At 45.8% G+C, this 144,179-nt stretch overlaps 2 protein-coding genes and 1 long non-coding RNA gene across 6 annotated transcripts; 1 reads left to right on the forward strand and 2 right to left on the reverse strand.

Annotated features, from left to right (window-relative positions):
- Positions 1 to 13,174: 13,174 nt before the first annotated feature.
- On the reverse strand, positions 13,175 to 90,354 carry LOC308459560. Of its 3 annotated transcripts, XR_013978144.1 has the most exons (4): positions 90,158 to 90,354; positions 34,391 to 34,609; positions 16,351 to 16,547; positions 13,175 to 13,598 (listed from the first exon to the last, which is right to left on the reverse strand). It is a non-coding gene; the product is annotated as an uncharacterized lncRNA (long non-coding RNA). The 3 variants fall into 3 exon arrangements; XR_013978145.1 differs by lacking the exons at positions 13,175 to 13,598; positions 16,351 to 16,547 and adding an exon at positions 28,087 to 28,720; XR_013978146.1 differs by lacking the exons at positions 13,175 to 13,598; positions 16,351 to 16,547; positions 90,158 to 90,354 and adding exons at positions 28,087 to 28,720; positions 80,506 to 80,717.
- Positions 82,358 to 88,525, forward strand: DLX6 (distal-less homeobox 6). Of its 2 annotated transcripts, XR_013978043.1 has the most exons (4): positions 82,358 to 83,457; positions 85,395 to 85,588; positions 86,967 to 87,122; positions 87,779 to 87,876. XR_013978043.1 is itself a non-coding variant. In XM_080975047.1 (3 exons), exons 1-3 carry the CDS (start codon positions 82,866 to 82,868, stop codon positions 88,028 to 88,030), a joined length of 1,038 nt encoding a protein of 345 aa, XP_080831173.1. In that variant the 5' UTR covers positions 82,363 to 82,865; the 3' UTR covers positions 88,031 to 88,525. The 2 variants fall into 2 exon arrangements, 1 of the variants encoding a protein (XP_080831173.1); XM_080975047.1 differs by lacking the exon at positions 86,967 to 87,122 and having other exon boundaries at positions 82,363 to 83,457; positions 87,779 to 88,525.
- A 9,745-nt stretch (positions 90,355 to 100,099) lies between the features above and the next one.
- Positions 100,100 to 105,116, reverse strand: DLX5 (distal-less homeobox 5). The gene is made up of 3 exons (XM_080975687.1): positions 104,624 to 105,116; positions 102,524 to 102,708; positions 100,100 to 100,989 (listed from the first exon to the last, which is right to left on the reverse strand). The coding sequence occupies exons 1-3, from the start codon at positions 104,982 to 104,984 to the stop codon at positions 100,663 to 100,665; spliced, it is 873 nt and encodes a 290-aa protein (XP_080831813.1). The 5' UTR covers positions 104,985 to 105,116; the 3' UTR covers positions 100,100 to 100,662.
- Positions 105,117 to 144,179: the final 39,063 nt, after the last annotated feature.

Below are 144,179 nucleotides of genomic sequence, written 5' to 3' on the forward strand. Positions count from 1 at the left end.
CAAAACCTCCTCTTGATACATATTTTCTGGAAAACATGGGGGGGGGCACTGACAGTGTATCCCTCAAAAACCTCAGTGATCTGGCAGGGATATAAGGGATTAGGTGGTCCTTAGGTATCCTGGACCCAAACTGTTAAGGGCCTTGTAAATTGACTGGCAGTGACTCTCCAAGGTTTCAGACAGGGGACTCTTCCAGTCGTACCTGGAGATGATGAAGATTGAAGCTAAAGCAGATTCTATGGCCCTTCACTTAACAATTCCACCCAGCATAGATCTGATGGTTTCACACATATCTAAATTCTTTTGTTCCAAAATGTTATGCCTGCCGGCATGGTTGCTCGAGAGCGAACAGGCAAGATCCCCACTGGTCTTTTCAAAGGCTTTATTATTGGTGCAAAAACATTTACAGTGCGGAACGTCTCAATTCCATGTCTTTCTCAGTCACTAGCAGCATCTGAGAGTGGGCGGTCCTTAAACTTTCCCCAGCAGAGTAGTCTCTTGACACCCATCCGACGCCTCCCCTCTCTGCGTGTAAACCTATTGTGCAGAGAGGGCGTGGCTAAAGGGGGACCTGCCTCCCCCCCTGCTTTGCTCATGCACGGTGTCTTGGCTCTCTCTTGCATCCTCTTAGCCCTGCATACCTTCCCCACTAGAGGTGGGGCTTCCCTCCTCCACACGGAGAAAGTGCTGCTTCTCACGATCTTGGGAGGCTCCCTGTAACTCAGCTGCCCTTCCACCTCTCGCCTCTGAGCTGATGGCAGTTCCCTGACACATAATGTACCAGTTCTTCCACCTTACAAGTAATACACACTTTGGGGAAAATTTTAATGCTTGCCAAAAAACAGCACTGGCTTTTTTGTGGGAGACGGAGAACAAAACAAATTTTTGCAGCAGCCACTAGATCCCTTCTTCTCGTCAGACAAAACTCAAGAATGTTATTGTTGCGGTTTTCTCAGTACCCATTTGTGGAAACGTCACAGAAGTGGATGGGCTAAATATTCCTACCCACCCATGGATTGTAAATAGAACAGCAGCTGCAAAGAACCTGTTAATAGGTTTCCTATTGCTGAATATTCCCGCTGTCACCTTGAAATGGAAAAATAGAACCTGAAACTGGAACTGGTGCTATGAAAAGACAAGCCAATCCTCCTATTTGCTTTGAACATTTTTGCCACTCTTTATTAGTATAATGAGATCTATTCGGCACATTAACAATCATATGTCTCCTTAATAAAGACCGAGGAGTGTGGGCTCTCTCTTCTTGAGTATCACATTCATTTAAAATCAAGTAGGAAACTCAAAGGTTAAGAGGCTTAATAGTCCCGAACTCTACAATTGAAGCTCTGTATGGTCCACTTTATTGTTATTAATTATTCAGGAGGCTGATGGGATCCATTAGAAACTTCACATAGTTGGAAGAGAATCCCAAACACCTTTTTTTGCCTGCTTTGCAATGCAACTGTTTAATATTGATGCGTGCCACCCAGTCTCCCAAGGGGGAGAGACTTCAGGGAAGCCTGCACCTTTCAACAGCTCAGTTTCCTTGGAATGGAGAGTGTGGGTGTATGGTGGTTGGTTGGTTTTTAACACATATATACAACCTGAGCACGGGATGGAGGGGCTCATAGCATTAACCCTCTAGCAGATCTTGCTTCCCCATTAGGTTTCCAGGGAAGCTCCAAGACACAACTTTGGGACCAGCACAGAGCAAGACAAGTCCCTGAATCTTCAGTTTCCAGCATCAGCCCAAACTCTCTCACACACCCAGCCCCCCTTGAAGCATTGTTCTCCATCCTAGCATGACATGGCATCCAGCCAGGTGAGATAGTAAAAGGTCCACCTATTTGTCTTTATGACGGCCCCACAGTTATCACTCATTTGTTTCGTTTCTGAGCAAACCAATATTTTTAGTGTTGCGGCACCAGTTCTTTGGAACACTGTTCCTTCTGAAATTAGTCAGATGCCTACCATTTTGATATTTCATTGCCTGCTGATATTGTTTCTGTTTCACCAAGCATATTTAGAGAATTAATTTGACACAGTGTTAGTCATTTGTTTAGTGTGTAATTATTTACTCTTGCATCACCTTTTTATTTATTTTTTAATGGGTTGGCGGTTTAAAAATCTTCTTATAAGTAAATACAATAAATACAGTGGTACTTCCGGTTACGAACTTAATTCATTCTGGAGGTCCATTTGTAACCCAAAACTGCTTGTAACATGAGGCACGCTTTTGCTAATGGGGCCTTCTGCTGCTGCCGTGCTGCCGGCACATGACTTCCATTCGCATCCTGGGGCAAAGTTTGCAACAAGGGGCATCTGCTTCCAGGTTAGAGCCAGTGTGGTGCAGTGCTTAAGAGTGGTAGTCTCGTAATCTGATGAACCGGGTTCGCGTCTCTGCTCCTCCACATGCAGCTGCTGGGTGACCTTGGGCTAGTCACAGTTCTTTGAAGTCTCTCAGCCCCACTCACCTCACAGAGTGTTTGTTGTGGGGGGGAGGAAGGGAAAGGAGAATGTCAGCTGCTTTGAGGCTCCTTCAGGTAGTGATAAAGCGGGATATCAAATCCAAACTCTTCAAACTCTTCTTCATAACCCGCAGCGTTCGCAAGGTAACAGAAGGTTCCACTGTAAATCAGAAGCAAAGAAAATCAGTAGGTACAGACTGAATGAAAAAAAATGAAATGAAAAAAGAAAAAGTGGGGGGGGGGGCTGTAGAAAGAATGTGGTTGGTCAAGGGAGCCATGGACTCAAAAAGGTTGAAAATCTCTGCTCTGACTACTCTGTTTGAGATGGGGTCGACACCCACCAAAGAACTGCCAAGGGATGGCAAAGACCATTTTTAAGGATGTTGCTAGTACAGACATTAAATACAAATATGCTGCAACTGAAAGCATGTGCAGAGAATGGGGTAATGATAATCATTTGGTGAGAAGGATGCTCACAACCCCTTACTATTGTTTTGCGTTATCAATGTTTTGTGGTATCTGATGTACAGAGGATTTTGCCTCAGCACATAGGTGGCTCTGAAAGAAGATGTTCAAGTCTCTCCAGTCCTCAACATTCTTATGTTTAGAAAGAAAGCCCCAATTAATTGTAGTTAATAATCTCAACTCTCCTGCTGCCACTATAGGACCTAATTGGCTCTTGTGCGTCTCTCTGTGTGTGCTGAGATTACTACAGTAATTCATTTCAAAATGATTCATTAATTCATTATTACAACAGAATTAGTTGACACTCTGAGAATCTAATTAATTTCCAGTTTAAAAGTGCATTATGTGCTCATCTCTGCCTTATTATCTTCCCTTTCTTTCTTTCCTTCTCTCTCTTTCTCTCCCCCCCATCCCCCCAACTCCCCTTTCTTCCAGAAGTATTTTGTTTTACCTCTTCTGGACAGGATTTGAATGTTGCAAGAGGATGTTGGGGGCCACCATTTCAAAACTAAGGGGCATGGCAGAGACGTGGCCTCTTGTAGCACTCCATGAAGCTGTAATGTTTCCAAACATTACACAGGCCTTTGCCAACTTGGTGCCCACCAGAAGTTTGAGACTGCAAATCTGGTTAGCTGCAGCTCACAGCTGATGGAAATGGTATTGCTAAACATCTATAGCAGGGGTCAGCAAGGTTTACCTTGTCTGGGCCGGTTCACTCCAGTGGAGATCCCTCTGTAGGCTGGATTTTGAGCGTGTGAGCGTGCGCGCTCACAATTTCCGGCGTCTGTGTCTGCGCAGACGCGATTTCCAGTGTCTATGTCTGTTCAGACGCGATTATCAGCATCTGCGCATGCGCAGACATGATTTTCGACACCGCAGAAGCAAGTCCCTGCGTACTGCGCTGCACAGGTTTAGCGCAGTGTGCAAGGACTTGCCGAGCGGACGGCTTGGTTTAGGGGTGGCTCGTGGGCCGGTTAAATGACCCCCGTGGGCCACTTGTGGCCCATGAGCCTTAGGTTGCCTACCTCTGATCGAGAGGGTGCCAGGTTGTCTTAAGCTGCCTTACTGCTTCATGGTACACCGAGTAAGAATCAGTGTAATGTATTTGCCCTCCTGGCTGCATAACCTTCCCACTTGCTGGTTTCAACTCCTCACTAACACCTCAAGTAGCATGCCAAAGACAGCCCTTCCCCCCCTGCTGCACCTTCTTCTTGGGCTGTGGCAGCAGCAGTAGCAGCAAGGATGCTCTCCTCCCTTTCATGCCTTCATCCTCCAGGGAGGAATTAGTGATGCTGCTCCTGCCCTGGAAAGGGAGGCAGATGTGTGATGCTGAAGGAGAAAGGGTCAAAGTGGAGCCATGGCTCCCTGTTGAGGGCTGGCTGAAGAGAAGGACAAAGAAGCAGAAAAATTGGCCCAGCACCAGTCTCCTCCTATATAGTCTCACTGCCTAGCCATACAATATACACGCTGACCTAGGGTGCTCTGCAGTGACTTCCAGAAGGTCCAAGATGGTTGCTTAATCCAGTCTTAGGAGAACTTCTCTCCTTCTCCATGAAAAAAAAACAACAACCACTTTGTGTTTCTCCAAGGTCTCCCATTCTCATTGCCAGTGAAAAGTACCATGAAGAGGCTACCCAGAGGACACATAGCAATAACATTTTATGCAAAACAGTTTGAGAGAAGCAAGCTGCTGATTGTAATTCAAAATTGAAAGTCAGAAGGGGTGTAGCCTTGTTCATGAGCTCATTAGAGAGGCCTGAAAGACCACATTCAGGTCCCAAGCCTGAGGTTCCACACCCCTGGCTTTTCTTATCTTCCTATATACATAAAAAGGTAAGGTTGTCATCGCTCAGACCCCATTGGAGGATTTGTAGTGCCACGTCACTGGATTTGCATGATGTCGGTGGGGGAGGGGAGCACAAGAGAAGGAAAAGGAGGCTCCACAATAGGAGTGAGAATCAGACATGGAAATGGAGGGTGGTCTGTTTGCAAGGGAGAGATGAGAAAAGTAAAGAGGAGGGTGGAGGGAGAAAGGGAGTGAAGGCGAAAATGGGAGTGCAAAGGGGGTTGCGAAAAAGGAGGGAGTAGGAGGCATAGGATTGGGTTTGAAGATGAAAGCAGAGGGTGCTTAGTAGAGCCAATGTTGGGGGAGGGGCAAGATTCAGGAAGTTTGTGATTTGTATGCAAGGGGGCATTCCACTGAAGGAGTGAGAGAGGCATGGCCATGGGAGTGAAGGTGAAAACAGGGGTCTAAAGACTCTAGTGTCATAATATTTGCATTAGTCTTTAATATCATAATATGTGAATTAGTATTTAAGGTGCTACAAGCCTCTTTGTTGCTTCTACAAAGCAGCAAGAGTTGGCTGGAAATTATCACAGATGGCGAGATCCTAAAGCAGGAACACTGGTTTGTTTAAAGCCACCCTGGTATTCAAAAAGTGCAAATAGGTAGTTTGTTCTTCAGAAGCAAGCAAAATAAAATTTCTCCTCCATCCCTACCGACAGATTGTGCCTTTTAGCTACTATCTAATGCAGGCCTCACCTCTGTACTGTTTTTCTGTGAAACCAGCGGCCGTTCAGCAAAGGGTTAATTATATGCTCCCACTTTTACTTTCTTCTACTTCATTTCTTACAGTGCCTGGCAACAACCTTCTGCAAAGGCGGTGGCTGTGAAAGCCCCACCCATCATCTTCGTAGTCCTTTCCCTTTTCTCAGAAGCACCGCCGCACCAGAGTGTCTCCAGAGAGACTGCTGTGCATAACATTGTGCCCCAAAGGAGTAATTTATATAAAGCTCTTGGATCATTTAGTCAAGTTCCCACAACATTTTAAGAGCAATTTGGCCTTCATAGATGGTGGCACAGAAGAGGTTAGACTCCAGTCCCAAACACACCAACCTAACCACTTGGTGAGGCACTCAAAGCAAATGATCGTAAGATTAAAATTCTGCTGTGAAATGGCGGGAAGTCACCAGGATGGTCAAAAGTATAGTGGCAATAGCTAGAAAATGTGTACTAGGTATGCCTGTTGGATGCTGTCACCCCCCTGGTTTAAAGACCAGCCTTGACTCCTGCTGTTCCTTCAGGCAACCTATTTACCCAGCATTCATTCTGATCTGCTTGCACAACGCTTACGTCGAGATTATATTATGTCCGGTTTTTACTGAACATTTGTTTTAATTTGTTTTCAGGGTGGTTATACAACAACAAGCATTCAACCTACACTCATCCTGATTTGCTTGAAGGATGTTTACATCTCTTCCCATTAATCATCCATTAAGCCCACATTTTTCAATGCATTTCCTAGTCACTTTCCGAAGGGTTTTTTTTTTTTAAAGGCCACCCCCATTTCTTCTTAGAGTGGATTTGTTGTGCTAGGGTGGCAGAGTAGACAGCTTTAATCCACTTTGATTTAAAGTTCTGGTTTGCCCTTGAATCCCTCTTGCAAAATAGTCTGAAGGCATCCCTGGCCTAACTCAGCCTTGGTGATAGTCAGCGGGTAATTTTATGCATGTCTATATGTTGATTGCTTCAGAAATGGGCAAGGGCTCTTTTCGGGGGGGGGGCGCAGCCCTCCACCCATGAATGTAAACATTTAGGCTCTGTAGCCCAATGAGTTCACATACATGGTTGCTTGTTATATATAGTATTGTGGGGACGACGACATTGGGGGGGGGGAGTGAAATTGCGAATGTAAATAGATGTATGTATTCACTCCTAAGAAGCTACCTTGTGTCAGGCAATTTAGCCAGCTGACTCACCATTGCATACTCTGGCCACAAGGGACCTGATCAAAAGTCTTCTCCATCGCTAACTGCTTGGTGCTTCAAACTAGATCCACTAGGGGTTGGCTCTGGGGCCTTCTGTCTGCAGAGTTCTCCATCTCTCCTTTACCATCCCTTTGGGAGGAAGGGCAAAATATGCATTTAATTAATAAACAACAGTGATGATTTTTGTGAGCTAGTGACTTTTTGGAGCATTTTTAGAAGGCTGACTTCAACTCTTCACCCTTTAATTCTGCTGCACCAATGAAAAATTGAGTCCTATGTATCTGCATATGCATGTGTGTATATATATATATATATATATATATATATATATATCCAGTCATCGATCTTGGGCAGCAGATGGGCCCTAAGAGACAGATCGGGACATCCCTTCTTTGAATCTCATTCCCATCCTAGTAAATGCAGGAAACCTCTCCCGCATAACACGGTTGTCGATTGGGTATATAAAGGGTGAGATGAACAGTCTTTAATGAGCTATATACAAGCTAAATGTGCATTCACACTAAGCATTGGGTGGTGTTTGCTTGTTATTTACAGTAAGTTTCATTGTTTTCAGTATGCCTTATTCCCAGGTAAGTGTTCATAGGGTCTGTGTCATCCTGTTTCAAAAAAGCCATCATGATTCATCTTAGTTTAGTCCCTGGGTAAAATTCAGATGAGCCTACAATTAAATTTATGTACTGAGTTGTGTTGGATACTGATTACATTTATTTATATGTGGTATGTATAACAGATAATAGCATGCTATTATGTCTTTGCTGTATGTATGTTGTGGATTATGCACATTTCATCATGAAGAGAGACTCCAATTTATGTGTAAACAAATGGAGGAACAGTAAAGATTTATAGTTAATATACTTCATCACGCTTTTAACAAGTTACACATTGCTTTGTGCTGCAGCAGATGTGATATTGTGAGGCTTTCCGTCATATGCAGACTGGAGCCGTTTGGGGTTATTCGGCTTCAGTCACCAAAGTGTCTTGCCAAATGGTGAGGCAAATGTGACCTCATCCCTGCTTGCCCCACATTTCCGTTTGGTTGCAAAAGCGTGGTATGAATCGCTTTGCTGTATGACTGGATGCTGCAGATTACCAGCTCTTTGAGTCATTACATCTGTCCCACAGTGAATTTGTAAGCAGCTCCCTTCTGGTAAATTCCCCTTTTATATGTGAGGCCTGGGGCAGCTGCTCCCCTACTTTAAAAGTGCTGAATCTTAGTCCATGCCCTTATTTAACTCCCGTCCCTTTCAATGTGGCTCAAGTACGGTGAGTGCCTGCAAAACTGGGCCCAAGATGTCCACTGGCTTTGCTATCAACACAGACAAAGTTTTCTCCAAAACAAAGGAAAGAAAATCCCCACAACACTGACAGGTTCACACAGTCCCTGCTTAAAGCATGGAAAGGAAAAGTAGCCAAACTATCCCCATCTCCACCAGTCCCCAGTCCTATCACCCACTATTTCAACACGCAGCACAAAACTTCCAGATAAAAATCTGGCACGCCCAAGGCCTACACTGTCAAAAAGACTTCTGCAAAAACAACAAACCCATACCAACACAAGAAATGCAAGACAATCAAGGGACACCCAAATACCTAGGCTAACACACCATCGACTACATGCCTTCTTAAACAATCCAGTAGTAAAATCAGCAGCCACTAGGCCCTTGACCACCTTCGAAAACCTTCTCCTGACAGCAGAGTGACACGGCAAAGGGATAACATCCACAATATACAAAATACTGCTCCAAAATCCCACAGAGCCCCTTGATGCAATCAAGGAACAATGGGAGCATGACATAGGCTATGAAATTAACCCCACCCAATGGACTAGAATGTGGTTTAAACCTCCCTTTAAGTCCATATCTCCCAAAAGAAGGGAACTCACACTACAGGTGGTACTTAACACCACAGAAACTGGCACTGATATGCCCAGGAACCTCACCAAGATGTTGGAGAGGCTGCACCTTCACAGGCACATACCTCCACATGTGGTGGGAATGCCCTAAAATCCAACCCTTCTGGACAGCAGTCCTACAAGAGATAGGCAAAATAATTAAACAAGTATTAGAACTCTCCCCAGAACTGGCCCTACTGAACATCTTCCAAGTTCATAATGACCACTCACATTATACAGAGCTTATAACCCACCTACTCTCAGCAGCCAGAAGCCTCATAGCCAGCACTGGAGAGACCTGTCAGGAGTAGACATGGACCAGTTGTATAGGAAATGGCCTTACTAGAAAAGCTAACCAATAAACTGAAACTGACACGGGGACAAATAGAAGAGGATGCCTTCACCCCAGTATGGCACCCCCTTATCACATACACAGTCCAACAGGACAACAACAAGAATCCACCAACAGCATACAAATCAATCTGGTTTACCTCACCCAGCAAGCTCTCCCCACAACAAATGTAAACAAACCCCCCTGCAGCCAACCAGCCACACCCTGCCCTCCAATACCTCTCACTACCAAGGCAATGTAATAAATGAATAGAAATTGTTGACCTACCCAGTCGACGCTGACACAAAACCCCACACGTACACTATCCAAAAGAATATAAGGCTCACCAGCCCAACCCTTCCTCTCCCCTCTCTTCTTCCCCAACCCTATACTGTACTCAACACTAATGTCTCACAACAAATGCAACTGATTTGTAAGGAAGACTGTACAGCTTGAAAAAAGAGTCAAGGCATGTACTTTTGTAAACCAAGAAAATCTTTATTTTTTATTTTTTAAAAAACCCATAGACCCAGTTTTGCTGAGCTCTGCATTCTGGCCGTGTTCTACCAAATGAGAATTTCCAGAACAGCTCTACCCATCCTGTTCCAACTCCCTTAGGGAATATTACATGCTTGAAGGATGTTCTTAGAGGAAACACCCTTCGAGATTTATAATTATAACATACATTAACTCTTTTTACAAGGCAGAAATATGCAGCAAAACGGGGAGGGGGGAATAGAGGTGGAGGTATAGAAGTAACGCTGCAATCCATCCATGGAGATATTGTTCTGGATGTCATAAAGCTTAGTAGGAGAGAATAAAATTTACAAATGGCCATGGTTGCTGATCCTTGCCTCAGCTGTCCTTGTTAAGGCCGCAAGCAGGTTGCAGCCTGTGAGAACACGTGGGTGCGAACTTCCAAAAAGCTTTAAACAAAGTACCTCACCAAAGACTTCCAAGTAAGCTTAGCAACCAAGAAATAGGAGGAGAGGTCTTCTTGGGAATCAGGAACTGGTTAAGTAACAGGAACCAGAGAGCTGGAATAAATGGAACATTTCCCAGTTGACAGATTTGTCCATCCCAGGTCTTGTCAAGAAGAATTCACAACAGCTTTCCACAGCAAGCATCTACAACATACATCTGGAGGGTATGGATACCATAGACATAGAAGGTCAAAAGATAGTCAAATCTGATGTGTTGAGAACTTAAATGAGCATCAGATAATCTTTCCCCATGTGGTGGATGAAAACAACAGGGTCTTTTATAGGGTTTTATTTTTTATTTTTTACCAATTATGGGATCTCTAAGATATTAAGACTGGAATACTTCATCCTTCCCTCAGTAACAGGGACATGAAGACACTTTCGCAGAACATTGTAACTTACAAATGCACATTGACAAGTAAGGCTAGACTATCCTCGGCCAGGAACAGCTGTAGCGGGTGACTCATATGCAGTGCAAACAACCAATCTATCATTTATTATATGGACATTGACCTGTTAACATGATGCAACCCTTTCTCATTCATTCGCCTGAGTCTTACTCAAGGGGACGGTGCCAATAGCATAATATACACTATTACACATGCATGCAGATAAGATCTACCGGTACTTCTCTATCATCTTGTGAGTTGTTTTAAACTGTTTTCAGTATTGTAATATCTATCATTTCAATATTAAATATGTTTTAATATTGTTTTAATGTTTCATCCCACCCTGGGACCTTTGTGTGAAGGGCAAGCTATAACTAAATAAATAATACCCATCTGTCTATGGATGCAGCATTGCAAGTAGAGCTTCCTCACCTTTCTTGAGTGTAGTTGGGTGCATTGTCCATTTGACTCTAGGTAGGGCTGGGAAGGACTCCTGCCTTCCCACAGCCACTGCCAATCAGCGTAGACAGTGCAGACCTAGATGGACCAATAGTCTGGTTCTGTTTAAGGCAGCTTCCTATTTTACTTTGGCTTAGTGGTGAAGAAGCTGAGGCCCAGACAGCACTTATGGCCCTCCAGGCCTCTCCATTGGGACTCTCCAAAGCTCCCTCTTCTCGCCACTGAGCCTTCCTCACTCAAGAGCTTTCGCCTTGTTGGAATGTGCCCTGGAACTGGGATAGTGTCTCTTGCATGCCTGGCACGAGGAGGGAGGCATGGGTGTGTAAACCCCCCTGACTGAATTGTAGCCTCTTTACAAAAGTGAGAGGCACATCCATTGCTTCTCCCACTTTTTTTGTTTCTGGTTCTGTCCACCACCAGAATGCGCCACACACACACCGGAAAAGTTGTCGATGTGGGAATGTGGTTTCCCTGCTCCTGCTATAGCTGGAACAAGAGGAGCAAGTGAACATGTGATTTGTGCATCCACATACAGTCATGCAAAATGCTTGAAGACACCCTGACTCTTGCTTAGCATAATCAGTTGTGGTCAAAGAAAAGGCAACCTGAGTGGTAGTGACATATGAACAGTGGCGTAGCTAGGTGTTCAGGTGCCTGGTGCAGGGGCGTGTCCTGCAGCTGGGGGCGGGGCGATCTGCCTCTATGATGTTTGGAGCTTCTCCACCGCCTCCCCCTCAGCTGTAGGGTGGCTGAGGGAGAGACAGTAGACAGATGCAAGTCCCACACTGCTGTTTCAGGCAGCACGGAACCTGCAGGCACCTAAGCCACCACGTCACTCCTAAAAAGTTTCGTGAGCCCTTTTTTTAAAAAAACAAACTCATTTTGCCAAACCCCCCTCAGTAATGATACCCACGGTGGACCGCACCCCCCCACCACCACTTCTTCCGCTACTGCATATGCAGAAGTTTTCAACCATGCTCTTGGACAGGGGGAAGCAACAAACATTTTGCTGAAAGACCACGAACCAGCCCACCTTTTGCATCAGTCCCAGTCAGCAGACAAAAGGGAGAGAGGCAAGCAAGGAACTGTGATACCAGCCACGCACAAAATGTTCTAGACTTTTAACTGTGCAGTTGGCGCACAAAACAGGCTTGCAACATTTTCACTGCCTGAGTGACTAGAATAGGATTGGCTTGGCTGGGTATCTTGCCTTTGAAGTGCAGTGAAATCCTACGGCTTTTATTTTCTTGGCGAACACATGTAAGGACTCTCCTATTTTTGACCCCATATGGAGTCCTATAATCTAGTCTCGCCTGGGGCACCAGAACCTTTTAGGCCATCACTGCTGAAATTGGTACTGGAAGGGAAAATAACATCTCTTGGAAGAGTCAGAAGAGACTACGAGGAAATTCACCGAGGGGAATGTTATAAAAGAAAAGGGGAGGCTAGTTTCCTCTCTTTTTTATTCCCTTTCTGAGTTTAACTCTTTCCCATTTATAGTAATGTAATCAGTTTAGTTTTGACTACAATTTTGCCTAAATTGAATCGCTGTTGGTGCTGCATACAGCTACGCGTTCACCAGAAAATAAATTCTAAGTCACTTTTAGAGTGCCTGAAAGAGAAACGAGCTTTTGTACAAAAGTCTGATAGAACTAGGAGAGGCAATTGGTTGGTTTGGGATGACCTGGAAATTGATGTTCTTTTTTTGTGATCGTTTAAGTGATTTAGTTTTAATTCATTTCTGCATTTAGAGCCTTTAATGAATTTGGCACTGATGGCACAAAGAATGGCAAGGAGATAGCACAGTGACTTTCATTTATGCACCTCTACTCAATTATCTCTTTACTCCATTCAGATTCTGCTGATAGGAACCATTAGGAAAATGGTGGCTTCATCAGGGTTTGGGCAATCTTACCTGAAATGGGGATGAACCTGTGATTTCCAATTTACTTTTGTGTTTGCTTTTAGACAAGAGCATTCATGGGCATACTTTTCCTAAAATCAGAAAAGCATGCCCTGGCTTTATTTCATGTTTAGTATTATACTCTTGCAACATCTGGTCTTGCAACGGTAATGTGGGAGTTGACCTTTCTGGGGAAGAGTAATATTTCTGCAATGGGAAATCCATGCTTCTGCTTGCAATTTTTTCTTTCTTTCTTTTAAACAAAATACAGTGGTACCTCGGGTTAAGAACTTAATTTGTTCTGGAGGTCCATTCTTAACCTGAAACTGTTCTTAACCAGAGGTACTACTTTAGCTAATGGGGCCTCCCACTGCCGCTGCGCTGCCGTTGCACAATTTCTGTTCTCAACCTGAAGCAAAGTTCTTAACCCGAGGTACTATTTCTGGGTTAGCAGAGTCTGTAACCTGAAGCGTCCGTAACCCGTGGTACCACTGTACTTATCTATGAGTTGTTACCAAACCTGTAAAGTAGAACAGCATTGTTATTATTCCCATATTGCAGATGGGGATGTTGAGGCTGAAAGAGAGAGTGACTTACATAAGGATTTCTGGTAAGTTCATCTCTGAGGAGGTGACATTTGGACCTCTGGGTTCCTAGCTCACATTCTTAGCCATTCACTGGGTTCTGAGTTATGGATAAGAGGCTTTCAACAATAGAATGGAATACCTCATAAAGTGGTTGACTTCATTGAAGGTTTTTAAATAGACATTGGATGACCATCTCTCAGGGATTCTTTAGCTGTGATTCCTACATTGTAGGGGGTTGGACTAGGTGAACCTTGGAGTCCGTTACAACTCTGTGATTCTATGACTCAAAAGGTATAAATTGTCGTATCTATAGCTGTATCTGGAGATTTGTTTGCCCTGTGAAAGAGAAAAATAATGATTGCATCTCAGTTTCTCAGTTCTTATATTTTTAATAATTATGCAAGTCTGCATGCATGCAACACTACCTAAGATACTGTCCCTCGGGAATTTATTCTGCTCAAGAAAAGTGGCACAGTGTTTTTTCATGCAAATGTACAGCTACCATTTATTTCAGTAGCTGGTATATTACAATGATTGTTAGGGAAGATTTCAGTTCTAGCCATTGTTGCTCTGATACCCCAAATCCTGTGTAAAACTATGCATGAATTTTAGCGAGAAGACAGAGAGGCAGAAAAGTGGCTTCCTTCAACATTTTGCTATTTATTCTGGGCCTTCACTGCTTCAAAAAAAGAGGTCAGAGTGACCTTTTACTCATCAAAAAGGCATGTACAGTGCTCTCTGAAAATTTTTTTTCAAAGCCACTGCCTCATTTGACCCAACAGTGTGGTCTGTGAGGGACATACAGAGGCGATCCTGTAGTCTCTGCTATGCTGATCACATTCCCCAAGCTTAGGTGAAGAGATTGAAATTCCACAATTGGATGCTCTTCTTTCAAAGAATCACAGTTATCACACACACACACATCATGCTGAATACATGTACCCCGTGACTGAAATTAAGAGTTATCATCTCAGCTTGTTCACACATTTCCAATATAGCAAAAAATTAGGCTTAGGATTGGGGTGCAGTGATATCATCCAGTCCAGCTTCTGCCAATATGACAATTTCCAAAACTACAGTAGAATCTCTGATAAACCAGACATCACTTTAAGTCTCCCTCCCCACTCTGGAACTAGTACCACTGTCTGGTAGACGAAAGCGATGGCAAAGGGTTCCGTCATCATGATCCAGCAATAATCATGGACGATGGGATGTTGTGTGTGATGATCATCGCATGAGGAACAGCTACTTGCAGTGACATCAGTCCAAGTATATAGGCACATTCTCTCACCTGTGGGATAAAATCACTGACATCTGTGTCACTGCATTGTACCTGTTGGGTGTACGTGAAAATGACCACGTGCGTGGTAATCTGCATGTGTATTTATGCCAGTGGATAGGCACCCACATCAATGCACAGGTGTCTGTTGTCTTATCCTCATATAGCAGCATTCAGGGCTCTCCTACACACATGAAAGGTGGGTCTTTGAATGTGACTTCACTCTGTCTAACGGTAGGGCTGGCCTTGCTTTCATTGTATTGGCTTAAGAAAGCTTTCTAAAAATAAATCAGTGTTTCAATATGGAGTTAAATGCCCAGTATAATATAGTACTATATTTAGTACAAATAATCAGAAGCAAAATATAAGTGGACAGCTATCTGTAATGGAAGGTTTAAAATTAAGAGCATTGGAACATAAGTGCTCTTACGGATCAGACCAAAGGCTTGTCTTGTCCAGCATCCCATTCCATAGCTGTCAACTTACAGATTTGAAAATAAGGGACCAGCAGCCTTGAAAATAAGGGACCAGCAGCCAAAATAAGGGACCTGCAGCCTCACCTGTTCCAGGCACTCCAGTCTTCCTGTCCTCCTGCAGTCTGGTCAAACTCATGCTGGTAGCTTCGAGAACACTGTCCAACCAACTTTGTAACCAGAGGTTCAACTGAATAGAATCTGAATCACATGCACCACAAGGCCTATGCAGCCTCAACTTAAGATGGCTCCCTGGCCTGGCTTTGCACTGCAAAGTTTGCAGCAGCACGTGCAACAAAATGGCGTCCAGCATTCAAAAAACCCCTCAGCTTGGATTAACTAGCCACACACAAGGCATACAAGCTCCACCCCCCAGTCGTTCTTAGACTTCTTATTGGGTGAGCAACACAGCCAGTCAACACAGTTGGAGCCTCCCTCCTCCCTGGCCAGCAGGGAGGGAGGGAGAGGAGCTGCTTCCTTTGAAATTTAAGGGACATCATTTAAGGGACATTTAAGGGACATCTATCAATAAGGGACAGCAGCGGGACCTGGCGCTGGAATAAGGGACTGTCCCTTCAAATAAGGGACACTTGACAGCTATGTCCCATTCTCACAGAGGCAAGCAGGAGTGCTTCCAAACGCACTGTTTTGAGGGTGAGATTCAGTCACACGCCAGCAAATTAAGTTATTTTTCATTCGGCTAAAAAAAAATAAATGATAGTTTTTCCAGATAACTGAAGATTGTTGGATCCCTTGTGTTAAGTATATTTTCCACTTTCATCTCTGCTAAGCAAATTTTGCAGACTTTCATGTTGCTTCAAAAACTGACAAAGCCTACTTGACCTAAACAGCAAGGTAAATAAAAATGTTAGACTATACAGTACACCGTTAGGTGTGGCTTCTGTCCAACGTATTCACCTCTTAAAAAGCAATTGCCTGTCTCTAACCTCCATCTTTGGCACAAATCCACTATCCTGAGGGACTAGTAGCTTGCTTTTGTGAAAGCTGGGAAAGTGAAAGTTGGAATTGTTAGGGCTCTGCTAAGTGACTACGAGTCGCACAGAAGCGGCTCAATACCTTGCCTACCTCAGGACTTCTAAATCACTGCCTCTCTCATTTAGTTCAGTGAGCATTTTGTCTCTGTGAAGGACCGAGTGCCAGTTCCTATATAAGCCCTTAGTAGTCATTTATGTGCAGATTCCCACCAGGAGTACTCAAACGCCTAAGGGTTTGTGAGAGCGAGCCAGAAAAAAGACTTGCAAGATTTAGCCTTCCTGTCGTTTTTCCAATAAAAATATATGTAGAGAAATCTAGAATTATATGTAAGTCCATTTACTTTTTGATATTACCACATCATTTCCACTTCTGGCAAAGGGGACTTTGCTGAGGTTAGTTTTGGGCACGGCCTCCCCGAGCACATTGGCACCCTTCTGCAATTTCGATAGAGGCCTCATTCACGGGAATCGCCATGGCGACCTCGCTGCCCTCCCGTTCTTCTCACAGAGTTATTTGTTGAGTCTCTCACGCCGCTGTCTGAGGACATAAACATGTTACACAGGCGGCGCATTAGATGGAGGTGAAATACAGATGATGATATTTAAGGGCTTACAATAGTCATTAAGAGCTCTTTAACCACAGGGCCAGGCTGGGCAGAAGCCAGGGCCCTGACTGCATGTTTTGGCTACTTTCTTCTTCAGATTTATCTGCTTCTTTCTACCACTGAAACCTGGCCAATTATGTCAGCCCGGTGGCAACGAGAGCAGGGAGGTGCAGAGGAGGACCCAACGAAAACATCCAACCCCTGTTAATAGGATTATAAGATTTGAGGACTATAATATTGTTGCAGCTGATTTATTTTGAAAGTTGGTTTTGTTTTAGCGAAAAACAAGCCCTGACTGACACCCATGGGAGTTAGAGCCACATTGCCAAATACAATCATTTCTGGTTTGAAAGATGTGATTGCTTTTTAATGTGGAAATTTCACAAGGTTACGTTGGGGTGGGGGGAAGGTGAGACTAAACGCCTTTTTTATAACAAAGTCACTTTGAGATATGCACTACAACACCCTGACAGTGTCCAGATACTGCCCGGCAACTTTTTTCCTTTCCTTTTTTTTTTTTTTTTTTTGGTATCAAAACAGATGGGAAGCACAAACTTCACTACTTCTGAAATGCAACTTCTGTTATGGCTCTTTTTTAAAAGGGGGGAGGGAGAAAGGAGGTGTGTGAAAGAAGGGGGATTAAGCGCGTGATTTAAAAAGAAAGAAGGAAAGAAAAATAAATAAAGAGAGACTTCAACTGCAAGCCACACACACAAATACACCCAAAGGGGCAGCGAAAAGGGGATATAGGAGAGAAGAATGCAGTCAATCCAATCAAGCAATCGGGACAAAATAATCTCGCTCATTCTCTTTGATAGCTCCGGCGGCCAAACTTGACAGCCCACAATTTGGCATATTCAAAAGGAGTTTGGTTTTTGAGGCTACAAGACATCCTTCTTCAAATTGGTCAGGAAAATAAGCGATATTAATAATAACCATAATAAAGAGGCCTGTCATTTTAAAAAGCAATCTTCCTAAGGACATAAAGAGGATGCGAGAAAGGGTGGAGAAGCCCTCTTTCATTCTCCTTTTAACAAATGTCTGCTCCCGGCTCTGGGGGAAAAAAACCCCTCCACAGTAGACCTAACTATTATTGGCAGAGAGGGGAAGTTCAGCATTTGTCAGATTTCTTCATCTTCTTCTTTAGCACGGACCTATTTTTCATGGATGAAATCCGGTACAGTCACAAAACGCTCGTTGCTTAATATGACCTCAAGAGATTGAGTTTTTAAATTTCATTTCTACAAGGGTAAGAGGGACTCACAACTTCCATGGTAATTTTCTCGCCCCCAATATTGCTTGCTTACAGAGGACACCCCCCTGTGTATTATATATATCTGAACTTTTATCTAAGTCTGTAGGAAGCTGTCTCGTATCAGGTCAAAACCATTCACCCATCTACAGCTCCTCAGAGTTTTAGGTAGATGTCTTTCCCATCCTAACCAGAGACCGAAATGTCCATGAGCAAAGCTCTGCCACCGACACACTGTATCCACTAAAGAAGCTCCAGCTGGGGCCTTGGGCAAGGATAGGACAGGCTATCACATAGTCTTGGTAGGGTCAGGGTGCTAGGAAGTCTTTGCAGATAGTTAAGAAGTGCATTCTGAGATGACTGCATCTTTGGTATTTCTTCTTCAAAGGAAAAATGGGGTGGACTCAGTGCCGGATTTATGAATAAGCTAAACAAGCTATAGCTTAGGGCCCCACTCTCTTGGGGCCCCCAAAAAAATTAAAGGGAAAAAACTGGATATACATTTCCAAAATATAAGATAAAAAACAAATAAAATAAAACCTACATACAGCAACAGTGTTTTGTGTTGTGTAGGCTCCTGTGATGTAAGTAATGGGCCCCGCCTGCTAGCCTGCTCCCTAAAATATCACATATAAAGGGCCCCATTACCTTCAGTAGCTTAGGGCCTCATCAAACCTAAACCCGGCCCTGGGTGGACTAGTTAGGCCACTGGGCTGGAGGTTCCCCACCATAGCACAGAAAGCAAGGCTGGGGAGAAGTCATAGGGTGGATCTGCATTTGCTAGCCTAGGTGTGTCAAGATGCTGGGCTTGTGTCAAGTACGGGAGTTCCCCTCTCCCTTCGGGTGGCTCACCGATAAGGATTAAAGCGCATCTGGCAGATTTATAGTCCTTTTATTCCAGCATTATGTTACAAGCACACACACAGGCAACTCTCCACAAGGATATCAGTTGCCTACTCTGACTCCTCCCCACTTCTGTAGCCAAGAAACGCACCAACAGGAAGTTCCTCCCCCTGCGTCTCCTTTGTTTCCTGACACACACCCCTCTCAATTATGTATCGCCCAGCTGCTCCCTCCCTTCTGGTTGCCTAGCTACTATCTCATAGCTGAGTAGCTCCTCTCTTAACTGTGCAGCTTCTGTGTCTGCCCATCTCTCTGCTTCTGGAAACGCTTGACTGGTGGGGGGGGCGAATATTTCCCCTCCTCTTCTGTTAGGAGCTGATCTCCCTGTGATTGCATTCCCCAATCTTCCGATCCAAACCAGTCCCTGACAGTTGGAGGCAGCCTGAAAACAAAACTGGGTCAACGTCAGCGGTTGGCTTCACCGGGCATATGTCAAGGCCCACACCTTAGCAGGGGACCCACAACTGCCCACAAGTCGCTGATTCTGCTCCTCATGCTCACCCCCTCTTGCCCTTACCAACTGTTTGCCATTACTGACTGCTTGATGCTGACCTCAGGTCCTTTTATGGTGCATTCATGTCAATTTGTGCTCATGATGGTATTGGTGTGTTATACATAATTTCACTTTCAAGACTGTTTGCTCCTGCAAAAATTCAGGGCTGGCATACTGCTTCATTTCCAATCAGTGCATGTCCCATTCCTTCTTTCTGTAACTTTTTATACCAGGGGCATTCTGGTTTATTTATTGTCCCTCTTTTATTGTGCTACAGTGTATGAGCACTCATCAAGATGGCAATAATGTGGTAGCACTGGGGAAGCATCCCAGAATAAAGGGAAATGATATGCGGACAGCCCAGTATAAATCCACCACAAATGCACTATTATTGTATCAATGGTTTGTTGTGGAATGCACACACACAAACACACACACACACACACACACACACACACACACACACACACCAGTCCGGAGGAGTTGCTTGCTTCTCTTTTATCCCTAGTGGCTATTTTCTGGGGCAAAGCACAAGTAGGTGAGCCTGGGGAAGAATGAGTGGGCCCTGAGTGGTAGGGGACCCACCATGGACATCTGGCTTGAGGCCTCACAGAACTGGCATTGTAGGTAGAGAACAGAAGGTACAAAGTCCCTGGGACCACGACCAGAGAGGCAGGCAGGGAAAGATGCACCAGGGATAACAGACCCAAGCAAGCTCAAGGTTAACAGTTGCTGAAGCAAAGCTCATTCCTGAGCTGGAAGCTTTTATAGTCCTTCCAGGTCAAGGGAAGCCAGGTGGCCCCCTGGATAGGTGGATCCACCCTGGAGGCTGGGCTGAGAGAGGCCATCATACTCCTGCAAGCTTTCCCATCCACAGCTGCCCATAATCGCTCCTTATAAGCAGCGTCAGAGTTCAGTTCCACACACTTCCTGATTCTTGCTGTGCTGGTTCCTGACAACAAAACAGTAGCGCACAAGGAATGTTTGCCAAAGATGCAAATGCTTGTGACTCCTGGTTTTGTTTTGCCTCTCTATTTTGTTGTGAGATGTTTTACTGTATTGTAATTTTTTAAGGAAATCAGCCCTGAGTGCTCACTGGAAGGACAGATCGTGAAGCTGAGGCTCCAATACTTTGGCCACCTCATGAGAAGAGAAGACTCCCTGGAAAAGACCCTGATGTTGGGAAAGATGGAGGGCACAAGGAGAAGGGGACGACAGAGGACGAGATGGTTGGACAGTGTTCTCGAAGCTACCAGCATGAGCCTGACCAAACTGCGGGAGGCAGTGGAAGACAGGAGTGCCTGGCGTGCTCTGGTCCATGGGGTCACGAAGAGTCGGACACAACTAAACGACTAAACAACAACAATTTTTTTAAATGTACATTGTCCTGCAACCCTTGGTCATCTTAATAATTAAATAAGTAACATTGTGTGGACTAGATTTTTATTGTTTATTTACAAATGGGACTGAGAGGGTTTCTTACCTCTGGCTAATTCAGCTACTTGGACTGAAGAATAAGGATGAAACAAAAAATACGGAACCGTCAGGCTTTTACACTGAATGATGGCTCCCCAGACACAGTCCCAGGTTTGAAACCCTGGAAATAACTATATTGTACTTAAAAACCATCTGTGTGTGTGTGTGTTTTTAAAAAATTATTTATATAGTGGAAAGTGTCTTAAAGGTTTGTTTAACATAATTTGATTGGTAGCATACCTGAATTCCAGGTTCTGTCTTTCATCAGTATACAAACTTAAAGGAATCACACTGTAAAATAATATTTAGAGGGGTTACCTAATACTCTGAGGATTAAAGAGGAAATCCTACATTTACTCAGATGTATGTCCCTTTATGTTCAACGGAGCTTATTCTCAAGCAGGTGTGCATGGGATTGCAGCCTAAGTACCACTCTGGGGAATTGCTGAGGAATATATGGTCAGCTTCGTACATTGATGCGTACATGATGGAAGGGATGCCTTAAAATCAAGTCTTGATGAAAAGCTGTGTTGAAAATAAAATATATAACCATCCATCAGCTTTATAAAGATCCCACTGTTTTACACCTAGAGAATGTTAGGTTAACAGTAAAGAAAAGAAGTGGATATATTGTTTACTAATTGCAATCTTGTTTCATTATTTTTACTGTATGCTTAGATCCTTGCCTTCAGTTACTTTTTGGATCAGTAGTGTCAGATTTCTGTAGAACTGATTTCAAACTTTTATCAAACACTGAAGGCATGCTGCAAAAGATTAACTTTTAAAAAATATGGGTGTCTTTTAGTAGATAGTTCAACAACAACAACAACAACAACAACAACAACAACAACAACAGGATTTGTGTTGCCCATTCTGGATATGCTTTTGGAGAAATGGCTTGCCATTCTGTCCATTTTTGCAAAAATCAAGGAAATGATGGTGACTATTCCCCACCCACCCCAATTTAAATAAAACCTAGTTGTTGTATCAATGAATATGAGCTTATTTAAAACACACACACAGAGGACCTTTTGCTTTTTTTGTGTAAGTCAAAAATGGTCCAATTCCAAATGTGTTTAGGGTTCTTTGCAATTTATGCTATGCCTCGGGCATCTGACTTGCATCCATAGGAGCTGCAAATAGGGTTGGAGGTGATGGCATCACTTATAGTGTGGGGTTTCTGTGGGTCATCCTGTGTGACCTATAGCACGTCACCTATATACTACTGTATCTGTAGGTTAACAGCCCACAGGGGAGACACAGTCTTATGACCTATTTGCTCATTGTTATTCCACCATAGGCATCAGGATGGAGCTGGGTTCCCATTACAAACACATCTAGGATGAGCATGAGAACTGCTCTTGAATGACTTCAGAACTGGAAACTCTGGATTTCAGAAATGCCCCTTCAGTTACTGGTTGGCAAGCATCCTTTGCATCTAGCACAGCATCTCTGCACAATGTGATGCTGCTTGCCAAGAATTCCATGAAAAATCAACATGTATGTTGCATACTTTCCAATATCTGGGATGCTTACTTTTGGGTCCAGGGCCCTGCACGAGCCAGCTGATTCCCACCAGAGCACCGGACCAAAAGATGGGACATTCCAGGATCCAGTCAGAAGCTGGGATGGCTTCTTTAATTCCAGAATATCCAACTTAAATTGGGAGAGTTGATATTGCGTGAAGGGCCCTGAGGCTCCTGCCACCTGTTAGGAACAGATTAAATAAGTTTGCTCCAATACAGAGTGACAGGATGACACAATGCATGGTCAGGAAGAAGAGAAGAACAGAGGAATTTGCACCCGTAGAATCATAAGAGACCCCAAGGGCCATACACATGTGGTCTTCCATCCAATTTGAAACCATCCCAGACCCTGCTCAGCTTTGCAAATGTGCTAGCAGTTTTATTGCTGCACCACTAGGAGTGGTTCCAAAAGCTATCCATACTTCTCACATTCACTCTTAATCTGGTAAAAAATAATATTAGCCCTGTGGGTGAAATGTGCATACACAGAATAATTGCACCTGGTACCTGCTTTTCATGTCCTTCCATCAGAGGTTCTCCTACCGACCTGCTGTGCCAAACTGGTCATTTCAAAGGGAGGCACAAGAGGAACACAAATGACGCCGCTCAAACGCTTCCTTGTCAGAGTGGATTGAAATAACACGGATGCCATGGAACCTTTTACTTTCCCATGTAATCATTGCTATCATTACACTGGTATGGTGCATTCGGAATGCATGTCAGCCTGTTCTCTTTTTAACTCAGAGGAGAGGAGAAGGTGCTGTTATTGCAGGGTGCCTTGTGAAAAGCTCAGCAGACGGTGTTATTATTATATCTGCTGGGCGCAGCACAGAGAGCACACAATAATGCATGCTTATTAAGAGGCAGAGGAAGCATGGAGGAAATGCATTTGGCTGTTGTCAGGGAAGCCGGGGGCCTGGAGGCACCGGAGGAGAGTTTAGTACTGTAAAAAAAGAAAGGGGAAAGAGAGGAGGGATTCACTTTTTCCAGCTAACACCACCCAGTGGTACCATTGGAAATGGTGCAGTGGAAGGCAGGGAGGCCGGCAGTACATAGAGACAGCACCAATAGCAGCTAGAGCCAACTAATTCTAGTCTTGTCCCCATTGACCTCCCTGCTGAGTTTGACAAGGGGCAACACTGAGACTAAGAAGGAGGAAGGTGACAAGCAGAGCTACCTCCTGCAATGGATGTAAGGTAAAGTAAAAAGGTAAAGGACCCCTGGACCATTAAGTCCAGTCAAAGGCGACTGTGGGGTTGCCGTGCTCATCTCACTTTCAGGCCGAGGGAGCCAGCGTTTGTCCACAGACAGCTTTCTGGGTCATGTGGCCAACATGATTAAACTGCTTTAGGCGCAACGGGACACCATGACGGAAACCAGAGCACATGGGAACGCCGTTTACCTTCCCGCCACTGTGGTACCTATTTCTCTACTTGCACTGTTGTGCTTTTGAACTGCTAGGTTGACAGGAGCTGGGACAGAGCAAGGGGAGCTTACCCCGTCATGGGGATTCGAACCACCAACCTTCTGATCAGCAAGCCCAAGAGGCTCAGTGGTTTAGACCACAGCTCCACCCGCTCCCTCTAATGGATGTAAGACAGCAGGCAGGCAGGGGCTGGCTCAGGGTGGACTGAGGTTCCTGAGGCAGTGCCCCATTCATCCTAATGGGTGAGTCTCTACTACTGAAATCCAAGGTGCTAGCCAACTCTGACATCAGTAAGAACGAAGAAGCCTCACTATCAAAACCATTGCTTGGTATGATGGCCTCGGGGGGTAGGCACCTATAATCAGGGAGGAAATGTGGACATAAGAGGTAGAGTTTTATAACTAATTCAAATCAGACTTGCACAAATTCTTTCAAAGAGCTTAAAAGCACATTGGGGCAAGTAGCAGCTTCCTAAGGAGCTTTAACAGGTCAGAAATGGTGCTCTGGTGGGTTCTGGTAGCTAGGGGAGAGGAAGGCCACTTTTGGCCCCTGGGTCTGCAGTTCCCTACCCCAGTATAGACACACTGCTGAAGGCCCAAATGGTCTGGCTTGGTACAAGCTAGCAGCTTATGCTCCAATTCCCCTCGCAAGCCCAGGCCAGCTAGGACAGAGTTTGGAAAGGGAGGACAGAATTTGCTGCTCTGTGGTTTGTCATGCTATCCTGAAAGAAAAGTGTGTGTGTGTGTGTGTGTGTGTGTGTGTAATCTTCTGCTCTCCTTCTCTGCTCTCTCCCCTCCTTCCACCCCCTCTCACTTGCTTCTGTACAGAAGCCCTAACTAGCCTAATGAAAAACGCAGCCTGGAAGGGAGACCGCAGCTCACACAGGTCTCTCTTGGCATGACAGACTATCTTGGAGGCCTAATGTCAGCAAGGGGCTGGACGAGAAGCAGCCTTTCATTGGGTTTGTCTTACTGAGAGGAAAAACAGCTTTGTGTAATAACTTTATGGCAACTGTTGGCAGAGGATTTTGCGCTGCATACTGAAAAGGGAGACATTTCTGACCGCAACCCGACGAACCGCACTTGTTTACTCTGGCTCCCGGCCATTAGTTGTTCATAGGCTTTCTGTCTCTGCTCAACATGTTCCAGTCTTGGGGGCTAAAAGTTATTGCCAGCAGTTTCCAGGACATTCCGCTAGGCTAAGCAAAATTGCCCTGAGCAATAGTCAGAAACCACGGGGGTAGTACTTTTTAAACATAGGCCATTTTCGGAAGAAGGAGGAAGAAGGAAGGAAAGGGGGGAGGGCAGCGAAATGAAAGATACTGAACACCCTCCCTGCCTGGCTTGTGGTCTCTCTCTGTGTGCTTTAGAATACCACGTAGGAGGAGAGATTAACACCCTCCATCCGAACAATATGCAGATATGTCTATGTCACACAGAGTGGCATCTACTCATGCCACTGCGGAAGCCTTGTGGGCCGAGGCAACAAGGGAGAAGATTGTTCGGTTGCTTTCAGCTCCATCGTAACAGATGAGTGCCACATGTCTGGCAGGCTTGCCTGTGCAGGGAGAGATGGCTTCATGTGGTGCCTGAAATGCTGTGTATGTACGTGACTCATCCCTGTGTCAGTTGCAGTGGGCTATTTCATCACAGTAGGCCTGTGTTGCCCTTAGGAACTTCATGCCAGAGATGGGGAAGCCTGAGGCCCTTCTAGATGTTGCTAGGCAACAACTGCCATCATCCCTGACTGCTGCAGGCATCTGATGGGAGTTGGAGTCCAACAACTTCCGGAGGACCTGTATACCTCTGAATACCTGTGAGGATGTTGTCTAGTGGAACTTGGGAGGAGTATTCATGGAGGAGTATTCATGGAGGAGTATTTATGGTGACTACTAGCCACGATGGCTGTGCTCTGTCTTCGCTGTTGGGGGCTTTAAGCCTTGGAGTACCGGATGCCTGGAATTGCAAGGAGGCAGAGTACTGTTGCACTCAGACCCAGATTGCTGGCTTCCCATCGGCATTTGGTTGGTCCCTGTGATTAGATGGGCCTTTGGTCGATCCAGCAGGGCTCTCCTTATGCTCTTATGACCTGAGGTTCCTTACTTTATGATTCAGCTCCCACCTATATTAGCATTGTCACTGAAAGGGCAGGGTGTGTGTCAGGGATGTACTATAGCTCTAAAGGCTTTTTTGCACAATCACAGAAACTTGGGGCCTTAGACCAAGCCAGAATGTTACTTTAATAAAATATATGCAAATTTGAAAAGAATGATTATGGCCCCCTCCAGACATCTTTTCCCCCCATACATATATTAGGATCTGTACTCATGACACTTTTGGGGGACAGTTACATGCAATCCAATTTTCAATACTGTTTGTGTCTGCAAATATTTTGGGGCAGTCACACTGCTTCCTGTCTAATTGGTGCATATCCCATAACTTCCTGCTGAAACCCCATTCCTTTTTATACCGCAGATGTTCAAGTTTCTTTCGGGCCTGCTTTTGTTGTGCTTTAGCCTCTCCAGACAGCAATCCTGTGGTAGCACTGGGGACTCATCAATGAACTATTATACACTATTATCGTATCCAGAAAATGTTACAGAATGCACCGTCAATAAAACTCCACTCTGGAAGGGCCCAGTAATTGAAACAGAAGTGTACTACACTGTGGCAGAGAATACTGAAGTAACCTGTGTGCTTTCTCAGTCTGTTGACTGTTGGCGGGCAACTTCAAGAGCCCTCCTGCTCTTCCTCAGTATGGTTCTTCATCTCCAAAATGGACTTTGGCTGGGCAGCCCTTCAAATAGAGGACTGTCCACTGCATGGTAGGACACTCTAATAGTCAATACAGGACCAGGTGAATAAATGATCTGATTTGGTGTGCTGATAGCTTTTCAGTGGCACCCAGCTGAGGTCTCTCCCCCAAGTGTTAAGAGTGAACAGGCCCAAAGTATGTCTTGTTTATGCTTTGAACCTCTATGTCTTTCAAAACCCACCCCAGCCCTATTCATTGATTGGTCTCTTCCACATTGGTTGCCATCTGCTTAATGCAGCTGTCTTTTGAAGTAAAGGAAAAGAGGCTTCTCTGGAAAAGGAGAGCCAAGGCAGGGGAAATTCACCAAAAGTTTGTAGCTATTTGTGGGCTTCAGAGAAAACTGTGGAGTCTAAGCCAGGTTTCTGCAACTCGGTGCCCTCCAGATATTGTATGACTACAACTTCCATCACCCCTGACCGTTCGGACTGGGGCTGGTGGGGGGGTGGAGATCAAAACATCTGGATCACCAGACTGAAGAAAGCTGACATTTCATTTCTTCCTTTCCTTGAATGTACTGCAATCAACTGATAATAACACACCAATAAAAATGTGTGTGTACCCCCCGCCAACTGTTCCTCCTGCAATTTTTATTGACGTTGGGCATTTTAGCTTTCAAAAGTAGACAGCAGCCAAGGAGGAAAGGTAGACAGGTGGGGGGGTTGAGGGAAGGCAAGTGGTCACATCAAACTGGAGGTGAGGAGAAACATTTGACACCTCCTCCAGCTCTGCTCTCTGTTTTTCATTTCCCTAAATCACTCCCAGCTGGGGATTGTATATTTTCAGTGGCCTCTCCCAGAGATGTGGAGATGGCAGGGCTCCTAACACCAGCTAAGCCCATCTGAGGTGCTGCTACATATTTATAGGACGTCGGTCCATATCAAGCTTTGGGGGACTCAGATCTGGAGACTCAAGGTCATCCCCCCCGTCCCGTCCCCCGATATCCTTTCTGTTTGTATCCATGATGATTTGTGCTCAATATTTTTTTATTATGTTCATGTCCCACCTTTTTCTCCAAAGAGCTCAAGGTGGCATACATTGTTCTCCCCCTCCTCATTTAACCCCCACAACAACCCTGTGAGGTAGGTTAGGCTGAGAGGCACCCAGTGAGCTTCATGGCCTTTGGGGGAATTTGAACCCTGGTCTCCCAGGACATGGCTCTCATAACAAGGTGCTTATATGCCTTCAATTCTCTTTTCACCTTCAAAAGTTTCCGAGTGGACATGTTGCTTCCTATTGCTGTGGGTGCATGCCCCATAGCTTCCTGCAAAAATCCTGGGATATTTCATACCACAAATGCTACTGTTGAAAGTGTGTGTGTGTGTGTGTGTGTGTGTGTGTGTGTGTGTGTGTGTTTCTCCTGCTTTTGTTGTACTACAATGCAATAATATCCCTCTTTGCTATCTGTTTATTTGTTGTGTGTATGTTGTTTATTAATTGAGGTTTCTTTTATTTTGTTTGGTGGTAATTGTTTTTCTTGTTTGTTGCAAGCCACTTTCAGAAGCCCAAACTGTAAAAGTGGGATGTAAGCAATTTTAATAATAATAATAATAATAATAATAATATCCCCCTCCCTTTTCACATTTAAAGGATTTTAGTTCATACTATGAATTTATGAATACACATTGTTAATCTGGTTTTACAGTAGCTATAATCCAGCACTAATTGCAGTAGCTTCAGTCACAGAATACAACAACTGAGCGCTTGAATTGTGCAACCAAATCTGTCCTTCATTTGCACAAACTGGTGTCTGGATTCCATTTCTCTTTGCTCTGTGTGGGCTTCCCTCTTATTGGAAGAATTATGAATGGGTGTACAACTGTTTGCAGTTACATAAATAAAGCAGACACTGTTCATTACCATTGCTGTCATCCATTTGTTGCCACATTCTCAGCAGATGTCGGTGGGTAGCATGTTTACTTTCAAATAAGCAAATAAACAAAGTTCCATGTTTTAGCTGGTGAAAATAATTTATTTATTATGAATCATGCCTATTAATTAGCATGCTGCCAATGATGAAGTCCGGGTAGATTAGCAGGCACCCCACAAGAAAGAGACATATTTACACAGAAGCCTGCTGACTGATATCATGTCATAGCGTATCAGAAGGTTACAGTTGTAATTTAGCATTTCTGCATGATTTATTGCATGTTAATACATACATATTTGTGCATCTCCAACTTGCTTTCAATCGGCGTGAACTTCCCTCATGGCTCTGCCTCGGGAAGAGAGAAGAAGAAAACATGGATTTTTGTACAAAATGCTGGTACACACTGGAACTGAGGATTTCCCTGAAGTGACCCTGCTCTTCTAATGCCCAATTCTGTGTCCTGTTCTATATATGAAGCCTTTCACTTTGTGGAGCGAAAAGGGGGGAATTATTTGGTGCATGGCTATTGCAGCTTAGGGCAGGAGCTGCCAACCTGGTGCTCAGGGTCCCATAGAGGTCTTCCTTGGCATCCACAAAGTCTTCTCCAACTGCTGAAATTAGGCTTGAATAAAGCAACATCACAGGCAACAGAACAGGCTGTGGTGTGTGCCTGACTGTTATATGTGTGTGGTGATCACAGCACACACACACACACACACACACACACACACACTACAACTAATCAACAATGTGGCAGCCAGACTGGTGACTGGGAGTGGCCACAGAGACCATATAACACTGGTCCTGAAAGACCTACATTGGCTCCCAGTATGTTTCCAAGCACAATTCAAAGTGTTGGTGCTGCCCTTTAAAGCCCCAAACAACCTTCACCCTGTATACCTGAAGGAGCATCTCCACCCCCATCGTTGGGTCTAGCTCTGAGAGCCTTCTGGCAGTTCCCTCACTGCAAGAAGTGAGGTTATGGGGACCAGGCAGAGGGCCTTCTCGGTAGTGGTGCCCGCCCTGTGGAACACCCTCCCATCAGATATTAAGGAAATAAACAGCTATCTGACTTTTAGAAGATATCTGAAGGCAGCCCTGTTTAGGGAAGTCTTTAATATTTGATGTTTTCTCATGTTTTTAATATTATATTGGGAGCCACCCAGAGTGGCTGGGGAAACCCAGCCAGATGGGCAGGGTATAAATAAGAAATTATTTATTTGTGTGTGTGTATGTGTGTGTGTGTGTGTGTGTGCGCGCGCGCGGTATATATATGTAAATGTAAATTTAGCCCAGTTTTGATTACTCTGGCTGGCTGGGAGTGACTCTCCAAAGATACCTGAGAACCATTGGCAATCTTAGTAATGATGGATCAGTGATTTTACTCCAATATAATGCAGCCACATCTATTTAATTCCCATATATATTTTCTGAGGACAGTGTCATAGACACAGCCTAGTAGGAATGCAAACTCTTATTCCAAAAGGCCCCTTTTGAGAAAAAGTATGTGTATAACCAGTTAGAATACCATTCTCTCCCCCCCTCCATGTATGTATTCTGGGATCATCTTCAAATGTCATCCCGCAGGTGCCAAGCATTACAGCAGCGTTAATTCTCCCTGCGGTTCTATCACTGTGGGATATGGGATTCAGAAGCATTGGGGATTGGGAATGTTACAGATTTTGGCTACCCACAGATTATTTGGTGTCCAGTGCAGTGTTAGCGGACAGAAGAAAATTTCTGGCATTCGAGCATTATGACCTTCATCTTGAAAGGACTGAGTGGGGGATATGATGCCAGTATATGATGCAGAAAGGTGGTGGAAGGAGAAAAAGGCGTATTTGTGGTGAAGAAGACAGGGGAAGCTATCAAGAACATGATTATCCTCCCGCCATAGCCTAGTCTAGAATGTTGATCGTATAACAGAAAAAGTTTGCCCGCCTCTGGTCTAGACATGTCACTGCGATACAATGATTGAAGCATTGAACTAGGGCCTGAGGAGCCAGGTTTCAAATCCCCGGTGGATGGCCTTGGGCCAATCACTATCTTTCAGCCTAACCTACTTCACAGGGTTGGTGTGCAGTTAAAATGGAAGAGTGGAATCATGTCCATTTAGGAAAGGTGAGTTATAAATGCCATAAATATGCAGACAAACAAATGGGGATATAAGTGTCCTTAGGGTATAAGAGGTCCTGACTTCTGTGGGGTGTGAAACACAGAGCAGTTAAATACAACATTCCTAGAGTGGACATGTTTAGACATGAAGAGGGATGTTTGTCCAGCCAGTAGATAAACTTCCTGTTTCCTCCTGTGCCGGGACAAACTTCCTCTTCATGTGACCAGAGGTGAGTGTGACTTTACCTGTGCAGGTAACAAAAGCACAGGACTGGCCACCACATCTCTCTCTTCTCCATTTTGCTTTCATCGAAGAAGCATCAGCCTGAGATGCTCTCTTGGCCAAAAAGGACAAAGGAACTATCTCCTTATGGGATAGATTCCAAGTGTATATATTTTGTAACTTAAGCCTGCCTTCAGGGATCCTTTTGTGAACTGAATGAAACTGTGAGTAAACTATTTTATACATGACTGTGTTACGTCTATCTTATTAGGAGGGAATAAAAGGGGAATTACCAGGAAACTTATTTTAGAGGCTTAAACAAGCCTGGCAAAAACGTTATCCGCTGTGTAAGTTTAAAACAGGGAATGTTACTCTGCTAAATTGTAGAACTTGTTAACACAAATTGGGAAGGATATAATTAAACAATATATCCTCTCCTGCCTCCCTGAACATTCCCACAACTTCAAATTCATCTGGGGGGGGGGGCGGATAGAGTGGCTGCATTTTTGTAGTCAGGGCCGGGAGCTGTGTGGCAGAGCACAAATCATGCCAACATTCAATCCCTTGGCAAGGAGCAGGAGGTAAGAATGACTTCTACTCTACCCGAGTCTCTGAGGAGACTCTGGATGTTAGACAATACAGGGCTAGATGGACCTGTTGCTCAGTTTAGCAGATTCTTATGTCCACTCTGAACTGAGAATTCCTGGTTGATATGTGACTGAGATAACTCTATCTCATAACCTACATGAATGTAAGTGTCCTGACTCTCCCTACTATCCCAAGAATCCTGTGATCTGTAGCTTGGCAACTCCCTGCTATTTCATAACTCAAGGGAGAGGTAATGGATATTAAACCAGTCTGGACTGTAGTGTGGTCTCACCACTCAAACCAATCCCAGGTCAAAGTCAAACACTCTGCCTGTTAATAAATGCTGGCTCTGAATCAGCTCCCTGTCACATCTGGGAAAAACTTGGTCCTTTCACAGCTGCTGACAGATGGTTTTGTCCAAAAGAGTTAAACCATAGCAAAGAAGAAGAAGAAACTTCTTCAGCCAGTTAGCTGGGCCCAAGAGTAGAGTTAAACAGGCCCAACTCCGAGAACACACAAGATACCGTATTTTTCGCTCTATAACACGCACCAGACCATAACACGCACGTAGTTTTTAGAGGAGGAAAACAAGAAAAAAAATATTCTAAATGAAACAGTGGGTGTATGATTTTTGTGGTTCATGCTGTGGCCACAGACATGTGATCTGACAGTGAGTTTGGAGTAGCCCAATGCAAAAATCCTGAGGATCCATGTGGATCCATGCTTTGTAACCACGTTTTTGCACCATTGCAGCCCCAGGCAACAGTGGGTGCGTGATTTTTTTGGTACAGACTGTAGCCATGGACATGTAATGTGATCTGATGGTGAATTTGGGGTGACCCAGTGCAAAAATCCTGAGGATCCATGTGGATCCGTGCTTTGTCACCACGTTTTAAATGGGGAGGGAAGGAAAGCAAAAGCCCCCCCCCCCCCCAAGCCAGACAGGATATACGAAGTATGATTTCTTTTTTATTTACGGTATTTCTTTTTTTGCCACCTCTGTCACTGCAACCTTTGCTCTGTGCTTGCACACTTTTGGGCAATAGGGCATGTAACACACTTTTTTTCATCTGCCATGATGTAGAAAATCAATTTTAATGTCCCTATATAAAATGCCTAGTGAAGCAGAAGGGTATTACATCAGCCACTGTATTAAGGCTAAACGTTTGAAGAACAGCTCTCTATGGGGGGGGGGGGGAGACTAAATTCCATTTTCAATCAATTGTTATTGTGGCAGCAATTATCAGTGTATAGCGCACAATGAGGAAAAGAACTTTAAAAAAATATATAAAAAACATTCTCACGTTATACTTCAAAGAAGAGTATTAGGCTTTTAATGAAGGGGAGAGGAGAGATGCTGTAATCCTCCTGGCTCAGGAGATTCTGATTTACCAGCCGCGTGTAGAAAGTATAGATTAAGATATTTGATATACAGCATATAAATCCAGAGATTTCCATGTCTCACTCTGCAATCCAGCCTGCTGTTACTTACGAGCAGGGAAGCAGGGTTTCTCTTCCAAACAAGCATACTGTCTCCCTCCAGCAGTACATTGCTTGGAGAAGCTGTAATTTGGAGGGGGCCTGGGGGCAGGGCTCTCTGCTTTTGGAAAAGAAATGAGAAACCTACCATTGTAAAGCAAAAGTCCCCCCCCCCCCACCCAAGCCAGCCCTCTCTCTCTCTCTCTCTCTCCCACCTGCATGCTTTTGCTTTTCGGCTGCCTGCGAGTCCCTAGAGCACGGAGAGGAGGAAGTGGTGGGCTGGAGCCTGCACGCAGTGTGACTAGGAAAGAATTAGAAGGAAGGACTCCTTTCCTTAACCCTCTGCTTGCCAGGAGGGCAGGGGATTCCCTGCTCTTTGTTGAGTTTGAGCAAACGCAGCAACAGAAGCGGGTGGGCAGTAAGACCCTGAGGCAGAATGCAGGAAAGCTTCCGCCTTCCCCCTTCCCTCCGCCCGCCCGCCCGATCTTTTTTTTGCTTGATTTTTGCCTATTTTGCCCCTGCGCTCCGGCGAGTCAGCTCCAGGGTCCACACATTCGCTCAATAACACGCACAGACATTTCCCCTTACTTTTTAGGAGAAAAAATCTGCGTGTTATAGAGCGAAATTTACGGTATATAAAGGAATCGCCAGCAGGGAAGGAATGTGTGCACATTCTCTGCCAAAACCAATCCCACCATGGGAAAGAGAACAAACCGATGGCTTCTTTTGCAAAGGCAGATTCTAGAACCTTCTAGACCACAGTGGTCTCTTCAGGCATGGACTTGTGTCAACCCAGCTATGCTGACAGAATGAAAGAGCTCAGTTCCCCTGCTGAAGGGGAGCATGGGGGATGGTGTTGTCATCATGCAAACATTTTTCCAGGGGTGTTCTCCACATAGATTCAGTTATGGTCTGAGTCACTGGAATTGCTTCACATGGATCTCCATTGCCTCATCCAGTGACCCAGTTTAAACATGGACTATATGCACACGGTACACTTAAAATACAGTCAAAGCATGTGGATTTCCCCCAAAGAACTCTGGGAACGGTAGTTTACCACTCACACCACTACAGTTCCCAGCACCCTTAACAAACCACAGCTCCCAGGGTTCATTGGTGGGAGCTATGTGCTTTAACTGTGTTTTAAATATATGGTGTGTACACAGCTTAAATGCTGTTATACAAAAAGCAGTTATCTGTATTGGCATCTTATGTAGCCACACCAGGGCCATTGCTAGAAGTGCTTAAAAGGCTTGGGGCACAGGCCCATGATACTAATTTGCATAATATTTGCATATGTTGGTGTCCCCTGAGGCTCCCCTTAGCAATGCCCCTGACCCACACCATGGGTAAAAGGCACTTCTCACATGAAGCAGCCCATGTTATGTAGCATTATTTGCACTTCAAAGATCCGTGGCCCAAAGGAATGCACTGACTGCGCACAAATCCTTCCCATGTATATGATACTCCCTGATAAGTGATGTTGCCAAGGCAGCATCAATCATGTCTGAATCAGGACGTAAGATATATTGACATTTCAAATTGCATGGCCCATTTCATTTCAGGTGACTTGCGCAAGCATCAAGGTGGGTATTTTGAAATCAATGCAGTTACCTTGGCTGACACATTAGATGTACAATGAATGAATGCAGCTTTGCTGAAAGAAATGGGAGTCCAACACACTCCTCATTACTTAGAGGACTTTAAAATATCCAAGGAATTGACTTTCCTCTGCTGAGATACTGGGAGCAGCAGATAAAAAGAACATGATGGAAGGATGCTCAAAGATTAAGGATGTGCTGTCCAGGAACGGCAATTTCTTCTCCAGCAGCTCTAAAATAAAATAATAATAATAATAAAATGAATTTGAGATGAATCTGTTATTGGTGAGTGCAATTCAGAGAGCTTGATACATTTGCGAGCTAATTCACCCATTGTGTTAAATTAGTTTTTTAATTCTTACTCTGTCCTGATGTAAATGTTTGAAACCCATTGGTTATTACAGGTAGATCAAAATACTTGGTCCAATCAGATTGCCTTTCAAAAAAAATTAATGCTCTTTAATGGATCTTCTGTTTTTCTGTCATCTGACTTGTAGATTTTTAATGGTGCAAGTACAGTGTAATGGTTAGAGCAGGGATGAAGGAACTGTGACTCTCCAGGTGTTATCATAGTACAGCTCCAATCATCCCTGGCCCCTGCTCTCATTCATCTGAAGCGACTTCTGCTGAAGATTGTACCTTTGGTCTGTTGCTTTTGCACACAAGAAGCAGATATCCCTCCCTGGTGGACACACCAGTGCCAGCAAAAGGAGCACTGTGGATGACATGGCCTGTCACTCATAGAAGCCTTGTCATGGAGCAGCAGAAGATCAGAGGAGGCTGATACCAGATGATGTGCTATATAAGCGCATTGGTTACTCAAAATACCTCCGATATAGGCTTCCCCTACAAGGTGTTATCAGCACTTCCAGGTGTATTTCTCAGTCCCCATCCCACTTTAAGGCACCATGTTTGGTACAGGATTCACCATCCAGAGAATCATTTGCCTGGTCTACATGAGCAGAAGACAAGATGTTGAAAGAGTTTGTGGACATTCCTAGGCTAGAATGCATTTCTACATAATATAAAACTACCTGCATGTACAAAACTAGGTGTCAGGGACAAAGATTCTGATATAGATTTCTCCTGGAGAGGCTAATTTTCTGGCCTGTGTGTGTGTGTGTGTGTGTGATTTTTTGAAAATGAGACTCTACTCCCACCCCACCACGACATGATGTGATAAAAGACTTAAGCTGTCACAATTTGTCCTCCTACACGCTGTTTACATAGACCAGGTATAATGAGCCCGAGTTTGTTTGACAAGGCTACTGCCATTTTTCTTGTGATGGGCACTCTGATACCCTGGAGAGCTATGCCCAACATTTTTAGACAATGCTGCGTTTGAAGGACCAGTGACACAACTCTGTGTCAAGCTGCACCCTGTCATTCTAAATCTCAGAAGTTAGGGTACAGGAGAGGTTGTTTGGCCTATAGCAAAGGCTCCCTCTGCCATGCAAAATCATTTCTGCAAACCAAGATAACACACACACACACACACACACACACACTTGCTTTTTTTGCAGAATGTATACAGGTTACAGAATTCATCACGGCATGGGGATCTTTTGTAAGCACAAAGTTTCCATTGGTCTGGTTATAGCTGAAATGGGAGGAATACACGAAGCTACCAACCACCAAGTCAGAGTTTTGGTCCATCTAGCTGAGCCTTGACAACTCTTGGCTGACAGAGGCTCTCCAGAGTTCCAAAGAGAAGTCTTCCCCAACTTCAACCAGAGATAAGAAGAGCCTGTTCAATTTGATGCTGTGGGAAACCCACAAGCAGGACCTGAGAACAAGAGCACTTTCTGTGGCTTCCAACAACTGGTATTCAAAAGAACTACTGCCTTGGATCATAGAGGCAGAGCATAGCGATCATGACTAGTAGCCATCGACAAGCTTTTCCTCCATGAATTCATCCAATCCCTTTTAAAGCCATCAGTTTATCCATGTGCTGTGTGAAGATGCCAGGGAACTGATCTGGGACCTTCTACCTGTGCAGAAAGTGCTCTCCCATTGAGCGAGGACCTATTCCCTGAATGCCTATGTTATGTGGACCAGCCCTTTGTCAATAGGAGCTACAGCACAAGGGCACAAGTGTCTTGTGGTGCCGTCTCCATAACTGACCCTAACTGCAGTGTGTGGTTCAAGAGCACAGCAGGAACCTTGTAGTATCTGAGACTTGCGGCTGCCATAGATGCAGCACCAAATGAAGGAGCCTCAGGGGTTTCTTGCTCTTCCTTTTTTGCAAAAGCAGCCTCTCTCTGCTTGGTCTTTTGAAGAATATCCCCTGTCTCACAAATAAAGGAGCACATTACATTGTTGATGTCAACACTGATTGGTGAAGACACCAATAAGAAGGGTGCTGCTAAGGAAAGAGAAATATTAACTGACAGAGACTCTGAATCGATGGCATCTCTCTTCCTGCTGGAGGGATTTCACCTCATTTAAAAGCAGCAGGCTTTGATGAAATAATGTATTCCTCCTCACCTCTTCCTCAGTTGTGCACCCAAATGAGAAGCTATCAGCTGCACGATCTTTTCAAAGCAACTCTTAAGTCAAATTACATTCAACTGGCAAAACCTTTCACTCACAAAGATCCTTCAGATGGCTGATGTCTTCTGACCTCCCCAAGTCAATGTAGGAGCCACTGTGCACATGGTACATCCCTTAAGAGCTACCAAGGGGTGGAAGTCTCAGGCATCTTGGCTATCATGTCAGAGTTGCATGTGGGCAAGGAGGACAACATAACTTATGAATATATTTATTTTGCAAGTTTTCCATACTGCCTGACAGCATTTCAGACACAACTGCCTGTGAGTCATTGAGGATTGAATATTGAACAATTGATGGCTGAGACATGTGCATGTGTGAATCAGTCAGTGGGTTTTTAAAAGAAGTAAAGTAAAGTTATTGCTGTAAGCCCCGATAATTTGGCTTAGAAAGAGTAAGTCTCAGGGGAAGCCCCACAAGAGCCCATTGAAGTAGTCATGAGTTACAGTGGCCAAGCTATCCATGTCCTGGAAAGGTCAGAGGCAGAGTATCAGCCTATGTTGATCATAGGCATTCTTCACCACAGAGGCTTCTTAACCCTCCAGTGAAGAGAAGGTTCTAGGTAGAAACTTCCCAAAATCATATACCTGATATGACTGGAGGAGCACAATGATTTTGAGCATTTTCAGTCTGGATTCAGGTCCTGTCTAGGGACAGAACTGGCCTTGGCCACTCCTTTTTCTGGAGAAGGACGGAAGTGCAACCTTGTTGCTCTTGCTTGATCTCTCAGCAGCTTTCGATACAATGGACCATTATAACCTTCTAGGACTGTTGCCGTGAGGGCACTGTTTTACAGTGGTCCTATTCCTTCTTGTAGGGACACGGGTGGCGCTGTGGGTAAAACCTCAGTGCCTAGGACTTGCCGATCGTATAGTCGGCGGTTCGAATCCCCGCGGCGGGGTGAGCTCCCGTCTTACGGTCCCAGCTCCTGCCCACCTAGCAGTTCAAAAGCACCCCTAAGCGCAAGTAGATAAATAGGTACCGCTTTATAGCAGGACGGTAAACGGCGTTTCCATGTGCTGCGCTGGTGCTGGCTCGCCAGAGCAGCTTCGTCACGCTGGCCACGTGACCCGGAAGTGTCTCCAGACAGCGCTGGCCCCCGGCCTCTTAAGTGAGATGGGCGCACAACCCTAGAGTCGGACACGACTGGCCCGTAAGGGCAGGGGTACCTTTACCTTTACCTTTATTCCTTCTTGTAGGGCTGTATCCAGTAATGGCTGCGAAGCATTATGTGTCTGGTTTCCAGATCCAGGAGCTGAGGAGTTTATCAGTTCTGGAAAGATCTGCACTGAGGAGTGACCAAGGCCAGTTCTGTTCCTAGACAGGACCTGAATCCAGACTTAAAATGCTCAGTCATTGTGCTCCTCCAGGCATGTCTGCAACTGAACCGTCACTGCTGTCTTTAACACCTTACCCAGAAAATGGAAATATTTATGTTCAGGTGACAGCTGTCAAATACCTCAAGGTCTAGGAAGGCTTATTTTAGGAGGGTCTGTATTATTGCCTCCTTCAATGTGGCCGCACTGCTCCCTCATGCTGAGACGTGTTGACCACTCCCTGGACCCACCCAGCCAACCCCATCAGCTAGCTTGAAGAAGCCGTGATGGGCAAAAAACAAGCGAGCATGTCATGAGTTCAGCTGCTATAAGCACCTCATCCACATCCTCAGACCTCATCAGCTGAAACTGGTCCCTCAAAATCAGGTTAGATGTTATACAAGACATCTCACCTGACTCCCTAATAACATCAGCATTCAAGTCAGCATGGAGAAAAGCAATTTTGCCCTCAAATAAGGCGTCCACTTACACCAAAAAAAGTGGGCAAATATATGCATACACTTTGCATAATTTATATGTACAGGTGCAAATTTAGAAGTAATTGATTTAAATAGAAATGCAGTATGTCTCATCATAATGGAGAAAACTGGGATTACTGGGATCAGGTGACCCATGCCTGCTCAATCTAATGTCCAGCTTCGAATTGTTGGTGGTCCACTTCAAACTCTCCAGCTCTTCCTTCTTGCAATATTTATTATTATCTTAAACCGGACTTGAACCACACCTTTCTTCAACTAGAGGACTGTATTCTGACACTCCCTTGAAAGAGAGAACTGTTCTTTGTAAAATAAGAAACATGGCCACCCTATCCTCAAACTGCCTGGCAAATTATTTCCAGCAAAGCTCTAATAGTTCCAACACTCCATTGTTTTATCTGCCTAGATATATGCTGTCAGAGAAGATCATGTGTAGCTGGCATTGCTGCGTTGTAGATGACCTGGAAGCACATGCAGTACCTTGGCACCTGAGATAAACAAGCTGTTTTGTGTGGACTCAAACCCTACTCACATGTAGGTTCTGCCTCTAAGGTGTGTGTGACACAACCTCTGCCCCTAGACCCTACCCAGGTACCAAGATTTTCATTCCAAGATGTTATGTACTGAGTTGAATGGGATCCAAAAGGCAGCAGTCTGATTGGTCCTAGAACAATAGGGTCCAGAATGCAGCAGTCTGATTGGTCCACAGGAGCCACCCAATCCAGCTCCAGGTGGAAGTGAATCTGCAACCTGATTGGCCTACAGGTGAATCGCAGAATTAGCCAATCACGTGGGGCCCATTGTGTAAATAATGTATATAAAGCAGACTTTCTGGGGGAACTTCCATTCCTCCTCACCACTATGAGCTGAATAAACAGCATGAAATCCACTCTCGACTCCAAGTATATTTCACAAGAGTTGGCAACTTTTCCACATCACCACATGAACCCCTTGCCTTTCTTTCTTTGCTTAACATCAGAGAGAGGAACCTGATGTTTTCGGACTCCTACTTCCCATCAGTCCCAGCTGGCATGGCCAGTGGTCAGGGCTGATGGGAGTTGTAGTTTTGCAACAGTTGGAGGGTCACAGGAAGTGCTGGCCCAATACATTTTGCTGCCTGAGGCAAAGGACAAAATGGTGCCCACCTTCCATGTCCAGAAGGTGGTTGGATTGAGAGCTGACTCAAACTTCAAAGCTGGCAACAGAACAGCAGAATCCCCCGGCACACCTGAGGGCTGTGGTCGAGTTTAGGAGGCGCAGGACACTCCTGCTTCTGCCCTCCAACATAGAGAAACAGCCAAAGAGGTGGTGCTGAAGCCACTCCTCAGCTTCTGCCACCTGATGCAGTTACCTCCCTTTGCCCAATAGTTGCACCAACCCTAGTCAAAGGTTCGCCACCCCTGCTCAACAATATGGAACAGGAATGGCCAAATGTCCAGCATGAAGATGTCAGAGTACCAGATACCTTCTATTACACGAAGCCACTATAAATGTCTACAAATGTGAGGTCGCTGTCAGCGCCTCATGCCATCATTTCTTCACTGTGTGCTCTCTTTCAAAGTAGTAACCAAAACTATTGTACCCGATCAGTGGTAGGTAATCACTGCTAAATTATAGTCTGTTAATAGAGATTCTTCACATTACAAGAATGTGTAACAAGTACTTAAAAGAATAATTTAATCTTAGAAATGATTAATGATAAGATATTTTCCTCTCTTGTCAAAACAAATGACTTGCTGAAAGTGAGATGGTGGTTCATCAACTTTTTTCGCAGGATAGTCGCAGATTTAGCCTACACATTTGGTTCTACACAATCACTCACTCAAATCTGCTTTCAAGAGGGAGGAGGGTTTTCTCAGTATAATCTCACCCGGAGGGGGTCAGTGGAAATAAGCAGGTTTTTCAGGCGCTTAAAAAGGCAACAACGGTATACAGTATAAAAGAGCGAGAAGCGTCTAATTCATTTTCGTCTTCAAAACTATAGATATATAATTTAAGTGGAAGGAATCAATATTAATTTAGAAAATAATGAATATGCTCTCTTTCTAGCCTGTTCCACCCCCTCCTCCTCCGCTTTTTTCTGGCTGTGTGTCTGTTGCCATGGCAATGGGGTTTGCTCACTAAGGGGAACAGCGCTGGGGTTAATTTTGCCAGTACTTGCCACTGTCTTTGCTTACCCTGGTTTGCTTCTCTTGTGTTTTGGCTGGGTCCACCAGGGTCAGTGGTGGTTGGGTAATTTAAGACTCTGGGCCTCACATTCTCAAAGAGAACAGTACCTCTTTAGATGGCATTGTGCATTCTGCATGACATTCTCCAGGCAAATGCATCTCTGGGGATGATCAGAAAGCTTCCTGCACGCAATGGTGGCTGGTGCCCATTGGGAATGGTGATACCAGTGGTGGACTTTGGGCGCTCAAATTTCAGCGGTGCTCTGGGTGATGCTCAAATTCAACACCACCCCCACTGCTCATGCTCCATTCTACAGCATTGATTGATTGATTGATTGATTGATTGATTGATTTTATATACCACCCTAAAGCCACCTGGACTGGATGTAAGACAACAGACAGGTGGAACTGACTGAGGACAGATGGAAGTTAAGAACATAGGAATAGCCCATCTAGTCCAGCATCCGGTTCTCACTGGCTAACCAGATGCCTAGGGAAGCCAGAGAGCAGAACATTAGCCCAAGAGCCCTCTCTCCTCCTCTGGTTTCCAGCAGCTGGTATTCAGAAGCATTGCTGTGGAGGTAGAGCATAGTCATCAGAGTTAGTAGCCATTGAGTAGGGCAGTGTCCCTTTCATCCTAATGAATGATCCTCTACTACACCTCAGATAAATTCAGAACATAAACTAGGCATTGAAAGCCTTAGAACATCATAGCTCTGGACAATCAGTGGTGATGACCTTGAAACTCAGCAATGTATTGGGTACAACCAGTGCTTTTTTCTAGTGGGACGCAGGGGTACACATCCCCCTAAACATTTTGTGACTCTTCGTACTTTTGTCCATTTACTGTATTTATTTTTCCCGATTTGAACTATAAAACAGTGATTTTTCTTGAGTCAAAACGAGAGTACCCCTAAACATTATTATTTTTTTTAGGAAAAAAGCACTGGGTACAACATCAGGCCAGCCTGGAGGGCCAAGGGGGTCTGTGTGGTGCCATTGTCATCTCTGTTTCCAAGAAGCCTCTTAATTTAGCATGGGCTTAGAGGGTTTGCATCTGGTATTGGGCCACAGAGACAGATTGGGGGACACTTCTGGACAGGCACAGGGTTGGGCATATCTATATGTGCTTCTGCGCGCACCTTTTTTTAAACAAAAAGACTGTACAATTGTACAATAGAAGGATTAAAATATCACACCCAAATTCCATGGCAATTCCTCTTGCAATCCTTGCACATTGCCTCTGTTGCTGAAATTCTATATCAAGGTATTGCCAGCTGTACTCTATTCAACAATAACGCCTATCTGTTTGAGTCTTCATAGGGCATTTACATGGCTGGTGAAAGCAATTATCCACCTCTCTTTTGTAGTTTGGGGGGTTCTGTTTACTTCCAAACAGATAGCTGCAATTTTCCTCTTGGTCATACTGGCTGGTGACTGAGAGAGGGTCAAGAGGAGTTGGTCTGCCACTGAGAAGTAAGTTGTATACTGTAGATATCGCGGTTCCACCATAATCCTTCCAGAAAAAAACATTTCAGATTTCACTCGGAGAGTATGGAAACTCGCATAGATTCATTGAAGCCCTAAGGTCCACTATGGAAACATTTGAGACTACAAAAGCAAAGTATTCTTAGAACAATTATTGTGGTTGTTTCTTGTTGGTTTTAACATAGGGCATATATGCTACCTTTTATTCTTCTTCTTCTTTTATTAAAGGAATTGGGTTTATATCTTTGAAAATCATACTATAAACACAAACTCCTTAAATCTGTGCACCAGCCAGATCTATAGCATGCCTGTGGCAGAAACCCACTTCTAAATCTCCAGCTTGCTATGGGAGAAGAAGACCTCTATCATGTGACTTTGCTGAACATAGAGATCTCCCCAAGCTAGATAATTTCTACATTCCATTCTGGAACTACAGCCTTGTTGTTTTATGAATGGACACAACACACATTTGATGACTGTCCTCCAGAAGCAAACGGGTGCTATGAGTGAGAATAAGGTTGGGGGTGTAAGCACACTTGCTAGGGAGGAAGCCCTGCTGAACAAAGTGGGAATTACTTCTGAGTAAACATGCACAATTGTGCTGTAACTCAGTGCCCTGGTTATCAGCAGTCTATCAGCAAATCAAGAGATGTGTTCAGAGAAGAATTGAATCACTAACAATCCAGGAAGTTTGCTTTTATCTCACAGCATCTTAGGCCTAGAACACATATGGCAACATTATTTTTAGATAATGAAATTAAATAGTAATATCTGATCTTCTTGGGCTGCCACAGTTTTAGCTCCCAGAGTTTCCCCTTCCTTTTGCCTTTGTCGATTGCATATGAAAGGGGGCGTTTAGTCTCCTTCAAACGTACAGCCACAGAATTGTGTGATCTCTTCTTCCCTTGGAAATACAAAAGGGTGGGCATCTTGACATGACATTTAAAAAACCTGTCCGTGGCTCTCAGTATGCTACGTTCCCTCTCCCAAGTCAAGCTTGTCACAGAGAATGTAGAACAGCAGCTAAATGATAATGATTATTTTGAAGTGTCAGATTCTGATCTTTCCCACATTGTGCCCCATGTAGGATAAGATTTTCCTAATGCATAAACAATAACTATGATTATGATTTTTGACAATGAAGGTGTTGGGGAAATGCTATTCTTGTGTAAAACCTGCCATTTTGGGGAGGGAGAGAGAGAGTAACACCCAGGACTATATGTTTTTCATCCTCCCCCCCCCCCAAAAAAAATAGAAGTCTGTGACATCTCTAGCATCAAATGAAAAGACTTACGGTATATTTTAATAGTCCAGCACTGCATTATGATGATGATGATGATGACTAGCAAACCTAGATCCCACAGTGGGGGGGGGGGGCAAGTTGCCCATAGTGGTCTCCCCCAGCAGCATGCTGCCCCCTTGCCAGATTCTAGTTGGTAGGGTGGGCTACATCACCAAGTGGCATTTCAGGCTCACTTTACATGTGTATATGCAGACCCTCCAAGTGTCCCTATTTTCCAGGGACAGCCCCGGATTTACAGAAATCATCTCACTTTCTGATATGATCACAGAATGTCCCACTTTTCCTTCGGACATCCCTATTTTCATCAGAGAAATGTTGGAGGGTATGGAGTTATGTTACCCCCTGATCCAAGTAGATAAGTGACTATACAACCTTTGGAAGACATCTGAAGGCAGCCCTTTATAGGGAGGTTTTAAAATGTCTAATGTTTTGTTATGTTTTTATATGTGTTGGAAGCCGCCCAGAATGGCTGGGGCAGCCCAGCCTTCTGGTGGTTCCCTCACCGCGAGAAGTTACAGAGAACCAGGAAGAGGGCCTTCTCGATAGTGGCACCTGCCCTGTAGAACACCCTCCCATCAAATGTCAAGGAGATAAAGAGCTACACAACTTTTAGAAGACATCTGAAGGCAGCCCTGTATCAGGAAGGTTTTAAGGTTTGATGTTTTATTATGTTTTGATATGTGCTGGAAGCCACCCAGAGTGACTGGGGCAATCCAGCCAGATGGGTGGGGTGTAAATAGTAAGATTATTATTATTATAACCCAGTCAGATGGGCGGGGAATAGTAGTAGTGGTAGCAGTAGTGGAATAGGATGTCCCTATTTTCACCAGAGAAATGTTGGAGAGTATGTATATGGGCAAGTGCACCCCAGTAATGGTTCAGACCCTGACCTAGGTATGCATTATGTTGTTGTGAAGTTGTCATTCTCCAAAGGGTAGAGTCTCCCAGAGCACATGCATTGGGATGGGACCTCCAGGTCCACTTGGAAAACATTTAATGGCCAGCACCACCCTGTTCATGATACTGTCCCTGCCCCCAACGTATGCATGTTGGGGGCAGGACTGGCATTATTAACAGGGTGATGCTAGTCACTACAGACATGCCAAGTGGGCTTTGAGCTCCATGCAGTGCAGCTGCCACTCAGCTGAGCCACATCAGCTGTAGTGGCAGCCTTGGCAGTGGAGACATGGGGTCCTGCCGGGGACTTGGCATTTGCCCCACCTTGCAGGGTGCTGGCACCAGTCTGATTGCTGTATATGCTTTTCAGGGATCAGATAACCAGACTGAATGCAACTGCTCCTCTCATCCTAATAATTCCTCTGCTGATGTGTCCTGGGACTCTGTACCCTGAGCTACAGCGCATAATTTACATGTTATTTTATTGGGGATTTAACCATGATAAGGAATACAGATAGATAGGGTATATCTTGATTTCCATCTGAAGGTAACAGGCAGTTCTGATTGCTGTATCATCTCACCCAGGATGTCTGGAACACAGTGGAGAGAACTCATTGGGTGCCAGGGAATTTGTAGCTTAGAGTTCTTCTGATACTGCATAAGCTCTTGACTGCTATAAAATTACATGGAAAATGAAAACCAGGTGCACTGAGAAATAAAGGGGAAAATGAGCAAGGGTTGTGTCACATTAATGAGCATCCTAGCCAGCAAAGATGGTCCACTTGTGGCAGGACATCAATTTCACAAGCCAAGATCCTTTGTCCTTCCCTGCAGGCACAGTACAAATAAATGTGTTTCCTTTTCTTCCTGGAATGTTGGTGCTAAGCAATACATAGCTTTTATTACCGCACCACTCTAGTGCTTTGAAAAGAGGGCAGGGGCTCATTGAAGAAATATAAAAATGAAATAGTGGAGCAATGGGATCTAAAAGTTAAGGAAATTGCTTTCTGCAAGCTGTGTAAACTTCAATTAGGAGACAAAGAGCTCTGTTCTCTTCTCAACGCTGTGCATGCTTAGCTTGCAGTGCAGGAACAAGGGAAGGGCCAGAGCTCAGAGGTAGAGCATCTGCTTTGCATGCAGAAGAACATGGAACCAATCCCCGGCATCCTCTAGGTAGGACAGAGAGAGGGAGAGAGAGAGGGAGACTCAAAACCCTGGAAAGCCATTGTCTGTCAGCATACATCATGGGTAGCTGCATGCTCTGCCAGTGTCGTTAGACTCCAACTCCCATCAGCCCCAGTCAGCATGGCTAATGGTCAGGGGTGATGGGAGCTGGAGTCCTGGGACATATGAAGCGTTGCCTGCTCCTGCTGTAAACAATACATAGCTTGATGAATCAAATGGTCTGACTTGGTATAAGGCATCTGCCTATGTGTTTAACCACCTGCAAGGGATGTGCACAGCCCCCCACCCACCAGTGATGATGATGATGATGATGATCTTATTTGTGGTCCGTGTCTCTCACTGGTTTGCCCCAGCCACTCTGGGCAGCTTCCAACAGATATAAAAGCAAAATAAAACGTCAAACATTTAAAACTTCCCAATACGGGGCTGCCTTCAGATGACTTCTAAAAGTTGTATAGTTATTTATCTCATTGACACCTGATGGGAGGGCGTTCCACAGGGTGGGCACCATGACCGAGAAGGCCCTCTTCCTGGTTCCCTATAACTTCACTTTTCGCCTTGAGGGAACCGCTAGAAGGCCCTCAGAACTGGATCTCAGCATTTGGGGTGCACAATGGGGGTGGAGACGCTCCTTCAGGTATACTGAGCTGAGGCCGTTTAGGGCTTTAAATGTCAGCACCAACACTTTGAATTGTGCTCGGCATTTGGTTTTGTGATAACCTGTTATTGTTTCATTGCCTTGCTTTCTTTGGATTGTTTTTATGTATGTGAATAATCAACAGTATGAAAATGTCTTGAATCACATTAAAATAAACAAAGTAAACACCAGGAACAAAGGATGCAGAGGCTAGGTGGGATGACAAATGAATCTGAAATTAAATTCCAGTGACTTTGCATGGGCCCCTTTGGTAGGTTTGCGCTCTAATTACTGGTTCAGACAATGCCTGTAGTTGTACAACTCTGTTTATAACAAGGCATGGTGTTAACCTGGCTAGGATCCTGTTCCCTCTTGAATCCTTGGATTTCCCCAAGCTCAGCACAGTCCACTTCCCCTCTTCTACTCATGAAGCCTGTCACTAAAAATTAAGCTCCGCGGTTTTGCCAGTCTAAGGAGGAAAATATTGGTTGGTCATCAAGTGAACTTCATTCTCTTCTCTAAGAATGATAAAATGGATCATCCAGGCAGTGGCGGAGGAAGGGGGTGGGGGTGTGGTCTGCCCCAGGTGTCATCACTGAGCAGCGGTTGACAAAATGAGGTTTTTTTAAAAAAAATAGGGCTCACATAACTTTTAGGAGTGACGTGGTGGCTTAGGCGCCTGCAGGTTCCGCGCTGCCTGAAACAGCAGTGTGGGACTTGTGTCTGCCTACTGCTTCTCCCTCAGCCGCCCTACAGCAGAGGGGGAGGCGGCAGAGAGGCTCCAAGCATTGGAGAGGCTTGCCCCGCCCCCATGGGCAGATCGCCCCGCCCCCGGCTGCAGGACACACCCCTGCACCAGGCACCCGAGGGGCTAGCTACGTTGCTGCATCCAGGTGTGGTGCATAAATATCAGCTCCAAACAAGCCTCAAGGCTTTTATAGAGAACTTGACTGGGGGACAACTGATTAGTCCAAGGGAACTGCCAAAAGAACCCATAATGAATCCGTTCCCATGAAGCAAACTCTGACAACTGGAGCATTCATCAAAGTGTGTTTTAGGTTATATCATTGCCTTGAAATGTATGCTCATAATGGAAATGCCATTTGATCTTTCCAAGTAAAACATGACTATTAAAGTCAGCGCCCAACTCTCGCCACATGATTAAACTCGAGGTTCCATAAAACCCACCTTCTACACCCTGTTTTAGATGGTATGGGGTTGTATTTCTTGACCGTTTCTCTCTGGTGTCCATGTTGGTTCTGAGTATTGACTACACAGAAAACAGTGGCAGCAAACCTACCTCTTTCTTTCACAATTTCACGATAAATTATTTGAGATTGTGTAACAGACTTCACTGACTGTCCCTATCACCATTGCACTGAAATTTAAATTGTGCATGTGTTGATAATATTTGGGGAAAGTGCATGCATTATTTTCAGGAATAAAAACAAACTGTGCTTAATAAAAAATATTGCGTGTGACAGATATAATCTGGCTTTATTGCATGTCTAAATAATTTGCCCTCTGGTGGCTACTGGAAATGGAGGGGGAGATATATAGGGTCCATCTCTACTTCATTGCATACAGGTATTAACTGGAAGTGATATGTTACAATGCTTCACAGGAGTAAATATATCACTATTAAACGTCCCTATTAAAATGACAAGTATCCTATCCTACCTTTCCCATTACATACTGCTAAATGTTCTAATCCACCTGCTGTGTGCTGCATTCATTTACACTGTGGTAACCTATGCAACGGGACGCGGGTGGCGCTGTGGGTTAAAGCCTCAGCACCTAGGACTTGCCGATTGAAAGGTCGGCGGTTCGAATCCCCGCGGCGGGGTGCGCTCCCGTCGTTCGGTCCCAGCGCCTGCCAACCTAGCAGTTCGAAAGCACCCTCGGGTGCAAGTAGATAAATAGGGACCGCTTACCAGCAGGAAGGTAAATGGCGTTCCGTGTGCTGCGCTGGCTCGCCAGATGCAGCTTGTCACGCTGGCCACGTGACCCGGAAGTGTCTTCGGACAGCGCTGGCTCCTGGCCTTTAGAGTGAGATGAGCGCACAACCCTAGAGTCTGGCAAAACTGGCCCGTACGGGCAGGGGTACCTTTACCTTTGCCTTAACCTATGCAACACTGTCTTTTTAAAAAAAACAAAAACAAATAGTTGCTTATCTTCAAGTTAAAGTAGGGATGGGGAACCTGTGGCTCCAAGTGTTATTAGACTACAGTTCCCATCATCCCTGACCACTGGCCATGCTGGCTGGAGCTGATGGGAACTGGAGTCCAGAAGACCACAGATTTCCCATCCCTGGGCTGAAGATTATGCTGGTGAAAGACAACAGTCCTGCAATTTGTTATTAACTGCTGAAAATGAGCTTGGCTGGTGTGTGAATTGGCAGGCTGTGTGTTACATGGTGCATTAATAGTCATTCATCTGCATTTCGCATGTACCATAGATAAAGAATGGGACGCGGGTGGCGCTGTGGTCTAAGTCACAGAGCCTAGGGCTTGCCGATCGGAAGGTCGGCGGTTCAAATCCCTGCGACGGGGTGAGCTCCTGTTGCTCGGTCCCTGCTCCTGCCAACCTAGCAGTTCGAAAGCACATCAAAGTGCAAGTAGATAAATAGGTACTGCTCCGGCGGGAAGGTAAACAGCGTTTCTGTGCGCTGCTCTGGTTCGCCAGAAGCGGCTTAGTGATGCTGGCCACATGACCCGGAAGCTGTACGCCAGCTCCCTCAGCCAATAAAGTGAGATGGGTGCCGCAACCCCAGAGTCGTCTGTGACTGGACCTAATGGTCAGGGGTCCCTTTACCTTTACCTAGATAAAGAACATTTATCTCCCCTCCCCCACAGCTTTAACTTCTGTTAAACTAGGTAAGGGTAAAACTAGGTAACCTGAAGGATGGTAAATCTAGCAACAAAATAAAAGCAAGCCGTTCTCAATGGCCAAAACAGGGAGAGTTAGAGTATTTATAATGAGAATTTAATTCTAGTCCTGTTTTTTCACCTTCTGGACACTTCACCTCAGTTCTGTATACCTGAAGGAGCTTCTCCACCCCCACAGTTCAGCCCAGACACTGAGATCCAGCACCGAGGGCCTTCTGGCAGTTCTCTCACCAGGGGCAGAGGAAGGGGGGGTGACAAAATGCAGAGAATATTTACAATAAAGACATAGAATCTTAGAGTTGGAAGGGACCCAAGGGTCATCTAGTCCAGCCCCCTGCAATGCAGCAATCTCAGCTGAAGCATCCATAACAGATGGCCATCCATGAAGGGAGAAACTTCCATAAACAGCCCAGTGGGAACTGAGCATGTTCAGTGATGACAGAATGCTGACTGTCGCCAAGAGGGATAAGAACAGAAAGAGGAGAAATGGAAGTGAGTAGCTTGAATGCTGAACAGCAGCACCCCACACTGCAACATTTTATTGCAGCTCCCCCTGCTTTGTCCTAATTTCTATGCAATTCCACATCAGTTTGCCAGTTTTGTGCATTGCTTCACGGGCAGTTTATAAAACAAAACTTGTTATGTTAATATTTCTGTTGTTTGTTTGTTTCATTGATGAATCACTTCCCAGGAGGCATTCTGAAGTGATTTACAGTGTAATAACATATATATTCGAGAGTTACTTATATAAAAACAGACCTACAGTTCCCAGAGTGGATTAACAATCAATCCCACAGGGAACTCTGGGAACGGTAGCTCTGGGAGGAGACTGGGGGTCTTTTAATTACTCTCAGAACCCTTAACAAGCTACAGCTATAGCTCCCAGAATTTTGGTAGCAAGCCATGACTGTTTTAAATGGCATCACGGTGCTTTAAGTGAATGTGGTCTACATTTCTAACATATTATAGAGTATATTAAGGAGGGGTACATTTTAAAATGTCCTGAGGATCCCATGCACAAATGTAGGATGCTAACATTGCATTTAATGTGTAGATAAAAACATGTGCATGCATGCACACACGCACACACACACACACACACACACACACACACACGTGGAGCTAGTAAACCTATTTCATGTTGGGTGAGTGCAAGGTGCAGTCACAATGCCCTTCATCCATAGGCTAATTGTCTATGCTTTGACCATGGTCCGCTTTAATCTCTCATTGCAAATGACCAGTTATTCCTCTATGCTGACATTTCCCCAGTTACCACCTGGCAATGGAGGCCCCTGAAACCAAGGGTTAGAGCTCACCAAAAGCTTATTTCCCTGCAGCGTGGTGACCGGATTACTGCTGTGATCACCCTTTGCAGATCAAAGAAGGACTGGGGTAATTTGTGTGTGTGTTTCCCTGGTGCATTGCAAACCTCTAGAAATAGAATGGAAATGAAGAGCAGCACACACACACACACACACACACACACACACACACTACATCTCTGGGAGCCTTTGCTGAGAACAGACAAAGAATACATGTTGAAATATATCTCCCATCTGCAGAATAATTCCCAGTGATGTTTAGAAATGCATATAGCTTATTTTGTTTTAGACAAACTGACTAACAAAGCAATATTCTTGAAGCCAATTTGGGGCAGGTGATATGTTAAAATAGCCTTAAGCTTGTTGTCCAGCCACCAGGACTGGGATAATACGGCACAACTTGCTTCTAGTGACTCTTTGTCTAATGTGCCACCTAAAATTATTTTCCAGGATTGCTAATGAAAAGACTTTCATCCTTTCCATCACTTCGACTCTCCAGCTTATGAAAGAGCAGGATTTCAATGAGCCCTGAAGATGGATCTTAAATAATGGCTTTTATATTTTCAAAAGGAGAGCAGGCATTGCTTCCTTGACTCACTTTGGAGATCTTCTTGCACCAGCACAAACTAGGTACCAATCTCATACACACTAAGACCCACTGAATACAGTGAGACTTACTTCTGAGTAAACATGCATAGAGTTCTGCTGTTTGGCTGAAATCCTATGTACATTTACCTGGGAGGAAGCCCTACTTACTTCCAAGCAAATTTGTGTGCAGCAAATCTAAGTGACATTTCTCCTTCACTCCGTATGGATAACTCAGCTGGTTAGAGCAGGAGGCTGATAAAGCCAAGGTTTCAGGTCTGATCCCCAAAAGGGACAGCTGCATATTCCTACATTGCAGGGGGTTGGACTAGATGATCCTCAGGGTCCCTTCCAACTCTATGATTCTGTGACCATGACATGTAGCAGTTTAGTTTAGTGGAACTTTTTAATCATGCTACCTTTCCCAGTATAGGGGAGACTACATTTCCAACAAGTGTGTGCCCTGTAGCTACCTGAATAAATCTTTGTATACCACAAATGTTCTGTTTGGGGGGCTTTTTTGTCCCACTTGTGTTTTGCTCTAATGCAAGAGTGTCCCTTCAAAGCAAAACAATCCTCTTTGTTCTTCTGGTGCCACATTGCATCCCACTAACTCCCTGTGCCCTGGAGTCATAGGGAAAAATGCCTTATAGTACTGTATTTTTTGCTCTATAAGACTCACTTTTTCCCTCCTAAAAAGTAAGGGGAAATGTGTGTGTGTCTTATGGAGCGAATGCAGGCTGCACAGCTATCCCAGAAGCCAGAACAGCAAGAGGGATTGCTGCTTTCACTGCGCAGCGATCCCTTTTGCTGTTCTGGCTTCTGAGGTTCAGAATATATTTTTTCTTGTTTTCCTCCTCCAAAAACTAGGTGCGTCTTGTGGTCTGGTGCGTCTTATAGAGCGAAAAATACGGTATTTCTAACACCAGCCTATCCCATGGCAAGAAAGGGGAGGAGGTTACTTGAACAGTCATAAGAGTGGGAGGCAAAATCTCCCATTAAAGCCCCCCAAATCCAATGGTTGGGGTTTTCTAGTCTCCCACATAAGAGACCTCAAGCAAATGTCAACAGTGCAACTTTTGCTTTTCTTCCAGCAAAAGGAGAACAGCTGTTTGTTTTACCAAGGTGGAAGACTTTCAGGCTGCAGTCTCATACCCATTGACTGGGGAAGATGAGGAGCAAAGCCCATTGACACTGATGAACTTCTGGCACCAACTGAAAACAATTCTCTTAGGCCTTTGAATTGGGTGGGGGAGACAAGGGGAGTGGCTGACCTGGCCTGGAGATGGTGGAAGGAGGGAGGCATGCATCTGTTCCAAAATGGAACCAAACAAAAGACAGGCTCCTTCTTCTAATTGCAATGAAAAAGATGTTCATTCCAAAACCGTGTGTGTGTGTGTGTGTGTGTGTGTGTGTGTGTGTGTGAAGTGCCTTTCCCCTTTTCATCTCTCCACCACAGTAAGAGGAGCTGGGGGGAAATTATTGTGGGACGCACTCAACCTAAAGCTGTGGTTGCTGTAGTCAGTTTCACTGAGCTGTGGGTGCAAACCACATCCTGCTGCAATCCATGGCTGATCTCCCACTGAGGTTGGAAGCTTCTGCAGCATTATCACCTCGTTGTGATATTTCAAGATGGGTCACCTCTAACCTAAGAGAGACATGGTGCGGATGCATAGTATTATGCATGGTTTGGAGGAAGTGGACAGAGGAAAGTTGTTACACCTCTCTTATAACCCTAGAACGCATGGATATTCAATGAAGCTGAATATTTGAAAATTCAGGACAGGTAAAAGAACATACTACTTCCCATAGGGCTCATCCATACTCCCTTTTGTACTATGTTTCTAGACACAGGTCTTGCTCCGATTCAAATGAGGGTTTTCCCGGGGAAAGCAGCAGGACAAAAAAAGAAAACGAAAACCCAACCAGATCTGGAAAGCCTAGAACAGGCATATCCAACAGGTAGATTGTGATCTACTGATAGATTGATGGGTGTTCCTGGTAGATCCTGGTTGACATCTGGCCCCTCAGTGATCTCCTTACAAAAACGCAAAAAAAGCACACACACACACACACACACACACACACAAAACAACCCAACTTTGGCTTCCTAAAAAAAGCTCCACAACCTTGGGTAGATCACTGTCAGTCTTTTTACGACAATGGGTAGATCACTGCCAGTTTTTTTATACTGTGAGTAGATCGCAGTCTATTGAGAGTTGGACATCCCTGGCCTAGAGGAAAAGTGTGACTGAGCCCTTAGTTAAGCTATAGAACAGGCATGTCCAACTCCCAAGAAACTGTGATCTGCTCCCACTATAACAAAAAATTGGCAGTGATCAACCCATTGGATTGACTAAACTCCTGTTGAGCTTTTTTGGGTGAGCCAAAGTTCTTGAGCTTTTTTTTTTTTTTTTTTTTTTTTTTTGGAGCGCTTAATCAGGATAATGCAATCGACAAGGGAGGCATCATGCTAGGAATAGCAGCTGCTGGGAATCACAGGTGGGCAGAGTGCTTTTGTGCTCAGGTTCAGCTTGCAGGCTTCCCACAGGAATCTGGTTGGCCACTGTGAGAACAGGATGCTGGACTGGACGGGCCATTGGCCTGATCCAGCAAGCTCATCTTATGTTCTTATGTTCAGTTCTAGCAGTGGCAAACAGCATCGGCAGTGGAGTAGCCTGTAACCACCTGGATGCCATCATGATCACAAACCACCACAAATGCACAGTTTAAAAGGATGTCAGGGGGGAGGGTCTTACAGTTACTAGTTGGTCCTTATGTTTCTTATACAAGATAAGAGCCTCAAGAGCAACACAAGCCGCTGTATCTCTGCATCCTAAAGTAAACTTCGAATCACCCCAAATCCTACATCCCCATGACCAGGAGTCTAACCCCCTTGAGGTGCCCCAGCACTGACTCTGGTTGAAAGCATTGGTTTCACCCAACACACTTTAATATATTATTCCCACAGCCACATAGGAATAAAGTCCTGGTGTCTGCACCCACAAATAAGCTTTTGGCTACCCTAGATCATACACCCCTCCCCACTACTCCAAAATTTGCCCCACATTAGATCGCCTAAATTGGCATCTTAAAAAGTATTGGTGGGCACACAAGTGCATTTCTTGGGTGAAAGAGTCCCATCATGTCAAATTTCTGAAAAAGACAAAAATTATATACTCCTCTAGAATGCTCCTAGGGACGCGGGTGGCGCTGTGGGTAAAACCTCAGTGCCTAGGACTTGCCAATCGTATGGTCGGCGGTTCGAATCCCCGCGGGATTCCCGTTGTTCGGTCCCAGCTCCTGCCCACCTAGCAGTTCAAAAGCACCCCTAAGTGCAAGTAGATAAATAGGTACCGCTTTATAGCGGGAAGGTAAACGGCGTTTCCATGTGCTGCGCTGGTGCTGGCTCGCCAGAGCAGCTTCGTCACGCTGGCCACGTGACCCGGAAGTGTCTTCGGACAGCGCTGGCTCCCGGCCTCTTAAACGAGATGAGCGCGTAACCCTAGAGTCGGACACGACTGGCCCGTACGGGCAGGGGTACCTTTACCTTTACCTAGAATGCTCCTATCCAAAACTTGTCTTCCTTAAAAAGAATTCCTCCTGATTTTGACTTTGAGCTAACTTTCAAGAGACTATGTTTAGGACTGCTGCTGTCTTTTACTTTTTATTATTCAGTTCTAATTTCCAGGAGCTGACAGGTGTGGGTGGTTGTTGTTGATGTTCTGGTTAGGATAGGATTTGCAAATCCCCTGTTCCTCATTCCCACTATTACACACAGGTGCATTCAGCAGCCAGAACATGCTCAGAGTCATTCTGGCCTCATGGCACAAATTCCAAATCCCCCTGCAGGTTCCTTGAGCCCATGCTCTCGCCATAGTGCATGCACTTTGGGAAAATGTCTTTGGTTATTTAAATATTGTACTACTTCTCCATTTCCCTACCAATTGCTCAAAACAAGTAACAAAAACCCTAAATCAAAACAGCAGCAATGAAGTATCAATAGAGAATTCCTTGGCTATTTTTTTTTAATAATCAAATAAACCAGAATAAAAATGAATAAATCTATAGCAAGATGTTCCAGCCTTAGAGGGGGCGCATGAGGAAGGGCCTCAAATTAAAGGGTCCAGCTCAGTCCATGAACCGATGAAGAGAAGGGGTCCCCAAAATACAGCAGGACTGGCTTATCACGTTTTGAAGTAAGTTAGCCCCCCCCCCCCATAAAGACTAGAGTCTACAATTGCCTACTGGGGAAAGGCCTGTGCAAAAAAATGGGCCAAGCCAGCCTCTGCCTCTCTGCCCCCTCCCCTTCTCTCTCACACACACTTTACTAGGGATTCCAAGTTGAATAAAATATTGGGGGGCAGGTAAGCCCCGCCCTGCAGAATCGATCACATGACGCTGTGCATGCACACCATTTGAATGGCAATGCCCATCAACTTTTTGGGGGCGGCGGCTCCCAAATATTTTATTGGGGGGGAGAAGACACACACACCCCCCCCCGCTGCCCGTGAGTAAACATGCATAGAACTGCGCTCTAAGGCTGAGATTTTGTGCAGGCTTACTTTCTAGGTCTCTAAACGTGCAGTCAATGAAGCTTACCTCCAAGCAAAGCTGCTTTGATTGGGTCAGAGCCATTCACACGTTATGCGCAGAACGCGCGGCCGGGTGCTGGGGCGGGGGGGAGAGGCGAGTTTCACAATTATCAACCGACAGGAAAGATTCCACCCTTTTGGGGTGCTGGGTGCGCTTTGTGAGTTGCTGGAAGCCTAGAGTCCCGTGCTAATGTGGAGATTGTGAGAAGGCAATATTTGGTCCATTTTCCTTCCGTGCCACTGACGGAAAACAACCTCCCTTATGTGTTTAGCGGGGTTTACTCTTGGGCGGTGCATTTTTCTGGTGGGGCGCGTACCCCTAAATATTTTGTGAATCTTTGTACTTTTGTCCATTTACTGCATTTATTTTTCCCGATTTGAACTGTAAAATGGGGGTTTTCTTGAGTCAAAATGAGAGTACCCCTAAACATTTTTTTTAGGGGGGAAGCACTGCTCTTGGGTAAGTGCGCGTAGAATTGCAGCCTTCTGCAGGCATCCACAACCCGCGTAAGCCGGGAGGCTTCAGAGCTGCTGATTCACATGTCGATCTATGGGGATCACTGTGTCAATTAGCTTTTGGAAGTCCTTTAGGGTTCAGAGCCAGAATCTCTTCTGCAAGCTTAGTTGCGCCCGAATTTCCAACACGATTCACACAGCTGAGTTAAGCCTAAACAACGTTAAAGAGACCCTCTCCGCTCACGAACACACGCATCGTTCTCAAACCCCTGCGTATGCAAGAACCTGTTTCCTCGGAAGTAAATCCCACTGATTTTTAGGGGACTGGAGAGCAGGTAAGGCTGCAATCCTAACCCACATTGGGGGTCCTGACTCAAACCAAATGGGTTTTATTCTCACCATCTCAAAAAACCAAAGCGGTGGGCCAAGCAGTCCAAAACTTAAATTTAACTGGATTGCAGATATTTCCAACATCGACAAGAAAGTGTTCGGCGCAATTGATTTATAAACCAAGTATACTTCCCCTTCCTTCGGTCACAACGCGTGTTAAACTGATTTCTACAATGAAACTGACTAAAGAAAGAAGGACCGTAGCCTGAATATGGTATACTGTATACGTGTATGGAACAAACAGGGGGAAACTGAGTGTCGGCACAAGCATACCCCAATCGTGTATTTTATTTTTATTTGTTAAGCTTGGAAGCCCCTCCTCCTTGAAGAATTTCACCCCTGCTGTATATGGGATATCCTCCTATTTTTCCAACGCGGGTGACAAAAACCCTCTACGTGCATAAGGAAACAATGCAAACCGCCGCCCCCATAAGACACACACACGTGGGGGGGGGACCAAATTTAAAAATGGAAGTGGAGAGAGAGAGGAGAGGGGACCTCGATTTTTCTCCTCCTCTCATTTGTTTATCTCTGGATTTCCAAACCAGAGACCCCCCCCCTTTCTTCTTCTTCTTCTTCTTTTTCTTTTCCTAGGAATTCATTTGAATAGCTTTCAAGCTGCAAAATGGAAATGTAGCGCCTGCCCTCTATTTCAGCAGCAGCAGCAGCGTCCTGGCAACAGAGCAATTTTCTATCATCAAGGATAAATGGCATCGAACAGAACATTCTGATAAAAAAAAGAGAGGGGGGAAGAGGAGGGGAGAGCGAGCGGGGAGGAGGGGGAGCTTTAGCCCGAGAAGACCATGATTGCTGCCCTTCCTGTCCGTCATCCCTTTACAAAACCCTCTCCTCCAAACCTGAGCCGCATGCTGTCAGAGCTAATAATGTCTTCGAAAGAAGGGGGGCGGTGGGGGAGAGCGAGAGAGAAATAGCATTCAGGCACAATGTTCCCATTTATGACATAGAACTCCTTCCCACCCCCCCTCCCCCTCCCCAGCTCCCTTCTCCTTTCAAAAGAAAGGGACACAAATTTTGCAAATATATATACTGTATACAGTATAGCCTTCTTTGGTTGGCTTGGAAATTTAAAAAAACAAAACAAAAAACGGAGGAAGTTGCAAGATGCGCCCACCCACAGCAAAACATCAAGCCCTCCACAACGGACTTTCAAGCTCAGGCTGTAAAAAAAATATTTAAAAAATCTATAGGATAATAATAATAATAATAATAATAATAATAATAGTGGTGGCTGTTTAAATGCATCAGGGAAATGCATGGGGAAATAAACGTAGAGAGAAAAGGTTGCGATTGCCTTTAGGATAAGATGATCCTCTGCCCCGGTTTTTGCTGGTGTGCAATTGGTTGGGGCCTCTCACAGCGCGCAAGGTGTGCGTCCGTAAGGATAGTCCAGGATTCCATACTAATTCGGTAATGGACTGTTTCAATGCCCCTAAAGCAGATTCTCCGCAGTTCCCGGGCCCTAAACCCCGTTGGACTGATGTATATACTTAGAAAGTCGTGCTTGAGACCCATTCGCCAAGCGTTTAGACTGGGATGCGTTCTGGGATGAAACATAACTCAATTGCGTGGAGTGCAAGTGGAAAGGCGGAAACCGGTCTTAGTTGGATTCTTGCTCCCGAGTAAAGTGTAGGATTCCAGGCAAGCGCCTCCAGGCAAGTTATTGGCAAGTTCCAGAGGAATCAATCGAGCTTAGCACTTCCTCGCTGGATGGGACCCGGGTATTAATGAAAAAGTGTCGGTCCAACTAACAGTTCTGTAATCCAGGCTGCTAGTCTCACTACATTTCCCCATGGATGGGATGCTGATGTTTTTCCCAATGGGACGCATTCTCAAAAATGCATACTAAGGCAGTTCAGGGTTGTTATGCGAGTTCCATTGAAATTAATGTTCGCTGGTAATTTTATGCTGGGGAGGGAGTCTCCATCCAACTGGGCTTCAAATTTAAACAATAAAGAGCTCTTTAAAAAATAAAAGTTGGTCCATAAATGGGGAGTGAGGGGACATAGGGACCCATCAAAATGACACAAAAGTGTGTCCAGCTGCCAAGTTATCAACACAAAAAGTTGTGGCTGGAGCACAAATTTGGTGAAGAGTAGTCTACAGATTGTTGAGATAAAATATGTCACAGGTTATGCTGCATTGGCTCTCCAGCCCAAATAATGGCAAGATGCAAGGAGAATCTAGGACTGCATTCTTAATAACCCATAGAAGTGAATGGAGAGAGGGGGGATTCCCAGTGTCTTCACACAAGCCAGGACTAAGCATGTTACAAATTAAGCATGTTGCAACTTAGAATAAGAAATCCAACTTGTTTAACTTCACTGCCCTCGATGACTTTCATTAAAGTGGAGAAGTGGTATTAGCCTATTGCAGAAGAAAAAACAACAATGCACACACGCACACACCATGTGTGGCCAGATGAGCATGAAATGCCACTGAATTTTCTTTTCAGAGCTCCTATGTATACAAAGCAAGCACAGACTCCTTGGCAGATAACACATTCTCCCCAGCTTTGCTATGCTAATGTAACACCTAGGGTGCAAGAATTTAAGTTGCATGGAATCCTTTTGTTTCCATTTGTTTAGGGCGCCTGCTGTAACTGACATAAGAGCAACCTTCTGGAGTTAAGGTTTCCAAGAGAGGTAGCTGAGTTAGTCTATTGCAAGGAGAACAATAGAGAGTCTTGTGGAACCTTAAGCTAAAGTCTACTTCATCCAATGCAGTTGGCGCTGGAGACATGAGCAAGTTGGAGTTCAATGGCAGTGAAATGCAAATCCTACCATCTGTGGCAATTCAATTAGCGCTTAAATGCATGCAGAACAATCAATTCAACTAGAGCTTCAGTGAATGCAAAATAAGGACAGTGGCCTCTCACAAAAGCAGTGGTTGACACAGTCGCCTTAGCATTGCCTCTGTCTGGGCCTCAAATAATAATTTATTAAATTTGTATATCACCCTTCATCCAAAGATCACAGCATAAAACTACAAGATCAAAACACAAAATATTTAATACAGTGGTACCTCAGGTTACATACGCTTCAGGCTACATACGCTTCAGGCTCTGCTAACCCAGAAATAGTGCTTCAGGTTAAGAACTTTGCTTCAGGATGAGAACAGAAATCGGGCTCCGCTGGCATGGCAGCAGCAGGAGGCCCCATTAGCTAAAGTGGTGCTTCAGGTTAAGAACAGTTTCAGGTTAAGTACGGACCTCCGGAACAAATTAAGTACTTAACCTGAGGCACCACTGTATAGCAAGAACAAGAACAAACCAATAACACACCCCAACACATTTAAAGGGATATAGGGTGCTAATCAGCCACAGGCCTGGTTGGAGAGAAACTTTTTTTTCCGCCTGGTGCCTAAAGATATTTAATGAAGGTGTCAGGTAAGCCTCCCTCGAGAGAGCATTCCACAAATGGGGAGCCACTGCAGAAAAAGCCTGTTTTGGTGTTGCCATCCTCTGGACCTCTCGTGGATGAGGCACATGAAGAAGGGCCTCCGGTGATGATCACAAGTTCCAGTTCAGTTCATATGGGGAAATAAACGAACTAAACTTATTGATAAGGAGTTTTGTTCAGCTGTTGGAATGGAAGGTGATTTATTGGTTTGCTGGGGGGGGCTGTTCTTGTTTTTATTATGTATTTTGTGTTTTTAATATTATATTTTTTTGTTGTGAACAGCCCTGAGTTCTACGGATGAAGGGAGGTGTACAAATTTAATAAATAAACAAAATTTAAAAACGATGCTTTTGACTGTGAAACCTAAATACTTAGTCTTGGCTCTCAATTTAATTCACTTGGTAAACCAGAAATACAGTTGACTGTCTTAATGCCTCTAACTCTTGAAAAGTAAAACAATTGCTTTCTGGGACTGGATTATTACCTAATATAGCTAACTAGGATCTCTAGTTCTATGCAAAACACATATGTATACCTTTATTTCACACCCTTTTCCCTAAGAAGGAATCAAGGTAGATTACACACACAAAGAATAACACATAATAAACAATCAACAAGGCAGCAACTGAATAAAACAACAATTATGCAGTAAACAAACACTGCGATAATACAATCATTATTTCAACTGCTCAAATGCAAGTTCAGTTTATTTCAGCAGGACTCCCAAGTAAGTAGGAATCCTGTAGTCCCATCACATCTATGTGTGAGCAAACGCCAATGAAATCAATGGAATCTACTTTTGAGATAACACATACAATCTAGCTGCTAGACCCTCTGAAGTCAATAGGACATGGTTCAGCTTCAACCAAATCTACAGAATTTGTGACCTGTCAATTCAAACACAACCTCCTAGAAACTCAATAAGTATGTGTTTTCGTTACCTGCTTGGAATTGCAGGGGGGAAAGGGAGAAGGGTAAGAGCCCATGAGACCAGGATGCATGGCTAGTGGGCTGTGTGGAACAACAAGTTATGCAAGCCTTAGTTGCAGACCATGTCTGTGAACTGGAAGATTTCTAGTCCTTACATTTTCCACCTGCTCTTCTGCAGAGGAGCTTGGGACATCCATGTCCCAAGACACTGAAGGAGCGTCTCCATCCCCATCGTTCTGCCCAGACGCTGAGGTCCAGTGCCGAGAGCCTTCTGGCGGTTCCCTCATTAAGAGAAGCTACAGGGAACCAGGCAGAGGGCCTTCTTGGTAGTGGTGCCCGCCCTGTGGAACGCCCTCCCATCAGATGTCAAAGCGATAAACAACTACCTGACATTCAGAAGACATCTGAAGGCAGCCCTCTTCAGGGAAGTTTTTAATGTGTGACATTTTAGTGTATTTTTGGTCTCTGTGGAAGCCACCCAGAGTGGCTGGGGAAACCCAGCCAGATGGGCGGGGTACAAATAATAAATTATTATTATTATTATTATTATTATTATTATTATTATTATTATGTCTCCCCCTTTGTGCTCATAACAGCTCTGTGAAATAGGATAGGTGGACAGCTAGTGATTGACCCAATAACACATAGGAACAGCTGTGCACGAATAGAGATTTGAACCTAGGTTTTCCCAGACACTCTGGAAGCTATACCACACTGGCTCTCAGAGGCTTGCTGTGAGGACCAGTGAAGTGGGAGTTACAGGGCATTTTGAAGGCTGGCTCCATTAAACTTCACCAAAAAATCAAAACACCAGCATCTGAAGCACATTTTCTAGGACAGAGTTTGTCCCCACCCGATCTTAGTGAGAATTTGCTTTGCCAGTTTTCCAAGTGAGAAAAGCTACATGGAAACAAGGGGTTATTGTTTTTTAATGTGTATATCATTGCTCCAAGTTTTATGATTTATTAGAATGAGGAAATCTATATATGAAGTATGGTAATTCTTCACACTTCATATGAGGAAGCCCACCAAAAGTGTGCAATATTTGAGCATGCATATTCTTAAATGCCATTTGCCAAGATTCCGAGACTATAGAAGTGATGGGAGGTTTCATTTTATATTATTCCCCCAGAGAATGTTCAGACGTCACGTGGCACACCTATGTTACTCAAGCTAACCAAGGGTAGCCTTGGTTATTCCTGAATGGGGAGACTGCCAGGGAAACACACACATACACAATGCTGTGAGCTCCTTGGATGATGAAGAATATGGTACCAATGTAGTAACAAGAAGTACTATTCTTTATCAAATTGATTTACTGCCCTTCGTCCAAGGATCACAGGGCGGTTCACCATATAAAAACAGAAACATGCACAACAGTGTGCTTTGTTGTGGTTTTAAAGGCATTTTTGAAGTCCACCCAGATCTTACCACCACCAAGATACCCAGAGGCCAATTAACAGTGTGATCCTATGCATGTGTCCCATACGGTTTATTCCCAAGTCTCAGTGCTCCCCAGAATGGAGGCTGCAGGGACTTAGCTGTGAAGGAGGTCTGCTGGTGGGACAACACATGGAAAACTGCTGGGGGAAGCTAGGCATGAAGCGAAGGGCTCAGTTACAGAGCACATGTTTTGCATGCAAAAGGTCCCATGTTCAATTCCTGGTATCTCCAGGTGGGTCTGGGAGAGACTCATGCCTGCAACCCTGGAGAGCTACAGCCAGTCTATATTGGCAATGGTGGGCTATAGATGGACCAAAGGTCTCACTCGGTATATGGCAACTTCCTATGTCAACAGTGAATTGGAAGCATGTCAGGGTGTAGGCATGGTTCCACCAGGTTCAAAGCCCCCCCCAACCCCCTACATTCCCTGGACATGCCCAATGGATCAGCAGAACGGTATGACAAAATGGCAGGGCAATGGATACAGCAATAATAAAATAAGGTTGGGTTGCTCTCCCCTAGCACTATTGCCTATTGCGGTAAGCAGAATTACTTGCCTGGTCTTTCTTTGGTAGTGGCTCAGCAGCGACAATGCTGAGTGATTTGCTCCGACAGAATAGATGCTTTTTCAAAGAGCCACCAATCTGGACATTTGTAGTCACACTGCATTCCCTCTCTGTTTGTTCATGGAGCTCTACCTATTTCTCTTCCTTTAACCTAACCCTTATGCTTGAGAAACGAAGACCACCCTGTTATGCTATTCTGTATTAAAGGTGAAACGATACTCCCACTTCCAAAATAATATACAAGCCTCAGCCCTGGGGAAATGTTGTAGCTTAATAGCAGAGCACATGCAGAATGTACCAAATTCAGTTCCTGGCTTCTCCAGGAAAGGCTGAGAAATATTTCCTGTCGGAAGAGCAACGGTCTGTCGGTGTAGACCACCTTTTCAGACTCAGGACCCACTTTTCATGCAAACATGCACCCTTTTCTCAACCTTTTACCATATATTTGCCTGGTGGTAGAGCTCCTGTTGCCACCCACCTTGGATCAGGCTGAGACCCACCAGTTGAAGACCAATGATGTGGACAATACAGAGCTTAGATGCATTGATGGTCTGAATCAGCATAAGGCATATGTTTCTGGGTGTCATCTGGGTCCAGGGATCAAATGAATGACACAGTGCCATCCACAAAGTGTTCAGGGCAATCCTTGATGGGTTGCAACCCTAACCTATCACAGCTCTAATTTATTTACAGTTTTGGCTAGGCAGCTGCTGTTCTTAAAAAGCACGAAGATGACTGCTTTGGATTCTTTTGCTTTGTTTCCTAAAACAAAGTGACCTCTTGAATGTTCAAGTGCTATTGCCCTGGTCTACGCATTTGTAGCAGAATGAGATGGCACCATGCTGGGGTGGTAGGATGGAGAGCTTGACATAAGGAAGTATGCAGAAACCTGACCACCCACCACTGCCACACAAACACACCTGCAGTCTGAAACAGTAGTACAGCCCACTCTACCATCTCAGCATTCTTCCCCCTGTTCTCCTGCATGTTACCGCACTGAGTTAAACATTGCCTCCTGTGATGAGCTCACCCATAGGGTCATAGAATTGTAGAGTTCGGAGGGACCACGAGGGTCATCTTAGTCCAACCCTCTGCAGCACAGAAATGTTTTGCCCAATGCTGGGCTAAAACCCATGACCCTGAAATTAAAAGTCTCGTGCTCTACTGACTGAGCTATAGATCTTAGGGAATTGTCCATGAATGCCTCACCAAACACACACACAAAACCACAATCAATCAGTGAGGAACATATTGCTACTAACCTGACAGGAAATAATTCCTAATTCAGGGATGGCGAACCTTGGACTTAGAGGCCAGATGTGGCCCTCCGGTTCTTTCTCTCTGGCCCTTGGGACATTTCCCATGCTTTCATTTGGCTGAAATATATCTTTGAACTCTGGTCATGCCTCTGGCTTGTCTGGATGGAGCCTAGTGAGAGCTGTGTGAGTGTCTACTGCGCAGACAACTTTGCATTTATTACTTCTTCTGCTTTTGCGTATGGCGCCATCATAGGAGCCAACTCCTAGGGGGTGGAGCCGAGAGGTCTTCACACACACCCCATAAAATATTTGAGGGGTCTCTTCCCCACCCCCAGTTGATGAGCATTGCCGTTCAAACGGTGTCTGTGCACTGTGCCATGTGATCAATTACGTAGGGCAGGGCTTACTTGGGCCCACCCTAATATTTTATTCAAGTTGGCACCTCTGTATGCCATCCACTACTGGCACATGGTCCCCAGAAGAGGAAGTGTCCCCACTCTGGTCCTCTTTGCTTGCCTTGACCCACCCCAGGACTCATCTGCTCCCTTTTCTCACTTTCTCTGAGCTGCTGCAGCGGGCAGGTACTAACGTGTGGAAGCTATGGCTGCTTTCTAGATATGAAGTGGTTGTTGTTTTGGTCCCTGCTGCTTTTTAAATGCATTTTTTTTATTAGTTAAAGTATATCTAGGCCCCAGAGGGGTTCCCCCTGAAATTACTGATTGTACTGCTGAGATCAGGGGTGGGGTCAGCAAACTTTTTCAACAGGGGGCCAGTCCACTGTCCCTCAGACCTTGTGGGGGGGGGCAGACTATATTTTGAGGACAAAAAAATGAATGAATTCCTATGCCCCACAAATAACCCAGAGATGCACTTTAAATAAAAGCACACATTCTACTCATGTAAAAATATGCTGATTCCCAGACCGTCCACGGGCCACATTTAGAAGGTGAATGGGCCGGATCCGGCCCCCAGGCCTTAGCTTGCCTACCCATGGCTGAGATGTTCAAATTGTGGGGTGCTCTCACATGGTAAGGATGCTGGTCAACTGCAGGAGGACTGGGGAGGGTCAAGAGTATTGGGATTCTACGAGAAGCAGCCCTGTGCTAGTGGGAGACAAATAGGAAAGGGGTAGAAGGAATACTCCTGGGAGCATCTCTGTCTCTCTTGCATAACTTTGCTATGTATCATTTGGAGCAGTGCCTACAGAAGCCAAGCAGGTCCCTTGCCTCTTTCTCAATGGGGGAAGCGCCATAAGGTCAGTGGCAGAACATCTGCTGTGCATGCAGAAGGTCCCAGGCTCAGTCCCCAGCATCTCTTGATAGGACAGGAAGAGAGTCCCTTGCCTGAGGCCCTGGAGAGTTACCACCAGTCAGTTTACTGTAGACAATGCTAACCCAGATCGGCCAATGATCTTAGTTGGAAAAAGGCAACTTCCTATGCACCTGTGTTCTCACCTTGCCCTCCTCCTCCTTCCAGCCCTGCCATTTTTCTCTTAGCTGGCTGGACTTGAGGAACTCTTAGCTTTCCACACAGCAGTCCCTCTTGAACAACAGGCATTGCTAAGTGACTCCATACATATCCCCTGACTCCCCTTCCTATTTTCAATGGTTATCACAAGTTGTTCTAAGGAATGGGTTCTATCCTTTGGCTCAGACACCTTGCTACCCACTTTATAAGGCTTGTCTTCTAGTATCTGAAGGGTCCTCATGCAAAAGATGGAGCTGGTTTGCAGGAACAGAATCAATGGGTGAGGAAGTGCAGGGAGGCAGATTTTGCCTACACATTAGGAGAAACTTCCCTAAGGTTAGGTTAGAGCTGTTCGACCGTGGAACAGGTTGTGGAGGAGACTCTCGTTTCCTAGGGGCATTTAAGCACCTGCCAGGGATGCTGTAGTGCCAACCCTAGATCACTGCTTGAGTTACGGGCAAGGGGATCAGAACCTTGATCCATCTAGTTCCATGTTTTCTGCACTGACTGGCAGCGGATCTCCAGAGCCTGAGACCAAAATGAACCTGGGGTCTTTACATGCTGAGCTCCAAGTCCTTCCCCAAAGGCACAGCTTGGGAGAGCAATTTTGCTATTCTCTGTTGTTATTGACTTATTTGCCTGGTTGGAAATCCTTCGCCAAGTTCCCTCGCTCGCTGGTCTTCTCTCCTCCGCATCCAACCTCTGCGCTTGGAAGATTGATAGGCCTTTTCCAGCGTGGCTTTTCTCTCTCTCTCTCTCTCTCTCTCTCTCTCTCTCTCTCTCTCTCTCCCCCCCCTGAAGCTGTCGACATCGGCAAATTAATACTACTAATTACCCCTCAGTGGAGACTAACCAGATCCTTCTTGATTGGATTTTGACTGCTGTATTTTGGAGCTGCGGCGGTAAGGACGGGACCCGGCCGGCGTCTGCGCAACATAAACCCGCTGGTGGTGACGACTGCCTGCTTTTCACGCTTTTTAAAAGAATAGGGTGTGGAGAAGGGAATTTATCAGTCTTCGTGCAACCCCGCTCGAGCAGCGCTGCTGGGTTAGGGCGGTTTGCGGGAATCAGGCGAAAGGCGGCTTAAACCCGCGATCACCGTCGCTCTTTCTAGCCCACGGAAAGTCTTGGAAGATGCTTTCTACACAACTCGACGGGGGGGGGGGGGGCGGTGAACCCGACAGAAGGAGGAAGAGATGAAGATACAGAACTTGGGGCTGTGGTTCTTGCATTCTCCTGAGTACTGTCCTAGGACTAAACCCCATAGGAGCCAGTGGGGTGGACTTAATTCCGGGGTAGCCAAAGTGGTCTAGGAGCCAACTCCTAGGGCCCCAGGTCCCTTCGGTCCCCCCAATAAAATATTTGAGGGGTCCAGCCCCCCTAAGTTGATGGGCATTGTCATTCAAATGGTGTGTGCCGTGTCTTGTGATAGATTTTCAGGAGCGGGGCTTAACCCCCCCCCCCCATATTTTATTCAATTTGGCACCCTTGCAACGTGGTGCCCTCCATATGCTGTTGGATTAAAACTCAGCCCCGACCAACCGCCAGGACTGCTGGGAATCGCAGTTCAACAACAACATGACTATCTCCACTTTCATGACTCATAGGATCGGGACACAAGAAGATGCTTTAGATTAGAAAAGGCAGGTCATTGGTCTGCCTAGTTCTGTATTGTGGATCCTGGCTGGAAAATGGTTCTTAATTAAGAGTTTCAGGCAGGAGCCTGGCGATGCTGAGGATTGAACCCGGGACCCTTTGGGCACTCAGAGCACTGCACATCGGGGCGTCGTCACGGTCACGTGGGCTTGCGTGCTAAGGCCATGCTCGGCTATGCATTTCTATCTGGTGGCAAGGGTTCCAACTTGAATAAAATATGGGAGGGGGCAGATAAACTCCACCCCGCATAATCGATCACACGACGCGGTGCATGCATACCACGTAAATAGCAATGCCAATCAAGTTTGGGATGGTTCGGCCCCCACAAATGTTTTATGGAGTTGGTTCCTATGTCTGATGGCAAGTCCCAACGGGGAATATTACGTAGGATCACTCTGCACAAATTCGCGGTAGAATTGAGCGGCTCCCTTTCCAGAGAATAGCAAGGAAACAGTGCCATAAATTCGCTTCGAAATGGGATAGATCACAGTCTTGAGCTAGATTTCTTCTATTGCCCTTTAAAGCACAAACTTCCGCCCCAAACCAATCCCTTGGCAGGTTCGTCAATCCTCGATTATAGTCTTTCTTTCTTTCTTTCTTTCTTTCTTTCTTTCTTTCTTGGGGGGAGAACCGCACTGACACAGGAATGTCACATAAAACAGACCTCCCCACTCCCCACCTAAGGAGCTCATGAGTCGAATTTACAACGCTAGCTGAGATTATAACCTCGACAGATCAGCTATTTCTAAATGCTTGCGTCCAGTCAGATGTGGGTCTTGAGAAAGAGACAGGGAGCCTCGACTAAGGAATAAAATAATTAAGGCTGCAACCCCAACCCCTCTTGCCTGGGAGTAAGCCCCATTGACTTCAGTAGGACTGACTTCCGAGTAGACATGGGACTGACGCGGGGATAGAATATGAGATCTTTAACAGGGTCCTCCACCTCTTCTGTGGTTTGGGAAGAAGAGTGCTGTGTAAGTCGCAAGTCTACGCAGCTGTATATATTTACACCAACCCCTACCTGGCCCAAAGGATAATTCTCAGTTGTCATCTACATTTATCCGGCAGATCCATGTCTATTATTATTATTATTAAGAAATGATGGAGCATAGATCAATGACTGAACAACATTGACCAGGCACTTTCTTAAGTTCATTACACCCTTCCTACCTCCCGGGAACTCGAGCTGACTTACACAGACTTCTAGGGCGGCCTCCCACCCCGCGCTGACCAGACCCAAGCTCAGAATTCCTCCAGGAAGTGACCGGAAGTTCGAAACAAGTCGCTCTCAGAGTGGCTGCAAAAGGGCCGGCAGGCAGATCTGCGGAGGGAAACGGGGCGCAGGGGCAGACCTTGACTGTCGCCGTCCGTAACGTGTGGCTTTAATTACATGCCTTCCGGCTTAGCACAGTTACAGAAGAGGACGTAGCGCAAAATGTATTCCCGCCTGGTATATATGGAAAGCTACTCCTTTCTTCCTTGCATTTGTGGGGGGAAAGAGGGGGACGATTTCATCACCATCGACCTCTGTATGTGTCACCCCAATTCCAAGATTGGCTTCATGGGGTCTAGGCGTGGGGTTGGAGCTATTCATTAACAATACGTAAAAGAATAACCCCTCGCTCATTGCACGTGTCAGACACGACTGTCTATGTGACCTTGGAGGCGTTACTACGCTTGGGCCTCAGTTTCCTATTCATTTGCCATAAAAGAAGGAAGAATGAATAGATGGACGGACGGACGGACAATCAGACCAGGAATAAATTATTCTGGCATCAAAATGAAATAGTTCCCTAGAAGAGGAATTAAATCCATCAGTGTAACTAAAGCCAACGCGATAGGTTGAGTCCTGTTGAAGTCATTGGAGGCGAAATGGTCCTTCATTGAATTATGGAGCGGCTCTATTAATTTGCAATTTTTTAATTAAATGTGCGTGACAGAAAGATGCTACTTTCAACATAGTGGTAGGCCTCCCTCCCGCCTCCCTCCCTCTGTGTGTGTGTATCTGTCTGTGTCTTACGTCTCTCCCCAGAGTTAATAGATAATGGATCTCTCAATGGATCGCTTATACGTAATTAATTTTCACTTATGTTTCGTTGTCTACCGAGAACTTGATGAAGAAGCCGCTCAGTTTATAGGGACGGAAGCCGCCAGGGAGGGGAAAGCCAGCGAGTTTTGTCCAGTGTAGTTATATCATTAGAATTTCCTGGGTAAAGAAATGCAGGGGCGGAAGGGGGGGGGGGGAGAGAGAGAGAGAAGCCAGGGCAACTTCATTAATTAAATCAACTCCAACAGAAACATGAAAACTTCTGCCTCTGTCTCTGTCTCGTGTGTTTACTACCAGCCCATGCCACGCTTGGTAAATGTATTATTTGAAGGTAAGAGTAAATAATTGCCTTTAGCGCAAACATGGGGAAGCGACGCGGAGGCTTTTTGAAGCTCGCTAAAAATAAGCTACAAGAGAAAGCGAAAAAGCTGAAGGTGGAGGAGAAAGAGGGAAGGAGGCCATCGCGATAATTTGATGCAATTAAAGTGTCTGCCTTCATTTGCCGAGGCGATCCTCGCTCTCTCTGGTTCTCGGCGATACTCTTGGAGATGTGACGAGAGAGAGAGAGAGAGAGAGAGAGAGAGAGAGAGAGAGAGAGAGAGAGAGAGAGAGAGAAGATCCGGCCGGTGGGTCGGTTCCTTGCAGCGAGAAGGAGTTCGCTGCTGGACCGTCTGAAATATTGATGGACGGGGCTGCAACTCGATCGGAGATGCAGGCCGGAGAGCGCTGCGTCTCTGCTTAAGGAGCCAGCTCTGAGAAATTGCAGCCTTCGCTCGCCGCCCCGCTTTAGAAGGGATTAGAAAACGAAATACGGAAGAAAAGTCCATGGGTGCTGGTTGTTGCGCTTTTGCGCGCGGACGCAATTCTCTGGCTAGGGCCGGGGCGCTCGTTCCGAAGTCTTCCCCCCCCCCCCCCTCAGAAGTAAACCCCACAGGTTCCGATGGGATTGTAGGTTGGATCGACCCCGCCGCCCCCACTCCACTTCCTCCTCTCCTCTTTCCCTTTCTCATTTCAGCAAAGCCAAAGCAAACTTGTGGGCAGACAGGAATCCACCCAAGCGCCTGATCCCCCTGGCACATTCCGAACTTGGAGACGGGCCGACCTTCTCCCATAGAAAATAAGAGGAATAAGACAAGATTTGTAAAAGCACATCAAGAAGGGAGAATAGTACGACACAGCCAGAATAATGGGGCCAATAAATCATCGTGGAAAACGTCTCGTTGGTGAATTGGCCTCTGAATTGCTGCTGCGGTCCAGATTTTAATTTCCACGGAGTCCTGAGTTCCAACGTGGGCTCAGAGGGAGACTTTGGTCCAGACGCTCCCTCTGGATTCCAACCTACCTCACAGGGTTGTTGTGAGGGCATAATGGAGGAATGCCAGGCACACAATCCCAGCGGTTAAAGGCAGGATTAAAATATAAATACAGTTGGTGGTAGTGATTTATTAATAGCATTATTTAATGTTTAGTAGCAGTATTTAATATTATCAACAGAAGAGCAGCAGCAGCAGCCATCACCCTTGGAGCGATCCGTAACTTGGAGAAGCTAAAATGTTTGGAATGAAACTGATGTGGAGGAGAGCAGCAGCCGAAAAACTGATCCGTGGAGGGAGAAGGGGTGCTGTGTGACTGCATTGGATTTGAATCACATCTTGAGCATGCTCCTAGAAAGTCAGCCCTCGTAAGTAGGAAGAGGAGAAGGAGGAGTTGTGGATCCCGGCCAGAGACTATTGAGGTTTGGAGTAAAGGTTGGAAGGTACCAAACAGCCCCCAGTTAAGGAATCGCTCGGCTTTTAAGGCGTTTGCCCCTGAAGCCAGAAGAAACCGTTCCGAAACAGTATCTCGAATTAAGACAAGGTGGTGGTGGTTTAAATAGAAGCAAGGAAAGCGAGGATCTTAGCAGGCTGTTATCCTAAGCAGCACTGCAACGGGGGGAATAAGGCCAATTGATTTCTTAGTAAGTATGCTGAGGATTGAGGGCGGCCTTAGGTGCCTTCAGGATCCAGATGAAGGGCAGCAGCACCGGTGCGTGGCAGATGTTGTGAGGACAGGACGCGTTCACACGGGGAAGCTGCTGCCTCGGATTCCACCAGAACATGCGCATCAAAACAATGCACCACCTACTGCTAAACTCCCGAGACTCTGCACCCTGATCACCCCACATCCCCAGTTTAGTTCCTCACCCACCGCCTTTTACACCCCCACCCCAGGGAAAGTCATTGTTCCTAACCCCGCCCCCCTCTCCCGCAGGGCTTTGAAAGCGCTCGATCGCTTCCCCAGCAACACGCATTGAACCCATCTGGAAGAAGGATCCGGTTTAAATTACAGGACAAATCTGTACAAGAGACAGTGGCTGAGTCTCTGTGGATCGTTCCCGTCTGCCTTCCATTATTTTGACCCAGGGTGCTGTGCAGCAAACGCTGCGTGTGTGATCCATCTGTGTAGGCTTCCCCCCTCCCTCCCCCCTCCCTCTCTCCCTTCTCAGCTTGTCCCCCCCCCCCCCCCCCGCACGCTCTCCGCCACTTCCTTCACACTAGCGGTATGGAAAGCCCTTGACGCCTGCCAGTCTGTTATAATGCTCGTGGGTTTACAATCCAGAAAGCGAGGAAGGGGGAGGAGGGGGGGAGGAGGAGGAGAAAAGAAAGTGTGTGTGCCGCGGGGGTGCGGGGGGCTGCGCGCGGTGGTGAGCGTCTTCTCCCCTCCATCCATTCTCGGACTGGCAGCGTTTAACTCCCTGGCTTCTCCTTAAAATAGCTCGCTTTCATCTAGAGGAGGTGACCTCTTTTTGTGGGATCCTTTGCTTCCCACTCGCTCGCTATTAAGGAGATGACAATATGACATCCCGGCAGAAGACGAAGAGCAAATGTGTTTGGGGGTAAACAGGATTGGGGGAAGCGCTGGAAATGTGATCAGCAGATGGAGAGGGGGGTTTGGGGGGCGGGAGGTTAGCCTGAGAGGGAGGGAGGGAGGGAGGGAGGGAGGGAAGGAAGGAAGGAAGGAAGGAAGGAAGGAAGGAGAAAAACTTTTAAGCAAATGCTTATATTTGAGAATAGTGTCAAATTTTAAGAGGTGGACAAAATAATAATAATAATAATAACAACAACAACAACAACAACAACAACGATGATGACGACGAAGAAGGATTTAGGCAGGTGCCTTTTCATTCAGCTCGCACTTCTCATTCACTCCTAATTAGCTGTCTCCTACCGATGTCAAGAAAGTGGCTTGCTCGGATGGATATTAAAGGTTGACAGAGGGAGCGCTGCCTTTCTAGACCATCGCGCCAGAAGGACTCGCGATTCCAGCGCTTTTTCTCCGCAGGACAGAGAGATGTCTCTGAGGCATCTCAGAAGCTGGGCACGAGTTAAGAAAGACACACACGTTCAGGGATCTTGCTCCTAACAAGTGAGCTGTACACGTGCACTGCGATCCTATAGAGGTCTGCTGAGATGGAAGTCCCGTTGGGATCAACGGGACTTATTCCCATGGATGAGATGGCGCAAGTTTTGCTATATAATCCCAAGCACTGAGAAGTGTGAATCCTGGTAAAGCACTCTTACTATGAAGTAAGCTCCACTGAGTACTGTACTACAGGAATTACTTCCGAGTGAACGTCCTTAGGATGGCGGAGCAAATACACCATGCATACGTTAATATCCCCAGAAGTATCCATCCATCCATCCATCTATCCATCCATCCTTATCTCTCTATCAACCTACCTACAGAGTGGGCTATGTCCCAGGAATCTCGTCTTTGTGTGTGGATTGACTTATATTATCCGTTCCCCACAAACCTGTCTTCAGCTCAGACTGGGACTCTTCCAGATTCAGTGGATTCTGAAGAGATTTAGGTGATACCCATTTCGTTATTTGAGGTCTGACTCTTTAGGGTTTTTTTCCTTGAGAACAAGACATTGTGTCACAATCTTATCTGCTCTGAGCCTGTGGCATAGGGCGAGCTGTAAATCGAACGAAGGAAGGAAGAAAACAGATATCAGTTATCTGTGTACACACAAGCCAAACTTTAGGGGTCAGCTTAAATGGATCAGTTTCATGTATTCGCACGCGCGCGCGCGCTCTCTCTCACGCATATAACGGATTACATCAGAATAAGATCAGAAAGCAGAGTTCCTCGCTCCCCCTCTCTCATTATTTTAAAGGGAAACAAAATAAACATTTTCTCTTTTTGAGCCCATTTTAACATGGTGTGCGCGCGTGTGTGCTGTGTATATTCTATATCCCTAAATACAAATATATATATATATTAACAATCCTACACATGTCTTAATCAGAAGTAAGTTCCAATGAGTTCATAGAGGACAGCAGTTTAAGCCTCTTTTCTCTCTTTCTTCCAGACACTGGGGCTGCCAGCCTGTTACCTGGAAGTAACCTCAGGGGACTTACATATGAGTAAGAGTGCAAAGGACTGCTGTCTCACAGCCCAATCCTATCCGTGTTTATTGTGAGTCCCGTTCAACATAAGCCATGTTTAATTCCGATCAAATATGGCCGGGCTCAGTTTACAAAGCGCTCAAATACTCAAGTAAACTGTTTGCTTGTTCATGTCGAGATTTTTTGGGGGGGTGGGGGCTGTCACGAGGGGCTGGATAGATCCACTGTAGACAGTGCCAGTTGTTCTAGAAATTCGTGAACAAGACTTTGGTAGCAGCCCTGCAACCCCTACTTTCCCGGTGCATATATATATATATTACACACACACACAACCTTGAAATGCTTTCAAACATATTTTGCTTGGTTTTAAATTGACACGCACACACCCAGAACTAAAAAGTTAAATACAGAACTAAATTGCACGCATGGGTTTCTGAAAAGCCTACACCATCACCAGGAATCTGGTGGAACCGTTAAGGAGGAACACATGATTTCTATATTGAAAACGCTCTTTCTAACCCGCCTCTCAGGGCGCATTGCCTTGCAAGGCGGTGTACAAAACTGTGTTAACAAACCAGAACGCTGTCGCAGTAAAAACCATATCACAGGCTCTCAGAAAATAGGCAGTAGCAATTAATCCATAGAAGCCAAGAACAATGTGGGGGCCACACATATTTTTTTGCGGGAGTGAATCTGCCAGATGTGAGGCCATGACTGAAAAAACCCTATCCCATGTATCTCTTGGCAGGACCTACAGTGTAAGCTTCCGTGAACCATATGTCCACATAAGCATTATTCTAGCCCATGAAGCTTTTATCATAATACAATTTGGGATATTTGAAGCCTCGCAAGACTCCATTGTTTTTGCAGTACCCTGTTACCTTTTAAAGAATATATATATATAGATGCCCTCAAAGAATGCAGAACGCCATCCGCGCTGCGGGGATTTATTTATTTGCTTATTTCACTTTATACCCCGCCTTTCCACAATCAATCCCCAGGGCGGCTAACAACAATTCAACATAAAATAATGCGATCAAGTTGCATGCAAAGGGAGCTGCTTCCATTCATTTCAGGACGAACGTTTTGGTGGGTTTCTCCTCCTCCACAACCCCATGCCCCAAAAACCTTATATGAGATAAGCTCAAACGTCCCCCTCCCCCCAAACTCTGGTCTATAAACCCTTTAAGCAAAGGAATAAAATATACTGTGTAAGATGTCGCGTTTGACAGTGGAATGAATTATATGAGCGACCCAGTGGATGCTACCAGGCGTTTTGGAAGTGTGTCTGATTGACTTTCTACCGACTCCGCATAAATCACTCTAAAAATAGGACCCCCGTTTCCTGTTGTTCTCGGAATGTATCTATTAACAAAAACTCGGGAAGGGGAGGAGGCGGAGAAAAGGGAACACAGACCGTCCCTACTACCGAGTGTTCACACGCGACAGTATGTGCGCAAGTGGTTTCGGCGCTGCGCTTACTTTTCCTAAGTACAAAGAGGTATCTCCGGGGTTAGGAAAATGCGTTCGGGTCCGAGTTGCATCAGGAGCTAGGCTGGTTTGGAAAGGTCCTTCCATTGGCATCAGTGGGACCCATTAAATAGAGCTTTGTGGTCGGCGGCTGCCAGGCAGATTCTGTTCAAAGGCACACTCATTTCCCTGGGTTGCAGATCGGGACATCTATTTACTTCCAAATTTCGCGGCCATCGAGGTCGATTTCTTCGTCATCAAATACTTCCAACCCTCTCTCTTTCTCAGATTCAGGATCCACCGGGTCTTAAGCTCCCGGTATGAAATATGCTATGCGCAGGAGAAATAAATAACTTAAAAGACCCACTGATTGCATCTGTCAATATCCTGCGCGCATCTGGCGGAGGACGAGGGGAAGGGCGGAAATATATTGTTTCTCTTCCAACAAATTCACTCTTAGGAGTTGGGAAAGAAGCCTTTTCTCGGTAGCTCCTTGCAGTATCAGGAGCGAGCAGGATATGTGCGCGAGAGTGTCTCTCTGAGTCTGCTTTAGGTGAAAAATTCATGGCGAACGTTTGCGTGGAAGGGAGGCCCATCACTGGTTTCAAAGAGCGCAGTGTGCGTGGATCACAACAGTTTGACACCCTCGATCTGACACACATCATGTAGACCTTTCCCATTTTTCACTGGGTTGTGTGTGTGTGTGTGTGTGTGCGTGCGTGTGTGCAGTCCCACTCTTTGAAACCGACTGTTGCTCCCAAGATAAATATGTTCGCGATGTACTGGACCCGCTGCGAAAGTTCCATCGCGACCCACGAGGAGAGGCGCGCAGCGCGATCCTAACCACTTTTCATCCAAAATAAGTCCTAAGAGAGTTACTTACGCCCGAGGAGAGAAAGCGTGCTTTGGATTGCGGCCCTAAGAAGCCCCTTGCTGCATCCAGACCAGGCTGCTTAAATATAAGGGAGCCAGAGGATTTGGCTGCAGTAGGAGGTCCGTAACCCAAAGCAAACACCGTTCGGCCTTGGTTACGGATTTTCTACAAGGAAAGGGGAACCACTCTCTTAGTTACAGAGAGACGAGAGGAAGAAACCACGGCTGCCTTTGTGTGCATGTGTTTTAGGCGGGGTTCTACTGGTTTGGAGACTACTCCTACGAAACGGCCTCTCCCGCTTCATTCTCTTAATTCTAGAGGAATCTCATTTGAAGGACCGCGAAGCAATTTGGGGAGGGGGGAGCCACCTAGATGTTGAATCAATTTCCACAAAACAAGAAAGGCCCGTAGAAGTAACTTTGCCACACCATTTTATTAGATGGTTTCCCGTAGAGCCTGCCAGCTTAGACTATGCGGAGCTCAATGGACTAATAGCTTCTCTCCAACTTAAGGAATATTCTTGAGTCCTTAAAGCCAGAAAGACCTTCCAAGCAAATGTGCAAGGGGGGGGGGTTGTGTGTGTGTGTGTAGATCTTATATTTGACAGGTTTGAGGGCCTCGCTTTTGACAGTTTATGTTCAGTTCCTTACAGCCACTACACCTCAAAAAATAAAAATAAAAAATCCACGGGAGAGAAAGTTGCCGGCTTTCTCACACGGTGCGATTTATTTCGAGACCCGTGTAAACGAACACCAAGTTATTCCTGCGGATTCAAAGGCTACTTATACAGGTCTAATTTCCTTAGAATGAACCTTGTAACTGAGCTCGTCTTAGCAACCAAACACCCTCCCCAAGTCAGGCTTTTCCTTGCAATGAGGCCTGAGGAAAGCCGCTGAGGAAACCAAGGCCAGGAGCTTTTCGTAGTGATGGGATGAGTGGAGAAGAGAAGAATATGGTTTAGAAAAGTATCTCTGTGCTTATTCTGTGGGCAGTTTCGCTTAATGGCTTTATCTCTACAACTTCCTTAAACTAACGAGTGGTTCGCAACTAAGTTTAACTCAGCTTAGACCCAGCGAGGTGATTGAACATGCCTAAATTGTGCCCAGGAATTTCTGTAGGTCTACTCTGAAGTAAAAACTTAGTTGAATGCCATCCAGTGGGTCTGAATGTAACAGAGCCACAGGCCAACCTCACCCAGTGAAAGTGCAGTGCTTGTGGGCGCCATATCCTGAACAAGTACAGGATCTGAAATAAGTCCCCGCCGCGTGGGGGCTCTCCCCCAGTACCCGGACTTTAAAGGGTCATCGCCCCGATTGGGAAACAAACCCTTATTTATTTAGGAAGAGCTTACTTCCAATGCAGCTTGAGTATCTCATACTAAATCCTTGATTTCAGGTGGGGAAGACAGAGAACCTCTTGGCTTCGGATTATCCTTCTGGGCCCTTTACATTCTGGCCTGCTAAACCGAAACGTTTCCCTTCGGATCTGACTAGAACAGAAAGACGGAAATTAAGGAACGGAGTGGGGGGAGGAGGAGATAAGAAGTAACAGGGAAACCTTGCTTTCTGTATAGGCCATAAATGCACAGCGTGCGTCTTTTGTGAAAAATCGCGGTTTTCCATGCGGGTGAAGAAGGAGGGGAGGGGGAAAACCCCCCACCCACTGTTACTACTTCACCCCCCCCCCTCCACGGCTAGGCCCGGGGTTCCTCAACTTCGGGACCAGCGAGGACAGCTCCACCTACCGCCACTTCTCCCCGAGAACGACCTCGCCTTCAGATTCCCCAGGGGCTTCCTCCGCACCCTCCCTGGAAGGTAACGAGAGGTTGAACCAGGTAGCCCTCCGGGATAGGCCTCGCCCTTCCTTCTCCGCTGGAGAACTGGCACCCTGTGGGAAGCGGGGACTAAGGGATCGATCCGAGGGTGGCTGCGGGGATCAGCAGCAAGAGATCTCCCACCCAGGCTAGGGGAATTGAAGTTCGAAACGGGGAGGAGGCACATTTCAGCTGCGTTCCCCCAAGCGCCGCTCCCTAAAGGTGTGAGAGGCTCTTTCCCAACAGGATCCTGAAAACAATAAATATTTACGAGGCTCCTCGAAGTCAAGAGCCATTCACACCAGCCAATGGGAGCCTCAGAAAGTTACCGCCAGCCTGGTGGATTTGGATAATGGAGCAATTGCCAGGATGAGACCCAGGGAGTTCAACCAGTTAGGGGTGGAGAGAGGAAAACCCCGGTGAGAAAAATCGTTCGGGAAGTTTGTCGCTCTATCATTTATCCATCCATCCTAGACACATTAAAGAGAGGTCGGCGCCACCTGTGCGGATGTATTAAAAATCGCCAGGCAGATTTTGCCAAGAGTTGTGTTTGTCTATAGGTAGAGCTGCGTAATGTTAACAAGAGAACCGAAAGCATCAACAGAGCCAAAATAATAGCAACTGGTCTGCTTTGAGGTAAGAGATTCGTGATCACAACCATGCTAGGTATGCCTCGACACCTTGATGCTGTAGTGGGGGTGCCAAAGAAGCTCAGAACAGGGATGGCAACATAGGTAGAATGTTATCTTGTATTTGGGGCAATTCCACCGCAGGTGGGTGGGTATGCAAGCTTTCGAGCGGCACCGAGTTCTTCCGCCTCGTGTGTAGCTTAGAAGTTGGCGTATTTCTATATCAACAGAGTTGGACCAATAAAAGAGATCACCTTACTATGTGTATGTGTGTGCATAGCGCGTGTATGTGTCTATTACGTCAGTGATGGAACAGAACAGATAAAGGATATACATCTTGCCGAGCATTTTAGAACAAATACAGAAAGGTGCCCATTCAAAAGAGGCGAATGAATAGATTGATACAAACGATAATTCTATACACATTTCTATATAGGGATTCGTTCCCTTGGATATCACAAACTCTCAAAGAAAGGGGGGGGGGCAGTTTACCCACCAACATATTTGCCTGGTGAGCTGCTTATGGATCTCGCAGCCTCTTCCCCCGCCTCGCTCCACGCGCACGCGTTTCTCTCCTGATTTTATTTCCTTGAAAATAAAACCGCTTGACGATTTCGCTCTCATATCATCTGCTTTAACAGAGGTTCGTGTGGCAGGACACAAACACATATATAGTCACAGATGGATCCTGTGCGAGTTCACTCCGAATTCATTGCCAGTGAGCTCAAATGAGGACTTACCCTCAGGTAAGCGTGCATAGGAATTGCAATCCTAGAAACGCACCGAGCAGAGCTTTTCAGAGAGAGAGAAAGAAAAATAAATAACACCGACAACAGAAACTCTCCCTAACCTAGTCCTCTCTCCACTCCCCAGTGTTTTCCGAAAAGCAAAAGAGAAACGCGACTGTTCTTGGCACCTGCAGAAAACCGCTTCCCCGACGGTTGTTAACAAGAAGCTGGAGGGTATAAAGCAATAAACCTGCCAAATCTACCTGCGCTTTAGTTACACCCTAGGAAGAAAGTCTCTCAGGAAACTGGCAGCAGAACGCTAGTTGGACCTTCGCTCAGCTCTCTTAAATATTAAAAATCGCGCCACTCCATAACCACCTCTCTCTCTCTCTCTCTCTCTCTCTCTCTCTCCCCCCCCCCCCCAGTTCTTCCATAGGACTAGGAACATTTTTTATTTTTTTTAAAAAGGGCATTGGAGATTTGTAAATGCCCGTCTCGGGTTACCCTATTCGAGTGTCGGAGTATGACTCTTGTTAAGAACTCCGCGAACAAGGCAAGACACTTAGAGCTGCATTCAGAGTTACTGAACCGACTCCAGAGGCTCCAGGAGTTAAACGCCGAGAAAGAGGGGGGGAGGGGGAAAACAGCCCATCATCTATGAAAGAGGCACACACTCCCCCCCCCCGCACACACTCCCTGTCCCGTGAACAAGTTACCCAACAACAGAGCGGTGATCTCCTGCCTTACCCATCTCAAAGCGCAACCAAACCTTTTGAACGCAAAGCGCAACGCGCAAAATGGCAAGATCCGTGGGATTCTTAAGAGCCAACTATTTGCTTAAGGTTTGTCATGACCTGGCGAGAAGGAGGGAGGAGAGAGAGAGAGAGAGAGAGAGAGAGAGAGAGAGAGAACCTCTTCTTGATCCTTCTCAATGCCAGGCCTTATTTTTAAAAAATAAATACTTGCCAGATCCGTAACAAACAAATCTCGTAGCACTGTCATATCACACGGCCCCTTGGTCTGGATAAATCCCCCCCCCCCCACCTCCAGGAGAAAAGTTGCCGATGTAGGGAAAGCTGGCAGGTTTATCAGCCTCTCCAACTTTCTCTAGCTTCTTCTCTCCCCCACCCTTGAAAGCGGTCTGGTTTTTCCCCCCTACCTGACTCCTCTTCCGTAAATCTCCAAAGATCCTAATGTTTCCCTGCTCAGTGGACGACAGATTTTTTTTTGTCTAAAAAAAGGAAAGCACAGGCTGACTTGTCCCCCAGAACGAGAACGAGATAGATCCGCTGGCGTGTTGGTTCCAACTTAATGTCTTTCCCCGGTCCATCTTTGCGAGAGATGTGGCGATACCACCTGGATGTTCTGTTATAAATCCCCTAGCAAATAATAAATGGATTAATAATAACAAGGTATGAGGTTCTTTTTATAGAAAAAAATGGGAGAGAATTGAAACTAAATGCGGCAGTTAGACAACCATTTTGATAAGAGGATAATTGAGGCGACACTGGTGTATAATTAGAGGATAATTTATGCTATATCCACTTTTATTCCACCTCCCAAAATAAACCCAGTCCATAATCATTACAGGCAAATTGTTCTGAATTTTATAGCTGCAATTTGAACAAAGTAGTGCAGTTAATCATGGGAGATTTTTCTCTCTCTCCTTTTTGTGTATTCCTGATTAGAAGTCTAATTGCCTCCTTTCGGAAAGTAAAAATAACTGCGAAGCGACTCTATTTTTATCATTAACAATGTTGACAATAAAATAAAATCAACTGGAATTGTAATCGAAAGGCAAATTTAGGGTGAAGGCACTTTTCCTCGGGTAGTTTATATTGCAATCAAGATTTGCCAAACCACTAACCGCATGTCTCATTTGCATATATTTGAAAGCATTACAGGAGCTTCTGTTTTCAATAGGGGGGGGGAAATGTATTACTGACAGATCTCTGAGGATTCGCCCTCGGAGCAGGATGCTGAAAAAGCAGACACTATTGTACTGATCCAAGGACAGCGCTCCGAACAACGAGTTCGCGCGCGCGCGCGTAGTGGGTGTTTGTGTGTTTTAAATGAATCCTTCCCCTGGGCACATTGCATCATCAGGAAAATACCTCAGGAAGGAACCCTGCTAATTTTGTCCAGAAGAACTCTGAGTTGCCACCCAGGATTCTAGACCATAATTTACAGTTCTTTACTGGGCACCGCTTTGGCTCTGAACGCCAAGGCTGGACAGTGTTGTTGTGAATCCTAACGGACACGTGCGAGGCAGCGATAGCCTGCGATGCAACGACAGTAAGGAAAATAAATGCACATTCTTCTTTTTAATTGGAAAAAAACCCCCATAGCTCATTGGAAGGGTGCTTGGCTTTGTAAAAGCGAGGGTGCTACTTCGGAGCGCAGCTTTGTTGTGGTTGTGTGCGGCGCAAAACACGCGCGCGCGTGCCCGCGCGCACACACACATGCACCCCAAGCTCCTGCCTAGCTAGCTAGCTAGCTAGCTGGCTGGCTGCTTCTCGCTCGCTGCGAGCTCTGAAGTTGTGCAGAAGGTGGGCTCGCGCTGACGCCAGTAGAAGTGCCCGGGCTGGGTGACGTCACGGGCGGAGTGACCAATGGGGAGGCGCTGCCCTTTGGAGACCAACCATTCGACTTGTGGCGTTTTCTCTCTTTCCACCTCGCCCCCCCCCTTCCCGCTCCCGCTGTTGTTGTGTGTTGTCGTGCGCCTTCCCCTCCCCCTGCTGCCTCAAGTCGAAAAGCAGAAGCACAACTTTATGAAAGAGAATCCACCTTAAAGAGAAAGGGGGTTATCTCTCTCTCTCTCTCTCTCTCTCTCTCTCTCTCTGCTTTTGCCTTAAACTCCCTCAAGGTCCCCCCACCCCCTTGATGAGGGGGAAAGAAATTACCAAACCAAAAACCTAATAACAAACCCCAACCGGAGAGAGGGAGAGAGAAGGGGAGGGTGCGAGAGAGAAAGAGGGAGCGTGTGTGTCTGAGGTATTAAAAAAAAAAAGCAAAAGCCCCCAAATGGAGGGAAAGAAGAAGCGTGAGGGAAAAAGCCCCGGGAAGGACTAAGTCTGCCGTTCTCTTTCTCTCTCTCTTTCTGGCCCCCCTCCTCCTCCTTCCTTTTCCCTCTCTCTCTCTCTCTCCCTCCCCAGCGCCTCTCACACTCCTCCCCTCCACCCCTCCCTCAGTTAACAAGGCCCCTCTCCCCCTATTGCTCCCTCTCTCTCTCTCTCTTTCTCTCTCTCTCTCTTTCTCCCCCTCTCTCTTTTCCCCCTCTCCCACCTCTCTCTCTCTTTCTCTCCCCCCCCCTCAGCTTTCGCTAAAGAAGAAGAAGAAGAGGAAGAAAAAGCGCGCCCGGGGGGGGGGAATAGCGCGCGAGCCCCGTCGCTAATTCCCGCCCGGCGCAGGCTAATAGGCTCCCTCGAAGGTGGCGGGAGCGCGAGGGGGGCGACGACGACGACGACGACGACGCCGAGTAGCCGGGCTGAGGCGCTCGTCGCTGGCTGCCCAACTTGGATGATGACCATGACTACGATGGCTGACGGGCTGGAGGCGCCGGACTCGTCCAAATCCGCCTTCATGGAGTTCGGGCAGCAGCAGCAGCAGCCGCCTCCGCCGCCGGCGCCTCAGCAGCCGCCTCAGCCGCCGCCGCCTCAGCCGCCGCCTCCTCCAGGGGCTCAGGCGCCCGGCGGCGGCGGCGGCGGCGGCGGCGGCTCTTCGCACTCGGCGCAGCAGCAGCAGCAGCAGCAACAGCAGCAGCAGAGCTCGCCGGCGGCGGCCATGGCGGGCACGCACTACCCGCTGCACTGCCTGCACTCGGCGGCGCCCGCCTCGCACTCGCACCCGCACCACCAGCACCCGCACCACCATCACCACCACCACCACCACCACGCCGCGCCCTACCCGGCCGGCCCCGCCGCCGCCGCCGCCAACTCGTACAGCCACCGCTCGCTGGCCGCCGCCGCCGCAGCCGCCGCCGCCTACCCCTACGTGAGCCACGCGCAGCACAGCCCCTACCTGCAGCCCTACCACGCCGGCGGCGGCGGCGGAGGAGGAGGAGGCGGAGGAGGAGGAGGCGCGGGCGGGACGGCGAGGCCGGACGACGCAGGTGGGTGACACGGGAGGCAACGCGTGACGGAGCGTTCCCACGAGACGGGCGCGGAGATGCCCGGGCCGAGCCCCCGCGACCGGCCCGCTGGCTCCCGGCTTCCTTTGTCTCTCTTTCCCGCATGCCCTTCCTCTCCCTTTGTCTCCTTTTCCTGCTGCACTTCCCTCGCTTTCCCTCCATCGCCTGCCTCTTCTTCCTCCTTCTCTCGCCACTTTTAACCTTCCCTCGGAAGTAAGTTTACAAATCAATACGCAGGATTTCTTGGGCGGGGGGGGGGGTGTTGCTACTTTGCATGGGGATCCCTTGGCTCTCTCCCGCTCAGATCTCTGTTTGAAATGACATCTCCTCACCCCGATCCCGTGCAGGTTTCATTGGGAGGGTAACACCCCCCCCCAAAAAAATAATAATAACAACAACAGTTCGCTTCCAGAGGACTTGCTTTCCTGTAAGCGTGGCTCGGATTTCGGCAACTCTTTCCTGCCTTCCCTTTGCGTGCTCCGCATCCTGAGTTTCCCTCTGGGATCCATCCACACGCGTGCCTGGACGCAGGCCGCCGGCCGACGCGCGTGGGGATGCTCAGGCACGTGTGCCGTGTTTCGGGGACTCCGAGGCGCTGCCCTCCACTTGAAAGCTGCCCATGGACTGCGTGGATTGAAAACCTTAAGCGAAGACCCTGCTGGCTTTCTTCTGCGATAATGTAGCCGTCCAGAGGAACAGGAGTGATTTTGTTTTTTCCTAGGATGTTGTTTGCCTAGCCCGCGGATGCCCTCTCCACGACGGTGGTCTGTGCAGGACGAAGAAATGCGCTTAAAAAGAGCGGCCGGGCCGTAGCCCATCTCCTGCTACGGGGGGCTACTGCCATAGCACTGCAGGCTTCTTTGGGGAAGGAATTGCTCTGCCACGATTATTCCCTCTTTCTTGCTTTTGACGCAGGGTGATCAGAGAGAGAGAAAAGAGAGTCTAAAGCAGGGTTAGTGCCCGAGAGACCCAGGCCAGACGCTGGTGACTCCTGTGTCTTGCTGTGTTGGGCATATACTACAGAGAAGAGGTGTGTGGTGTGTTGTTTTTTTGCCTGCGCGATTTTATCACATCTTTAGCCCCCAGCCACTGTGCCTAGAAAATGACATTGTAAATCCCGTCCGTGCACCCATCGGATGGCTAATCTGCAGTAAACGCCTCGAGAAACAAATGGCAAAGTCGCCGAGGGAAGACGCAGCTCCGCGTCCCTTCGTAAAATCATTTGCACCTGTACGTTGGCTGTGGAGATACGTCTACAGATCCGAAGCAGAAATGCTACCCTGCTTGATTGCTTATTCCTTGAGAAAATGCTGAGATTGGAGATAGATTCATATTTAGGAGATACAAATTGTGTGTGCAGTTCAAACACATTCCAATATTAAATGAGACGTTCAGGTAGCATGAACTCTGCGCGCGTGTCTTTGTGTGTATAGGCAGTAAAAAAACGACGACAGGTTTTGGTAAGAGAGATCAATGCAGTAGCTACAAACTAGGCAACAGGGTGCATTTCAGGTTCTCGGTTAAAACGAAGCAGTTTTGCCATGGACCAGGGATTTCTGGAAATAGCAGTAGTTTTTGTTTGAGCGAAGTACTGCTTGTGTTAAGAGAGCGTCATGAATTTTCTAGCACGCCTGGGTAGCAAAACTGTCAGCAAAGCGGGTAGATCTTGCAGGTCAAAGTGAATCATCCGCCACAGAAGGTTGCCTGGAGGATATATCGGCGGCCTGACCTTCTTATGTATCACCCCGTGCATTTTCTACTCTGTTAGTAATGGCATGGAAATGGCTTTGTCTCTGATTTCCCACCCCACCCCCACCTCCCCAACATGAAAAGCACCCAAAACAAAACCCGGGGTGTCTCATAGAAGGGCTTCGCTGTGCTGGACGTCCCCCTTCAAATGTGCTTTCTTTTTATTGCAGATCAACAGAAAACCACAGTTATCGAAAACGGGGAGATAAGATTTAATGGGAAAGGGAAGAAGATCCGGAAGCCTCGAACCATTTACTCGAGTCTCCAGCTGCAGGCTTTAAACCACCGCTTCCAGCAGACCCAGTACCTGGCGCTTCCCGAGAGAGCAGAGCTGGCGGCATCATTAGGACTAACTCAGACACAGGTAATTTCCGGGGAAGTCCAGAGAGATCCCTGAGAACCTGGGCTCCGAGAGAAGGCCAGGCCAGGCCAAAATCAAGCAGACAAATCACTATTTCCATTGGCCAAAGGCTAGGAATAAAAGCGAAGCTCAGCTACCCAGGTCGGTGGACGGCAAAAACATGGCCAAGTATGCGTTGGTGAAATATCATTCTCTCTATTATTATTATTTTTCAAATTCAGTCTGTTTTGATGGTGCGTTGAGAAAGGTTTGAGTTCACCACTCCAGAATCTGGGCATGCATCTACTTAGTTACAGCCCAAATCTGAAGGTGGAAATAAATAAGCACTGAGGTGGAAATAAATTTATACATAAAACAAAAAGGTTGTTGGGGGGCCAAAGAAACCTCCTCCCCATCCTTTGCTGGTAGAAATGGAAATCTATTTCATACGGTGCACAGCCTCTAGGCCCGAAGAAAGCGCACCTTCCTAGTAATATTCAATAGTAAATTATCCTGGATGAGTAACTGAAATTCAGTGCTTGCCCTTAGGCGAAATGTACAAAAGGTGATGATAGAGCTGACGATCAAAGGGAAGCGTGTACAAAATTAGAGCGAGTTAAGCCACAGTTAAATGTGGTTGGTGCGTTCTGGCTTTCCCAGCAGATTTAAACCTGAATGACACACGAGGTTAGAAGGAAAACGATTAATTTGAATTCATGAATGCAGAAAGGAAGAATAATAAAAAAACTTTTTTGTGGCAGTTTGTAATCTTCCGGACAGAAAAAAACACAAAAGGGATAAACCATGTTCATTGGATTCGCTGGTGGTTGCCAGGAATGTAGGCAAAGCGGGGCATTTTGGATTTGGTGCCTTATTGTGATATAGGGGCGACCTTGAAGGCAAAAGAAGACAGGAGGTGTCTTTAAAGAGCAGCATATCACCACCACCACCACCACCACCACCACCACACATATTTAATGGCAATCCAAGCTTTTAGAGCACCTAAAGTGTGGTACAGAGAAAGGACACTGTCACCTTCCCAGCTGGGATGTTTGCAAAACACTCTTATTTGAATGACACCTAGCTCTCTTACATTGCTGCAGAAGGCTTGTCGTTGTTGTCGTTGTTGCTGCTGCTGCTGCTTGTTTTGTTTTGTTTTTTAAACTTTCATTTGCTGTTTTTGTTTTATTAAATTTTCAATGTATGTAAGGCTCAGTTTTGTTGGTTTTATGCCACTGGGATGATTTCCGCGATAAGCTACAGATCACCATCTTGCTCAGGGAAGAAGATCAAGTCTCCTGGTCCTCTCCTCTCCCCCCCCCCACCCCCACCCTCACTCTACGAAATGGGCTGCTCTCTCTCTCTTCCTTTTTCTTTTGACTCACGTATTACTTCTTTGTAGGCCAAGCTGGAATCCAACAAAACTGACGCGTTTTGGGATTTAAGCCAATTTAGACCCCCCCTCCCTTGAAGGTGCAGCTGCAGACGGTTTTAGAGCCTGATCTTAAAACTCGTAAAAGTGGAAGTGGCACCCCTTCCTAAGCACATTTACTTGGAAGTAAGTCCAACTGATTTCGGTGAAAAACTTCTGAGTATGTGTGGTTAGGATCTCGCCTCGGTCCCATCGAGATCAATGGCGCCGGTGATGGCTCAGGGCTTTAGCGTTGTGGCCCTCTCCAAAAAGGACGGAGGGTTAAAGTGGGGGTGGAGGTGGGGTTTCATAATACAGAGGGAGGCTGTGGGTAGGATAGATTGCCTCCTCTGCCCTGGTTCCCCGCCCCACTCGGGGTCCTAAAACGGTAGCCGCGTCTTGACAATTATGCAGTAATATAGGCCGACGATGGGTATCATACCCATACACGCACGCAGGTTCTCAGTCTGCGTAGGTTGCCTTCAATGGACGCGTGAAGAAGAAAAAATGAACGAGACTCACGCATTGTAACTGTCCCCCCAGAAGGAAATGGCCTTTCCAAACAGTCTCAGCGCAGTTTACTTAAGCAAGTCCTAATTGCGGGTGATTCAAACAATGGCCATGGGAAGCGGGGAGGGGAGATCATGAAGTTCATGCCACGGAGGGAGAAGAAGGAAGGAAGGAAGACTGGATAGACAGACAGATATAGATACATGGATGGATTTGAAACTGTCTATTTGCCTTAATTCCCCCACCCCTCCTCCCCCAGCAGACCTCTCATGCCTTCTGCCTTTCGGTTGCAGGTGAAGATCTGGTTCCAGAACAAGCGCTCCAAGTTCAAGAAACTGCTCAAGCAAGGCGGCAACCCTCACGAGAGCGACCCCCTGCCGGGCTCTGCCACCCTGTCTCCGCGGTCTCCAGGTTTGCCTCCTGTCTGGGACGTTTCAGCCTCTGCCAAAGGAGTCAACATGCCTCCCAATAGCTACATGCCTGGTTATTCTCACTGGTACTCTTCTCCACATCAAGACACAATGCAGAGACCACAAATGATGTGAACGGGGCCAAGAGAAACAGCTCGCCGGAGGAGCCGCTGTCTCCAGCGCGGCCTTGCCAAGCTGGGCGGGGGTGGGGGGAGCAGCGCAGCTCGCGGGGCTCTGGGTGAATCTGGAGTGTGTGGCAAAGGAAGACAGACTTGGGGCGGCTTCGCCTTCGCCTTCTCTTTAAACCTCAGCGATTGATCTTGAGCAGAAAGAGACCATTTGCGTCCTGGCCCACGTCAGATGCTCCTCTTTGGGATATTTCTTTTGGGACTCGGAGGCACCAAACCTCTCTGGGAGTACAAGTCGAAAAGCAAAAAATTTTTACAGACTTTTCCCACCAAGTCCACGCAGCAACTTTAAAACAACAGCACACGACAAAAATAACAAAACTTATTCAATGAAAAAGAAGCGATCCTATTTTTATTCACTAAACCGAGATTGACAACAACAACAAAAAGATTGGAAAGGGAGGGGCGGAGAAAGGGATTTTTTTTTTTTAAGATAATACCGTTTGGGGCGGGGGCGGGCGGGCGGAAAAACTTTTTTTTTCTAGTTTAATTAGGACACTTCCACGAAGTAAAATCTGCATGCTTTCTCGGAGTGGAATCGGCAGCTGTGAGGGCGAATCCACTATATTCTCTCCCACATCCATAAGTCACTTGAAACTAAGGAAGCACCTGAAAACTGACCAGAAGTTCTCCTGCGCATGCCCCGCTGTAATGAATTGGGGCTGTGCCCTCATTCATTTCGGTGGAGCTTGCAGAAGAAAACTCCCCACCCCCTATGTATTATTGCCGCAGGAGAAAGAGAATTTGAGGGGGGGGTAGAGTAACATACATACAAACAAACAAACAAACAAACAAACCCCAAAACAAAACAAAACCGCACCCCATCCTAAGGCTAAAATCTCTTTCACCCACCTGCCCTCCCTCCCTGGCTGGCAGCTCTTTCTCTCTCTCCGTCTCTCAGCTGCCTACCCAGCAACCTTGTTGTACATATTGTTGAATTTTAGTTGTATATATACTTTGTATGTTTTGTCTCCTTTCATATATAGAGTAAAAGCCACAAAATGTCAAAAGAGTCCTGCGTTACTCTACAGCTTTGGAAAGGTTATCTTCCCCCGCCTTCCCAAGAACCACCCATGTTTTAAACCCTAAATGCAGTCGTTTGAGATTTATTACTCGGCGGAACTGTCCTCCTCAGTAATCGTGCTTAGGATGGCAGCCTCGTATAGTTCACATACGGAGTACCACTGACTTTAGCAGGGCTGCTCTAGAGTAGACGTGTTCTGCATGGCCTGCCTGCCTAAGATTTATACAGACAGAATATAATATAATATAATAATGGTCAGAGATGTATGCCCATGTAGTTATCTATGCCATAGATGTACCACGTCAGTAACTAGTTAGATGCTTATGACATAACATACGCGCGTGCACCAGTCCTAACATCGCATCTGTTTTGCAACCTACCTATCCGCCCGGCTAACCAGTAAAAATTATATTGTGCAAAGGAGACTTGCTTTGGATCTGCAAGCCAATTTGCACCCTCTGAAACCAACAGCATCAAACTGGCTTCCTCTTAATCGACTTGGGTCCCCTCCGGATTCTCTGCCTCGCAGAGAGAATTCGTTGATTTCCAGAATCCCGCGGAATTTTCTTTTCCGTTTTCAACCCTGGCGACGTGAAAGCTGCCCTCGAACTGCCTTTTGGCAGATTTGGCAAAAAGTCAAGAGGTTGCCTGCTTTTGTAGGTGGCAATCCCACCAGCTTTCTCACACACTCCTCCGCCAAACAGACTACCTAACGCTGCGTAATAATGTTCCCCAAGTCTCTCTCTCTCTCTCAGCGCTCCCTGGTCCCCATTGCCGAGTCCAGGACGAATCATATCCTTCTTAGGGTGGTGCAAAGGCGAGAAATCATGCACCACGAAAAGCCCCTTTCGTCACACAAGCAGGATGCCCCATACTGCGAGAATTAATGGCTAGAGCCCTGGGCATCCTTCAAATTATGAACCTTGAAACCACTGAGCCATTTATCAGAAGTCAATGGAGATCCTCAGAGTGCTCCGTATAATGACAGCTACATACAGTCGTGCAAAAGGACAGTCACTATAATTAGACACAAAAGCCAAGACTACTTACCAATATACCAGCGCCGGTTTTTTGTTGAGCAACTTCCACGCTCAGTCAGTCTTCAGAATGGCTTAAAACCGATCAAGTCTTGTCATTTTCTACCATTCGCATTGTTACATTAGGAGGAAAAAATGTTTTCTTTTCTTCCCCCCCCTCCTCGTTCCCACTGTGAAACTTTGGGTTCAGCTCTCCCCAGGATCAATTGTGAACAAAGCCCCCAGCTGCAGTGCCATCCAATTTGAGGCAGACATTGGGGACAATTTAAGGTTTTTATCCATAAGAAGGTTTTCCCCCCCATTCTCTTAAATGCAGCCATAATTAGAGTAATTTTTCATGTAGCCCGCTGATTACAGCGTTTTTACCGTCAAAGATAATTACCTGTAATTTTCTTCCACTTTTAATACTAAAAAGCCATCTTTATTTAGATTCAGGAACAGGAAAGGCGAAACAAAAGAGGGAAATTATTCTGTTATTCATACACAAATTGCAGAGACGTAGGACCTAAAATTGAAAATTAACCAAAATTATAATGCTATGAAGAATGGAAGAGGCTTCTGAGGTACAGCTGGTTGTGGGGTTCACTGAATTATTCAGATTCGTGTTAGGGAGTGAGAAAGCTATCATACATTTAAACCGAGGGGTAGCCCCTTCCCTTTGTAGGAAGAGCCCCCAAGACTTTCTGATGAAGGATAATCCTCCCCAAACCAGTGGAACCACAGGAAAAATGGGGATGCTGCGAGCGAAGCCACAAAGCCCGTCAGATAGGATGCAGATCCCAGTTTTCAGCAACGCTTCCTGGGAAGTGAGTACCATTGAGATGAATGCGGCCTTTAGTGCCAAGGGAGTAAATATGTTCAGGATCAGGGCAGAGTTAGAGGATGGCAGGGCTCACGCTGATGAAATCCGGGACAGAGCTGTCGTGATTTTGAGTATCTTGGACGGCAGATTGAAATCCGCTGAATTTCTAGTATGTTGGCTTAACTGGAGGGGCTTGTTTTATTTATCCAGCCTTACGCATTACCTCTACCCCTGCACAACACACATACATCTCTCAAACTCCCCCCCCCCCAATACACACGAGCAGTGCATCCAGGATGACATGTTAACCTTTCACGGGTTAGTTCCTCCCATTTCACTAGATCTCGAGGGCTTGGTCCACTTTTAGTCTACCATCAAAATCCGGTTCTTGGTGGGAGTTGATGAGAAGGGTCCTCATCTGTCTCGTCTTCCCCCTCCCCATTCTTCTATCTGTTGTGTAGCAGCGCAATCCTCTAGCGGGCTCTACTCAGAAGTCAGTTCCATCGCTTTCAAATGGGACTGACTTTCAGGACTGGGACAATCGGTTCTCTCCGACTTCCTCTGAGCAGTGTATAAGGAATCGCGCGCGCCCTGTCTGTGTTAAGAGCCGGAAGGACGATTTGCTCGTTTTTCAAGGAACGTTTAGATAAAGCAGGGATCGTGGAAGGTGCTTGCAGGAAGGGCCTCGGTGGCGGCGAGCTGGGGAGCCAGAAAGGTTTACCTGTCTGCTGCTGAGGGTGAGGGACGCCGACGCCGAGGCGCTCGAGAAACCGCGTCATCTATAGATAAGAGTGGGACAATTGTGCCAGAACTGAGAAGGCTTCTCAAAAAGGGGTTCCTTTTAGGGCTTCACCAGAAAACTCTTTGCAGCCAAACAGAGGACACCCCCACACCCGTAAAGTCCCTTAAATTCCTCACATTTCTAATAGTACTGATCCCACTTCCAGATAAACAGGAAGGGGTACCTGGGGAGGTAATATGGGGCGCGCGCACTGGCTTGTGCGTGTGGATAATCCCTCTTCCATTGAAATCCAAGCCAAAAGGCCCGTGTAGATCCGGATTGTTCCTGAGGAATCGGAGCCTCAAAAGCAATAAACAACCCACGCAGAACTGGAGTGTTTGTTTGTGTGTGTGTAAATGTTCTGAAGTAGAACAGGGAAAGAAACTGGCGGAACTCAGCCAGACCAAATTTACAGCCCCTTAAACCGAGAAGAGGTTCTCCAGTCCGTTCAAGCAACCTGGATTTTAACCCCCTCACTCCCCCCCCCGCAACACACATCCGATTCTCAGCTCCATTAGAATGAACGGGTTGCTTTTTGCGAGATGAGACCGTGAAAAGGCTCGCAGAGGAGGCCAAAGTAGAAGCAGGGCGGTGCGCCATTGAAATACATGGGATTTCTTTCCCAGTTTGGTGTGTCTCGGATAAAGTAGGAGCGGAAAGTAGAATCGATATTTCGGCAGCCTGATTGCTGGACTGGGTGTCTAGCTGAGCTGTAATCGACATATCCCTCTTAAAAACAAAAGGGGGGAAAAACCACACACTTGCTTTTAAGAACATTTACCTAGGGGAAATCCCGAAGGGGGTTTCACAGCCCTATTCTTTACTTGTCTACTCCGAAACGTCCCACGAATGGGATTTACTTGTAAGTAAGCGTGCAGTATCCTTTCAGACTTAGGGAAGACGAAGCACACACACGCGCGCACACTAGCTAACACAGTGGATCAGACCACTTTCAAGCAATGGGACGACTCTGCATTAAACATGGAAACCCAGATTTCGAAGGGAAAACACCGTGGAGTATTTCTTTGTCATTCTCAACCGGGAGTTCCCAAATGGCACTTCACTGATGTTGACAACATAGCGAGTCCAACCCCCCCCCCCTCGCAACACACATTCACCGGTTCGAGACAACACCCCCTTTCCATATACACCCCCTTACTTCTGAACCTCTACGTGAGTCACTGAAAATGTGGGAATCCTGAGCCGCCCACCCAAACCGCAGAGCGTCCCCCAATAAAAGCTACAATAAAAGCAGGCAAACAAACAAGTAAATAAATAAATGTGCGTCCGTGTAACTCGCTTATCGAAAGGTCTAAGTAAGGAAAATCGAGAAATTAGAATGATCAGGGTTTCCTTTTTCTTTTCTTTTTCTTTCTTTCTTTTTTGCAATAATAAAAATAATAATAATAAAAGTAACCATCATTAAAACGTGAAGAGGTACAGCTGATGGGATATGCGGCAGCAGTCGAGGAGGTTTAAAACCGAACAAAAAAAAAAACTTACCCCCGTGCAAAACCTGTTAAGCAGAGATGAGGGTCTAAGGAAATCTATAGTGGAGAGAAGCAGAGGAGAATATTTTTCTGAGTCTCGGGGCAGAAGCTCTTTCTCTATATTCTTGGTTGACTGAGCATATCCAGGTGTGAAATTGTTTGCACACCCCAGCACCTCTTATATTGCCAGCAAAATTAGCTGTTATTACTGTCACTGTTTAGTGATGGTTAGCTTGATAAAAAAAACACACCGCTGTAATCAAGACCTGGCGCATCTTTGCAAATTACAGATAATTGTAAACGTCCAGATTATGATAATAGCATCCTAATCCAGCCTGCAATATAATTATTACAGAGTGTTACATCTGAAACTGTCCAGTAGGGCTAATTCGGCCATTATTTAGACCTCTCTCTCTCTCTCTTTTTCTCTCTCCTCCTTCTCTCCTCCACTACAAATGGGTTGCTGAGCTGAAAATGTACGATTGTAATTTCACGGGGCACTCAATGAGTAATGATAGAGGAAGAGGGGGGGAGAAATACAAAAGTGAAATGTGAACGGGAGCGATCAAATCAAAATCGGGAGGGGGAGGGGGGAAAGAGCGAGAAAGAGAGAGAGAGAGCCTGGGTTGATTCTGGTGGAGGGAGGGAAGGGGGGGGGGAAAGGAGGAATAAGAAGAGCGGGAATTAAGAACAGAGCAAATCAGGGGACTGAGGCGAGCCAGAGGAGGCTTCGTTGTGTATTCAAGGGCTGCTGGTCCACCCCCCCCCCCCGTTTGTGTGTTTGTGTGTAAGCGCGCGCGCGTGTGCATGAAATCCTCCTCCCCACATCTTCTCATCTCTCTCTATTTCGCTGCACCGCCCCCCCCTTCTCTCCCCCGGACCCTACGCCGGTTAGCGAGAAGGAAAGGGAAGAGGGCGTACAAGTCCCATGCTGGAAGTGGCACAGACTGAACCATACGTGGAGCCAAATGTCACTGGTTCCGTTTTTTGTTTAAAGAGAGAAAGATCCCTGCAGGATCAGACCAAGCGCTCATCAAGGCCACTATCCTGTTTCCAACAGCGGACGGCCAGACACGCCTCCGGGAAGCACAGGAGCCGGCCATGGAAGTATTCGCTTACCACGGCTGTTTGGCCTTCAAGACCTTGATTTCCAGAGGTATAGCTCTCTTTTTCCGGTTAGGCATCAGGGTTTGCTACAGACCACAAGGGAATTCCCTCAACCCACTGATTTTTCTTTATTTATAACCAGATCCCAAGCACACTGGATTGTGGACCCATTTATCTGAAAAGGGACCTTTGCTTCCAAGAGAATATCCCTACGGAGATCGCAGGGTTACCCCGAGGGAAAGTGGCTAGGATCCGGCTGTGAACCTCTGAGGTTATGCTCTTTGTTTAAAAATAAAAGAGAGCAGTGGTAGCCGTTGTTGTTGTTCTTAGAAGACCAAATTCGATTTCATTGCGCGCTGTCTCCACATACTGAATGAATATTCCTTTATTTTCCTCGTTCGCATTTACTCATTGGACAAGCCCTTGGGAACCCCAAAGGCAATTAGCCGGGCAGGTTTTTAATTGCAATTAATTAAACCAAGCAGCCTGTAGCAGATTAATGCTCTCGTCTATTGTCTCTGGTGTCTGATAAATGCACAATGCAAACAGAGTTTGCTTTGGCTGTTCCGTATTGGAAGCATCAAAGGAGGTACTTGATACACGCGCTCTTATGCATATTCACACATACACAGCGATCCTAAGCCACTTAGACGTGGAAACGGTTGGAGAGAAATAAAGGGGGGGGGGAATTATTTAGAAATTTCCTAGCAAGTAAACGCATTTCGTATCTTATTTACTAAGGAAGCGAAACACGGTTGAAATCAATAGGCCCCTTTCCAAGCAAATTTACCATCCTATCTATGCTCATTTCCCTGGGAGTAAGCCCCATTGAATCCAACGGGGCCTACTCTGAGTAGACATGAGTGGGATTGCACGGCAGTTATAGGCTGATGGCGATAGACGCAGGCGTGGCAGTAAAACGGGCAGTAGAAAGTGGATGATATAACACAGCATCGTGAGTCGTGGAACTGATTTGTGGAAAGGTCAAAAGGCTAGGTTTGGGGAAACGGGCAGAGGGTTCTGCCGGAGAATCGGTATCCCTCCCCGCAAAACTGGTTTTTGGGTTTGAACATGGGCGATCGGTAGCCCGGGAGGTGAGGAACAAAACTGGCAATGACTACTAGGCCCTCCTTTGTGCTTTGTGGACTCCAAATTCCCGGATCCGAGGAGTTTCCTTGTGTCCTTTCCCCAAACTGGCCCGCTCTTTGAGCTGCCTTCATTCTCGGATGTCGGAGAAGAGGTTCCTCGGGATGCTGGAGTGTTTGGGGGAGAGAGAAGCGGGCCCGCAATCCAGCGGAAAAAGAAGAAGCGTTGCAGCTGCGGGACATGGAAAAACAGCGAGCCAACCTGTGCTTGTCTCCTCACGAGGAAGACCCGTTGAGTTCAGCCAGGACTTGCTCCCCAACAAAGCGAGGGTGTACAGGATCACAGCCACAGAGAAGTCCCGCGGAGGCCAGAAAATTGAAAGGCGCTTCTACTGCATTGATTTTCAAGAATGCCAGAGCTGGTGTGTTTCTTCTCCTCCCACCATTAAAAAAACACACACCATCCAGTGATGTCCCCCCTAGAGCACAGTTTTGTCTCGCTTTTCCACCCCTCCCACTCTTCCTGCGATCAGGTTCGGGAGAATGAAGGGTTAAAAAGAAAACCCACCGCCCGCCAGAGAACCCACATATAATGCAGACCACGAAAGCTGGAGGAAGCTGGCAAGGGGTTGTGTGTGTGCAGAATGAGCCTCTCAGCACAGCAAAAGCATTAAAAGGCTCCGAGCTTGTTAAAGGTGTTTTCATTTGGTTAAAGGTCGTAATATCTGGCATTTGGCGGCTGGCAATAAAAAACGCGCCTCGGGATTGGGGATTGGACCCCTGAAGGCTTGCAGAGCTGGGAAAGATGTTTTAGGCCCCAATAAACAAGCAAATAAATGCGAAATGATGATGATCTGCGGCGATAGTGGATTTTTCAAAATACGCGCGCGCACGATCGATCCATCTCTCCAGGAATGACCTATAAAAGCAGGTTGTTGCATTCATACGGATTGGCTCTTTTTACACACGCACACGTGTACTGCTGCTCTGTGGAAATGTACCTTCGTGCTCTAATAGCACTCCTTCCATTTAAGGCACCACCACTGCAACGTGATAGAGGGTTGTGCCAGATATTTACTTCTATATTGAGGGGCCCAACTGCCCACGCCAGAAAAAAAAGGAGCAGAAGTGAAGCGGTGTGCGGGTCTATTCCAAAGACACAGAGCTCCGCGTTAAGAGGTGAAGAAGGCAGGAGGAAGTTCCCGAGTGAAACATCGCATGCAAACCGCAATTAAAAAGCTCTCACTTGAAGCTGAACAGATTTTAAAACTCCCAACCGAAGCAAATCCAGGGGTAACTCAACTGCTGCCAACATTCACCCGAAAACTTTTGCTTCAGTTGGGCTCCTGGGAGGAAACGGCTCGCGTTCGTCTGGCTGGGCTTTCCGCGGAGCTCTTTGGTCTAAATTAAAAGCGATGTTCGACGGAGACTACGCTTTCGCTGTTGGGGTTATAGATGGGGTTTAATTAAGGTCTCCCGCGGAGGAGGTGGAGGGGGAAAGAAACAAACTGTGCAGCAACAACAACAACAAAAGCCAAATAAGAGTTTCTAAAGGAGAGTCGCAGGTCAGGAAACTCATCCCCGCCATGCCAACCTGAAAGCGCGCTAGGGTGGGAGACGTGACGAAGGGCGGAGGGTGGCAGAGAGAAATCGCAAAGCAAGCAAGCGCGCCCGCGTCTCAGAGGAAGAGGCAGAAGGACAAACAGCTTCTGCAGACCCGAGATGGGGAAATTCTGTGTCTTGAGCTCCAAAGAGGTTCTCAAACTCCCATCGCCTCGGTCTTGCCCAGCTGCGCGTGGGTCGCGCTGGTGGAGCGCGCCTGACCTTCCCTTGCCCAGAGAAAGGGAGGGAGAGAGCGCGCGAGGGTGGGTGCTCCTGTGGGTGGTTTGGTGGGTGAACCCCTGGGTGGAGCTGGAGCCCAGAGGAACCAGATCAAGGCAGGCGACGTTTGCGGGCTGCTCTCTCTCTCCGGTCTGTGTCCCTCTCGTAGGCCCTTGCGGCGGAGCCCTGGAGCCATCCGGCACCCACAGGAATGCGTCTCCTTCTCGGCTCTCTCTCCCTCTCCGCCCGCCCAGCTGTGGCTCCCCAGCTCCACTTGGAAGCGAGGGCGAGGAAGGAGAGGGGAAGAAAAACTTCTTCAAAGGTTAAAAACTACCGAGGACACTTGATTATATCCTTGCCTTAGGGTGGGAAGGCACGACGGAGCGATTCTTACTCTCCAAAAAAGTATATGTGTATATAGTGTGTACATACACACGTATATACAAGCCCACATATGCACGCCTGAGTGCAGCGCCGTACATGATTACGTTTGTGCCCACAGCAATAATAGATTATGGGGAGTCGACTTCCCCAGAGCTTGACCTTGGGGACTGGGAAGAGTTCAGTTTGTTCTAGATAGTCTCCACATCATGACACCACTGTCTGCCCCAAGGAAAGAGGGGGAGAGAGATCATGAGGACTAGCGCCATTTTTGGACGGGAGGCGGTAATGAAATCCTAGTCGTGGATACTATTGAAACCGAGCGGCGTAATGTCCACGAGCATCGAGGGCAAGATGGACCGGACCATAAAGAAAGAGGTCTTCGTTATATCACACTGTAAAAACCTCACCCCACCCCCCCAAACTAGGAGACACAGCCATATTTGTCTATAAAAATCCTTCTGTCCCCAACCAGGGCTTAACGCGCAGCAGGTTAATGAGCCAGGCACGTTGAGAGCAAAGGCAAACTCTGAGAGGAGAAGGTGATATTTGCAAGGGGGGGTGGTTCTGCTGCAAAGGAAAGAAAAAGACTGCCGAGCCGTAGGAAGGGTTATTTTAATGGAAAGTAGGCCACAGAACAGGCCAGAGTTGAACAGTAGTAGAAACAGGGAAATCCCACACTGAATGCTGAACAGATCAAACGGTGCAGGAGATATATATATATATATATATATATATATATATATATATATACCTGTTCTGCTAAAATAATACTCATGAAAAGCACTGCAAAAAGAGTGCGTGAGTGCATATTGAAAGAGATCTTTTTATGGGGGAGGGGAGGGTGATCTGGAACAAGCTCTCTTCTTCTCTCCCCCCCCCATCAAGAAAGGAAAGGTTCGGCCGCTGAGGGGGGAGAACAATGGGGCAAGGCGCGTGTGGTTTGGAGCTCCGTTTACACGCGCATACACACCGAGTCGCGCGCATTCCAAACGAACAAATATCTTATTCTAATATATATGTGCACAAGATAATGTTCCACCAAACCTATTACTGCCCCCTCCAAAAAAATGGCTTAACGCTCTCTCTCTCTCTCTCTCTTTCTCTGTCTCCAAATTAAATTAGAAGGGGAGACCAAAACCGAAAGAGGAGAAAGAAAGGTGGGGGATGGGAGAGAAAGACAGAGACTACCAGAGACAGGTAAATTCGCCCGAGGCTACAAAGCGTGCCTTTTCAGGTTTTTGTTTCCAAACCCTGGAACATCTCTTACTGAAATCAGCAGATGACAGGATGTAATTTTTATGGTGGTGTTTTGGTTTTTTAAAAGTTCTAACCCTCTTTCTTTTTTAACAACAACAACATTAAAAAAAAATACAACCCAACTGTTATTCTTCGCTGCTGTATCTCCTGAAGTATTACTTCCTACTTACAGACGGCGTCAGGGTTCCCAATTCATTTTAAAATATTTTTTAAAACCAAAAGGTGCTTTTTCCAAGCCTGCTCGGAACCCTTTTCTTAATTTGCTCCTGGGCCAAGCGGAGATCCGGAAAGACAAAATAATGTTTGGGTGGGGAAACAGGGGGTTAGTTTTGTTTTCCAGTCCGTACGGGGGTTGGGGAGAGAAGCCAGCTATCTCGTCTCTCCCTTCGAGCATTTTGCTTCCATCCCGCCACGCCGGGACACAGAGGGCTGCGATGCCACGTGTGGATGGCCACACGGGGTCCCTCCTCCTTTCCTCCCCATTCTCCGGTCGCCCTTGGGTGGCTCGCCCGGAATTTAATTTCGGGATTGAGTTGGAGGAGGGTGCGGAGTTTCGGCGAAGAGGAGGAGGACGTCAGGAGCGAAGGAAAAGATAATGATCGCCTTCGCCTTTGAAAGGGCTCCTCGGCTAACAACCACCCAGCCCCCGTTTTGCAGATCGCCTTTGTGTTCCCAACCCGGGGAAAAATCGAGATGGGAATCGAGATGGGAGGGAATGGTCAACATTTTAGTCTTCTGCCCTGCTTAGCAGCTTAAAAAAAAAAAAAAAAGCAAATGTAATTTGTATAATTAGACGATGGGATGCTGGCTTTCTCCCAGATAATTGCTTTTATAGTAGAGAGAAGCACACAGAGCGATTTGCAACCCCCCCCGCCACTTCCCAGCGCTTCTTTTCATCTCCAGATCATTTTCGTTCGAGGGTTAGTAGCTTTTTGTATAGCTGGGGTGGGGGAGGGGGAGGTTATGATGGAGGCTTTAAAATAGGGATGTTATAGTGGGGAGTTATTTTGTACGTGCCGGGTTCTATAAGCCCAGTGCAGCATTTTAAACGACTACCCAGCCTTACAGGTAAATTGGTGAGCCGAGGATCGGGCCATACGGGGCAATCTTCCCCCCTCCCCACAAATAAAATGAATCTAAAACATGGAGCAAGGAGTCTGAGATAACACACAACCTGCCCCCCCCCCAGCTAGTCCCTTTGACAAACGGAGAGAGGGGAAACCCGTCATATTTTTCCTCTTTCTCTTCTCCTGTTCTCATGGTGGAAATAATTTTATTTATTCAGAATATACAGTTTAATTCCTTCTATCTACACTTATGTACAGGGTTAAAATGACATTGTTGGGAAGGGAAAATGAAAGTCTCTGGGGGGAAAAGGTTGAGGTCATCAGATTTCTCAAGGCACCTTTGAAAGTGTCCACAGTTGATGAAGTAAAAAATAAGCCACCATTCATTCCCCCCCCCCCAAAAAAACAACAACCCCAAAGTCCGTCTGTGTCTTTTTTTTTTTGGTTAAAAAATCAAAATCAAAAAGAGGGCGGAGAAAATTTCCTTTGAAATGCAATAAGTTACATGCAGGAGCTGTACACATTTCATCTTGTATAGTGTTTTTTTCCCCTTTCCCTGAAAAAAAAAGGAAAACCCGAAACAAAAAACAAAACAAAAAAGGGAGTCAACCATATGCATTTTTTTCCTTTTATCAACAAAACGCCAAGTGTCCCAAAAAAAGGAAAGAGTTTTAAAACGAGGAAAGAGGGTTTTGTTTTGTTTTTTTAAAAAAAGAATCCTATTCTAGTAGATTGTCCCAGAAGCCAGAGCTAAGGGGTGCTGTAGAGAGCCGTGGGGCTGCAGGTGACCACTGAGAGCGTTACCGCTGGAATACCAGGACGAGGAGTTCTCCAGGTAAGTGGCGGCGGGCGACGGGTTGGAGTTGGCCCCGTGGGCGTGGGGATGGTGGCTCAGAGACCTGGCGCTGCCCTGCGGTTCCCACACGGCGGGAGACTGCGGGGAGTTGCAAGCCATGGGGTCGCTGGCGCTAGGGCTGTGCTCCGGGGGCATCTCGCCATTCTTCATGATCTTTTTGATCTTCGATCTTTTGTTCTGAAACCAGATTTTCACCTGAAGGAAGAGGGAGGGGGGGGAAAGAAGAGGGAAGCGAAGGAAAGAAAGAAAAAGAGGGAAAGAAAAATAAATGGGTGACAAGAAAGAAGGAAATAAACCCATTTTTTAATAAAACAACCCACGGACGTTTATTTGGACGCCTTGATTTCATTCTCGTTTTTGCTTCAAAAGCACAAGGAGGTCTCACTCTAAATCTATGCGTGCCCTGTGCGCGCAGGTCAGTCCGGGGGGCTGCGATGTGTTGGACTCCCAAGGAAACGATTTCCATGGAAACGGCAGGGACGGTGAAACAGGCCCCGAGGATTCAAATGGCACTTGCAAGGCGATCCTAGAGGGGAGCCGCCAGCAATGGAATCAAGGAAGATCCCAGAGTCTAGTTGCCCCATCTACTTTAATATTTACAGTAGGGATCATCATGCGCTCACATGCTAGATCGGGCCTCTCTTGGGCCACCAGAAAAGCAGGATCTGGACTCTGAGGATGCTAAAACCCAGACACTCTTTGGCCTCTGATTTTTGGGACATCAGGCCTGCCTCCCCCCCCCCCCAAAAACCCTGCGGCAGCTGCCTAAGGGATTTCTTTTTTAAAAATTAATATTATTCTCAATTAAAGAAAAGCAAAAGGAACAAAGGCTAAAGCGGGGAGCCTCGAGGACACGACGGCTGTCTTGATTATGCGCAACAATACCAGCCCAATCCCGAGATAACCTGCTTTTACACAAAAGACTCTTTTCCCCCTTTGCACCGAAATGGTCTGACAAGCAGCCCCTCCCGGGTCCAGCTGCACTTTGCAAGCTCCTAACGCAGGAGATCCACCCACGTGCGGTTTCTCTCCCCCCGCATCCCCCTCCGCTCCAATCTTTTGTGCGACAAGATCGAGAGAGAGAGAGCGAAAGCCTCCAGCTACAGTTAAAAGAGACACAAAACAAAAATACTGCGCGTCGTCAACAGGGTGAGATGGAAGGCAGGCTCACGGTCTTCGCCGCCGCAAGCCGGTGCGCTTTCGCAATCCGCGAGCCTGGTGCGCACTTGAAGATCTCTCTCCCCCGATCCTCACCAAAACAACTGACCCCGCCACCCCACCCCGCCCAACCCGGCCCCATCGGATTCAATCTCATAAACTTTTCTAAAAAGTAAGCAAATGCTTGCGTGGGAGTTAAAGGCCACTGCAATCTTGCAAGCAAGATTTGGGGAGAGAGCTAAAGAGAAAGGCACCGCAGAGCAAAAAGGGAAGGAAGCAGCAGCAAAAAACTCCTGCACCGTGCGCCCTCTTGGCCTTACCCCAAGGTACAAAAGGAGAAATAACCCGAATTTGAGTGTGTATATCTATACATTCTGTATACAGGAGCCAGGGAAATAAGGCCCCTCAGAAACATACTTTAGACTCTTCTTCCAGCAGGAATTATTGCAAAGAATTTACATAGTATTTATGTCCAGGGAACGGGTGGGTCCCGCTCAAGTAGGAATTATTGCGAAGGATCTGGATAGTTTTTTTATGTCCAGGGTCGCCCTTCCTTCCCACCTGGCCTTACCTGTGTCTGCGTCAGGCCTAAAGACGCGGCCAGCTCGGCTCTTTCCGGCAGGGCTAAGTACTGGGTTTTCTGGAACCTCCTCTGCAAGGCCGCCAGCTGAAAACTGGAGTAAATAGTCCTTGGTTTGCGCACTTTCTTTGGTTTGCCGTTCACCATCCTCACCTCCGGCTCAGCCACCTCTTTTTCTAAACAATCGGAGCGGGGAGGAAATCAGAAAGGAAGCTTAGAACTGGGGCAGAGGACGCCAGCGGCAGAATACAGGAAGGAGCCCGCACCTAGGTGGACAGGCCAGGATCGCAGCCCTGACCCCGACGTGGCGGCCGCGAAGTTGACAAACAAGCGCGAGAGACCCCTGGAAAATTGGGACGTGGGAGGACGGGGGGAGAGGGAAACTGACCTGGTAGGAACAGCCGTCGTGACTATTTCTTGCAAAGGGAAGATTGTTTGGAGTGCTTCTATGTGTTAGATGGGAGTGAGTGAGTGTGAGAGAGGATATAAACAGCACCCAGGTTGCTACCGAAATATTATTTTATATTTTATTTCCCCATGGGGCATTTGGCTCCTCGGTTTTCGTAAAAGAGAGAGAGGAAGGGACCCAGGTTAGATTTTACCATTTTGTCTTCCCGTAATAAAAAAACCTAACAAGCAGCAAAGTTCCCGGGCATTTTTAGGTCACAATCCAGTGTCTATTGATTTTTCATGCATGGAAACAAGCAGACAGTCTCCCTCTTCCTCTCTCCATTTGAATGGAAGCCTCATGAATTCAGCCCAGCCCAAGCTCTGCAGACTAGGGACACGCAATTTTGAGGTCTAGGGAGTTCAAAGGCCGCATCGCCACAAGAAAACGGTTCTCCTCCGTTTCAGCCGAAAGTAGCCAAATCCGGCCCAGACAGAGAGCCGATTATTCAGAATAATCTCGCCGCCGATCGGGGGTTGGTGGGAGAGAGAGAGAGGGAGAAGCGGCACAGATGCGTCTGGTTCCTTTTACAAATACTTAACGCGCCACTGGCATTTCCCCTCGCCTTTGATGGGAGCGACAAACAACGTATCTCAAGAAATGTACACTCACGCGCAAGCAGGAGAGGCAATAGGGCGAGGGGGTGGAAGCAAAAAATATTTCTCATTCATATATATTCAGACTATATATATATATATATATATAGTCTGAAAAATCAGAGAGTTTGAAACACAGCAAAACATGGATTTGAGAGGCTTCGTGCATTCAGCTGAAATTGTTCCGGGATCGCATTGGATAAGTCTGTTCCACAACGGTGTTTTTGTTTTGTTTTTTAAATGAAGGGGGGGGGGCATGGAGGAGAGACGAGGATTTGAGCTGTTCCTGCCTAGCCCTGGATTTCCCTGAGTTTGCTTCTTGTGGAACCCACACGGAAACAGTTTAACCGCGCGTCTCCGTGTGTGGGATTAATCCCTCATTCCATTTTGGAAGCTAATATTAGCAAGACTCTTCGGGCGAGGGCTGTTTTGGTGGGGGAGGGAGGTGGGGAGAAAGAAAGAAGCCACGAGATCAGATCCTTCCCCTTCCCTCTCCCCACACGTTTGCTGTGTTTTCCCCCCAAAACTCGGCCTGTCTTCGCGGGGTGCCGCCGACGTCGCCCTGCCCTTTGCAATAAAAACTTGTGTGCGGGAGGGTAGAAATCTTGCCTACCCCCTCCCCGCCACAGCTACTTACCGTGGCTTTCTATTACTGGGAAGGGACACTCTCTCTCTCTCTCTCTCTCTCTCTCTCTCTCTCTCTCAATGTCGGAGCCCCTGTTCCCATTCCTCTCAATGTATTGCCTCCCAGTCCGGAGTTGGAGACAACAAAGAATCCAGATTGAATGGTTTCTCTTTCCGCCTCTCTCTGGCTTTTCAACCGGGAACGAGGCATAATTTTTTTGCACGAAGGAGAGGCTGTGAACCTCCTTCGTCGTCCCCCAGCCCAGATTGGGGGGGGGGAATCGGGTGGGCTGGGGGTCAAACTGTCCCCGTCACCAGAAGGGTCCTGGGTGACTCCCAGATCGCGAGGAGGAGAGCCCTCCTCGGGCATCTTCCTAGCCATCCGCCCCCGCCTCCAGCCCTCTCCCCGTCGGCGCCTCTCACCTGGCTGGCTGGCTGCGCTCTGCGCCCGGTTATACGCGCCGCCGTACTGGTGGTAAGGGCTGGCGTAGCTGTAGTCTGCATAGGCTTTGGCTGGGTAGCTGGTGGCGGTTCCGTTCATGCCCTGGTACTGGTACTGGTAAGGATGGAGCGCTTTGCCGTAGGAAGCCGACGAAGGCGAGCAATAGCCGTGCGGGGCTCCTCCGGGGGAATTGTAATAGTCGGGGTCCGTGGCGGACGACTCGGGCAAAGTGGGAGACTCCTGCGGCGGGTGCCCGTGCATGGTGGCTGCAGCCGTCTGAAAAGGACCTTGGAAGTCTCCGGATCGGATGGCTGGCACTCTTCTGTCAAACACTCCGGTCATAGTAGTTGGCGAGGCAGCAAGCAGGCGGGCGGGCGGGCGGCTGGGTCTTCTAGGCAGCCATGGCGGGGGGAGGGACCGAGGGAGGAGGCGGAGGAGGCGGCGGCGGCGGCTGGGAGCTCTCTGGGGCTGGCTCTGGCTCTGGCAGACTGCTCGCAGGGAGCGGAGAGGCTTGGTTAAATCCTTAATTGCGCTCTTACGCACAGCGGGGTGGATTGGGTTCCATTGGCCAGAGCACTCCGGAGCAGCAGCGACACCCTAACTCGTCCAACTAGTTTAGCACAACAAAGCGCTCTGCTTTTTTCATTCTTTCCCTTTTTTTAAAGTTCCATTCAAGCGCCTTTAAAAAAAAAAAAAAAAAAGCAATACGAGCAGCACCATTATCTCGGGGTTCTCTTCTCCTAGCCAGCAAGGATGAGAATTTTGGGCGTTAGGGAAAAAGAAAAGAACCGTCGAAGTTTGTGCAATAGGAAAACGGAGGTGCATCAAGCGTCTATATGTGTGAACGCGTTTCAAGATGCAGATGCAGAGGAAGGCTGACAAAAGGGGGCTTAGTCCAGGGGTGGAAAGATGTTGGATGTTCTAGGAAAGTCCCAAACTCCTCAGACAACCAGCGTTCCCTGACCAGGGGATTTATGGGCAATTGTTAAATAGGAAGGTTGCAGCTTTTCAATAACGCATGTGCTAGGATATAATGGCTGTAGAATGCAAATAGGGCTGAATCCGGGTTTGTACTCAGCCATGGATAACACTGGTGAAAGCTTTTGAACCTGTCCCTCAGTTTTCCCGTCTGCAAAATGGGGATAAGAAACCTGGCAGATCTCTCCCAGATCAAAGAGCTCTGTAGCCTACAAATGCTCAACAGACGACAGTTAGTGACAAATAATCATGACAACATATTGGGGATTCAGACCCCACTGGAGTCTTTGGGATGAGTGCTCCGGATTTCCACAGGGAAACTTCTGAAATAAAATCAAGGCTAGATGGAGACCGTGTTCTGAACAGAATGCTCTGCTATACTAGTCTGTGCCTTAGAATGCAACATGCGCGTTGTCTTGTAAGTAAGCACCATTTACTTAGGTGGGACTTATTTCTGAAGGAAGCACGCATGGAACCTAGCAATATGCGATGTAATGTACTTCGGGATCCCTCCTCCGAATATAAAGCCCCGAGTAGCTTACAGTATTGGGAAAAAGTGTGTGTATTGGCAGGCCAACCGATAACAGCATGGGGCCTGTGGAGAAGTGGCTAAAAGCGACCAATATATGAAATATCACCCTACAGTCCTTGAATCGCCCCCTTTGACACAGTAATTGAACACCGGGAGAGGAAGGGAACCATTCAGGACCTTCTCAACCCTCTTCCAACAAGTGAAATGCACAAGACGACCCACAACATAACCTTCCTTTCGCTATGGTTTGAGCAAGATTGCTGAATACAAGGTGTGTCCCCCAGGAAACCTGTGTGCGCCGCGCGCCTGCGCATTCAGTGGCAATGTTTCATTGAGAAATATGTTCAACCGGGACTTCGAGGCTAATTATCCCAATATTCTTTCTCTCCTCCAGCCCCCACCCCTCAGATTCATACTGTTTTACTGCCTCCGGCACACCACACCGTGAACTGAATATCCCAGCAGGGCTGGATGTATCTCTGAAGAATACGTGTTAAACCCAGTGATGGGGAAATTGTGACCTTCCAAACGTCGCTGGACTCCCATCAGCCCCAACCAGCACGGCCAGTGGTCAGGGAGGATGGGAGTTGGAGTCCATCAACATCTGGAGGGCCTCAGGATCCCCTACCTCCAATTCATGTTCATAGTCTCATTCATTTGTTTAGGACAGGGATGGCACGCTCAGGCCATTTGTTTGGCTCGGAGGGCCACATTCTCTCCTGGGCAACCCTTTGGGGGGCCGGATTCCAGTGTGGCCAAGGTAGGCGTGGCCAAACACACACTCTCCACCTGCCATCTAGGCTAGCTAGAGGGATCGTCATAATATAAGGACATAGGCCAGCCAGGTAGGGTGCAGAGCAGATCCAGTGAGGCTGAATCCCAGGGCCCGATGGTGAGGTCTGGAGGGCCGCATCATGCTTCTCCCCGGGTTTCTCATCTCTGGAGGGGAGAAACCCAAGGAGCATCTCTTTCCCCCAGAAATAACCCCGAACGCCTTTCAGAGTCTCTTGCGGAGGAGTGGGAGACAGGAGGGAGGAAGGTAGGAAGGGATGAGGGTTTTTCTTTTTTTCCACTAGGCATCAGGCAGGCAGACAAATCCAAGGCTGTTTTTCAGTGGCCTGGAGTTGTCGCTTTTCCTCCAGGCTGTTTACCCTCCAGATTTAGACTGTTTGCTCACTCAAGATCTCGTAGCCAGCTGGGTAACTCTTGCGACTCTACCGTGTGTGTGTGTGAGTGTGTTGGCTTCCAGCGTGTCTGTTTGCTTTGGAAATGGCCGCAGCTCTTATAAAATCACATTAAGCAAATCCCTTACAGTTTAATTATAGGAATCACTTTACCCAAATCAATGGCAAATAACATTTTTTTATAACACACACACACACACACACACACACGGGTGGAAGCGGGGTCCATTCACGACTGGTTTGGTGGCGACGGTGTTGTATGAAAATGCCCACTTGTCAGTCGTTGAGTAGGAACGATGGTCTTTTGAAAGGGTACGTATAGGCAGGAGAAGGGTCAAGAAAATCGCCAAGGCCATAAATCAAGGCCGAGGAGGCCCTTTGCTAGACTCCAGCTTCCGCCATTCCTGTCACCTCTCCAAGTGATGTGTATTTGAAGAGGCCTGGAGGAGAGCTGCCATGGGAAGCCTGAGACAAGAGAGACAGATCGAAGAGACACCCACCCCAAGAATCTACAGTTCCCTGGACCCTTAACAAACTACAATTCCCAGGATCATTGAGGTGGGATTGGACGTGCTTTAAATGCACAGTGCGGGATAACAGCCTACATAGACCTGGGAAAAGTTACTGTTCTACCCGAGCTATAGGGCGTCTGCTGCCTTCGTCGTCTTTGCAAGATGTGCCTCGTTTAATCCAATCGATTCAAAGCACAGCATCTCTGGCTACTTCACTCCCAAGTACTGGAGCTTCAGTCCTGTCGATCGTTTCAATGCACCCCACCTTCGGACACATCTGCTTGGAGATAAGCCCCACCGATTTATGGTTTTAGCATGCCAGTCCCAAATCAATTTCAGATTAAACCTGTAACCTTACTGGAGCAGTAAACCCCAGTTGATAAAAGAGGACTTCCTCCCACGTAAAACGTTGTATTGAATCGTGCACCGATTCAGAATAGCGTGGTGCTTTGGTCACGCCGTAGAAGTAGGCTGCAATCCTGCACACACTTTCTTGGAAAGTAAACCCCGTTGAACTCGGTGGGGCTGAATTTTCGGCGAGAAGGAGCACGATCTGGGAGTTTCATTAGGAGCTGCTCCGGATTAAGTGTAGTCATTTGCAATAAATTACTTGGATAGGGATTCCTATGTAAGGATTAGAAGTTTGATTTGGTTTTTAGATTGAATGAAAGCGGGGAGCCCATCAAGCGATGATGTTGAGATGCTTGATTTGACACGTGTAAGCCACCCTTCCCTGTCCCAGTCTCTCTCCATCCTCCCCACCCGATTTCTGGACTCTCTCCTTCGCTGGTTTATATTTGGCACATCCGGAGCGGAGAGTCCAGGGAGCGTTCAGCAAGAAAGCCGGAGCCGGTTTGGTCCGTGCACAATCTGCTCATTGTTTAGGGCTCGGGGATCCGGGACCAGGGAGGTGGGGGGTGGGGGCGGTCGGCTGGCTGGCTGAAGTGGTCACGGCAGGAGCCTGTGGCGGCGGCACTCGGGTTGGAAAAAGCCTTCAGCTCAACCCCAACCTCAACCTCGTGTTCTGCTGAGTTTGGAGTTTCTTGCAGCAGCCGCCTCTCCTTGCTACAAATAAGGATGCCGCGCGGGGCAGGAAGGAACCTATGTGCCATCCCAGCGGCATGACACGTAGGAAGAATGGGAGTCATTCTTTTCCTTGGTCTTTTTTTGGAGAACTTCTGATTTCCAGCATCACCAAAGGCAGCTGAAGTCTTTACTAGGAGTGCCATCTTGTGGCTCAGAGGCGCGCTGCTCCGCGAAGGAGTCTGGAGAAGGGGCCGGAAGTTGGGGACTCAATCCGAGCGCAGGTTTAAAGTAGCCCAAGGAGACCCTCGCAGCCCTGCTCTGCGTGCAAGTGTTGCAGGTCGGATCCGCAGGACCCGGTGACGGCCTGGTCAGGTTAAACAGAACCTCGCGCAATTGCATGGACCAGCAGAGCCATAGGAAAGGCCGCTTCAGCTTATCCTTCTTCCCCAGAAAGGCAGGACGCAAACCATCAACTCCCAAGAACAACAACAATATATGGGACACCAGAGAAGATGCTGTAACGTGGAGTGAGGTTTCAGCCGCTCCATTATGCCCCCTCTCTGTGCAGCTGCCTCCCCCCAGCTCTCACCCACCCGCACCAGCCAGTCAGCTTTCTGTAGTCTCTGAGCCTGCTCATTCTTCACGAAGCTGCTCCTGGTTTCAAGTCCCCCATCCTGGCAACACACACACACCTACAAACCATGGGCATTTCCAAGGCTGCTGCTGTCTGCCCGCAGTTGTGGGTGAGTGGTGCTATTTTGGCTACAGAAGCAACATCAGGGGTGCCAGCAGGGCCGGATTTAGGTCTGATGAGGCCCTAACTTGCTACTGAAGGTAATGGGGCCCTTTATATTTCCAGCTGTCCTTTGTCAACAACAAATTGTTGCTTTTTTGTGTTGAATATGTGCTATATGGTAATTGATGGACCTAATAGGTATCTAAAGCCATTTGCACATAACAAAATATGTATTTTATCAAAGTAATTGTTGAACTGAAATACAATTAAGAAAAAGTATATTAATAGTGAAATACAATAAAGAAGTATATTAATAGTGAAATAATTATTCGCTGTGGGTAAAACCTCAGTGCCTAGGACTTGCCGATCGTATGGTCGGCGGTTCGAATCCCTGCGGCGGGGTGAGCTCCCGTCTTTCGGTCCCAGCTCCTGCCCACCTAGCAGTTTGAAAGCACCCCTAAGTGCAAGTAGATAAATAGGTACCGCTTTATAGCAGGAAGGTAAACAGCGTTTCCGTGTGCTGCGCTGGTGCTGGCTCGCCAGAGCAGCTTCGTCACACTGGCCACGTGACCCGGAAGTGTCTCCGGACAGCGCTGGCCCCAGGCCTCTTAAGCGAGATGGGCGCACAACCCTAGAGTCGAACACGACTGGCCCGTACGGGCAGCGGTACCTTTACCTTTACCTTTACCTTTAACTGTATGTAGGTTTATTTTATTTGTTTTTTATCTTATATTTTGGAAATGTACATCTAGTTTCCCCCCCCCTTCAGATTTTTTTGGGACCCCCAAGAAAGTGGGGCCTTAAGCTATAGCTTGTTTAGCTTATATGTAAATCCAGCACTGGGTGCCAGCTTGAATAAAATATTGGGGGGGGGCGGGGGTAGGTAAGCTCCACCCCACATTACCACATGACATGGCACACTCACCCCATTTGAATGGCAATGCCCATCAACTTCGGGAGGCCCCGGGCCCCTCAAATATTTTATTAGGGGGAGGCCAAAGTGACCTCGGCCCCTCAGAGTTGGCTCCTATGGCAACGGCACTCACTGGGACGGCTGGACATGGCACTTTCCCGGCACCCATCCTTTTGGCAGACCAACTCTGCATGTCAAAGATGTCTGTAACTGTGACGTGAAGACTGGCAATATCAACCCTGTAATGTGGGAATCCCTTGCAGATGACCACAGAGCTTGGAGACAGGATCCATATCAGCGACCAGAGGAGGAATGACTGCTGGGAGGAGGGCAGAGAGAAGAAACTGCTGCCACAAAACATGTCTCTTCCATATTGGTCTCAACAGCCACAGCAGGCACTGTAACCTTCCAACAGTTTGACTTCACCCCCAAAGGCACACTCCTCCATTGTCTCCGGAGCACACAGATGCCAAGAGACCAAGTTACATACTGGCCAAAAGTGGGCAGGTCCCTGCCTCCAAGGAGCTTACCATTTAAACTAGACAATGGGAGAGGGAAATGAGGCAAGGCAGGGAGGGGATACTGAGAAAGTTACATATGTACAGTTAAAGCACACTGTTGCCCTTCTGAAACAAAACTGCCTTTTTGTGGCAGGAAATGCATTGAAAAGTGTAGAATGAATGGATGATGAATGCAAAGATGTTTAAGCACCCTGCCAGCAAAATCAGGGTGTGAATGCTCACCTAACCTCTCCACAAATGAACTGAAACACATGCTCAATAATGACCAGACCTAGAGGGCCTTCTCGGTGGTGGCGCCTGCCCTGTGGCACACCCTCCCATCAGATGTCAAGGAAATAAACAACTATCTAACTTTTATAAAACATCAGAAGGCAGCCCTGTTTAGGGAAGTTTTTAATGTTTGATGTTTTATCACTTTGATGATGATGATGATGATGATGTTGGGAGCTACCCAGAGTGGCTGGGGAAACCCAGCCCGATGGGTGGAGTATAAATAAATTATTATTATTATTATTATTATTATTATTATTATTATTATTTCTTACATTGGTTTGAGACACCCAAATTAGGCAATTTCTTGTTAAAATGCAAGCAGAAATGAATCTCTCTCCCGTCCCCAGGAGCCAGTGAATGTATAAACCAAAGGGAAGGGAAGAGAGGAGAGCCTGGTCACTGAGCGACAGGCTTCAGATGAGAGCTGGAGATACTGAGGCAAAGCAGGTGCTGGAGTGGAGACAAGCATAAAAACAGTAAAAGGCAAATGACCCTTAAAGGAGCCCTCCCTTTGCTCAGCAATATTTAATTGGTAAAGAATGGGCATCCCTGGAAGTCACTTCTTTTTGAATTTGGTAGCCTTCCACACTCTAATGTGACAGACTATGGCTTTTAGGACAAGGATGGGCAGAAAAGGTGGAAATGGACATCCTGGTTGATCTCTGGGTGATTTGCACTAGATCCACAAGGATTTCTGACTCCTGATAGTTTTAACAATTGCAAAAACAATTCCCCCTTTCACACTAACTTACCTTGCTGAAATGATGAAAACTTGGCAGTGGTTTGCCAGGTGACAGAACAAAGAGCTTCGTTCAATTTTGGTAAGGTAAAGGTACCCCTGACCGTTAGGTTCAGTCACAGACAACTCTGGGGTTGCGGCGCTCATCTCGCTCTATAGGCAGAGGGAGCTGGCGTTTGTCTGCAGACAGCTTCCAGGTCATGCGGCCAGCATGACTAAGCCGCTTTTGGCAAACCAGAGCAGCGCACCGAAATGCCTTTTGCCTTCCCACTGGAAGGTAACTACTTGCACTTTGAAGTGCTTTCAAACTGCTAGGTGGGCAGGAGCTGGGACCGAGCAATGGGAGCTCACCCTGTCGCAGGGATTCGAATTGCCAACCTTCTAAATTCCTAGGCTCAAAATTCTCTAATTCTAAGCCTATGTATTTCACACCCGGCTCCAGTTGGTAGATCTTGGAGATGTAGGGGGGGAAACCCAACGCAGATCCTGCAAACCTGATGTCTGCCCACCTCTTTTTAAAGGATAGTATCAGGTTCTGGGGTAAATCCTTAGTGCAAATTAAGGAACTCCCCCAGTCAGTGAGCTATGTGTTGTCCTCTTGCGTCTTTTGATTTGTGGGGATTTCCTATTCTGTTAGAGGGCGATATTTTTAAAGAGAAAAAACACACAAAAGGGGGAAAAGCTGAATAAAAGCAAAATAAAAAAAGCTCACATTTACAATACAGTACCCAATTTACACCTATAGTTGGATATATGCAATTCAAATGTCCAGATAGGATCCAAACTTAATTGATGGTGAGTACCTTTCCAGGCTCGAAGTGTAAGTCTCTTAGTGACCATAAGTAAAACCCATTTTTGTTGCCCAGCTGTTAGTCCCCACACTACTGTACATCAACACCCACAAATACCAAAGATTCTACCAAATCAAGATTAACACATACAACAACTTCAGACCAAAAAGGAGATACCAATAGATTCAAATGATATACAAGGTGGAGAATTACCCCAAATAAACTTCTGAAAATAACACACGAATCTTTTGAAAATATGCTCAGGGAATGTGTAGTCAAATACGATTCAGTACATATATTACTTCTGGCAGTTCATTAATCTTAAGTGTGTTGACCTTAATACTATGCTTAAGGAGGACACACCTTTCCACATCAATGGAGATTCCTTTTATTAACTTATTTACTGTATATCTAATTTAATCATATGAGAAGTATTTGTAAATCTGTGAGTAAGTCCTTCATAGCCTGTGAACCTTCCACCCCATCGTAAATTAATACAGTGGTACCTCAGGTTAAAATTTTAAAAGAGGATGCTGTTAAGGTGCTACATTCAATATGCCAGCAAGTTTGGAAAACTCAGCAGTGGCCAGAGGATTGGAGAAGATCAGTCTACATGCCAATTCCAAAGAAGGGCAGTGCCAAAGAATGCTCCAACTACCACACAATTGCACTCATTTCACATGCTAGCAAGGTTATGCTTAAAATTCTACAAGGAAGGCTCAAGCAGTATGTGGACCGAGAACTCCCAGAAGTGCAAGCTGGATTTAGAAGAGGCAGAGGAACCAGAGACCAAATTGCAAACATGCCCTGGATTATGGAGAAAGCTAGAGAGTTCCAGAAAGACATCTACTTCTGCTTCATTGACTATGCTTCATTTGACTGTGTTGACCACAGCAAACTATGGCAAGTTCTTAAAGAAATGAGAGTGCCTGATCACCTCATCTGTCTCCTGAGAAATCTCTATGTGGGACAAGAAGCTACAGTTAGAACTGGATATGGAACAACTGATTGGTTCGAAATTGGGAAAGAAGTACGACAAGGCTGTATATTGTCTCCCTGCTTATTTAACTTATATGCAGAATTCATCATGTGAAAGGCTGGGCTGGATGAATCACTAGCCGGAATTAAGATTGCCGGTAGAAATATCAACAACCTCAGATATGCAGATGACACAACCTTGATGGCAGAAAGTGAGGAGGAATTAAAGAACCTTTTATTGAGGCTGAAAGAGGAGACTGCAAAATATGGTCTGAAGCTCAACATCAAAAAAACGAAGATCATGGCCACTGGTCCCATCACCTCATGGCAGATAGAAGGGGAAGAAATGGAGGCAGTGACAGATTTTACTTTCTTGGGCTCCACGATCACTGCAGATGGTGACAGCAGCCACGAAATTAAAAGACATCTGCTTCTTGGGAGAAAACAATGACAAACCTAGACAGCATCTTAAAAAGTAGAGACATCACCTTGCCAACAAAGGTCCATATAGTAAAAGCTATGGTTTTCCCAGTAGTGATGTATGGAAGTGAGAGCTGGACCATAAAGAAGGCTGATTGCCGAAGAATTGATGCTTTTGAATTATGGTGCAGGAGGAGACTCTTGAGAGTCCTATGTACTGCAAGAAGGTCAAACCTATCGATTCTTAAGGAAATCAGCCCTGAGTGCTCACTGGAAGGACAGATCCTGAAGCTGAGGCTCCAATACTTTGGCCACCTCATGAGAAGAGAAGACTCCCTGGAAAAGACCCTGATGTTGGGAAAGATGGAGGGCACAAGGAGAAGGGGACGACAGAGGATGAGATGGTTGGATAGTGTTCGCGAAGCTACCAGCATGAGTTTGACCAAACTGTGGGAGGCAGTGGAAGACAGAAGTGCCTGGCGTGCTCTGGTCCATGGGGTCATGAAGAGTCGGACATGACTAAACGACTAAACAACAACACCTCAGGTTAAGTATTTAATTTGTTCAGGAGGTCCGTTCTTAACCTGAAGCACCACTTTAGCTAATGGGGCCTCCTGCCGCCGCGCCGCCGCTGGAGCACGATTTCTGTTCTCATCCTGAAGCAAAGTTCTTAACCCGAGGTAATATTTCTGGGTTAGGAGAGTCTGTAACCTGAAGCTTATGTAACCCGAGGTACCACTGTAATGCTACCTCTGGACTTTCGGTCAGCTTTAACCCAGTGATTTCTGTTATCTCCTTAATTACCCTTTGCCAGAAAAATGCAACATATTTACACCCCCAGCACATGTGAACATAATTTATGGTTTCCTGGCATCCCCTCCAACATAACACCAAATATTCCTTCTTTATTTGATTTAATCTGACTGGTGTTAAATACCATCTCCAAACTAATTTATAATAATTTTCTTTTATTCTTATAGAGGTTTTGAACTTTTTAACGTTCTCCGCCAGACTGCTTCCTTCTCGGTCTCTATCACAGCACCCTTTTTATTTTCCTGACCTCATTCCTACATGGTATTTAGACTTCATTAGAATACCATAAGGCTCCATGAGGGCTCTGGGAAGCTTAACTATTTGGCTAAAAGAGTACCGGCACATTTTTATTCATGCCTACTCTGAAACCAGTCCTTTGATTCCAGTAGAACTTGTAGAGGATTACAGGCCTACATTTGACTATTGGAGGTTGCTCTGTGTGTCTAGAAATGATCAGACCCTGTCTGGCTTGTGAAAAGAATAAGGAACATTCAATATGAATACAACAGCAGCCTTATTTGGGTGTTCTTTTTCTTCACACGAAGGAGAGTGGGGCATTCTGGAGAGCCCCAACACTTTGGGTACATTGCTTTCCCCTTGTTTACATCACTCCACGAGTTGAAGGACCAGCTCCTTCAGTTCAGAGCCTTCGGTACTCACGGCAGCTCTCCAGGCAATTTCAAATCCTAATTTTCCAGGATTCTATATCATAACTGTCAACCGTCCCTTATTTGGGGGGAAACTCCCTTATCCTAGCGCCGTGTCCCGCTGCTGTCCCTTATTGATGATGTCCCTTAAATTTCCCGGGTTTCAAAGGAAGCAGCTCCTCTCCCCCCCTCCCTCCCTGCCGGCCAGGGAGGAGGGAGGCTCCAACTGTTTTGCTTGGCTGCGTTGCTCACCCAATAAGGAGTCTAAGAATGACTGGGGGGTGGAGCTTGCATGCTTTGTGCCGATCAAATCGGCAGCGTTGCCTGGGGACTCGCCTTTGCTCAGCGCTTCCAAGCAGAGAAGTGACGGTGGTTTTCCTTGCTGCATCCTCTTTGCCGGGTTGCTGCGCTGTGGGAACCACTGCTTGAGGCTTCGTTTGGCTGCTGGCTGGGCTTTCTGCCTTTGGCTCGGAGGGGCTCAGAAGTTGAACATACCTGTGCTCGGAAGTGGATGGATACGTCATTGATGGCCCACTCACCCTTGCCGGGGAAATGTCTGTCTGGAGCGGGGGTACATGGTGGGAGAAAAGGAAAGGAGCTGATTGAGTACAATGGCGGGCGGCGATCTCATGGGAGTGGGGGCTTTTGGATTTGTTTTGGAGGCTCCTTCCATTGACTGTTATGGGGGAAAGGAAAGGAGCTGGTTGACTAGAATCCCTTATTTTGGCTGCTGATCCCTTATTTTCGAGGCTGCTGGTCCCTTATTTTCAAATCTGTAAGTTGACAGCTATGTCTAGATCACCCACAGAAGCTATATGAGTAGGCCGGGCTTTCTGCTTCAGAAACTATCCTCCAACTCATGGAGGGCTTTTGGGACAGGGGAGGAGAGCTAGTATGCTCATCCTCACTTTTCCTCATTACATAATGGGGGAACCTCAGGGCTGGGACCAAATGTGTTCTTTGGGATTTTCCACAGGCCCCAGCCCTCACCGGCCTATATTTGGCACCTTGAATGTTTTTGGTCTGTGATGCATCACTGGGCAATGCTTCTTGCTTGCTCTGTTGGACGGAGGACACAGAGGGGTGTGTACAACCAGCCAACTGTACAATTTTCATTCATTCATTCATCTGCTCACTTTTGTCTCCGACCAAGACCACCGCTGGCCTGTCTGTGTGTCCCTCAGAAGATAGCCCAGAAAGGAATTTGTCCCTCAGCCTGTAAATGGTTCCACACTCTTGATGTAAGGGATTTGGAACACCTGAGTAGGGCTGTAGAGTCTTCAGAATAGAAGGAAATATAAACATGAAGTGCAACATCATAATTATAAGAGAGCTCTTTCCATATTTTCTTTTACATTTTTGTTACATTATATAATTTGTTAAAGTGTGCTTGTGTGAGTGTGTGTGGTTTATTTTGACAAATCATCTTCCTCATTTTATGATGTGGCCTTTGCATAACTTACATGAGTTTGCCAGGCTTGATAGAGCATATTAGAATTTATTTGCAGTTTACTTTGCTTTCATAAAAGCATTTGGGTTGAGAATGTGATTTCTTTTCTCCTTAAAGTGACATTATTATTATTATTATTATTATTATTATTATTATTATTATTTATTATTATTATTATTAATATGGATTATAACAAGTTCTTTTTTGGGGAGGAGAGAATAGATCATATTTTGTTTTAAAAATAATAGTGCAGAGAATAATTTGTCAGTTAAATCAATCACTGTGTGTTGCAAAAGATGTTCTCCCAGAATGAAATAGAGGAACAAATGCTGTCAAAAGAACAAGGGGATTGTTTAGCAGGTAGGATATATAATCTGAAATTAAATAAAAAGAATCTCTCTCTTCTCTCTCTTTTACACACACACACACACACACACACACACACACGAGTCTGGCAGCAGCACACTGCAATATGTACTGTGGCCAGAAACTGAGGCTATAGTCATTTTACATCAAGTTTAAAACATCCACAAAGAGAGTGCAAAGAGAGTGACAGTGAGCTCAGCCACTCAGGTGCCACTTACCCCTTCTCCATGAAGGCATGCTCATTGGCACCACAAACTGAAAGCCTGCATCTGAGTGGCTAAGCTTGCTGCCACTCTCATTACGCAACCCCTGCCCACAATCAGATTGGTACAGTGGTGGCTGATGCCCATTGGGGCAGGTAGGGTGGAGAGCAGGGAGCCCAACAGTAGGTGGAGCCAGAGACAATGCCAACTAATTTTAGTTCTGTCCCTGTCCTCAGTTTTATAAGGGCAACACTAAGACTAAGGAGAAGAAAGCTGACAGCTAGGGTCACCCCCAGGCTTGACATACTAAGAAGACAGCCAGATGGGGTTGACTGAAGTTGGTGGGGCAGCACCCCATTTGCTCTAGTAGACCCAGCCTCCACTCAGCTGGTACATTCCTCATCCTGGTTGCCTTGCCTCAATCTGAAGTTGGCCAGGTACAAAAGAAAGCCATTAATAGTTGTGTGTGAAGAGGAAATTCCAGCTGGCATAGCTTGGCATGCAAATCCTCTCTGCTAAAAAAGGTAAAAGGTAAAGGACCCCTGGATGGTTACGTCCAGTCAAAGGCAACTATGGGGTTGCGGAGCTCATCTCACTTTCAGGCTGAGGGAGCCGGCATTTGTCCACAGACAGCTTTCCAGGTCGTGTGGCAAGTATGACTAAACCACTTCTGGCGCAACGGGACAGAAAGCACGGAAACACTGTTTACCTTCCCGCCACAGCGGTACCTATTTATCTACTTGCACTGGTGTGCTTTCGAACTGCTAGGTTGGCAGGAGCTGGGACAGAGCAACAGGAGCTCACTCCATTGTGGGGATTCAAACCTCCCTGCTATACAACTATTAAAGGTACAGGAGTGCCTACTTCTTAGGAGACATGTGTGGACTACAATGGCAGAATCCTACGCAGAGGTCAGTCCCACTGACCAGCATAGAATTGCAGCCATTAAAAAAAAAGCAATTTCAACTTCTGAATTGGCTGCTAAAACAAGTGGGGAATATGTGACTCTCCAGATGATGGGAGTTGTAGTCCAACAAAACCCTGAAAGGCCACAGGTTCCCCAACTCTGTTATATTGGACTTACTGGGTGATATCCATCTATTGCCATACTTAGACTAAACCCTTTGAAATTAATAGATGCAAGTTACTTAAGTCCACTGATTTCGTTGGACCCACTCTGAGTGTGACTACTATTGGATATCAGCTATTGTCAGAGTCTGTATATAAGAATGTGTTTTGCATCTAGGGAATCTTCCCCAGCCCTCCCTATTTCTGCATTTGTATTATTTTTGGAGCATGGAAATGAAATGACAACAACAAATTCTTCTGCAGCTGTGTTTACTACCTTACATGTGCCTGTTTCTGAGCAGGGCAACCAGACTTTGATAAGAGGCATCCCTGCTGTGTAACACAGAATAATCAGTTGCACAGGCAGGAATCACCTGGTGTATTCTTAAGCCCTGCAGAACGCAGAAGCAGCAGAATGGAAAAGTCAATAGTTTTTCCAAGAAGGGCCAACTAACAGGGCGACAGACACGCTTGTTTCTTTAAAGATATAAATGCACAAAAGACCTTGAAGTGTCAGTTTTCTGTGGGAGTCTTGATTATACAGGAAATAAAGAAATGGGTGATCAACTCTTTAAAGAAATCACATCTGTTTCTTAATACATCTGTGACCTGAATAATAACGTCAGGCTTTGTTGTTACTTTGTATGAGAATTTGGCATTTGCAGAGTGGATGACTCAAGGCACCATATAATTCAACTTGGGAAATATGTTGTCATAACATTGACATTTTGAATATTTTGTGTTTTTTAAACATACCTTTTCTGTGCACAAGAAAAATCCTCAGCTACTTTTCTTGATGGAGGAGGGAGGGGGAAAATAAGATTTTTTAAAAAACCAGTTTCAATAAATACAGAGGTTAATGAACTAGTTTTAATGAGTTCCACACTGTGGACCTTTTTGACATTACTGATGTTTGGATCGTAAGGTGAAAGCAGAACACATTTCCTGGAAAGGGACCCCCCCCTTTTTTATTTTATTTTAAAGCCTGGTCTTTAACTCTCTCCTTTTGGTCCAAAAATCCTTCTTCCCAGCTTGTTTTTATTCCTTAGTGGTTCAGGCTAAAATTTTCAGAAGCCTCTAACAAATTACATGCTCATCCTTCACTGAAATTCTAGATGGGTTAGGAGCAAAACTAACTTAAATTCTTTCTTTCTTTCTTTCTTTCTTTCTTTCTACCCTACCTGCATAAATAATATTTCTTCATGATTTAATGCTGACCCCTTTGGAAGAGAAATGGCTTGGAGCACAATAAGGAATTGCTTGTTCCAGAAAGCAGAAGTTCCAGAGATGAGCTTGGGAGTTGCAGGATCTGCTCTTGAGATGACAAAAGTGATGAAAGGTGGGATATAAACTTAAATAATAATAAAAAGCCTGATTGGCTTCAGATGAACAAGCTGCAATCTTACATTCACGTTTCTGGAACTCAGTCCCATTGAACTTAATTGCACTTACTTCTGAGTAGGTAGGGGATAGAAGGTCAATCCTGATCACATTAAAAGTGAATTTCCTTACTTAATGCTTTCTGAAACAATGCAGGAACCAGAACATCGCCAACCTTCAAAATTCTCAACTCTCTGAATTTTGCAATGCAGTTCTCCAGCCTGTTATGTGATTATTTAAATTGAGGATTATTTAAATTATTTAAATATTTAAATTGGGAAGGGAAGTTGAGAAAAGGCTCTGTTGTGTTAGCTTGTTAGTGCCAGCTTCTGTGTTGTACCCATCTCTGCTATTTCACCTTGTTTTTTATATATAAATATTTTTATTAAGCAATTTCAACATAACAAATTATCAAACCGTATAATCACATACATTATTTTTCTCCCCCTTTCCCCCCCTTCCATCCCTCCCCCCCCCGCCAGGGACTTTCTTCAGCTCCTCCTTCTGATTTCTCTACACATATTAGTCTCTGCATGTTAGAAAGTTATACATATCTTTACCCTATCTATCATCTATCTATCTATCTATCTATCTATCTATCTATCTATCTATCTATCTATCTATATCTATCATCTACCTCTATCTATCTATCTATCTATCTATCTATCTATCTATCTATCTATCCCTGCTTTACTCAAACAACTGTTGTTGTTTTTAAACCACAATTTTCACCTCCATTTCCTTCCCACCCCAGATTTAAGTCAACATCCACTGTTGTTTGAGTACAGCAAGAAGGGAGCAGCACTGAAAGAAACTTCACTTTCTTCTGTTCCTCAGTTGCCTCATGTAAGATAAAGGATGCAGAGCCTCAAATATCCTATAGTACCTTTCTGCAGTGTATGTCACTCCTGGTACCACCTGTTGTATTCAACATGATGTTCCAGATTCAGTGTTGTAATTTAGAAGAAATATTTTATTAACAAGCAAACACCCATATATGCACAGCATCCATCAACTGAATTTTACCTTCTCTCATTGAACAAGCTGATAGGCTTGCTCTTAAGATCCCATTCATCTTAAAGGTACATCATTGGGGCTTCAGAATAGACGAGAGAAGTGACCTTAGAAATGGAGTTGAGAAATGGGAACAGTTGTGGAATATGGATATAAATTTTACAGCATGTTATGGTTTAAGGGGAAATTATATGAAAATGATATATCGATGGTATCTAACACCGAGGAAATTGGCAAAAATGTATAAATCTAAATCAAATAAGTGTTGGAAATGTAAAGAGAATAAAGGTTCTTTTTATCATATGTGGTGGGTGGTCTTGTAGTAAGGTTAAAGCTTATTGGGAAATGATATATAATGAAATGAAAAGGATGTTTAAAATAACCTTTGTAAAAAACAAACAAACCCAGAAGCTTTTCTTTTGGGAATTATAGGGACAGAACGACCTAAACTGTATAGAAACTTATTTATGTATGCTACTACAGCAGGAAGAATGTTACTTGCCCCAAAATGGAAAGAAGCAGAAGTCCCAGCAAAGGAAGAATGGATACAAAAACATACGGAATATGCAGAAATGGCGAAACTTACTGGAAGAATAAGAAATCAAGATAACAAAATTTTCATAAAAGAATGGAAATGGTTTATTGAATATTTACAGATAAATTGTAAACAGATAATAACATTGGCAGGATTATTGTAATAACCTGCAGTTTCATAAGAGTATATATTTAAAGAAGATGACTAAATGAGCAAATTAAGTTAATTTGGATATGCAGAAGACATTAAAAATAATTTTAAGGAACAGCAGAAAGAGGGGGAAGGAAGTCAAGTTTTGAAATGTCAAAATGATTGTAAAATTAGTGAAATGTATGGACTTGAGAAGTATAAATATTTTAAAAATTTAATTATGCCCCCCCAATGAAAAAAAGAAATGGAGTTGGGAAGCAGAAAAATGAGCTCAGTTGCATGGGGAAAGGGGGTTAAAATGGGGGGAATGGTCGTGTGGTTGGTGAGCAGTGAGCAGAGGTGCTGCCCCTAGTTTTAGAATATCCCCAGGTTTTTACAGTAGACACTGTCTGAATAAACTGCCTTATTTCTGGCTGACCTGGGTAATGTACTTTGGTCAAGGTAACAAAACTAAATGAGCTCCCCTATTTCTCCCTTATCTGAATATAATTGAATATGGTTAGTCACAATTGACTAATTTGTAGAAAAGAGATTTAAATCACCCCCGAATCATTACATTACCTCCTAACAGGGAGACAATCTTTCTAACACGCCGTTCTCCATTCTCCTATGATGAGAACCCAGAAGGCTGAATTTCCAATTAGCAATGAAAGGGTCAACTCACGCTATTGTATATATAATGGCTGGAAATGGAAATAATCCAAGTGTGAAGTGAAGAGTCATATTTCAACAGAAAGTATCTTTCATCTGCAATCCACTCTCCCATTTCGTCCAGAGCAGCTTGTCTCTTCAACGGCTTTAATAAAACTATTCAGCAACAAATGGGTTGTGAATTGCAGATCATTTAGTGAAACACATTGCTAATCAATGTAAGAGAGTCTCGGACTGTTTGAACTGATCTCCTTGAGTGACACCAGGGGAGGCGGGTCCATTAGGGCAAATGGGGCGCTGCTCTGCCAGCCTCAGTCTGACCTCAGCCAGCCCCATCTGCTTGCCTTCTGAAGGGTCCCAGGGGTGATGTTGCCTGCCAACTTCCTCCTCCTTAGCCTCGATGTCGCCCTTGTAGAACTCCACAGGAGGGAGAAGGGGACAGAACTCGAATTACCTGGCTTTCCCTGTCATTGGCCTCTGGCGCCACCTACTGTCGGGCTCCCTGCCTTCTACCCTACCAGCATGGAGTAACATCCTAGGTGACCCGCAGTCAGAACCTTTTTTGTTTCTTAGTTCTTTGATCATAGGTCTGGTTCTGAGTGGAACTGCTGGGTGGGGAATGTGGGAACAGGATGCAGACAGTCTATAGCAGGGGTCAGCAAACTTTTTCTGCAGGGGGCCGGTTCTCCGTCCCTCAGACCTTGTGGGGGGCCAGACTATATTTTGAAAAAAGAAGAACAAATTCCTATGTCCCACAAATAACCCAGAGATGCATTTTAAATAAAAGGACACATTCTACTCATGTAAAAACATGCTGATTCCCGGACCGTCCATGGGCTAGATTTAGAAGGTGATTGGGCCGGATCCAGCCCCCGGTCCTTATTTGCCTACCCATGGTCTATAGCTTTAAGAACAAAACGCTGCATGCTGTACATATAGAAGTGTTAATAATAATAATAATATTTATATGCTGCCCATCTGGCTGGGTTGCCCCAGTGTCAGGGTGGCAGTGGAAACAACCCCCATTGCAGGTTACCAGGACCAGATAAGCACTGGCGAAGGAAGGGGGTGCAGTGGGTGCGTCCTGCCCTGGGTGTCATCCCTGAGGGGGGTGACATTGTTGTCCCGCCCCCCTGGGACGCTAGTCCTGCCCCCGGGTGCACAGCATGTGCGCCACTCTGGGTGCTGGAGTGGCTAGCTCCGCCTCTGCGGATAAGTCAAGGAAAAGTCCTTACCATCTGCTTTTTATTCACTAGTTAGAGAGAGAGGCTTGGAATGTAACCTCTTGGAATAATGGCGTTGTCCTGAGTGACTCTCCACCCCCTCCCACTTTCTCATTTGTCAACTTCTCCCCTATGGGTGGCGCTGAGGGCCCTTTGCCTCTGAGCCCTTTGTTCTCCTACTTTCAAGGCTCACTGGGTTCTGGGGGGGGGGGTCTTGAATGCTTTCTAAAGACACTGTGTCCATCAGCCGTCATCCTCCTGGTGCTTCTTCTTCTTCCTCCGCCTCCTCTCCCATTATTACCCAGCTTTCCCCCTCATCTGCCTCTGAGCTGTGATCTCCCTCAAACCCCTGTTGTAATTCTGAACTGTCTTCTTCTCCGGAAGGGTCAGGTTGGGGAGACAGTCTCCACCATTCCTCCTCTGACATCCAACCACTCTTGGTGGCTTCCAACAGAGTATACAAAAACACAACAGCAATAAGAGGAAAATAGAAAAAATTAAGGATAAGATAATAATAATAATAATAATAATAATAATAATAATAATAATAATTTATTTATACCCCACCCATCTGGCTGAGTTGCCTCAGCCACTCTGGGTGGCTCTCAATCGAGTGTTAAAAACAATACGACATTAAATATTAAAACTTCCCTAAACATGCTAAAATATGTTGTTGTTGTTTTATTTAAAAAGTGTAATTTGGAAATGTGTGTAATATTGAGCTGCAAATAAGGCTGGGTAGTAAAGCATTATGGCAGTAGGGTGGGAAGTCAACTGTAAAATTTGTACTAAATTCGAATTAATTTGATGTTAATTCATTTTATAAAAATGGGAAAAGCAATAAAAAATAAATGGCAAAACAACACAACAGCATATATTAGGTACAAGCTCCCCAACTTCCTTTGCATCTGATCACCCCCAAGACTGCCTTCCAGATGTCAGACTACAACTCCCATCATCCTTAGCCATTGGCCAAGCTGGCTGGTGGTGATGGGGTTTGCAGTCCAGCAGCATCCAAAAGGCACCATGTTGGCTACCCTTGGTTTAGTGGAACATCTGGATGTGGCCAGTGTAATCCAAGGATAGCCACCCTGATACCCTCCAAATGATGTTGAACTTCAACCACCCACCATCCCTGATCACCAGCAGTTATGGATGAGGATGAAGAGAGCTGCAAATCCACCTGGAGGACCTGGAGGACCACACCTGGAGGTCCTCAGCCTTGTTTTAGTGGGGATAGAACCCTTTCCAGAACAGACTGGACACCTCCTATTGACCTTATCCCTCCATCTTGCTGGAATTGAGCTTCAACGTTTTGGGCCTTCACCCACCTCTCCTAGATACAGGCATATAAGCAACACGTCGTACTTAAACAACATTTTGTAAATGTTCATACTTTATAAAGGGAGTCAGCAGAATCGCATACGTGCGGCAAATAAAGTTGAACGATCCTATTGATTCTGATCTATTCAGCATGGTTTGGGAAACTTCTTGAAAGCAGATTGTTCTTCAAAAACTGAAGGCTACAACCCAACCCACCCCCCTTTAAACGATTTTGCAAGAGACACATAATTTTTATTCATTTTAGCATGTTTCCAAGGAGTTAGACCATTTAAATACACTGGGGAGGTTGAGGCCTCCATATTTATAAATCATCCTGTCAGAATTCTTTTCTGCCGCTGAACAATACTGATCATCCATGATGTTCGGTATTGTGCTGAAATCTATAATTGGGTGATTGAAGCACACTGAGATTCCCCACCCCCCACCCCTCTGAGGGTGTCAGTTTTTCTAAGTATTTGTGAACACCGGTAAGGAGAACACTAGAGGAATGACAGGCGGAGATTGATCCTGCCAACAATGCCAATATCGTCTTTCGCTAAGGATAGAGTGTCATTTTATCTCTGTGAAAGGCAACTTCCGCACCTTTCACAGAAGAAACTGAATGTGGTGGGGCTTTTGCTTTATGCATCTTTTCATCTAGCCCCAAAGGAAAGGTGACCATTATCTTTAAAATGAATCACGGACCTTAAAAGGACATCTTGAGGAAGAAACAAAAAGGCATGAACAGGCTGAAAATTGGGTGAGATATTCTTTAAGAAAATTTAAAAATGCACTCTACTGTCCTGTGCCAAAAAGTATATCCATTTGAGATATGATTTTTTTTTTGATGGATCTATTTGCAAGGGGTGGGAAAGAGAACTATTTGGCTGCTGGAAAATGGCATATTCTCTCTCTCTCTCTCTCTCTCTCTCTCTCTCTCTCTCTCTCTTTAAAGATGTTTGAGCATGTCTGTCATAACAAAGCAGTGCCCTAAATTGTGGAGCCTTTCCTATTTTTACAATTTGTTGAGTGGCTGTACAACACACATTGATATAATTCCCTTTCATTTCTGACACCCTTATGTCATCTTTATAGCTAGGCACTGACAGCGTTTCATCTTGACATCATTATATTACCTCGATGAGGTTTTTTTGTGCACTGAGAATCCCAGGAGTGTGTTGTGATAGTAATACAGAAAGCACCAGTTGAAAAACATGGGCAATCATGATTACAGAACAAAATCTTGCAGAAATTAATGGTTCCCACATACTCAGTTTTCTGGAGTAGTTCAGACAACTTCTGAAACAACAACAACAACAAAAACAACAACAATTACTATTGACCACTGGCAGTCAGGGTCACACTGGAAACATAACGTTGCATGCTACCCCAGTCTCTGAGCGGTGCAACATTTCGGAGGTCTGTGTTTCCTTTGGGAATGGTGCAGTGGAGACTGTGGTGTCTTTATAATATATAGTTTATTTACACATATATACAACCTGAGCCTATGATGGAGGGGTTCACAGCATTAACACCTCAAGAAGTGTAAGAAGTGTTATGTTAACACCCCCATAGCAGCAGCCTTGGAGTCAATCAGAAATTAAACATCTCTCTCTCTCTCTCTCTCTCTCTCTCTCTCTCTCTCTCTCTCTCTTTCTTCCTGGCTTGGTGCTTTGCTTCTAGCCATAGGAGCCAGAAAGTTGAATCATTTTATAAAACCTAAATCTGGGATTACTGCCAGGTGTTTGCTCTTGAGTCATCATACATTTCGACCTTCACCGAAATGGGTTAGATATATTATAAATACAATTATATACTGTATATTGGGAAAGCTATAACATTCTTTGAGATATGATCATGGGGGAAAATAATAATAAGAAACCCCTTCGACTTTCAAGCATTCAGTTAAATTGCTTTAAAAACACACTTTAAATCATAACTTCTCAATAATCTTGATTAAAATGATGGCCATAAATTATTTTTCAAGGAAGTCTCATGGCAGTTCTATGACAGAGAGCTTTCCCCTTGACATTTCTTTTGGTTGTAATTGTTACTAATGGCAGTTTCTGGGCCATTGTATTATATGATAGGTGGCTCAGTATTTGTTAAAATGAAGGACCATTTCAATTATTTGCGTCACTCTCTCTCATATGAGTCACTTGGGACGTTTCCTGGTGACTAGGAAAAACCTCCACATGCTCTATTTTGACTAAAGGGTGTCTCTGCCAGTGTTTTGTGAGGAGGCTCAAGAGCATACCAGAACTTTAGTTTTGTGGACCCAAGCTCTGTGTCACCCTAGCACAACAAATCTACTTAAAAACAAAAGCTTGGCCTTGTTACGGTTTTCAAACTGACAGAAAAAACCATCGATGTCCAAATGACTAATGGGAAGGTCTGTGGTGTAATGGTTAGACTGTGACCTTGGGCCAGCCTCTGCCTCTTAGTCTGATCTACCTCACAGGGTTGTTGTGGAGATTAAATGAGGAATGGGGAAACCATGTAGCTTTTTGGAGAAAAAGTTGGGATATTAATGCAATTATTAATAAGAATAAGGAGGAGGAGGAGGAGGAGAAAGAATTGCCGAATGGCTGCCCTGTGAACAAATCAGAGCGGATGCACAACAAAAACCAGGTATTATCTAACCACTGCATAAGCTTTGTGCACACAATGAGTGTTGACTAAACAGGCCATCTGGAAGAACTATAAGAGTACTCCAGAGAGTAACCCCCCCATTGGATTTTGTGAAGCAGGAAAACCTAGATATGCTAAGAGAAGAATACAGAAGATTCTGGCAGAAATCTTTATAGCAGGGGCTGAGTGCACGTCTAACAGTACTCGTACATTTACTAACAGTAGCTGCAATCCATGCTGGGGTGGAATCCATCACCCCATCTCATTTCTTTTCAATCCATTGTCATTGAAATATATTTCCAAGGGTCTACGTGGCCTTTGGAATTGCTGCCTATACGTGGAGGAGTCAGCATCAGGGGCATAGGAAGGGGTGGGGGTGCGGTCCGCCCCAGGTGTCATCCCTGAGGGGGTGACAAAATAGCACACTGCGGGAGCGGCACTTACCGTGGGGCCTGACCTGCAGCACGCCTGAGCCACGCGTCTCTCCTGGGAGTGACGCGGTGGCTTTGGGCCCCGCGCTGCCAGAAATGGCAGCGTGGGGCTTGCGTCTGCCAGGCAGATTTTGTTGGCAGCTCGCCACAGCACCCCCCGGGCGGATCACCGCAGTACCCCCATGGGTGGCGCACCCTGCCCCTGCCGCTCCAGGTGCCGGAGCAGCTAGTTACGCCCCTTGGTAGCCATGTTTTACACTTTTGTCTGACGTGTACAGAAATGGTAGGGCAGCAGGACAAAAGAAATGTACTGCGTAATGTTTCTCTCATAAGGCAACATGATTTTACTGTACAAAACCGTAAATACCAAACAGAAGAAAAAGAGTTTGGATTTGATATCCCACTTTATCACTACCCGAAGGAGTCTCGAAGTGGCTAACAATCTCCTTTCCCTTCCTCCCCCACAACAAACACTCTGAAGTGTGTGAGGCTGAGAGACTTCAGAGAAGTGTGACTAGCCCAAGGTCACCCAGCAGCCGCATATGGAGGAGCGAGGAATCGAACCCGGTTCACCAGATTACAAGACTGCCGCTCTGAACCACTACACCACACATAAGCAACATGGTGGCCTCTGCTGGGCCAAGTGGCAACATGACCTGTCTCCTTATGGTTCATAGTTTTGTGTAAATGGTAGGATCGTCATAGGGCAGGGATCTGGCCCTCTTGATGCAGACCCTCCCTCTATGGCATATAACCCCCACCCAAGAGCAACAGTACACAGTATAAAACCCATTAGGATCAGCTGACAGCTATAGGAACCTAGGAAGCTGCCTTATACCGAGTCAGACCATTGGTCCATCTAGCTCAGTATTGTCCACATGGACTGGAAGCACCTCTCCATGCTTTCAGGTGTGTGTGTGGGGGCATTCCCAGCCTTACCTGGAGATGCCAGGGATTAAACCTGAGACCTTCTGCATTCAAAGCAGATGCTCTATCACTGAACAATAACCCCTGCCCACCGTAGTATAAGGAGTTAGCAAAGGATGGTGCAAATATATTCCCTATGCCTGGCCCTGCATGTGAGGGTCCCTTCAGCCTCAGGCTTGGAACAGAACAGGAAATCCTGTTTGTAGCTGCAACAGCACAAACAGCTGGGAAAATGTGAATCCCTTCAAAGACGCTGAACACTCTGATTCCTTTACCAACTGCCTTCTGAAAGCTGCAGGAATGTGTGCATGCATGTATTCATTTGTGGGGGAGGGGAGAGGAACATGGCCTCTTGATATTTTGGTGTTGAATGGCTGTATTGTATGTCAGAGGATTGAATAAGCCTCCGCGGCTTGTCATATTCCAGAAATGTGGAAGGTTTTTTGGTTTTTCGGAAAGAACAAAAGTTAGGGGATAGGAATTCTCTCATGAAATACATGGCAGGCATGCCATGTGTTCAAAGACATCTGAAAGGATGAATGGTTTTTCCTTCCCCAATGTTCTGCAAAGAGTAGCACCAGGCAGGCAGCTGCTCATAGCCATTGTCCTGGAAACACAGAGTGGTACCCGAACAGAGGCAGATACACACTTGGACTCACACCATCACAAATTTTTCAGCAACTCTGGGGAAAAAGGATGGAAACAGATGCAGTCGTACCTTGGAAGTCGAACAGCTTACTGTAAGTTCCCTAACGTTTTGGCTCCTGAATGTTGTAAAGTGACTGTTCCAGTTTGCGAACTATTTTTGGAAGCTGAACATCCAATGGGGCTTCTGCGACATCTGACTGGCTGCAGGAACTTCCTGCAACTCTGGAGGACAATGGCATTCATCTGACGTGATGTACTGTGGCAGGACATGGGCCATCCAGTGTGGAATATGGAAGACTCAAGGCTAAGTCCCCTTTCAGCCATGAAACTCACTCGGTGGCTTTGGAAAAATATATTGCTCTTAGCCTGACCTATCAGATGGCGACAGCCGATGCAGTGGAGAAAGAAATAATCTCTTTCTGGTGTTCTGGCTGTGATTGCCGTTCTTCTATGGCACCACCACGGTACCACCCACTCAGAGAAGGGAGGCTTGGGTGAGTAGGGCCTCTGATGTTTGCAGAAGTACAAAAATAGCATTGGGGGGTAACCGTAAAAGGAGAGGCAAAGAAAACAGCACAGCACAATAACGGCTGAGTGTGGGCAGTGGCCACAGAATGGTGTGTGTGAATGGGATGGAGTCTAGGGCAGGGAACACTCCTCAATGTAACATTTTGTTGCAGGTTCCAATGGTAAAATCCGAAGGGCCACTCCGTGCACTGAAGAATGCAAAAGAAACATGGCAGAATTATAGCTGAATTACAGAATCCACAGCTGGGAAATACCTTTATTGATTCCGCAAGGACACTTTGTAGATTGCAGGCTGACTGAGGACCTCCCAAATGCTGCGGATATCAGGCCACACATTAAAGGATTCTAGGACCAAGAAACAGTGGGCCCTCTCCGTCTCTGAGAAATTAAAGCCTAGTTTGTAAACCAGATTTGTCCCAAACTTTAAAAGCAAACACACATGCTCCAGAGAGATGAAGCAAAGACAAACACGACAGTCTTTAATTTAGCGAAGGACCCTGAGTGAGAGGCAGGGAAGCAAAGATCTCCCAGGGTGAGGGACAGGAAGAAAAAAGGAAAGAGCCCAGGTGAGTTCTGGGAGGGCCTGCCATTTTCTGTGGGTGGCCAGGATAGCCAGCTACCTTTGAGAGAAGATACAGTGGTACCTCAGGTTACATACGCTTCAGGTTACAGACTCCGCTAACCCATAAATAGTGCTTCAGGTTAAGAACTTTGCTTCAGGATAAGAACAGAAATCGTGTTCCTGCAGCGCGGCGGCAGCAAGTGGCCCCATTAGCTAAAGTGGTGCTTCAGGTTAAGAACAGTTTCAGGTTAAGAACGGACCTCCGGAACGAATTAAGTACTTAACCCGAGGTACCACTGTACTGTATTTGTGTGCTGTCTTTTGATACCAGGTTTCTGATTTTTGTTTATATTTTGATTGCGTATTTCATGTTTTTATGCTGTGATTTTATCCTGTGAACTGCCCTGAGACCTGTGGGTATAGGGCAGTAAACAGATTTAATAAACAACAACAAAAACAACAATTTTCTCCTCTTTTTATGCTGCTGCTGTTACAAGAATTTCTATTTTATTATGTATTCCTTATTATATTTATATAATAGTTTTGATTTCTATGATGCAGAGGTATTATGACATTTGTGTTGTTTGTTGTAAACTGTCCTGTGGCCTTCTGATGAAGAGCAATATCTATTTAATCGACGATGACAACGACAATTTCCTCTTAAAAGTACTAAACCTTCCATCTAGAGGCCAAGCAAGAAAAGTTTCCTTGGCTTTTCTAGGAAATGTGTTTCTAAAGGTCTGGATTCAGAAGCCAGTGAACATCCTCTTATTCAATGGTGGTGTTCAAGCTATTTTTGAACGTTTCAGCATGGTTTTGCTTTGATTCTCCTGAGGTTATATGGGCGGTTACAATACTGGCAGAGTTACACAAATACCGTGTTCACAGCTCAGCAATCTTTGGATCCACATTTGGAGTTCAAGGTGGGTGGCATGTCAGCAAATGCCAATAAAGAGGCTACAGCGAGGTTGTTGCAGAGACTTGGTGACTCAGAACAGACCCTATGCAAACTTTGAATTAAAGGGCCAGAAGTCTTTTTCTAATTACTTTTTAAAAAAGCAAAGAAGCAGCAGCAGCAGCATTAAGCAATTCTCAGTCAAAATGAAATTATTTTCTCAATGGTTAGCCTTGATAGCTATGCTCTCCCTCTTGGCTGGAGGCAGAACGGCTTCTGAATACCAGTTGCTGGAAAACCACAGGAGGAGATGGTGTTCCTGCGCTCACATTCTGCTTGCGGGTTTCCTAGTGGCATTTGGTTGGCCAGCATGAGAGCAGGATGCTGGGTTAGATGGGTCATTGGCCTGATCCAGCAAACTCTGTTGCTGGCAGGGTGGTAGGGGTTACTGAGAGGCGTAAAGAGAGGCAGAAGAGGGCTCAGTGCAGTCACAGACAAGCCCCTCTTGTTGTAAGATGTGATCTCTGCATGTGTTATAATGCAGGTGCTGGAGGCACTGTGGTCTAAACCACTGAGCCTCTTGGGCTTGCCGATGAGAAGGTCAGTGGTTCGAATCCCCTTGACGGGGTGAGCTCCCGTTGCTCTGTCCCAGCTTCTGGCAATCTAGCAGTTTGAAAGCCTACCAGCATGAGTAGATAAATAGGTACCACTGCGGCAAGAAGGTAAACGGCGTTTCCATGCGCTCTGGCTTCCATCATAGTGTTCCGTTGCGCTAGAAGTGCTTTAGTCATGCTGGCCACATGACCCGGAAAGCTGTCTGTGGACAAACGCGGCTCCTTCGGCCTGAAAGCAAGATGAGCACTGCAACCCGATGGTTGCCTTTGACTGGCCTTAACCATCCAGGGGTATTTTACCTTTTTATTTTTACAATCCAGATATGTTACAATCTGCATTGTCTTTCGTGCAGACTTTTAAAACAAAATAATTGAGACATCTTAAAGTTAACCACCCTACCTGACAGTATGTATATCTTTGTAACTTCCTTGCCTGTATCCTGAGAAATTTCCCTTTTATTGTAGTAATCGTGATAAATGAGTGCAATATTCTACAGTTCTAGTGCTACAAAGAACTTACAAGACCACACAAAAGAGCTCTATGAAAATTTTGCTTTTATAAATTTCTATTTATTCCCCCCCCCCCCCCAGATAATGACCTACCATAAATGAATGGATACTGGAAGCATTCCTAGGGTAAAAGGGTAGGTATAAGCCCCCCCCCCTTTATGCAGAAAACATGTAGCAGAATGTAATGGTATATAATCCCAGTTTCAGGGACCTGTTTCTATAAGTAGTCTTGCATCTTTTAATTCTATCCATGTTTAATTGGTGTTTTTTTCTTAAATGATGGCTTTTCCTATGTTTTCCTTATTTTTAATTTGTAAGCCACCTTGAGTCCCTGTCAGGGGAAAATGTGGGTTATAAATAAATAAACAAAATCTCCCTCCATGCAGACTGAAGGTGTAAATAAGGGAATAAACCATAGTTCTTCAAGTTATGACAGTCTCCATCGTGCCTCAATTCTCCAAAGGAACACGGATCCCGGGCGAGTGCCTGGATCTCCCTGAGATCTTGCTATTGCTTGGCAGTGAATGGGGGGTGGCACCCAACTTTTGTAACACGATGTTACTCGCCTGGTAGGTGAAGGCGTCAGCAACAGTACAATAAGGCCTTGACGGTATTTATTTCAGTGGCTCTCACATTTGTGTGTGTTTCCTGGTTGCTAAAAGTTGAACCATTATGACTTATCTGTGATTATATATATATATATATATATATATATATAAATATATATATATATATCCTGAACTTCTTCAACCCTCGTGTCATTTGTCTAGTTGCCAAAACTGAAGCAAGCCACACAGAGTGGTAAGGAAAATACAAAAATCTGGAAAGGAGGGGAAAGTAAACAAAATAATATTACGGTGTATTTACTCAGAGCAGCGACCATGCCAAGGAAACCACACAACTTGCACTTATGCATGTCTTGTATGAGCACAAGTTTAATTAAAACGAGAAGCCGGGCAGCGAGCTTTCTTTTAATTTTACTTTAAATGCATGTTACTGTTTTGTTCAATTTCCCTCTGGAGTAACATAAAGTTGATCTTTAAGCTTAAAGCTAGGGATGCAAGCTGTAATTGGTTGCATAGGGAGATTAACCAACCACAGCTGCAATTCTGAGGATGCTGAGCTGGGAGAAAGTCCCATTTAACACAGCGGGACTTACTTCTGAGTAAAAATGCACAGGACAACGCTGTAAGGCTGTATTCATAGGAACAGAGGAAGCTGCTTTATCCCAAGTCAGATCACTGATCCAGCTGGCTCAGTACTGTCAAATACTGACTAGCGGTGACTCTCCAATGTTTCAGGTCAGGAGTCTTTCCTAGAGACATGAGAAATTGAATCTGAGACCTTCTGTGTGCCAAGCATATGCTCTCTTACTGAACTGGCCCTTCCTGCCTCTCCACCCCCAGTGCTGGATTTACATATAAGCTAAACAAGCTATAGCTTAGGGTCCCACATTCTTGGGCCCGCCCAAAAAAAATAAAGGGGAAAAAACTGGATGTACATTTCGAAAATATAAGATAAAAAACAAATAAAAGAAAACCTACATACAGCAACAGTGTTTTGTGTTGTGTAGGCTCCTCTAAGTAATGGGCCCCGCCTGCTAGCCTGCTCCCTAAAATATCACTGGTTTGCTCATTTCTATATATAGGGTGCCTACATTCTGCATGTGCAAATGGCTTTAGATACCTATTACAGTGGTACCTCGGGTTACATACGCTTCAGGTTACAGACTCCACTAACCCAGAAATATTGCCTCGGGTTAAGAACTTTGCTTCAGGATGAGAACAGAGATTGTGCAGCGGCGGCGCGGTGGCAGCAGGTGGCCCCATTGGCTAAAGTGGTGCTTCAGGTTAAGAACAGTTTCAGGTTAAGAACGGACCTCCAGAATGAATTAAGTACTTAACCCGAGGTACCACTGTAGTTCCATAAATTACCATATAGCATATATTCAACACAAAAAACAGAGACAATTTGTTGTTGACAAAGGACAGCTGGACATATAAAGGGCCCCATTACCTTCAGTAGCTTAGCCCTCCAGCTGTTTTGGGACTACAACTCCCATCATCCCCAGCTAACAGGACCAGTGGTCAGGGATGATGGGAACTGTAGTCCCAAAACAGCTGGAGGGTCGGGTTTGTGGATGCCTGCTTAGGGCCTCATCAAACCTAAATCCGGCCCTTCCCACCCCTTTCTAAAAATATTCCACACTAAGTGGAGATTTACTTTCAGGAAAATGTGCATTAGACTGTGCTGCAAAGGTCGAGATGATTTCAAAGGGTCAGTTTTAATCTGTGGGGAAAAGACGATACAGGCACATTTGAGGGCAACCACATTTTTTGAGGTTATGCTGCTTCTGGTGCGTTACAGCTACATAGCCCTCACAATACAACATGCAACTAAAGACACTCCAGCTAAAAAGACATTTGAGTGGTTAAAAAAACCATAAGGTTCCAGGATCATAAGGAAAAATTATCAACTGGGCTTCCAGATGGAGGCTTAATACTGTCAATGCATAGTTCAGATATTGCAAAAGAATTTTTGGCCACAGATATTTTTTTTAATTACCATTTTTAATTAATATTTTATTAAGAAAGTTTCATTTATAAGTAGAGTGAGGGGGAAAAAAAGAGTGAATGAGAAAGAAAAAAACCCCCGATACTGCTACCTTACCATACATTAATATACAGATACGCATATTCCTCTTATCCCAATATACATATACTTTTCAATAAGCTAATATATTCTGTGTAAAGTCATTCCAGATAGCATTGCATTTATCCAAAGAAAGTCTGCATCTATAAGTTGTCCGTTCATATGTTGCCAATGTTGTCATGATGTCAAGCTATTGATTAAGGTGAATCGTATCTCCGGTTACGGATTTCTAAAAAATTATTGGGTTTCCTCCAGAAAGGATAAATCTGGATAAAGTGGGAGCAGGGACATGGAATGGCAGTTTGATGACAATGACATCACTAATGTCACTGGGAGAGCTATGATGTCAGAGGGGGAGAGCCCGTCTGGAGGGCTGCATTTAGCCTCCAAGTCTGAGTTTCCCTATCCCTGGTCTAGGGTAGCCAAGAAATGCTGTTAAAGACAGAGCTATATGCAGGCTGCAGTCTGGGATGAACTGAAAGGAAGCCAAACGGAATTCTTTCTTGACAACAGGATCACCAGGTTTTGTAAATGTTGTTCTAAAGGTACTACACTATGATCCATGGCCAGCACCAAAAACAAGTTCCAGTTAAAAATCAACAAAAAATCTTCTGCTGCTATAATAAAGAGTGTCCACTAGGCGGCAAAAGTGGTTCTGCAGAGAAAGAATGGCTTTCTTCCCAGGAAATAAGTCTTTTGAATGCTTTTGTTGTTATGTAAACATCGGCACTTGTCTGCACTGGAAATGTATCACGATGATAGGAAGCTGCTAAGTTGACTTTTGATCCATCTCACGGCTGATCTTTAAACTCAACCAAGAGTTTTGCGGCAAGTTAAAGAATAACAAGATTTATCCCCACATCAGCTTTCATGGATTGGATTCCACTGTCATGAGATGCAATGGCTAAGCCTGTTAAGCCTTTAAGGTGCTACTGAACTTGAGAAACTCTATTGAGGATTGGTGTAGGGACCACCTGAAATTGTACTGGCCTAACTCATACAGTGCTGTACTGATGAGAGAGGCTAAGGCTCTGCTAAAATTTAAGGCAATGCAATAAATGGGTGAGCAAATATAGAAACAAAGGGAACCTAAATGTCTCATAGTCGGCCGTGCAAAGGAAAGGTTAGCCTGTTCTTATGTCCTCCCTCTTTCCACTGACGATGCTTGTGTCTCAAAATCCCATCACTCCCAGACAGCATAAGGGATGATGGGAATTGTAGTCCGACATCAAGAGGGCCCCACATTGGCTACCTCTATATTATGCTTTAAGATGGCCAGAAGGTGTGGGGTGAGGCCTTTTATAGCCTCAACCCAACATCTTGCCAAATGATAAAATGTATAATATCAGACCATCGAAGTAGCCCTATTTTCCAGGGACGTCCCTGATTTAGAGAAGCCGTCCCGGTTTCTGATGTGATCCCGGAAGGTCCTACTTTTCCTTAGGATGTCCCTATCTTCACTGGAGAAATGTTGGAGGGTATGGAATTATCTGACCCCAAGCTGTCTGAAGGCAATCCTGTTTATGGAAGTTTTTTAAAAAATGATTAATGCTTTATTATGTTTGCATATATGCTGGAAGCTGCTCAGAGTGGCTGGAGCAACCAAGTAACACGTGCAGGGTTATAAATAGTAAAATTATCATTATGGAATGGGACATCCCTATTTTCATCAGAGGAGAAACAGAGGGTATGCAATATTATATTTTATTCTTTATGAATATGCAAGGCGTTTTCTCCATATGTGTCAACGCGATCTGCAAACATATAATAAAAACAGCTGAAAATAGTTTTAGGATGGTACTGATGAATTTTTGGCACGAGGTGACAAACTGCTGGGCAAACGCAGGGTTCGCTTTGAATTGAACATCAGTCCGTGTGCTGAGAATAGGTGGATGTTAAGCATGACTCGTTTACAAACGGAGCCGGGTAAATTTTCAGGTTCGCATCCATGGCCTTTGAAACTGTGTGCAGGCTGGATGTGCTGTTTGGTCACTGAAGCAAATTGTATTTGGTGGAGTGGAGTTCAGCTGAGGGCGGCGTGTGGGAGGCCAGCCGAATGCAAGTGCAATGCAGCGGGCAAAACAAGCCAGATCCAGTTTCCATCTGCCCCGAAAGGTAAATAAATGAAATGTAAATATAGAAGTGTCAGCTGCGTGAAAATGCAAAGCCAGCATTCCACATTGTTCCCTGGTGTCACAGTACAGTGGTACCTCGGGTTAAGTACTTAATTCATTCCGGAGGTCTGTTCTTAACCTGAAACTGTTCTTAACCTGAAGCACCACTTTAGCTAATGGGGCCTCCTGCTGCCGCCGTGCCGCCGGAGCACGATTTCTGTTCTCATCCTGAAGCAAAGTTCTTAACCTGAAGCACTATTTCTGGGTTAACAGAGTCTGTAACCTGAAGCGTATGTAACCTGAAGCGTATGTAACCTGAGGCACCACTGCACAAGCACTCTTCTGGCTACTGGCACTAAAATAATTAAAATCAAACCATAACGGTGACTTCTGATATTTACCATATTGGCCCGAATATAAGCTGCACGTGAATATAAGCTGCACCTGTAAAATTGGAGTGGGGGGGGGGAGAAAAAAAAGATAAAATACCCGAATATAAGCCACTCCATTCCTTGGTGCTACTGGCTGCATACTGGGGGGGGGGGGGGGCACGCTGCGTTGCCGGCAGCCGTTCCCAGTCTTTGCTCCCCCTTCCTGGCCTTGGGGGAGAGGATAGAGGACTACGCACGGGGCAGGCGCCGCTTTGCTGCGCTCCTGGCTGCACACCATAAGGTCATGAATGTAAGCCGCACTTTAATGTTTCATGGTCAGAATTGGGGGGAAAAGTGAGGCTTATATTCAGGCCAATACGGTACTATACAGTGCAAGCCTTGTACAGAAGCTGGACATGAAGGGTCTGAGCGGGGAAAGAGAGAGGGTGGCTGGTAAGTCTTCAAAATAACAGAAGAGGGTTTTTCATGTGTCACGTTCTTCATAAATCTGGGTCAAGACATTCTGCTGCCCCCAAGTGACAGCAGGACGTAATCTTGGTGTGCCAAGAGATCTCATTCAAACTGTCTGTCTATCTATCTATCTATCTATCTATCTATCTATCTATCTATCTATCTCAGGCCTCCTTCTGTGTCGCCAACATTGTCACACTGATCCATGCAAAGGGCTTAGAGTGAGAATCTGATGCAGAGAAACTTCAAATTCAGGTTACGCCCTCTGATGTTGCCAGATAAAACACCGTGTTTGTACTAAACACACAGTGCTCTCGTGCTCTTGCAAAACATTACCTAGTTAGCATGTGATTAAAAGTCACATGTCAAAATGGGAAATGAATTGTACAGGTAGAATAGAAGTATACTGCTGGCACCATAAATGACCAAATGTCTCATGATGGTGGTTTTAAGCTTATGTAGTGTACCCAACTTCACCCTGCTGCTTTGTGCAAATGTTTCACCATCCCTTCTTACATATCCAATCCCATGTGCCAGGCAGAGGAAAGATAGAGCTTTTAGGGAGGAGAGGATATTCCCTTGCTCATTTCTGTCCATTTCAAAAGATGCAAAGTGAAATGGACAAAATTATTATCCTGCATCTCTCCACTCAGTGGAGATGAGTGTTGCATTGCTGGAGTAAGTGGAACACAGAGAATTCAAATAACTAAGTGCAGAATTCGGTTTTCTTTTGTTAAAAAAGTGTGTGTGTTTGTGAAGGGAAGAGGGTCCATGAAATGATGTGGGGGGCAGATGCAGGAATACTTCATACGTTGCCTCATTAATTTATGGAACTCACTGCCTCAAGATGTGGCAATTGATAGCTATTAAATTTCCTTGCAACATTTAAAATACGCTTTCCCCCAAATAGAAGGTGGAAGTACATCCATAAATAAAACAATTTCATATCAGATCTAAAATACACAGCATCATAAAATGTTATGAGTGATTTCTGTTGAAATATAAAAGCGATATGCAAGTTAGATAAATGGAAATGTGTTTTTTTCATGCATTTTATTAGTTTTCTTACTTGATAAACAAATACATACAATAAAGTAACAACAATAATAAAATGACAACAACAAAAAAACAAAACATAGAACCATAAATCTATAAATTCTTACACACAGCATTATGTCACCATAATCTTTATTCCCAATTCCTTTTCTTCTCTGATAGACTTCCGTCTTCCTCAAAGCGGGTCTGTTTTGTCTATTTGTTAAATTGCTTCTTTTATCATTTCATCATTTCTACTGTTTTCCACATACTATACTTATAATCCATATTAAGGTTTGCGAAAATTAATCAAAGCAAATCCAGGTTTTGACATGGGTGCACTGTTTTTTTTTAAGTACAGTAATCTCTATAAATTTTCCATTACTTTTGGAAATTTTGGTTAGGCTGTCTCCTAATTTTCTCCGTCATTTTTGCCAATTTGAGATATTCAAATAATTTACCCTTACATTCCTTTTTTGTTGGTACTAATTCACTTTTCCAGTTTCTAGCTATTAACATTCTTGCTGCAGATGTAGCATATAAGAATATTCTCTTTTTTTATTTGGGATATCTGAATCTAGATTATCTAGATAAATGGAAATGTGACCAGAACAACATTGTGCAGAAGGAACATGTATTGCCACAACCCCATCCTTCCCCGCAGGGCAAAAATGTGTGTTTTTATCTGCTGACAAAAAAGCATAAAATGTCAGTGTGAGGCACACCTTGGCAGGGAGAGCATTCCATAGACTGGGGGCAACCACAGAGAAGGCCCTGTCATGCGCCCCCACTAACCCCAAACTTCATTTGGTGGTAGGATTGCATGTAGGATCTCCCCTGCTTGTCTTAATACATGGGCAGGCTGATACGGCCTCACTTTCATTGGTACTTATTTCCAGGCAAACTGATACAGGATTGCAGCAGAAGTTTTTGTTTTTAAAGATTTACAAATTGGACCTGCAGCATATTTAAAGCACATGTCTTTCTCCCAAAGAATCCTGGGGACTGTAGGTGCTAGGAACTGTAGTTCTGTGAGGGGTAAATGAGAGTTCCTAGGATTATTTGGAGGACGTTGTTCATTTAAAAGGCATGCACCTGCAGTCTGGCTTGCTTCTGTTCAGCCGGCCATGACCCTTAATGGCACTCCATTCCCCCGCCTGTCAGCCAGCATACCAGGTCCTCAGAGGGATGTAAATAGTGACATTTATACATATTCGTTTTTGTTATATCTATAAATTTCTGATATTTTACTTTTATTTCATATTTTGAACACAGTTTCTTATAAAAACTTACATAAGCTCAACACAAAAGAGACCAGTTGGCTTATCAACTCTTATCAACTGAACATCCCCAAGCATCGACACTTGACCTGAAGGAATTGGTGACAAAATTTGCAATGGAAAACACACACTAAGTGAGATTTTGATGTGCCTGAACTTGAAACTTTTAAGAGACTTTATTTGAACACCAGAATTCACAAGGTTATCCAAAATCATTTTGGGTGCTAAAAATGTTTTCTTTTGTATTTGAGAAAGATAATCAAAGAGGGCTATATTACTTGCTCTTGCCATTTAAATACTTGCTCTTGGAATTTAGCAGTTCCAAGTTTTATGCTCTTCATTTTTTTCTACATCCAATCTCGAAAACTGAAGCTAGCATTAAGATAAATTCAACAGTGTAAATAAGTTTTGATGTTGTTAACAATGGATTACTGAATGGTTTAGTTCATGTAAAATATGCATGGATGTATGGTATGCAGAATGAACCACGGAAAGAGAAGAAGAGATCATTGATTTAAGGTTGTTTAAATGAATAGCAATTTTGGGTGTGTGTACATTATTAAACCCCTTCATGGATCACTGCCTTGCCATGGCGAAGGGGCTTGAATAACTCAGAGAAGCTATGAACTATGCTGAGCAGGGCACCCAAGATGAACAGGTCATAGTGGAGAGTTTTGACCAAACGTGATCCAGCTGGAGGAGGAACCGGCAAGCCACTCCGGTATCCCTGCCAAGAAAACTCCATGGACAAAGACAACAGGCATATAAAAGTTATGACGCTGGAAGATGAGCCCCTCAGGTCGGAAGGTGTCCAACATGCTACTGGGGAAGAGCGGAGGACAAGTACAAGTAGATCCAGAGCTGATGAAGCGGCTGGGCCAAAGCCGAAAGGATGCTCAGTTGCGGATATGCATGGAAGTGAAAGGAAAGTCCAATGCTGTAAAGAAAAATATTGCATAGGAACCTGGAATGTAAGAACCATGAACCTGGGTAAGTTGGATGTGGTCAAAAATGAGATGGCAAGAATAAATATTGACATCCTGGGCATCAGTGAACTAAAATGGACGGGAATGGGCGAATTCAGTTCGGATGACTATCATATCTACTACTGTGGGCAAGAAACCCGTAAAAGAAATGGAGTGGCCCTCATAGTCAACAAAAGAGTAGCGACAGCTGTACTGGGATGCAATCTCAAAAATGATAGAATGATCTCGATACGAATCCAAGGCAGACCTTTTAACATCACAGTAATCCAAGTTTATGCACCAACTACTGGTGCTGAAGAAACTGAAATTGACCAGTTCTATGAAGACTTACAAGACCTTATAGAAGTGACACCAAAGAAGGATGTTCTTCTCATTATAGGGGATTGGAATGCTAAAGTAGGGAATCAAGAGATAAAAGGAACAACTGGCAAGTTTGGCCTTGGAGATCAAAATGAAGCAGGGCAAAGGCTAATAGAGTTCTGTCAAGAGAACAAGCTGGTCATCACAAACACACTTTTCCAACAACACAAGAGACGACTCTACACATGGACATTACCAGATGGGCAACATCGAAATCGGATTGATTATATTCTCTGCAGCCAAAGATGGAGAAGCTCTATACAGTCAGCAAAAACAAGACCTGGAGCTTACTGTGGCTCAGATCATCAGCTTCTTATAGCAAAATTCAAGCTTAAACTGAAGAAAGTAGGAAAAACCACTGGGCCGGTAAGATACAGTCTAAACCAAATCCCTTATGAATACACAGTGGAAGTGAGGAACAGGTTTAAGGATTTAGATTTGCTGGACAGAGTGCCTGAAGAACTATGGGTGGAGGCTCGCAACATTATACAGGAGGCAGCAACTAAAACCATCCCAATGAAAAAGAAATGCAAGAAAGCAAAGTGGCTGTCCAACGAGGCCTTACAAATAGCGGGGGAGAGAAGGCAAGCAAAATGCGAGGGAGATAGTGAAAGATACAGGAAATTGAACGCAGATTTCCAAAGAATAGCAAGGAGAGACAAGAAGGCCTTCTTAAACGAGCAATGCAAAGAAATAGAGGAAAAAAACAGAATGGGAAGAACCAGAGATTTGTTCAAGAAAATCGGAAATTTGAAAGGAACATTTCGTACAAAGATTACCATAATAAAGGACAAAAGTGGTAAGGACCTAACAGAAGCAGAAGACATCAAGAAGAGGTGGCAAGAATACACAGAGGAATTATACCAGAAAGATATGGATGTCTCGTACACCCCAGGTAGTGTGGTTGCTGACCTTGAGCCAGACATCCTGGAGAGTGAAGTCAAATGGGCCTTAGAAAGCACTGCAAATAACAAGGCCAGTGGAAGTGATGGTATTCCAGCTGAACTATTTAAAATTTTTAAAGATGATGCTGTCAAGGTGCTACACTCAATATGCCAGCAAGTTTGGAAAACACAGCAGTGGCCAGAGGATTGGAGAAGATCAGTCTACATCCCAATCCCAAAGAAGGGCAGTGCCAAAGAATGCTCCAACTACCGCACAATTTCACTCATTTCACACGCTAGCAAGGTTATGCTTAAAATTCTACAAGGAAGACTCAAGCAGTATGTGGACCGAGAACTCCCAGAAGTGCAAGCTGGATTTAGAAGAGGCAGAGGAACCAGAGACCAAATTGCAAACATGCGCTGGATTATGGAGAAAGCTAGAGAGTTCCAGAAAGACATCTACTTCTGCTTCATTGACTATGCAAAAGCCTTTGACTGTGGCGACCACAGCAAACTATGGCAAGTTCTTAAAGAAATGGGAGTGCCTGATCACCTCATCTGTCTCCTGAGAAATCTCTATGTGGGACAAGAAGCTACAGTTAGAACTGGATATGGAACAACTGATTGGTTCAAAATTGGGAAAGGAGTATGACAAGGCTGCATATTGTCTCCCTGCTTATATGCAGAATTCCTCATGCGAAAGGCTGGGCTGGATGAATCCGAAGCCGGAATTAAGATTGCCGGAAGAAATATCAACAACCTCAGATATGCAGATGACACAACCTTGATGGCAGAAAGTGAGGAGGAATTAAAGAACCTTTTAATGAGGGTGAAAGAGGAGAGCGCAAAATATGGTCTGAAGCTCAACATAAAAAAAACGAAGATCATGGCCACTGGTCCCATCACCTCCTGGCAAATAGAAGGGGAAGAAATGGAGGCAGTGAGAGATTTTACTTTCTTGGGCTCCATGATCACTGCAGATGGTGACAGCAGTCACGAAATTAAAAGACGCCTGCTTCTTGGGAGAAAAGCAATGACAAACCTAGACAGCATCTTAAAAAGTAGAGACATCACCTTGCCAACAAAGGTCCGTATAGTAAAAGCTATGGTTTTCCCAGTAGTGATGTATGGAAGTGAGAGCTGGACCATAAAGAAGGCTGATTGCTGAAGAATTGATGCTTTTGAATTATGGTGCTGGAGGAGACTCTTGAG

Source organism: Podarcis pityusensis, assembly GCF_964106645.2.
Source record: "Podarcis pityusensis genome assembly, chromosome: 12".
Classification (NCBI taxonomy): Eukaryota; Metazoa; Chordata; class Lepidosauria; order Squamata; family Lacertidae; genus Podarcis; species Podarcis pityusensis.

What these genes read in the sequence shown, in the direction of transcription:
- DLX6 (XM_080975047.1), top strand. Translation starts at nt 82,866, where the DNA reads ATGATGACCATGACTACGATGGCTGACGGGCTGGAGGCGCCGGACTCG. An exon ending in GGCGAGGCCGGACGACGCAG is followed by an intron (nt 83,458 to 85,394) that starts GTGGGTGACACG and finishes TTTTTATTGCAG; the next exon opens with ATCAACAGAAAACCACAGTT. An exon ending in TAGGACTAACTCAGACACAG is followed by an intron (nt 85,589 to 87,778) that starts GTAATTTCCGGG and finishes TTTCGGTTGCAG; the next exon opens with GTGAAGATCTGGTTCCAGAA.
- DLX5 (XM_080975687.1), bottom strand. Translation starts at nt 104,984, where the DNA reads ATGACCGGAGTGTTTGACAGAAGAGTGCCAGCCATCCGATCCGGAGAC. An exon ending in GAGCGCAGCCAGCCAGCCAG is followed by an intron (nt 102,709 to 104,623) that starts GTGAGAGGCGCC and finishes CCGATTGTTTAG; the next exon opens with AAAAAGAGGTGGCTGAGCCG. An exon ending in TAGGCCTGACGCAGACACAG is followed by an intron (nt 100,990 to 102,523) that starts GTAAGGCCAGGT and finishes CTCTTCCTTCAG; the next exon opens with GTGAAAATCTGGTTTCAGAA.